Source organism: Rattus norvegicus, chromosome 5 (genome assembly GCF_036323735.1).
Source record: "Rattus norvegicus strain BN/NHsdMcwi chromosome 5, GRCr8, whole genome shotgun sequence".
Lineage (NCBI taxonomy): Eukaryota > Metazoa > Chordata > Mammalia > Rodentia > Muridae > Rattus > Rattus norvegicus.
Window position 1 is genome coordinate 129,357,774 of NC_086023.1, and position 143,892 is coordinate 129,501,665.

Sequence of the window (143,892 nt, forward strand, 5' to 3'; positions counted from 1 at the left end):
TTAAACAGACTTCTACTGATCCTTTTGCCACTTCAAGTACTGACCCTTTCAGTGCATCCAGCAATAGCAGTAATACATCGGTGAGTGGCAGGATTAAAGACCGCTCAGCCACATGAACAAGTATCTAAGGAAATGTGTTGAGAATATACCATTAAAAATAAATGGTCCATCTGAAGTATGTGTGGATCCTACTCATCCAAGTATTTGTCTAATGTAATATTTCATACTTTGATCACCCCTGGAGAGGAGTAAAATGATCTACAGTGTCTAAGTTGTCCTTATCCCATGGGTGATATACTAAATATGTGACTGCAAGTCCAAAAGCCAGTCTTAAGTTAAAAAATACACACACACACACACACACACACACACACACACACACACACACACACACACACTGTATTACTGAAGAAATAGAAATTGCTTAAAGGGAGACATTAATATTTTAGGAAAATAAAATCATTCGTGTTTTGTATCGTTATACCCGGGATGTTAATCTTGATAAGTAAAAGTTTGCACTGAATGTCAGGCTCTTTTGAGTATGTGTCCACAGCCTCTGCATAATAACCACAGACTGAGATCCAAAGGCCTCGGTGCTGTAGTGTCATTGCTCTAATCTTCACTTTCAACTTTAACCCCTGCTTTAAAAATAAAGACATTTAAGATTCAAACATTTACCCTTTTGAATGCAGTGGTAAAAAGGTATAATCCCAGCACTGGAGAAGTGGAGACAAAAGGATTCAGGGCCAATTTTGGTTGCATAATAAGTTTGAGAATATCTTAAGCTACATGACATTCTGGCTGGAGAGATGACTCCAGTAGTTAAACATAGGTATTTTTCTTCCAGAAAGACCCCAGTTCAGTTTCATACATCCATGTCAGGCAACACCCATACTCACAACTGCCTGTAACTCCAATGCCAGAGGATGTACATGGGTGCACATGATTAAAATAAATCTCTTTTAAAAATCATATTACTTTAATGTCCAAGATGTGTGTCTGAAGACTATTTAAATATGCAGAGATGGCTCAACAGGTAACAGACTTGGGTTTAGTTCCCAGCACCCACCAGCAGAGCATAACTGTCTATAACTCCAATCCCAGGGGATCAAACACTCAACACATAAAATAAATTTATACTCTGGATATTTTAAAAATACTCAGAATACTATAATGAAATATTTTGCTTGTTTTTATTTGGAGATTGGCAGCAATATTTCTGTAAGTAAATGAGACCAAGAGAGGTACAATTAATCAACAGGCATCTCACATAGCTATTTTGTTATCTATTAATCTTAAGTGAAGATTACTTCCTAGAAGAGTAATTGTTTTGGTTTGGGTTTTTTGGTATTCTTAAAATATTTCCTTACTGTATTCAGTGATAAGAGTCACTTGCCCAGCAGTTGATATTTTCCACTGATGTAAATTTTGAAGAACACCTTTATAACAGAATATATGTGGTCTTCACAAGACTAATGGATACTCTATTTCCTACCGTACCTAGTTTATAATGAAGACCATATGCCAAATTCCTCTAAAATGTATGGCAGTCTGAATTCTCCTCTTACTTCATGTCAGCTCTATTCTCCACTGCTCTCAAGCCAACTCTGCCCTTCCTGATTTAAAAACAACACATTTCTCCTGTTCATCTCCCTGCCTGAGATGTTTTGCCCTTTTGTGCTTACTTTTTGTCTTGTGATTTTTCAGAACAAATACCACCTTGCTTTCATCCTATAGTTTCTCTATTAAAATAAATGGTGGCTGATAAAATAGTCATCAGAGCTATCTGGTCTTTTCTGTGTCCTTGGATGGTGCTAAGCTCAGTGCAGAGTGCTTGGTTAGGATGTGTGAGCTCTAGGTTCACCTCTGGTTCTACCAAAAGTGACTCTGCAGAAGAGGGATTGGAACTGTGGTTGGAGAAAGACACATGAAGCCTGCTGAATGTTGGGACCTTCCTGTGAAGTGATTGATTGAGTGTTCACATAAACTTAACTTGTTAAATTATACATATGCCTCATGCCTTTTAGATAAATATTTTGTAATCAGAGAGTAATTGTTTCCATTCCTTGAGACTATATAAGGAAAGGAAGACTCTGTTCCAACGTTTGTTTCCTGATTCAGAACTTTGTAAAGTATTTTTTTAGGTTTGACAGTGAAGTTCCACTATGAAATGTTGCCTCTCAGTCACAGACTGTGCTGTTCTCCTTAGGTAGAGACTTGGAAGCACAATGACCCATTTGCTCCTGGTGGGACAGTTGTTGCAGCTACTGACTCAGGTAAGACATCTGCCAGTTACATCACTGTTAATCATTGCCTTTTCATCAAGACGTTCTTCTCTAAGCATTTTTGCCCTATTATGACTTTTAAATTGACATATTATTCCCACTTAAAATATACTAATAATAGCAACAAATATTTGTGTATCACTTTTTACTCTTTACTCATTATCTCATTTATCATTCTCCTAAAAGGTTTTTCTAAACTATATACTGTGTTCAGTGTCAGTAAACCGATAAGCTTTTGCTGAGTACAGTGTAGGTTTTGGTTGAAAGGTGGTTCAGTGGGTAAGAGCCCTGCTGCTGTGCAAGCATTAGGACCTGAGTTTGAATCCCCAGCACCCACATAAAAGCTAACAATGGCTGCACTTCCTCATAACCTCAGCATTAGGGAGCAGAGACAGGTTCAGAGAGAAACCTTGCCTTAAGGCAATAAGGAGGGGGCAAAAACGGAATACATCTAGTGCTCTCTCCTGACCTTGCCATGAGCATTCATGTGCGCACACTGCACACAACATAAACCATGCATGTGCACACACAGATATGTACAAATACAAGAAAGAAAAAATGATTTAAAATTATCTGGGTGTGAGATAACACTTTAGTCCTAGTTCTTAGGAGGATGAAGTAGGAATGCTGTAAGTTCATAGTCAGCCTGGACTATGTAATAAGAACTACATAGTGGGGCTGGAGAGATGGCTCAGCGGTTAAGAGCCCTGACTGCTCTTCCAGAGGTTCTGAGTTCAATTCCCAGCAACCACATGGTTGCTCACAACCATCCGTAATGGGATCTGATGCCCTCTTCTGGTGTATCTGAAGACAGCTACAGTGTACTTATATATAATAAATTAATAAATCTTTAAAAAAAAAAAAAAGAACTACATAGTGAATTCCACACCAGCCTGGACTACAAAAGAAGAACCTGTTCAAAAGAAAGAAAAAGAGGTGGCTAGAGAGATGGCTCTTGCAGAGGGCCCACAGTGCCCTCTGGCCTCCTAGAAAATGGGCACACACATGACACACAAACACACATGCAAGGATAATACTCATACATAAAATAGATCTTAAAAAGAGGCCCATATTAATATTCTCCAGTACCTTTTACTGTCTTGTGAGTGCCTCTTTCTCGTAACTCAGTGTTCAACCCTACAAAGGGTCATTTGGCATTTACTTTTAAAGATCTTGGCTGAAGTTTAAAGGGGTGTGGCTTTAGAAGAGTAATGAAAATTATTGTTTATATAAAGAGGTTCTGTTAAAATACAGAGTAAATCTAAGTACCAGGAAACTAAGTACCAGAATATTAAATAACGTGACCAGTGTTACACAGTTTATGCAATGGTGAGCCAGTTACTAGATTCAGTCTTGGGTCCAATGGAATCTTAACCATTTTCAGCTTAATAATTGTTTCATTGCCACTCCTCCTTAAGAGTGAGACAGATGAGTAGACCGGCTGATGCTTGGGAGCACAGGAGGTTAGAGGGAAGTAAATTCAAACATGAGTGCTTTGGTGGAACATGGCTAGTAGGATGTGCTGCTTTCCTAGGTCGATGTGACAAGAGAAGGAAGTCGTGATAAGAGGAGGTTAATACGAGTGAATCTGGGGGACTAGATACTAACTCCCAGCATGAGTAGTAAAGCAGATTGGAGCAAAGATTGGAGCAAACAAGTTACTCTAATGCTGGTACTGAGCACATTTAGAATTGCTCTCAAAGTCAGTTTTTAAAATGAGTAACTTTACATTTATACATACATAATTTAGTTAAACAAATCACTGTCCTCTTACCACTTAACTATAGTTGTTGTGGTAGTAATAAAAGTACATGAAGGGCTTGAGTTCTTTTCAGCACTTGCTTCCTCCTGCGGGATAGACTCTTCAAACTCTGAAGGAAGACGAGCAAGGAGAGGCCAGCTCAGGATACTTGTCAGCATTATTTTTCTACTTTAGACAAGATTAGTTGTGATGTGAGGGCTGTGTGTGTGTGTGTGTGTGTGTGTGTGTGTGTGTGTGTGTGTGTGTGTGTATTATGTAGTATTTTACTAATCCTAGACTCGAAATAAAGTCTTTCCAGGTGCTGATTAAAGCTCAATAAAATACAAATGTGTCTTTGCAGATGCATCTTAATCAGGGGTGTCTCTTGGAGACTGTGAAGGTGAACTTAAATCTTAAATTTAGTGGGAATAGGGGTAAGGGAGATTTCTTCATCTTAGGATTCTTTGGTAAGCAGCTACTCTTTGGGAGAAGGTTTTCTTTAATTTTTTAAAAATTATGTATCTGTGTAGAGGTGTGTGCATGTGAGTGCACCACATGGAGGCCAGAGGACACCATTGGAGCTCCTGGAGCTGGAGTTACAGGTAGTTGTGAGCCGCCCACTGTAGGTGCTGGGAGCTCCAGAGAACAGTCTCCTGCTAAGAACTGCTACATCTATTCAGAGGATCCTTAATAAACATGGCTTCTATTCTCTATTTTCACAATACTTTCAATAAATACCAGCACCTCCTACTCACCAGACCTTGTGCTCACCCTTGAGGAGAAAGTAATGAATAAAACGAAGTTCCTGGTGCCGTAGAGCTTTTACTGACAGGCGGAAGCAGATATGGGTCAGGTGCTGATAAGAACTGTAGTTGATTGAGCTGAGGAGGGGATAGAAAGTTATATTCCTGCAATATAGATTTATTGTCTCTTCCTTTACAGAAAATCATAATCGTGTAACAGGGGAGAAAAAAAGACTGTTGAAGTTAATACTAAAGTAGTCACAAGTGATTTTGGATAATAAGATTATAGATGGTTTTATATTATGCTTTTATAGTTTTCCCCAATATACTACCTTTATTTTGGGGGAGAGAGGGGGTGGTGAGTTCATGTTTACATTGAAAGCCTGATCTGCTGCTCATGGCTTCTGTGCACTGCCTGCCAACTTGCCTTCAGCATGTGTCTCTCATGGTCTGACAGAATCCTTTCAGATTCTGGGCAGGCCTGTGCTTCATTCATATCAACCAATATTCGAGACAGTTTTTGTCAAAGTCTTAACTCTCAAATTTGGAAAAAATACTCCGTCTAGGGTATATTTCCTCAGTATCTTGTAGAAGAAACTCTAGCAGTTACGTATTTGTCATGTAGAAATACCTTTTTTTCAATTAATAATTTTCTAATTACACTTTACAGTATTTCAGTTCTGGCCTAACTCAGCTGTGTTGCTACAAGTGTTGTAACCCCTTATAATGGGTTGGGGATTTAGCTCAGTGGTAGAGGGCTTGCTTAGCAAGCACAAAGCCCTGGGTTCGGTCCTCAGCTCAAAAAATAAATAAATAAATAAATAAAGAAAGAAAGAAAGAAAGAAAGAAAGAAAGAAAGAAAGAAAGAAAAAAAGAAAGAAAGAAAGAAAGACAAAATAACTCCTTATAAGTCTGTGAGGGTAAAGACAGAGAAAGGACATGGTGCAGCATAGTCAACCCTTCAGGAAAAGGAGCCAGGAGCTATTTTATTTTATTTTTTGCTACCCTTGTGCACTACCAAGAGAGTGAATCAGAAATAACAGACGAGGAAAGGAAGGGAATGCCTGACACTGCACCTCTGGTGAAAGCATCCCCCAGTCGTGGGGCTCCCCAGATGCTGTATTAATGTGAAACATCTTCTGTAGTTATATTTGCAGTGTCCTATGATTGAAGTTTCAATATCCTCTTCATAATCAGACTTGTGACCAACCTGCCCTCACTCTCACTGCCCTGCTTCCTTGGTAGCAAAGCAGACAAAAATAAGGGCCGGACAGATGGCTCAGCTATCAGGAACACTGACCGCTCTTCAGAAGACCCAGGTTCAGTTTCCAGAACCCACATGGCAGCTCACAACCATCTATAACTGCAGTTCCAGGGGAGTTGACACCTTCTGCTTTCACAGGCACCAGTTACACACACAAGTATGAGAACATGCATGCCATGTACACATGTATATGAAAAATAATAAGCATCTTTTAAAGAAAAAAGATCCCTGGTCCTTTCAGCCTATGCCACGCACTCCATCCACAGGAGTTTCCCTCTTCTAATAAACTGCCTCCTTTTGTTCTTAATTTTGGTTTTTGTTGTTGCTTTGGTTTGGGTTGGGTTTTTTGGGGGAGGGTGTGGGGTCTTTGTGTAGCTCTGGCTATTCTGGAACTCACTCTGTAGACTAGGCTGGCCTCAAACTCACAGAGATCTGTCTACCTAGTGCTGGGATTAAAGGTCCCACACTTGGATGACCCCCCCCCCCTTTTTTTTTAATTTTAAATATGTCCCAAGTACAAATCTGTCCTGGAAACTTTAGCAGGTGTGCCTTCCCTCCCTCCATATACACAAATTTAGATCTGTGCCTATGACCATTAGCTTTTACAGGGGGAGAATATATATGACAATTCAAACTACTTGTCCTACAAATTACTTACTAATTTCAGATAACTATGGAACAGAGTAGGATACAGTTAGTGCTGTAGAGAACAAAGAAAGAACTCAGTTCAGTTAGCAATGCTTGGATTAGTCTTCGGTTGGTGAAAAAAGACTTGGATGACTTGTGAAGTGTGTGACTGATGGCCCTTTGACTCCTTCATATCATTATTAGAGATAATTTGGCCAAGGACATTGTCAAATGACTGTGATTCTGGCACTTGAAAGGCTGGCAGACAGCAAAGTCATATGCTGTGCTTCCCTTGAAACAAAAAAGAAGAAGAAAATGTAGTTTGTAGTGCTGTCTTGTTTCTCATGTGTTCAGTAGCACCTGGTTGTGATCTGAGCCATTTCCCAGCTGATTAATACTAAAGAGTATACCATGTGGGATTTTCAGTGTATACCCAATCTGTATAGACATCAGTCAAATTTAGGAATAATTTTTCTGAATGTTACCACATAAAAAATAATGTGAAACATTGTGCCTTTCTTTACTCCTAGCCACAGACCCTTTTGCTTCTGTTTTTGGAAATGAATCATTTGGAGATGGATTTGCTGACTTCAGCACATTATCTAAGGTAATCTTCAGTGATTAAGAGGAAGGAACAATACATGATGTTCCATCAAATGAGCAGACCTCCTTACCGTTAGAATTCTCTCACAAATGTGATATTTAATTGCAGTCAAACTTGACTTCACATAGAAGTTACAGATCAGCCGATAGTAATCACATCTCTGTAATAAGCAGACAGTGGTACAAGTGGTTACATTTTGATTCTTGGAGTTGTCACTCTGTTTAAATGTTCCTTTCCCAGTTGAATTGCATTTCTCCCTGTGTACTCTCTGGGTCAGTAGCTGTAACATTCATTCCATTCTATGTATACTGACTATGTGATTTTATCCATTGACATTGTTAGGGTCTGCACCAACATAAAAGTGTATAAACTCTGGCTCTGAGTGTCCATTACCTATTGTCCAGTATAGCTGTAGTGTTGGTTTAGGCTATGAGAAAAAGATTTGAGAGAATTTGGAGATAAGGGAAACTATCTACCTCTAAGGAACGTTTGACAGTATCCAGAGACTTTTGTGGTTCTCGAAACTAGGTGGAGAGTGCTGTTTGTATTTAGTGAGTACCTCCTCCCGCACCCTACAGAGCCACTGTCCTCACACGCTGGCTGTAGTTATTACATCCCAAAGAGTTAGTAATGCCACTGTTGAAAACACTGGTCTAGCTAGGTGGTGGTGCCTCCACTTATAATCTCAGCACTTGGGAGGCAGAGGCAGGTGGATCTTTTTGAGTTTAAGGCCATCCTGATCTATAGTGAATTCCAAATAGCCAGGGCTGCCTTGAAAAATGGGGCGGGGGTGGGGGGAGGACACTGGCCTAAATAAATCATATTCCGATTTGTTATAGAAAAGTCAATCTTTCATTTCCCACATTAAGACTTAATATTCCACTAGATCAGTTTGCTTTTTTAAAAAATGACTTTTGGGTTGTCTTCATAGTTTTTCAAGAAACCATTATCTATAAGATTGTCTTTCCTATATTTAAGGGCACTGACAAGCATAGCGTCAGACACTCTTTTTTGTTCCATTATCATTGGGCCCAGACAGTCCCGTTTGGACCTCAGGAGGTTTAGTATTGCCTAATGCTTACTTAGTAAGCCTTCCGTCCAGAGTTGGCTTGTTTTGGTATGTCCATTGCTCTGGATAAGTAATGATCTGAGACTGCCTACTTGTATAGGCCAATTTCTAATCCTGTTTGTTCTGGAGTGTAAAGGGTAAAATGTCACTTCTCTAAGGATTGAAATAAAACTGCATTATACTTAAATCATCCTTTTGAATACTTTATGACCACATGTGTATCATACTATATAAACATTTCTTTTTAAACAAAGGTCAGCAATGAAGATCCTTTTAATCCTACCATATCAAGTTCTGCCAGCAGTGTGGTCATTCCAAAACCTGTGTTAGAGGAAACACCCAGCAAGAGTGAAGATGTGCCTCCAGCACTGCCACCCAAGACCGGCACTCCAACAAGACCCTGCCCACCACCCCCTGGTATGCACTCAGACTTTCCTGATAATGTGTGACCACTCTCTCTCCAGAAAGTGTTGTGTGTGCCTTACTCGCATCGTGATGTAGCGTGTGTTGTGTGTGCCTTACTCGAATCGTGATGTAGCGTGTTAGACTTTAAGCAAGAGCCAGGCACTGAACAAGAGCTGCTGTCCTCTTGGCTGCACATGTGCCCCTCCCATCCCCATTTCAGAAAAGAATGGGTGAAATCTCTTTGGTTTTTTGGTCTTGTTTTTTTTTTTTGGAAAACCATTAATTATCATTTGAATAGCAGTTTCCTGTACTCTGGTTTTTAAATTAATATTCCTGAGAGAAAACTAACTTGAAGTCTTCCTAAATCCTTAACTATTTATTAATTTTTATTTAGAAAAAAGACAAGGGGTGGGGGGGGCTGCTTGCTCTTTAAAATTCCTTTGTTTTGTTTGAGACAGGATCTAACGAACTAGCCTTAACTGGCCTGGAACTTGCTCTGTAGATCAGGCTGGCCTTGAACTCAAGACTCTTGAAGACCACCTGCCTCTGCCTCCTGAGTGCTGGGTTTAAAGGTATACACCATCATACAGGCTTTAAAAATCTGATTTTTAAAATTCTTTGTGGTCTAGGAACAAATTGTTGTATTTTTAACTTTGTTTTGTGTAGTCTGTGTTACGTTTAGCACTACACCAAGGAAAGGTTTGTTTTTTATGCAGAATAAAGTAACTGTGAAGGCAGTTTCCTGAGTGTGCGCAATGCTGCCAGGCTGCTCTGTGAGAAGACACAGTGTTGTTGGGGACACTGGGTTTTATCCCTAGACTATTCCTAGGTAACTTTTCAGCCCCCACGTTCACTGATCACTGCTTTATTATTGGTAATCATTCTTACCTTTTCTTCCCATGTGTTTGATTGTGGATTATGCATAGAGTTGCTAGTGTATAAGTATCTGCCCAAAACAAGTAAATGAGTTAAGGAATTTTTCTATCTTTTAAGGAAACTCACGTATATCATAGGTTAGGAGTGAGTTGGTCAGAGTGTATATAATTTTTAAAACCAATATTTTGTTTATTTATATTTTCACACCCATGCGAGTGTCCTTTTAAAACCCAAATGCCCTAATTTAGTGTCCTAGAACTGAAACGAGGCTATGAGACGGTTTAGTAGGGAACACAAGCTTGCTCATGCGCCTGGTGACCTGCAGTCAGATCCAGAATCCTGCAAAGGCTCAGGAGCAGAACTGTCTCCATAAAGTTGCTCTGGCAATACATAATGCTGTGCACACATACACTGTGGCACATATGTTCTTACACACACACATACACACACACCGTATATAACATACACAGTATTAATAAAGCTGAAGACATTCAAGTGTACATCATTATAGAAGGAGCAAAGGGAAAGAGTGGTTTGTTGGAAAGATGACTGATTAAGGATCTTTTCACACATGCTCAGCAAGCAGTCTCACCACTGAGTGACATTTCTAGCCCTTTTGGTTTTTGACTAGTACCCTGTGTATCTTAGCCTGGCCTCAAGCTAAATTCCTCATCCTCCTATTCTACCCACATTTCCCAAATGCTAGTATTAACCCCAGGCTTGGTTTTGTTTTCCTTTGGGGTTTTGTTTGCTTGGATTTTTAATAGTGCTAGAGATCAAACCTACAACTGGAGCCATTACTCTGTGATCTTAAAAGTGTAGTTCCCCATGTCTAAGCCTCGGTGCCTTAGTAGTTATATGGTAGCTGCAGCTCAGGTTTCGCCTGTTTTGCAGGACCTCCTGAAGGCATGTTAGATATGAGATACGAGTATCTTTTGTGAACATTAATAAAGAGAATCCACTATATGACTGCCAGCATAACTGCACTAGAGGAAAGGCAGATTTGAAGAAACTTAAACTTCACCTCTTTTTTTTTCAAGAAGTATTACACTTTGAGTAAAACTTTAAATTTTAAGAACGTAGCTGGGTATGGTGGCACACGCCATTAGTCCCAGCACTCAAGAGGCAAAGGCAGGTAGATTTCTGAGTTCAAGGCCAATGTGGTCTATAGAGCAAGTTCAGGACAACCAGGGCTACACAGAGAAACCCTGTCTTAAAAAGCAAATAAACTGGGGGCTGGAGAGATGGCTCAGCGGTTAAGAGCACCCGACTGCTCTTCCAGAGGTCATGAGTTCAATTCCCAGCAACCACATGGTGGCTCACAACCATCTGTAAAGAGATCTGATGCCCTCTTCTGGTGTATCTGAAGACAGCTACAGTGTACTTATATATAATAAATGAACAAATAAATCTTTAAAAAAAAAAAAGCAAATAAACTAATGAATGAATAAGATGAATAAATAAAATACTTTACTTTAAAATGGTATCAAAACAATGGGTGATGAATTCGCGGGACAGCATACTGTTATTGGTCAAAGATGAGTTTTCAGCAGCTATGCATAAGCTATGGACTTGGAAGTGTTGATCATTCTCAGATCGAAGTTTTATAGATGGCAAAAATAAGTGAGGTTTTTATCAAATTAATCTTGGGTTTTATGCTACTAGGCATTGTGTAAATATACTAGAGAAGAGAGATTTGCCAAATTTCAGTCACTTGTTATTACTGGCCACTAGTGTCAGGCTGAAGCTGTAACCAGAGGCCATTGCTTTGTTAATCTTGATCACTTTTCTCTTGATGGTTGTTATCTTCCTTAGCAGCATGCTTCTTTAAACAGAGAAAGACTTAATTTTGGACAAAATTATGATTCTTGGCCCGCTTCCTCTTTTTGTATTTGGTTTTTGTCCGTTTAGATACAGCTGAAATGTATTTGAGAGAAGTGAAAGCTTTGAGGACAGTTAGTGTGGCCGTTTAAGGCATTTTGAGAAAGTGCCTTGGGCTCTTGCTCTGTGCAGCACCTGCCGTTGTTTAAATGCTCCCTGTGAACGTGTTCTTGTGTGCTTGTGTTTGCTGTGTCTACTGGTTAATTGTAATGATTTTGATCCAGGGAAAAGACCCATCAACAAATTGGATTCTTCTGATCCCTTTAAACTGAATGATCCATTTCAGCCTTTCCCAGGCAATGATAGTCCCAAAGAAAAGGATCCTGATATGTTTTGTGATCCATTCACTTCTTCTTCTACCACTGCCAATAAAGAGGCTGAGCCAAGCAATTTTGCTAACTTCAGTGCTGTAAGTACTGTGAATGGGCTGTTTGGGGAAAATCTTTCCATATCTAGTTTGAAGAGTTTTCAAAGATTTCTTAATAATCTTCCAAATTTGCATCACTTTATCAACATACTAAAATTTATCTTTATTCTCCCCCTCCCCAAGCAAAACCTCTGTTTGGTTTTGTTTTGCTGGTTCTTAGATAATTTCCATTGCTAAGCTGATGTTAGTCATTGTGGTTCTTGTAAACAAGATGCTTTATATACCCTTTCTCTCAGTCTTGATGATAGGAGTAGAAGTAAAATCTTGACCGTTACTTTTCGACAAAGGTTATGTATGATGGTGATTTAAAAGCTTGCTGTCTGCCTACTCTGTAATGCCAGGAAGAAGCCTGTATATTTGTAGCTGTGGATGTGTGTTTGTGTACAAAGCTTTGGCAGTTTCTAGAGGCCAGTTGGCAGTTTCTGTGAGGGGACAGTTCAGGGGTTCTTTGGATACAAAACAAAAGTCTTCACCCACTGTATTGCATAATAATTTGATGGTTTGGTGGTGGCGATTCTTTTTATCCATCTGTGAGCCCAGGTACTCATCCATGATAAGTTACTCATCCATGATAAGTTACTCATCCATGATAAGTTACTCATCCATGATAAGTTACTCATCCATGATCAGTTACTCATCCACGATAAGCTTGTGCTCTGCCAGGGTAGCCTTTTCAGTTTAGTGAGACTTAAGAGCTAAGCATTATTTCAGAGACCCAAAGAAGGACTATGTGAATAGGCTGGGCAAGTCCCTTGTTCTATTAGAAATGCAGTAACCCACTGGGGAGGCGTCATATATATATCATCACTTATTAAAAGTGAAATTCTCGGGGTAGCTAACAAGGTTTTGTTTCTTCAGGCAAAGTGACATTCACTACCATTGCCCATTCTATAAGAGAAATTTTCCTATTTATAACCTTTTATTCTTGACTTTGGAGATGAACAATTGAGTGGCCAAATGCCCCTGGCCACAGCACGTACCATTTGGGTCCACTCACTCATTGTCTTATCCCCATTACTACTCTGGCTACTTGGAAAAGAGGAGGGCAAAAATCTGTGTGCAGCTGGGGCAGTTGCAGCGCCCACCATCTGAGGTTCCAGGGGCATCGCCTGAGTGTGAAGGAACAAGATAGAGATCCCTCTTAAATGACGACTCAGAATTGTCTTCAGGGTCCATGTCAGGTAGAATTTGAGTTGTTTCAAACAGAGAACGATGGAGAATTGGCTTTCTTAGGAGATTGTAATTCTCATGTAACATAAGTGTCTGGCAGTTTGTAACAGTCAGTGTGTTAAATATGGGTCTGTGTAAAACCTGGTTGGAATTAGTCTTGAACAGTAGTGGAGACATTTTACTTATTTTATACTTCAGAATCTCAGTACAGTGCAGCATAAAAGTAGCTCACACTAAAGTCCTCCATTTTCACTCTGAGAGGTTTGATAAACACACCAAGAGGCACAGGGACACTGTTGAAGCCTTCCAGTTTGCTTCCCTTCTTTGATGGGTCTCCTCATGTGACAAGACTCAAACCACGTAGAATTTTGTATCTAGTTTCTGCTGAAATTTGATTGTAGTTAGAAATACACAAATATTTTTTCCAATCTAATCTTCATCAGTATTAAGATTTTACTTAAGCTGGGTCATTTTAGTTATGCAAAACTGGGTTAGAAATTTCTAAGGACTATCAGAATCTTCAAAATGCTTGTTAAAAATAATTAGGTTTACATACTGTATCTAAAGTACTTAACTATAGCCAAATCCACCTGCTTTTGCTCTGTACTTCCTGAGAGGTCAGCTGAGGCGGCACTCCGTCACTAGTGTGGCAATGTTAAGGACACGTCAGTCAGGCATGCTGCCACGTGGCTGTAATCCCACACCTCAGGACACAGGCAGGAGGATCATGAGTTTGAGGCCAACGTGAGCTACCTAGTAATAGTCCATCTTCAAAACAACAGCAACAACAACAACAAAACAAAAACAAAAAACAAAAAACAAAAACAAAAACCAGGAAGCAAGGAAAGAAGAAAAAATGTGTGTAGTCACAAACTCGTATTTTATGTTGAATTGAAAGACTAGACCACTCCTTTCTATCCTAAACATTTAACCTGTTTTGAGACAAAATATCACTGTGTCTCAGATTGGCTTCTGATTCGCAGTCCTCCTTCCTTAGTCTCCCATGTGCTAGGACTGCAAGCATGTGCCACCATGCTTGTAATTGCTACTTTTTTAACAGTTTGCTTTATAGACTTTATTATATTTTTATAGACTTTTCTTCCCATAGATTGCATTAAATTTTTAAAGTAAATCAGAGCTCAGGAAATAGTTAAAATACATTTTCAGAAAAGCAAGGAATTGAGCTAGAGAGATGGCTCAGTGGTTAAGAGCACTGACTGCTCTTCCAGAAGTCCTGAGTTCAATTCCCAGCAACCATACGGTGGCTCACAACCATCTGTAATGAGATCTGATGCCCTCTTCTGGTGGGTCTGAAGATAGCTACAGTGTACTCATATATAATAAATAAATAAATCTTTAGCAACAAAAAAAGTAACCCAAGGAATTAACACTATTCCTTTAGGTAAAACAAGTAGTTAGCACTCTTTTATAAAAGGTCTTTTGTATGTCTTAGTTTATTTTTTAATTCCTTCATTCTCTTGATCCTTTAAATGGCAGTATCCCTCTGAAGAAGACATGATTGAGTGGGCCAAGAGGGAGAGTGAGCGAGAAGAAGAGCAGAGGCTCGCCAGACTAAATCAGCAGGAACAAGAAGACTTGGAACTGGCCATTGCACTTAGCAAATCAGAGATCTCAGAAGCATGAAGAGTCCTCTGTCCCCGTCAGCCGCACATGCTCTTCCTGAATACCGAAGCTGTTTACCATGTGCATCCAACTACCTATGAGCATGGGATACAAAGGTTTGCGATTCCTGTAAATGTGACAAGTCTAGTTTGTTCGTTTGGGGGGGGGGGAACTTCAAATGTGTCTTTTATTTTTTCTTCCAAAAGCAGTACCCTAATTAAACAGCTTTGCCTAGACCCCTGTCCTGGTGTGCATTTACAGTGAGCTCCTGCCTGCTTGTACTAGTCCCTATAAAGCTAGGGCACCAAGCCTCTGCCTTCTGGAACCTAGCAGATAGAGTTTCGCGCTGTGCTGCCTTTGTCCTGTATAACTTTGACAACGACTGGAGTTCTGAAAGTGTGCAAGTATTCTCCCTGAGCTGAGTGGTGGAGGGAGGGGAAGGGAAAGGGTATCCTGTTTCTTCTGATCGGTACAAATTAGCCAATTTAAAGTATATTATATGTACTTCTGGAGAAAATATAATTAAGTTATTCTTTAGAGACAGGAAAATAATCTGCATAGATCAACTGCAGTATTGGAAACCAGATGAATTAAGTTAAACCATTGTTGCTCCAGCTCAAGTAATTCCTAAATTAAAGTATTAAAGCCTTGTATATGAAACATGTTTTTAAAACAGTTCTCTCTGGAGAATTTTAATTTTAAGATTAACAAATACCTCACTACATGTTTCCTAGTTAAAAACAAGCAAACCAATTTCTTACAAGTAAACTTTGTAAGGAAATGTTCATTTTAAGTCCTAGTGAGGAAAATTGTAATTTAAAATACAACCTATCCACTTACGGTAAGCAGACCCTTAGCCCGTGCCCACTTTGCCTTTGTGGCTGCACTGACTGTAGTTCATAAGTGTCCTGAGGTCCAGGAAGCTAGAGTTGGAAGGTACTGTGGTATTCTTTATGTGTTTGGTTTCTTTAGTGAAGGCCCAGCCATTTGCAGTGATACAAATGGAAGAATAACATTTGTTAATGTCCTCTTGTTTTCTTTTCTATCGTCTTTGTAGTTTAAATTACTTTATTTACTTGCTCTATTTTTCTCACCTATAAAATTGACAAGTGACCCCATCCCACCCAAAAAAATTTTCTAGTTTTCAAATTGAGAGAAAAATAAACTGAGTTGCCAAATTACCAGAGCCCTGCTTTTGTTAAAAGCCCTTCTTCTGCTAGACTGGCCTGACTGACAGCTGGATTTGAATGGATTTGAAGTAGACTATAATTTTTAAAATATGATACTAATTTAGTGTTTGTTATACCAAGATAAACAAAAATGCACCTACAAACTATTTAAAATTCTTTAGGATAACCAAGTTAAGATGGCATTGAACTGTTGTTAAGCAGAGTAATTTATAGCCTGGCCTATAAATAAATTCCTGTGTCTGGTCAGACCATCTTGAAATGGTGCTTTCTTCCCCCCACACACTATTGGACAGCTAGGATTTAAAGCAAACTTAATTAAACCACTTCCTTGCACTGTTAACTTTTTTCTACTTTTGTAAATAAATATTTCAGCATAAAAGTTAAACATATGAAGTAAGGGCTGAATTGTACTCACAAGGCTTTAATGGTGATAACTAGTCTAGTGGCCTAAGTGTTTGCTGCAAAGAGTGATGAGCAGGTTGTGTTGGGTTGTGGTAGGTGGTGTCTCTGTTTGCCCCCTTCCTCTCACTCCTCAGGAGAAAGGTAAGTTGACTTGAATAAACTTTGTTTGCACTGAGAAAAGTGAAAAATGTTTGAAATGCTTTAAATTTTTTTAATTAAAAAAACTCTGGAAATATTAAATGTCTATAACTTATAAACAGCAACTTTTGACATGTAGTAAGTGTGCCCTAATCTTCAGTGCGCTTAGCTGGGTCATAACGACTCTTACCCTTTGTTAAGATGTGGGCCAATGTCATACTGAAGTGTGTATATATGATATAAACATATCTGTGTCTCCATGCTTGACTGTATGGAATGAATGTCTTAAGGCCATCTGTGATGTTTATGGTGTTGACCCTGGCTCCAGAGCCTGCGCTGGAAACAAAGACATGAGTTTTAACCATCTTTTATGCACTAGTTCAGCTTCATTTGAGCTCTCTTCATAGAATTTTCCTCGTGTTTCAAACTTATAAATTACAGTTGTAATTATGAGAATAATAAACTTTAATAAATAGAAGTGTGTACTATCTCATTTTGCATCGGAGCTTTGCACTGTTGCTGATTGTGTGCATATGGTAGGAGGGCAAGTTACTGTCAGCATACATTATCCTGGACAAAGTGTTTCTGACAATACTATGTAGACTAAATAAATGTTGAATGTTTACTCTATAAACCAACATTTTGTTATTTTGTCCTGTTTTTTGAAAGGAAGTTTGGAAATGTATCTTCATAAAGATAGAGCCTAAAACACGCAGCTGTGTATCTGCTGAGTATGGACTTGTACCTTGGATTCTTAGGATGCTCCTGAGGTCGAACCCTTTTCTGCCATTTTTGAGAACATAACTTTGAGAAAATCCTTTAAGTCAGACATGGTTGTGCACACCTTTAATCCAAGAGGCAAAGCAAACAGGTCCCAAGTTCTGACCAGCCTAGTCTCTATGGCAAGTTCCAGCCTGAACTACACAGGGAGACCCTTTTTAAAAACAAGCAACAACAACAACAACAACAAGAGAAAGTTCTTTAGCCTCTGATTCCCTCAACTTCATTTTCCTTGATAGTTTGGCGATCTTTTATAGATGGAGGCCTTGCTATCTTGGGCTAACCTCCAACTCAGTTCTTCTGCCTCTTCTAAACAGTTCTTCTGGATTATAGGCGTGTAGTACCCTGCCTAGCTGACACCTTTTTAATACTAGTTACTTTAAGGAAATAAAATTCATCACCACCACCACCCCCAGGGCCTCATGCATGCTGGACCAACGTTTACCCCTGAGCTCTTCCCAGACTCACATTAGACTATGTGGTGTATGTGAAGCCCTATGCCAGCATTTTGTGTCTGTGCTTATGTTCCTTGTCTAGTTTTCACCATGGGACTATGTAGGGGCAGTTTTTACCCTGTTTTGGAAATGGAGGACCTGGTACTCAGGAAGTTCTAGCAGTGTGCTTTAGCTTACACACCCGATCTCTTGATTCCAGCATGAGAACACATGTAGCTTACATACTGTATTTCATTGGTGTGAAGAAATGCTTCCAGAAAATGATAGGAACAGGAACATGATAAATAATAAGTGACATTTTTAATGTTGTTATGATCCTCAGTGTTTAGCAAGTATCAGTCCACCTGGTCCCCACAACCGTAACTCTGAAAAATACAGGTGTCCTCTTTTCAGAAATACCCAAGTGAGAACCCAAGAAACCAGCTCCAGAGGTTTACTGCCACTCATTATTCTGAAGAGGGAGAAACCAGAGTAGAGATACCATGTGTAGTCTATGTAGTCACTCTCTATGGAACAAATCTACTAATTTGGCACCTAATATAAAACATTCTTTAGAGCCCAGTGTGCTAGTGCACACCCCTAATCCCAGCACTGAAAGGCAGACAGGTGGATCTCTTGAGTTGGAGGTCAGGCTGATCTACATATAGTTACAGGCCAGCCAGAGCTCATAGCAAGACTCCATCAAGAAAGAAGAACAAGGAGGAAGAAGCATTGATTCTTTCTGGGCCTGGACAGATGCCCAGTGGTGATGGGCTTTTGCTGCTATTGCAGAAGATTATAGAGTTCAGTTTCCAGCACCCACACTGATTGCTCACAACTGCCCATAATCCCAGTGCCAGGGTTAGCGTGCCCTTTTTTGGATTCCTTGGGCATTCACACTCATCTATACAGATAGGACTGTAACACATAATTAAAAATAGATCTTAAATAAAAGCATTCTCCATTTAATAGTCTTGTCTAACTTACATGAATTGCTGACATGAGAACTAAATTGTAAATTATTAACGTTACCTCATGAACATAGGGGCAGAAAGAGCTAGCCTTACTTTTTATTAAAGAAGTACAAGTTTAAGCCAAGTGGTGGTTTATGCCTAATAAAACTAGCATTTCTGGATGCTCACCCAGAAAAGTACTGGGAATTAGTGATCAGCCTGGGTTATAAGTTTGAAGCAGTATGCCAAGCAAAAACAGAAGTAATCAGTAATGCTGAGGCTCTGGAGGAAGACATGACTAGGGAAGTAGAGAAACTGAGGATTCCAGTGGCGGGAGTGCCTGGAATGAATGAAGCTCTGGGCTCAATCCCCAGCACCCTGTAAACTGACAGGATGCTGCATGCCTGTGAATCCAACACTAGGGAAATAAGGCAGGAGGGTCAGGAGTCAAAGGTCATCATTGGCTATATAAGGAATTCAAGTCCAACTTGGATTCCATAAACCCCCAATTCTGAATAAAAAGGAGGTAGAACGTAAGTTTAAAATGTTTTTAAGTAGCTCAGTACAGCCATACATTACATTTACAGATAAAAGAATAAGTTGTCTTTGTGTTTTTGTATAAGCTCTCCTTGGTAATTGAGATTGCTTTAAATTGAAGGAAAAAAAATGAAGTTATCCAATTGGCTAAACCCCTAAGAGGAGAGTGACTTCAGAACAAAATGAGATTAACAAATCATAGCATCTAAATAGATGTTATTGAGAGGGAAGAGTAGCTCTCCATTTAGCAAGCCTCCAGGTGGTCTGAAGGTGTATTAAATAAAGGCGGATGGACCCCACCCCCAGCCTATGATTTAGTAGTCAGGTGTAGGATCCACAGCCACACAGTGTTTGATGTGTACTTAGATTTCTTCTGCAAGAGGCTTCACGTAAATGGCATTTATCACTTTAATGAATTTAGCCTGCTGTAAGATCAGACCTTTCTTTAGAAACCTGATTTCAACAGTAAAAGAGACAGTAACTATTAGTCGAGTTCACGGGTGTAAGGACCAGGATATCACTTTCCCATCATCACTGGACTTTGCCCATAGTAGATTGAATCTGAGGTCTTTCTTCCTGGTGCTGCCTTTGCTCTCAGCTGCCTGGACTGCGGGCATGGTTTTCTAGATTAATATGTTTATTGAGCTAACCTGGTTTGGCTGGTTGGGTGGCTGTTTGTCTCTTTGGGATAACACTGCATACCTTGGCTTTTGATTGATTGTATGTAAACCTTTTAGTGTGTTGAAGAGCATCATTTTAAATCTAGGAAATAGGGGCTGGGGATTTAGCTCAGTGGTAGAGCGCTTGCCTAGCAAGCGCAAGGCCCTGGGTTCGGTCCCCAGCTCCGAAAAAAAAAAAGAAAAAAGAAAGAAAATCTAGGAAATAGAATTTGTCATTGCATATGTGCTGGGTCACAAGACAAAATGGAAGCCACTGATTTTTAAAAATATTTCAAATTCAGGTCTTAATGTTACATATATTCTGCATGAATGATATGAATTATATAAAAAATTATCTTAAGCCAAGGATGGCAGTACATGCCTATGGTCGGCACTGTAGAAGCGGAGGCAGTCAGGAGCTTGTAGCCAGCCTAAGTACTGTAACTATGTCAATTAACTAATTCTGGTCTGACTGTTTTCCTAAGTCTTTTGACCCCTCTGAACATTTTACTCTCAGAATTGTTGGACTAATGATTATCGATACAAGGCCTTGATTTATATTATATTGCAGATACTAAGAGCTGTCATGTCAATTTTTTAAGATAGAAAGGTGGCCCAGTGTGCAAAGGCACTTACTGCCAAGCCTGTCACTGACTACTGTAAGTTAGGTACACGTGCACATGTGGGGCTCACACGCACATGCACACAAATGATTATTAAGAGAAGATGAGAAGGTAATGATACATTTTAAGAACTTGTTGATCTGATCTGAAGAAAGGGGATAAACCTGTTTCCTTTAAAGTCGTCGATACAGAACACCTCATTTTCTTACTCTGAATAAAATTATCACTGAAGGAAGTGCGCAGAATGATATTCCCACAACTGCTCTGTTGCTGCTTACTCATTTGCGTAACCTTGTAGTATGTATTGTCATTGTCCTCGGTTTAGTGATGAGGTTAAGTAGCTGGCCTGAAGCCAAGGATTCAGCGTAAGCATTAGCTGGGGATAAAACTATATTCTACCTCAGGGTTATTACAAGATGCAAATCAGACAAGCTTGGGAGCCTGTACATCCTAAGGACTTGCATGCACAAATATGGTACACTTAGTTCCTGCAGGTAAAACAACCTTACACATAAAAATAAATCTTTGGGGGAAAACACCTGAGTTCTAAAAGAACACGGCCTATAGGGTTGGAGGATTGATTTAGTACTTGTAAAGAGTTTAAGATAATGCCAAATATAGTTCTAAGTAGACACTGAAAAATGGCAAACACCCAAGCTCCTGACTCAATTTCTAAACTTCTGAGCTGGAGTGGGGTGTGGAAGAGAGGGCAGTGACTGTCACCCAGGCAGGCCTGGAGCTCTTCTGTCCTTTTGCACATTGGAGTTGGTGTGTAAACCCTCCCTGTCGTGGTGCTACCAATAACAACTTACTGGGTACTGGTTCCCTCCTTCACTCAACTGTGCGTAGCAGTGGTTCCAGTTCAGGAAAGACAGACACCAGCTGATTCTCTGTACTCTCAGATAGAAATCTGAAGACTGGAGCTGGGCGTGGTGGCTCTTGTATGTAATCCCAGTACTTGGGAGGCTGGGCTGGAAGATTGTTCAAGAGCAGCCTAAGTTACAGAGTGAGACCAGGCCTCAAGTAAAAGATCATTCATACATACATACATACATACATACATACATACATACATACACACACACACACACACACATACATACATTTATACATACACACATACACACACACACACATACACAAGGAGGGAAGGGAGAGAGGGAAGACAGAATATGAAGAATGAGAATGGATCTGTGGACTACTGTTAAAAATATGTAGTGTTGGGTTAACGAGGTGGCTCAGTGGGTAAAAGCACCTGAATTCTGTCACCAGAACCCACAGGGATTGAAAGAGAGCTGACTCAAAAGTCCAAATGCAAATGCATGCACACAAGTCGAATGTTAAAAAAAAAAAAAACCTCTTTTAGTTAAAAAAAATGTAGTTTAAATACTCCAGGAGAATAAACAAAAATTGTGACCTCTGGACAGGGAGAGACTTCAAGGGAGGAGAACCTAGGAGGCTTCCTGGAGGAGGTGGTGTTGGCAGTTATCCCAGAGGCAGGGTGGAACTTGAATCCTTTGTCAATAGCCTGGACTCCCTGTAGGAGACTAGGCTTCTTATTCTGAGGTTTCTTGCCCAAGTCCAGGGAGCCCTGGCTTCCTTCAGTAACCAACACTGCCAAGCTGAACCCGGGGTTTCTAAAGCCTGTGGGTACACACAAGCTGGAATTTCAAGGTCTGGACACACTAGTTTTGTGGCTAGATAGGCACATTCTCAGGCACTGGGGTGTGTGCTCAGAGAAAGGGGGAAATGTCACCTCTGCTGAGCCGAGTGACTACCCAGATGTAAATGAGGCCGCTTGGCACAACCAGGGCCAGAGACCACAGGCAGAGTGGAACTGTGGCCAGAAAGACAGCTCTTCCGTGTGGTCTCCAAAAATTAACCTCTGAACTTCAGTTCTGTCAACTGCAAGAATGGAGATATGTGGTATTTAGTAAGTTGAAGATAAGATGTTATGTAAAGCATGTGACTAAGAGGTTAGCATATTGAAAACATTTGATTTGTAAGAATCAGCCACAGTGTGTTAGACAGGAGACTTGTATTACACAAGCACACAGGATGCAAACCCAGCCCAAAAGGAAATGGAAGCTCTCAGCCTCCACATTCTTGAAGAAAGCTTCCAGGAGGTCCTGGATCCAAGTTCTCTCAAGCTGCTAGCTTGTATAAGCGCCCACAGGTGCCTGCTGGACTGCTCTGGTGAGGTCTAGAGCCCATCCTTCTTGTTAGCGGTAATATAAAATGCTGGAAACACACATGACTCACATTATTCTGAGAGACTGGCATATTAGCTCCTGTCCCATCCCCCACCAAAACTCAAATCAGAAGTTTATGAAGTGGTGCTTCGTCTGTGTGATTCAGGACAAACCTGACCCCCTCTGTGTCCAAAGATGGGTCTCGACCAGTTAGGTTCTGGATGGAATGGAGGTGCTCTGGTCCCCCCAGGCCTGGCCTGCTACTGGGACGTCTGCAAGGGAGGAGGGCCGCCAAGGTTGGGAGGAGCTGGGCCCGCCCTGCATGTCTGATCAGGTGCTGCCTCCGGAGAGTCCCTGAGAGTCTCTGCCGCCAGCTGCAGCTGTCACCACGAGGGGCCATCAGCGCCCTCCTTCCAGCCAGCCTGTGCCCATGGCCTTCCTGACCACCTGGAAGAGGGCAGCATCCAGGAAAAGAGACCGCAGGTACAGGATCGCGGCCGTGCGGTTAGGGCTTGGGGTGGGGCTGAGGGGGGATCTAAGAGTACCAAGGACAGCGAGGCAGCGAGCTTGGGGCTAACTGCCACCCTCGGGCTACTCAGAGCTTCCTGCATCCAAATGTGCTCCCTGGTCTCCTGCACTCTCCCGGAGCCAGTGAGGTCTGCGGATAAAGGAGTGCAGCCCCATTCCACCTAAGCCAAGTTGCTAGGTCACTGGTCTGGCCTTTGGGGCTGGCAGCGCAGAGAAGGGGATCCTGGTTCTCAGCCTTGTGGGGGGTTGGGGGGTGGAGTAGGGGAGCTGAACAGAGGGAGGAGTGGAGATATGCACCAAAGTTCCCCCCTGCACAACTCCATAGGGATGTGCTCTCTTCTGGGTGTCACTCCCCAACTTCCCCCATATGTGTTTGAGTTGGTGGCTTTAGGTGTGTTTGCTATCTGAAGGAACAGTCCTGACTGCCTCACAAGGCTTTCATACTGACATAGCTGTTGCCCATACTGCTGTCCCTGGAAGAGGGCAATGCTGTCCCGAGCACCCCTAACTTGACAAGCCACAACCCTGATAATATATCTTCACCCCCAAACCTGTTCCTCATCCTGTGTCCCCATCTCAGTGAGTGGTATAGTCATCCACCCAGTTGCCCAAGCCTGAAACCTGGGAGTCATCTCTGACGCCTCCCTCCTCATCCCTTCCCTAGTCCTGCTGACTTTAACCTTTGTCTAGCAGAAGCCCCTAGCTTGCCCAGTTTTCTCACTAAAGCAAGTGTATAGGAAGATCAGGGTTCAAGGTTCAGTATCTAGTGAGCTTAAGATGGAAACTGGCCTGGGACACATAAAGCATTAGACCCTGTCTACAAACAAACAAGCAAACAAACCCAGAACAGCCTGTGGCTGCTTACCCCCTGGAAGCTGAGTTACTGGCATCTGCATTGTAGTATTCTTACAGCTGGGCTGAGTTGATCAGATCTGCCTGGGAGACAGTCTCCTCACTCCTTGACACTCAGTAGAGCTCTCCTATTTAAAAATCCCCTTCACACCCCTCCCACTTTGGATGGCTTCTCTAGGTAGCCCTGGCTGTCCTGGATTGCTCTCTGAAGACCAGGCTGGCCCCAAAGTCAAAGCCCACTTGCCTCTGCTTCCTGAGAGCTGGGATTAAAGATGTGAGCCACCAACACATAGTGTGTTGCGCTTCTCTCTCTCTCTCTCTCTCTCTCTCTCTCTCTCTCTCTCTCTCTCTCTCTTTATTGAGGAGGTGGGCAAGCATATTCCACAGTACACATGTGGACAACCTTCAGGGGTCAGTCCTCTCCTTCTACCATATGGTCCCAAGGGTAGAGCTTGGGTCATCAGCTTGACTGCAGCTGAGGTTACCTGCTGAGCCCTCTAGGCAGCCTGAGTTTTCAGATCCAGGGCACTAGCACATTTGCTTCTCCTTTTTTGGTTCTCAATCAGCACTTCAGGACACTCTGTGGATCACTTGCCTTGTGTTAAGCACTGTATGAGGCTTTGTGGCCACAGTTGGAATTTAGACACAGAGGCCTCTGCTCTTGGAGACCATATTCTAGCATAGACCAGCAGCACAGACAAACAGAGACAAAGGGGCATCAGAAATAGGTGCCGGGCAAACTTTACAGTAAGACAATGGGACGCACAGTAAAAGTGGAGCATGCTCAGAGCCTTCCAGAGTGAGAACAGTTCGTGCCAAAGCCAAAGGTATGTCTGAGGGAGCAGAAGGGGGCCAGGAATTAAAGATCTAAGGAGCTCAGAGAAAGGCTGGCCAGAGAAATGAGAATTATTGGTAAGTACCCAAAGACTCTAGGCAGGATTTTCACTTTTTTTAAAGGTGACCGTGCTACCTTAACAAGAAATGATTCTCTAGACAGATCTTCTCAACTATAGGTGATGGCCGTCCACTCCTTCACACAAGAGGGTGGGGTCCCCAGGGCCCAGTAAAAATTGGGGCTCAATATATTTTGGTTCTGATGATGTTACAAGGAGTAATTTCTGAGGAAGATAGAACTCCCTGACTGACATAACGAAGCCGGCTGTGGTCCAGGCCTCTCCTCATCTAGGACCTGTCAATGAGAATTCAGTTGCTCTCTGTCCTGTGGGCAACAGGAAGCCTCCCAAGTAGTCTGCATGTGTATTTCTAGTGTCATTGTGTGGAGAGACCAGAGGCAGGGTAACCAGAAGGGAGGATGGGTTGAAGACCTAGGAGAGGGATGCTGGGGTAGAGATTAGGAGAAAGGGGGAACTGGGAGAGAGAAGCTAAGCAGAAAGGAGACTTGGTAAAACAGGCCAGAGAATCACCAAGAGTGAGGCTCTGGTCAAGAACATGCCTCCACATGAGTGGCCTGCACATCCATGCCTTCAAAGGTCAGCTGTGGCTTGTAGACAGCATCAGGCCATGACTAGTGCTAAATTCAAGTGCATGTCTGTCTTAGTGGAAAAGTGAGGAAATCTTCCATCCTAGATCTGTTCTTTGAGTAGAAGAGATTTGGAAAGTTTCAGGGGTCAGAGGTGGAATTTCCTTCAGGAGAACTAGATAATTTCAGAACTATTGGGGAAATGAATGGGACTGTCCTGGAACCTGTTATCCCTTAATGTGAGCATCACCACCTACCTGGCCTCAAATTGATTTCTTAGCTCAGCCAAACCACAGCCCCAGGCATGGTTTGTGCTAGAGAAGTCCTGCTCTTGGTGTGAGCCCGAGTCAGAGGAGCACTTGAAGTCTAAGGTTGCCAGGGTCCTGGACAGCGTTGCAGGGGACTTGAGGCTTAGATTTTACTCACGATTTCCGGATCCTTCAAGGTGAAGCACTGGTGATTCCTAGGCTTGTGATTTAAAGCCCCAAGTTTTTATACTGTCAGCTATTTAAATTCCAGGATTCTGACCTCCCACATTGCTAGGAATAAGAGTCTGAAAGGAGAGATTCTTCATTAGCACCTCAATCCCCAGTGATGGGTCATGAAAAATCTTCCAAGTAAGCTTTGTCCTGCCTTGTGAGTGTAGGAAGACAGAAACATGAGGCAGCTAGGGCACTTTTTAACATCCGGGAGAAATAGGCTATTGGGGTTGCAGCTTGAGATCTGTCACCATTCTGTTTCCTGAAGGATCCTCAAGTCTGTGGTAAGAGTTGCCTTGCTTCCTTGGAAAGTCTGTCAGCTCACTTTCCATGGCCAGCCCCACTGTCTCCTGATTCTCCTTGCAGCTCCCTGGTTGCCAAACCTTTATATGGCACCAGAAAGCAGAGAGAAAAAGCACCCAGAGGCCACACAGGCTTCTGGAACTCCTGACTTTGAGATAGGAAGGGTGCCTTTGGAAGAAAGACTGTTTGGATAGGTAGGAGGTTGTCTGGTGGGTGGGTCAGTGGGCAGGTTCATTGGTTGTTTGGTGGGTGGCTTGGTGGGTGGGTTGGTGGGTTGGTGGGTTGGTGGGTTGGTTGGTTGGTTTGTGGGTTGGTTGGTGGGTGGGTTGGTTGGTGGGTGGGTTGGTTGGTTGGTTGGTTGGTTGGTAAGTGGATTGGTTGGTTTGTGGGTGGGTTGGTTTGTGGGTGTGTTGGTTTGTGGGTGGGTTGGTTGGTAAGTGGATTGGTTGGTGGGTGGGTGGGTGGTTTGGTTGGTTGGTAAGTGGATTGGTTGGTAAGTGGATTGGTTGGTTGGTGGGTAGGTTGGCTGGTGGGTAGATTGGTTGGTTGGGTGGTAGGTGGATTGGTTGGTGGGTGGATTAGTTGATGGGTGGGTGGTTGGTGGGTGGGTGGGTTGGTTGGGTGGTAGGTGGATTGGTTGATGGGTGGGTGGTGGGTGGGTGGGTTAGGTGGGTGGGTGGGTTAGGTGGGTGGGTGGTAGGTGGATTGGTTGGTTGGTTACTTTGAGTTTATTTTTGCTTTCAAGTCAGGGTCTAATGGTCTATTATATGGACTAAACAGGTTGTACTTAGGAATTTAGGAATTTATATGAATATGTATGGATGGATTTGAAAAAGATCAAGGAGGGATTTATAGGAGGGTTTGGAGAAAAGAAAGAAAGGGGGAATTGATAAAAATTATAATCTCAAAAATCTAAAAGAAATACTTAAAAATGGGAGACTTTTAAAATGGGAGTGCTGTTAGGAGTCCCGCTGAGAACCGTGAGGGTTGGGGAGTTTCTCTGTGTAAAGCGCTGAGCACAGCCACAGGGAGTGACTGCATTTGCAGGATTACCTTTCCAGGAGTGGCCCCCCCTCGGGGCTCTTGCTTCATCACCTGTGTCTGTCGGTTTCCCAAGGACAGAATGTTATTTCTCACAATTCTGGAAGTTGGGAAGCCCAGACAGGCAGAGTCCATGTGTGGTGAAAACCTCTCTCCATCTTGGAATGATCCCTGCCTGCACTCTGCCCTCCCTGGTGGCAGACATGAGGCTCTGTCTTTTGTAAAAACATTTTCTTTCTCTGTTTCTGTGATAGCATTCTCTGACAAAGTAACTCAAGGGGGAAGGTTTACTCTGGCTCAGGAGTTAAGTGTACAGCCCACCATAGCAGAGAAATCAAAGTAACAGTCATGGCAGAGAAATCTAGGCAACAGAAGCTTCAAACTGCTGGTCACGTGGTATCCACAGGCAGGAAACAGTGGAGACTGTGTGTGTGTACATGTGTGTATATGCATGCACAGGTATGTGCACATGTGTTTGGGTGTGCATGCACCTGTGGTGGAGGTCAGAAATCAGCTTCAGGTGCTGGTCCTCAGGAGGAACCCACCTGTCTTTTGAGGCAGGATCTGTCACTGGGGCTCTGTAAGCAGAATAGGCTGGCTGGCCAGCAAGTCTAAGGAATCTTCTAGTCACTGCCTCCCAGTACATGCCACCAGGCCTGGCTTTAATAGTAACAACAACAACAACAACAATAATAATATATATAAATATAATGACATTAATATTATTACTACTACTACATTTAGTATGTGAGTGGTGAAGTCAGAGGACAAATTTCTGAACTTGGTTTTTCCCTTCTACCTTGCATCATAGTGATCCGTTGGTTTAGTGGCTTTTTTTTTAAAGTGGGTTCTGGGGAGCTAGGGAGATGGCTCTGCTGTTACACACTGGCTGCTCATCCAGAGAGCCAAGTTAGATTCCCAGCACCCACATGGCAGCTTACAACCATCTGTAACTCCAGTTCAAGGGGATCGAACACCTTCTTCTGGTTCCTGTAGGCACAGGCATGCAATGATTCAGAGACAGCCAGGCAAAACTCATGCACATAAGATGATGATGATGGTGGTGGTGGTGGTGGTGGTGATGATGGCAGTGGTAATGTTGGTTCTGGAAATCAAATTCAGCCCTGTGTTTGCATGGCAAGCACGTTGCCAGCTCTCAGCCCTAAGAGGCCCATTTTTAAGAGTTTAAAAGCTATTCCTGGGCACAAAGCAGACCAGTGGAAGAACACTGTCAGCCCTGCAGATCACGTCTTCCTTCCTCATTTACATTGCAGCCTGAATTCCCAATCCTCCACCCCTTCCGAACCAGGCCCCCACCTCCAGATGCTGCCTCTTCCCGCCTTTGCCACACAAGGAGACCCACCAAGTGAGTGCATGCCGTGGGCCATCTGTTCTCTACAGAACATTAAGCAGGGAGGCCCTGAGGTGCTGGCCATGGTCCCTGGGTGCACCTTCTCTGAACAGCCTCCCTTGGTGACAAGGCCTGTCTGGGCTCACTTTCCTACCTAGTGTTCACAAAATCCTCCTGGTCGCTCTATTGGTGAGGAAACCGAAGCTAAAGAAATAACGGTGAGGTTCTGTCCTGAGAGCTTCCCTGTTGTCTCATTGCACCCCTGAAACAACTCCATCCTGGGGTGTCAGAGCAGGGAAGCAGTCTGCTCTCGCAGCTACTCCCTATGCAGCTGCAAGCTAGCTGGGATGTGGCAGGCTGAGGCATCTACCCAGGTCACCCTTGCTCTATAGCCGAGGCCTTAGCTTCCAACAGGGATACCCCCTCTCCAGAGCTTGGATCCTTGGTGTCAGTCAGAACTGTCCTTGGCCTCTCTGCCTGCCCCATTGCTCCTTCCTCTGGTCCACCCTTTGCAGCACCTGAAGACCAGACTGGAGCAGAGGGGTCCCAATCCTCAAACTTAAAATATCAGAAGACTCTAGAGCCCCCTGCTCTGCCCTCTGTTGGAGGATGAGGGAAACAAAGGCTAAAACGGGAAGTAATGTTTCCAAGGTTTCGAAGTTTGTGGGGACAGAGTACACTGGAGGGAGTAGCCCCATCCTGAGGAGGAACAGGCATCTCCGCAGGAGGTCACTGCTGGGCAGAGTTGAAGAGTTGTGACTCATGCCTGTAATCTTAGCATTTGGGAAGCGGAGGCAAGACAATCACTGAAAGTTCATGGTGAGCCTGGTCAGTGTATGAAGTCCAAGGCTAGCCAGGACGACCTTGAGAATTCCACAAAACAAAACAGCTATGACTGTCATTCCCTCTTTAAGGGCCTATGCTGATGGGCCCGTTCACTTCTAAATCATCAAGAAGCCCAAGCCTATAAGCGGAGTTCAGTCTCCTACAGGACTCGCATGGTGGATGGAGAAAACCAAGTTCTGTAAGTTGTCCTCTGCCCTCACGGGGTACATAGCTCATACTTGCCTCTTCTCTGCAGATAGATTTAAAATGTTTAAAGAGAAATAGAGCTTGCTTTATAGTTACCAGTTTAGTCATGCTAGGAAAACATGGTAGGAGCCAGGGGCCAGATCTGCAGTGACAGCGCCCGAAAGAGTGAGGAGGGGTACTTCATGCCAGGGCAGGGCCTGGGGAGGCAGCTGGCCCTGTCCCACTGCCCCTATGTGTTGGGCTACTGTTCTAGGCTTATGGATAGAAGAGAGGTTTACTGGGATGGAGGCATGGCTGGCTCTAGTTGTTTTTTTGTTTTTTTTTTTTTGTTTTTTTTTTTTTGTTTTTTTAAGTATCATTTGTCATACACTTGTGCACTCCATTCCTATGGCCCGAATTTCAAATACCCCCTTTCCTTTCTTCTCCCATTCTCTATACTGGGGCTCCACTTGCAGCAGCATGTGCACACAGTGACCTCAGTTATATAGGCCTATAAAATAGGTATATACAAATCAAACATCGACTCGTAATAAATCATAAGGAATTTTATTTTGAAACAGTTCTTTGACACATAATTTTACCATGTATTAAGAATGAAAGTAAATTTGCACACCAGTAAGGTGAATGTGCTTGCTTATTTTGTTTCCCATTGTTCTACTTGTTTATTTTATGTGTATGAATGTTTTGTGTGAATGCAGACATGTGTGCTGCATGTGTGCCTGGTTATCAGATCCTCCAAGACTGAACTTACAGAATTGTAAGCTGTCCTGTGGGAGCTGGGTCTGAATCCAAGTCCTTTGGGCGAGCAGTCCTCTTAACCACTGAGCTGTCTCTCCAGCCTGTCATTTAACGTTGTTGGTTTTTTGTTTTTTTTGTTTTTTTTTCCTTTTTTTTTTTTTTTTTTTTGGAGCTGGGGACCGAACCCAGGGGCTTGCGCTTGCTAGGCAAGTGCTCTACCACTGAGCCAAATCTCTAACCATTTAACGTTGTTTTTTGAGACAGAGTTTCTCTGCGTAAGAGCCCTGGCTCTCTTGGGACTAATGGAACTCACTCTGTAGACCAGACTGGGCTCAAGCTCACAGAGATCCACCTGCCTCTGCCTCCCAAAAGCTGGGATTAAAGGCATGCACCATCAATGACTGGATTTGTTGTTTGTTTGTTTGTTTTTTGAAAAGGTCTAGCCTATTCTGGCCTAGAACTCATTTAGGTCAGAACTGCCTCAAACTGGGGCATTCCTCCTGTTTAGCCTTCCAAGCCCTGGGGTTACAGGCATGAGTGCCCCCCCCTCCAACACACCAGCATTAAGCAGCAGCTTTTGAAGTCATACATTCTAACAAAATCTAACCCAAATATGAATTAGCTTGAAACTGGGGAGTGATGGTAGGAAAATACTGACAGCCTTTGTTTGGGGATCTATGTAGATGGCACGTGGGTAAGTCAGGCTTCAGGGCCTGACTGTGAATCCCTAGCACTCGTGTAAAAGCCAGGTGTGCCTGTAACCCCAGTGTGGAAGGCTGGGGAGGAGCCAGTCAGCCCCACTAAAGCTGCCCGGTTCAATGAGAGACTGTCAAAGCAGTAAGGTGGAAAGTAAAGGGTACCAGGCATCCTCCTCTGGTCTCCTCCTGTGTATACACCCATGTTCTGCATGATTAACTCATTATATTCTGTAATAGCAAAAAGCTTTTGTGCAGTGCAGGAACACTGAATGGGATGGCATAACAGCAAGGTGTGTGTTCAGAGCCAGAGATGCAGTGATCATGTGGTACAAGGACTGCCAGAAACATCTTAGATTCAAGACAGATTTGATTTTGAATTAATTTTTTTGGTTGTTATGCATTCAGAAACCTTTTATTGTTGCCAAAAATGTTGCAACCCTCATATTCAGTTATATAACTCCACATTGGAATGACAGCTTACAGGTCAAGAAGCTGTAGTTGTCCTCTGACCTCCACACAAGTGTGTGAGCCCACATGTATACACACACACACACACACACACACACACACACACACACACACACACAATATTATTTAAACATTTAAAAAGAAGTATTCTGTAGGATAAGGAATCAAGGCTTGGGTTTCAGCTGTGACTAGACCAAAACCTCAGTTTTCTCATCTGTAGGATGGGAGGTAGTGCCACTACAGACTTTCCAGGGCTTTCTGAGGAAGTTTTGCTCACCTAGTATCTTCTGAGACCTCTCCAGCTGAGAAAGCACAGATGAGAGTAGTGCACAGAGGTTCTCCTAGTCACGCAGTGAAATCATGTGGTACATCGGACATGTATTATGATCCTAAAGTATAGTATGAATAATGTATAATGGTCCCAAAGTACAGTGTGAATAGTGTAGAGTGGTCCCGAAGTACAGTGTGAGTAGTGTGTAGAGTGGTCCCGAAGTACAGTGTGAATAGTGTGTAGAGTGGTCCCGAAGTACAGTGTGAATAGTGTAGAGTGGTCCTGAAGTACAGTGTGAATAGTGTGTAGAGTGGTCCCGAAGTACAGTGTGAATAGTGTGGAGTGGTCCTGAAGTACAGTGTGAGTAGTGTGTAGAGTGGTCCCGAAGTACAGTGTGAATAGTGTGTAGAGTGGTCCCGAAGTACAGTGTGAATAGTGTAGAGTGGTCCTGAAGTACAGTGTGAATAGTGTGGAGTGGTCCTGAAGTACAGTGTGAGTAGTGTGTAGAGTGGTCCTGAAGTACAGTGTGAATAGTGTGTAGAGTGGTCCCGAAGTACAGTGTGAGTAGTGTGTAGAGTGGTCCCGAAGTATAGTGTGAATAGTGTGTAGAGTGGTCCCGAAGTACAGTGTGAATAGTGTGTAGAGTGGTCCCGAAGTACAGTGTGAATAGTGTAGAGTGGTCCTGAAGTACAGTGTGAATAGTGTGTAGAGTGGTCCTGAAGTAGTGTGAATAGTGTGTAGAGTGGTCCCGAAGTACAGTGTGAATAGTGTGTAGAGTGGTCCCGAAGTACAGTGTGAATAGTGTGTAGAGTGGTCCTGAAGTACAGTGTGAGTAGTGTGTAGAGTGGTCCCGAAGTACAGTGTGAATAGTGTGTAGAGTGGTCCCGAAGTACAGTGTGAATAGTGTAGAGTGGTCCCGAAGTACAGTGTGAATAGTGTGGAGTGGTCCCGAAGTACAGTGTGAGTAGTGTGTAGAGTGGTCCTGAAGTACAGTGTGAATAGTGTGTAGAGTGGTCCCGAATTACAGTGTGAGTAGTGTGTAGAGTGGTCCCGAAGTACAGTGTGAGTAGTGTGTAGAGTGGTCCCGAAGTACAGTGTGAGTAGTGTGTAGAGTGGTCCCGAAGTACAGTGTGAATAGTGTGTAGAGTGGTCCCGAAGTACAGTGTGAATAGTGTGGAGTGGTCCTGAAGTACAGTGTGAATAGTGTGTAGAGTGGTCCTGAAGTAGTGTGAATAGTGTGTAGAGTGGTCCCGAAGTACAGTGTGAATAGTGTGTAGAGTGGTCCCGAAGTACAGTGTGAATAGTGTGTAGAGTGGTCCTGAAGTACAGTGTGAGTAGTGTGTAGAGTGGTCCCGAAGTACAGTGTGAATAGTGTGTAGAGTGGTCCTGAAGTACAGTGTGAATAGTGTGTAGAGTGGTCCCGAAGTACAGTGTGAACAGTGTGTAGAGTGGTCCCGAAGTACAGTGTGAATAGTGTGTAGAGTGGTCCTGAAGTAGTGTGAATAGTGTGTAGAGTGGTCCCGAAGTACAGTGTGAATAGTGTGTAGAGTGGTCCCGAAGTACAGTGTGAATAGTGTGTAGAGTGGTCCCGAAGTACAGTGTGAATAGTGTGGAGTGGTCCCGAAGTACAGTGTGAATAGTGTGTAGAGTGGTCCCGAAGTACAGTGTGAATAGTGTGTAGAATGGTCCCGAAGTACAGTGTGAATAGTGTAGAGTGGTCCTGAAGTACAGTGTGAATAGTGTGGAGTGGTCCTGAAGTACAGTGTGAATAGTGTAGAGTGGTCCTGAAGTACAGTGTGAATAGTGTGGAGTGGTCCCCAAGTGAAGAAGCCCAGTGGTCCTGGTTGTATGTTCTTGCGGGTTGTGGAGGAAATGAAGAAGGAAATCAGGGCTGACATCTCTCAGTTATGACAAGTGAGGAAACAGGTGTCCCGACAGATGAGGAGGGGCTGAGACTTAGGAAGTCCTCCGGTGTTGGCTCAACACGGTGCTGAGCATGTGACCCAAGCTGGGTCACCTGGACTGGGAGGGAGAAGCGATGATGAGCTGAAACTGGGCCAGAACTCTTGAGGACCAGGGACGGCCTTGGGGACAGCCCACTGACTCACTGGGTGTCTGGGTCCAGCTTGAGGACCACTGCAGTGATGGGGGAAGGGTTCTGACTCTGCTGCTGTTTGCTCAGCTGTTTTCATCTGTGAAGCGGAGAGAAGAGCAGAGTCCACCCCCAGGCACCAGCACACTATTGTGCCTCATGCCATCCCTCTGCGTCTCTATGTGCACACATTCTTGCTGCTCACGGGGAAGTAGGTATGGTTATTCCGTTTCCCTCAACAGAAACCGAGGTTGCAGAGTAGCTAAACATGAAAGTTGGGCAGGATAACCCTTGTGCACTTACCAGCACATGTGGCTTGTCAGAGGCCTTTGACAAGAGTCAGCCATTGCTAAGCTGATTCCCTCAGAGGGAGCTTGGACCTCCTTGAACCCAGTGCCCACTGTCAGGCATCCGCAGGCAGAGACACAGCGATGCTCTGACTTTACCCTACCGTGAGAGAGAGCCAAGGCTTCTCTTTCTGCTCCTTCCTCATCACATACAGTGTTACCCACAGAAGTTAGGGATACTCATAGGAGGTAAGAGATGAGAGGCCAGGACCCAGCCAGGGACCTCCTGGGAGAGGTGACATCTGAAACGATGCAAGTTCTTAATAAAAATTGGCTAAGTAGAATCAAAACTAATGGAGCTTAGCGCTTCAGGACCACTTACCCACCTGCAAGAAGACCCTGAGTTTCTTACATTAGCAATCTGTCGTATCTACCTATCCCCCGTGCTCTCTTTCATACTGTCTGTCTGTCCATCTGTCTGTCTGTCCATGTCTGTCTCATATAACCTGGCCTGGAAGCCCTTAAATAGCTGAGGTAATTAGAAGTCCTGAGCCTTCTGCTTCTACCTCCCAAATGTTGACTTAACAGTGTGCAGTATCTTTTGAAAAGTGGCCTCTCGATGACAAGCTCCTGGTTCCATTCCTGGTTGCATGGATGAATTATGTGACCAGGAAGGAGTGTGTATTGTAGGCAAAAGGAACAGCATGTGCAAATGCCTAGGGACATGACTGTGCGGGGCATGGACAGGCTTCAGCCTCATCACCTAGAACTCGGCTCTATACTGGTCTCTTCAGAATCACAAACTCCAGCCTTCATCAGTGTGTCCTTACCCACTCCGGTGCCTTTTGCTCCCGACTTCATTAATACACATCTCAAGGCTCAGCTCCCATCTGCTCCAGACAGACCCTTACCCCACATACGTACATATCCTCGTCTAGATTCCTAATAGTTGCTGGTACATGCTGTTATGGTCAAATTCCCATCAATATCTTTTTAAGACCATACGTGAGGCTACCAAGGCTGGAACAGTTTCCACATAGCAGTGCCTGGCCTCTGCCCACACAGGGCAACATAAGAACTCACATTCTGGGAAATGGCTCAGCAGTTAAGAGCACTGGCTGCTCTTCCAGAGGACAGGGGTTCAATTCCAGCACCCACATGGTAACTCATAATGTCTGTAACTCCAGCTCCAGGGGATCTGACACCTTCACACTGGTGTAGCTGCAGGCAAAACTCTAATACACACACACACACAAAATTTTTTTAAAAGAAGAACAACAAACAACTCACAGCCTTTCCGGGCAGCCTATCTTGATGTAAGCAGCAATCCCCCAGACATTTTTCCCTATTCCTAAATTCAACTTGCCTGGCTCTTCTGGGATCTGGTCCAAGTACTTCCCACCATGGCTGCATTTTCAGGCTGCTCTCTCTTGCTTCCTCTTCTGACATCCTGGAGCTCAGGGCCAATCCCTCCTCCTGTCCCTTGCCTTTCTAAAGGGACAGCTCTAATCTAATGGCAGCCACGTGTTATGATGAGTCACGGGAGCATCTGGGCCCAGAGGTAGTGGCCAGTTAACTCTTAATGGGCCAGGGCTCTCTGCTAAAAGATCATGAGGGCTTCTTCGGAACCTGCCTCGGATCTAAGTGCAAAGTGGGCCTCTGGGGATGGACCACTCACTCTGAGAGTGAGAGAGGAGGAGGGCAGAGGGAGAAGGGACTGGGTGTGAGCTTTGGAGTTCCTAAGTTGCAGTTCCTGCTTGCCACTTATTGGAGTGGCTCTACACAGGTCACATGGACTCAACCGCTCTGAGTTTTTGCATCTGGAAAAAGGCAATTTTAGGGATGGTTTGAGAAGACCTGCTAGCGGGGCGTGCTAACCCGCATGATTTCCACCTTCTGGTCTCCTGCAAAACACTGGCCCAGTTGGACAAGTGGTTAGAATGAATGTCCACATCTGTCTACAGAAACTACGCTTTCTCTGCTAAGATGGCTCGGCAGTGTGGCTGGACCGTGAGAGCTCAGGTGCAGGGCGGGGAGCTGTGGCCTAGGGAAGGTGGAGAATTTTCCAGCCTGAGTCGGTGGAGGTGTCGGCAGCTCCGTTAGTTGTCTGCTCCTAGTCCGGGCTGCGCCGACCTTGAGCGCCGGGGTCTCACCTGGCCAGCGCCAGGGGCGGGCGCTGCGCAGCGCGGGCGCGGTCATGGCCCCACTGCGCCGGTGGGCAGCCCGAGACCGGCCCGGCCCCGTCGCCTTCCCCGCCCCCCTGGCGCGCCCCTCCCCGGCCGCCGCGTCGCTGGGATCCGGCCGCAGCACCTGGGCTGCGCCTGGCGTCCGGCGCACGCAGCGATGACCACGGCTAGCGGCCCGGGCGACCTGCCCGCGGGGTGAGTGGCGGAGGCCGCCTCTGGGCGCGGGCCATGAGGGGCGAATGCTGCGGGGGACCTCCCAGGAGGAGCCTTGGGACCGCAGTGCGGCTCCAGCTGCTGCGCAACCTGCAGCCCGCGCCCTGCTGCCTCCTGGGGACCCTGGCTCAGTCACAGGCCTTCTGGGTCCCAACTTTCTCTCCCTCCTCATGGAGTATACACCCGTGGGGTGGGCCTTGTTACGATCACCCTTCTTTGCAGATGAGGAAACTGAGGCATAGCTCTTAAGTGACTTTGATTATCCAGGAGGTTGAGAGCAGAAAGTGAAATTTGAACACAGCTCTGTCGGGTGGCATCCCCCCACTAGGGATATGTTGTGTGTTTGAAGGGCTCTAAGTATGCGAGGGCCAGGGTAGGGGGTGGGGATTGGGTGTAGTAGGAACCTAGGTTGTTAAGGTGGGTGTTGCCACTATCAACATGACTGTCTTGGCCAGCCCCATCCCCACCCCCACCCCTCCAAAGTCACAGTCAGACCCCCTAGATTGTCCCCTGGCACTGCCAGTTGCTGTCTGGAGACAATCAGCCTGTGTTTCAGTGCTTGGGGGCAGTTGCTGGGATCCCAGGCTGCTGGGAGGTTGCTGGGCTGAGATCCTGCTCAGGTGAGCTGGGAGCCTGCCCTACCTGGAGACTCAGACCAGTAACAATATTTGCCAAAGGCCTGAGGCTTGACAGATGAGCAGGGAGGAGAGAAGCCACCAGCCACCTGGAAGCCTCCCCAGGGCCTATAAGTATAGTGTGGGTCTGAGAGAGTGGAAGTTCAGTGCTGGGAGACAGTGTGGCCTGGAGGAGGTCACCTGTTAAGTTTTCTCCTAATCAATTTCTGTTGTATAACTTTGGTCAAGGCTTTTACCTCCCTGACTTGTGGTTCCTCCTTTGGAAAACAGAGAGGCTGGGCTAACTGTGCCCTTCCTGCTGAGGGTTGAAAGCTCAGCTCTCGAGCTTGGCTGGGTAGTTTTCTTCACAGCCCTGACGGAGCACCACCTTCAGTACTAGAAGTTTTCAGAAGAAAAGGCAGACAAGGAACAAGGCTTCCATCCACAGATCCAGACTTACTGGCTGGAAGCCCGGACTCTTCCCTCTTGCCCATATAGCACATCTGTGTCTGAATCCCTGGGCTCCTCTAACCCTGCTCCAGCCTCCAGGCCAGTAAGCACAAATTTCTAGCACAAACAGAATACCTAGGTTCCAGTATGCCTGCGAGGGCCTGGTCTCTGTGGTCACACAGGTTCATTTGTCCAGTCCCTGCTTCTGGTCAGTGCCATCCTTGTGGGATTTGAGCAGGGGAGACCTAAGTAGAAGCAAATCCCACCCCCATCCGTAGACACTTGGTCTCAGCAAACACTCGGGTCTTGTTTGGTTAGAACTCTAAGTTCTATCTACCATATAACAATGATTTCTTGGCAGTGGGACAGGGTGGGTTGAGACAGGGTCTCCTGTAACCCAGGCTACTGTTGCACTCTCTGTGTAGCCAAGGATGACCTTTGAATTCCTCATGGTCCCATCTCTACCTCCCACCAGCTGGGACTATAGGCATGTGCCACCATGCCCAGCTAAAAGATGTGAAATGTTTTTAAGGCTTCAGAAGAATATATTTTGTATAGAAAGAATCCAGAAGAGGGCATCAGATCCCCTGTGGTTGGAATTATAGGCAGTTGTGAGCCATCAGTGAGGGTCCTGGGAACCAGACTCTGGCCCTCCCTGAGAGCAGCACATATTCTTAACCACTAAGCCATCTCTCCAGCCTCTGGGGTAAATAATAAAACAGAGTCCTGTGATCTTGCCACCCCGTGTTGCCAGATATTAACCCTGTGTTCCACATACTCTATCCTCCTTTTAAGAGAGAAGTGTTAGCGGAAACCCTCTGGAACCCCACCCCCACCTGCCGCCTTCCCTCACCAGAGATAATTGCCAGCCTGAGTCTTGAGTTTATAGTTTTCCATTTTTGTTCTCCTGATGGGTATAGGAAAATCTAAAAACAATCCAGCTTGGGGGGGGGGTGTTCCTACTTTCAAGTGTTCTGTAACAGAACCTGCAGAAAACACCATTCTGTGGCTTACTTTTCTAAAAGCTGGGTTTCTGAGGTTTTGCCTCCTTGGGCCCACATGCTGGTCCCCATCACCCTGACACCTGCTTCACCACCCTGTGTAAAGACTTCATTTATTTACTCTTCCTTCTTGTTAGACATTGGGTGGTTTCCTGTGTCCTTCTATTCAAACAGAGTATTCCTGTATGGCTGTCTTTTGTACATAGGAGTGTGCCTCTGTGGTCCTCCTGGTAGTTACGGTGTGCACTCAAGCCTTGCCCTCCCTCCCTCTCTTCTCCCCTACCCCCACCCCTCCCTCTCTTTCTTTTTGACAGGATCTCACTATGTTGACCTTGTTTGTCCTCAGATTCAAGATCTTTCTACCTTGGCCTTCCTGGGTGCTGGGACTTAGGATCGGGCCACCGTGCCTGGCTTGTTCGTTCCTGCTTTAGTCCAGCTTGATGAGAGAGTGGTGGAAGTGTGTAGCATTGGGAAAGAATGGCCAGTGATAGTTCCTGAGTAGTCCCCCTCGGTTTTTCTTCACAGTGGTACCTAGGCTGTAGGTACCATTAAACCCATTGTACTGATGAGGAAATAGAGGCTTATCAAAGTCATGGAACTTTCTCTGTGCTGGGGTTGGAGCTCAGCTGGCACGGTGCTTGTCTAGCATGCCCAGAGACCTGGGTTTGATCCCTCAACACCAAGTAAAGCTGAGCACGGAGGAACACAACCTGTAACCCCAGCATGTGGGAGGTGACACGAGAGGATCAGAAATTCAGGCTCACCCCTGGTTACTGCTGAGTGCCAGCCTTAGATACGACACCCAGTCCAGTCTCAAAGGACAAAACCAAAACACCTCTAGCCGGTGACCAAGTAACTGTGGAGTTGCAGCTCAACCCAGGGCTGTCTGCCTTCAGAACTCTGAAAGGCCATGTCCTGTTAAGTCTCTCCGTGTCTGGTTAAGGGCCCCGGGAGTAGGGGGCTCAAGTGAAACCTCTTGGACATATTTGAAACCTAGAAAGGTCACTTCAGAAGCTCCAACTCCCTATAGATACACACTGCGTTCTTTGAGCTATAGCCCCCTATCCCCAAAGGGCAGAACAGAGATTCAAATCAGGGCTGGCTCCAGTCTGCTCCCTGAGTGACTTTGGTCTCCCGGCTTGAGGTTAGGGTAAGAGGTTAACTGGGTCTGAGGGTCTCCCAGTCACCTTGTCCCGAGCCCTGCTCATAAGACTTCAGAGTAACAGCCTAACCCCATGGCATAGGGAGATGGGGAGGGAAGGGGAGTGGCTCCAGCTGCCTAGCTTGCTTCTCACAGTGGCCTCCCACATGTGTGTGTATGTGAGTGTGGATGTGTCTAAATAGGACAGTTCTTTTCTACTGTGCCTAGGACCCTGATATAGGTCACTAGCCATGCTCCATCCAGCTCATTGCTTGCCCATCTCCATCCCTTTAATGTCCTCATGGATAGCAGATGTCACCATCACAAAAAACATAAGTTGGGCAGAACAAGGTACCTTGGAACGGAGAGGCCTGGGTGGCAAGGGGACAGCCTGTGGGGACTTAGGCCCACCTTCATAGTTCTGGGGAAATCCTGGGGAAGTCTTGTGCTTTGCTTTTGTAGAAGGCCCCCAGGGAGTGGCTCGCACAGCAGTGCTTTAACTCCCTTATCTGTCAAATGTAGATAAGAGTTCAGCTGGGAGAATTGAGCAAAATAGTGACCAGGTTAATTTAGATAAGCTTGGTCTATCTCTTGGTGGGAGGAGTGGTTGTCAATGCCATTAGTCCTATAGAACCAATGTCCCCAGTCTTCCTCCGGGGCTCCCTGTCCAGCCCCTGCCTCACCTCTCCATCCAGCAGGCTTTCTGGAGCCTGTCTTCAGCCTGTCCGGACTGCAGTGCCTCAGAATGGCCTTGTGGCACACGCCACCAGCCCTCTCTCTCTGTACTCGAGTCTCTCTTTGGGCTTCTTTGTCCCCCTTGTGTTCGGTTCAGCTCCATGTGGACCAGACACCTTCCTTGAGTGTCCAGGCTGAGCTGAGGCCTCATCAGCCCTGACGAGTTTTACAGTCACAGCCCTGTTAACTGTGATTGTCATCGTTCTGCCTGCTCTGGAGGCTTCAGAACCCTGAGCACCTCAAGGGCAGGTTCCGGTCTAGGGCCGCGCTGTTCCAGAGCCCAGACTGAACATGGACCAAGAGAGTTTGGTAGGTGTGGTGGGAGGGAAGACAGAGGGAAATAGAGTTCAGGACTCTCTCTAGTGTAAGGGGAGGTTGCTGTAGATGTAACTCACTTCTATTTACACAAAAAGGCACTGGGACCCAGGGGAACAAGTCCACCAGGCTGTGTGTCTTTATCTCCTCCACTCAGGATAGGGTGAGATGGGTAGAGCATCTGCAGAAACGGGAGGCAGGCTTTTGCCTCTGCACTTGATGGATGTGAGCCCTTGATCCCTTGAGGTTGAGCCAACGGACAGCTATATAGGCAGAAATTTAGGTTAGAGCCCAACACTTAGCTCTGTGGTTTTGGTCAAGTCACCTCACTCTGTGCCTCTGTTTTCTCATCTGCAGTGGGTAGAACCCCGTGTCACAAACATTTTGAGGGTACAAGTTAAGAATGTCATTGAATACCCATGGCACTATGTCTCCTGCCTCCCGGTTAATTCAGACCACAAAGATGAATGGGTTGGACACTGGTTGCTAGGCTGGACCTAAACACAAAGGCCAGGCGTCCTGAGAAGAGGGCCAGCCAGCTTTGGGTTGGGACTTTTATGACCGTGAAAAGGAAGTGAGTCTTTGCTCTCAGAGGCACCAGGAACCACGATGGATTGGAAGTAACATGGTTCAGGTCTGTGCTTTCAAAAGATATCTAGCTATGAAGACAGACGTGAGTTACAGACCAGTGTTTCCAGCAGAGCTGGAGGCTGAGTGGGTTACACGGAGCACCCTCTGAGATGACCTCCTGAACTTTTTGACACCAGTCGGTCCTCCCCGGCTGTGGGAGCTGGAGTGTTGACCGGGAAGCCTGTCAGCCTAGTATTTCAGACTCAGAAAGCTCCAGCCCCTCAAGGCAGGGGAAACAGGGTTTAGGGCTTGAACTGTGGGAAGTCTCTGGACACAACCTTTCTCCTGCCCTAAGTGGAGGCCCTGGAGGGTCCAGTATCAGTAAATATTAGGGGAGTGGTAGGAAAGAATTCCCTAAAAAATGACAAATACTAGTTGATTTTCTTGCAAGAGCTTCGGGCTTTTTTTTATTTTTATTTATTTATTTTTTTGGTTCTTTTTTTCGGAGCTGGGGACCGAACCCAGGGCCTTGCGCTTCCTAGGTAAGCGCACTACCACTGAGCTAAATCCTCAGCCCCCAGGCTTTTTTTTTTTTAATCATTATTATTTTTAATGCACACTGCCTTTGAGGACCTAGAATCCATGAAGTAAAATGACGAATTTTACAGCATCAGGGTGGTGGTGCCCAGGGAACCTGGTCAAAGTCAACATGGTCCTCTCTGAAGGAATGAGTCCTTATCCCAAGGTCCCTTTGGGAATACTCAAATGTGAGTCCATGCTAAAGGTATAAAGTACACAGCAAAGCAAGCCACTGAAGTGACAGCACGAGAATCAATAAGTAGCAAAATTGTTTTCTCTGAGGATCCAAAATGCTAAAATAATGCATAATTAGTTGTGTCTAAGATGTGTGAAGAAGTTGAAGCTGAATCTGAAACAATAAGCAGGGAACCAAATGCTGTCTAAAATAACCAACCAAATCTGAAAGAAGAATCCAGTGGGCTCCCTGGAAATGGAAACCACAATCAATCTGAAAACACAGCAACCAGCAGGTCCCAACCAAGGAGGAACTGGTGCAGGGAGAGCCCTGAAGGGGAGCAGGGAGCTGTGGACCGTATGTGGGGGTGTGCCTGGGTGGGGGTGGAGGTGCAGAATCCCTAAAGAAAGTCCTCAGCCTGTGACCCCAGCACTTGGAAGGCTGGGGCAAGAGGACTGAGTTGAGCATTTGAGCCAGCTTGGCTTGCTGTCTTAGTCTCCCCGTCTTTGATATTTATTTTATCAATACGAATGTGTCGCCGGCATTGTGTGTGTACACTGTATGTGTGCCCGGTGCCTGTGGAGGTCAGAAGGGGGCAGCTTACCCCTGGAAGGGCGCAATGGATGGTTGGAGATGAGCCCTGGTTCTCTTCAAGTACAAGTGCTCTAAACCCATGAGCCACACCGCCCAGCCCCATCTTAGCCTCTTTTTCTGTTACTGTAATAAAATAACTCCGATAAATGCAATGTAGGAAAGAAAGGAATTATTCTGGGCTTACAGTTCTGCATCTGCGGAAAGTGGTGGCAGGAGCAGGAAGAGCTGCACTGTAAAGCCTCAGGGTGCGCCCCTAGTGGCCCACTTCCCTCAGGAAAACCCACCTTCTAAAGGTTCCTCCCTAATCAGCACTGGCTGAATGTTCACACCGAAGTCTGTAGGGGAGCTTTCTCCTTCAAACCACAATAGCTACACAGTAAGTCCCTGGCTCAAAAGACAAACAAGGCTAGGCAACAGGGCTCAGCAGGCGTTTGCGGCCAAACCTGGAGATCTGAGTTCAATCCCCGTGAGACACATGATAGAAGGAAGACTACTGACTCCAAGTTGTCGACTGATCTCCACACATGTGCATACACACACACACACACACACACACACACACACACACACACACACACACACCAAAACACAAAAACAAACAAAAAGAAACCAGACAAACCTATCCCAGCTTCGTCCACTGCAAAGGCTGGTGTTACCGCAGGATGCATCAGCTTAAATCTGCCTTGGTGTATCCATCAACTTGGAAATGGTCTTTATTATTTAAAACACAAATGCAAACCATCACCACCCATAAATGAATGCAGACCCTTAGAGAGACAAGAGAAGGACATCTTATGGGACATGATATTCCGTATTAAAGCTGGCTAAGAAACTGGGTGGGAGGTCAAAAGAGAGCAAAGGGGGGGTTTCCTGGCAGACTTGGGTTACCATGGCAACAGCTTGGCCCAGAGGCCCAGAGGCATGGAGGCAGGTGGGCAAGGAGTGTTTCAGAACTGATGGTGTTTGGTGTTGGAGCCCAGTGAGAGGGCGGGGTCAAAGATGGCTGTCAGGCTTCTGGCTAGAGAAATTGGGTTCAGATGGGCTACTCATTAAAACGGCAGGGCTGAGAGGGAGCAGAGCTGGGAGAATGTGCAGGAGATGAGCTTTGAATCTTCTCAGTTTGCCCGGGGAGGTTTGCTGATCGGACTCAGGGTCTGTGCAGGAGCTGGCTGAGTGGAAAACTTTGTCCTCACTGTGGTTTAAGGATCAGGAGTTTCTTAAGCAGAATGTCAAAGGTCAAGCTTTTGTAAGATCCTTCTTTCAGATGCATGCTTGTAAACCCACTGAGGCAGGTGGATTGCTGTGAGTTCCAGGCCAGCCTGATATACATAAAGAGTTCCAGGGTAGCCAGGGATACCCTGTCTCAAAAGACTAAACAAAACAACGCCAACCCTCATGCGATGTGGCCCCTGGAGAAGAGGCATCTTCCAAAGGGAAAGTTGAGAGCCAGGAAAGTCCGAGCCTATGCTTCGTTTATTCATTTACTCACTCATGTATCGGTTAGGACCTTGCTTTGTGCCCTGAAGTGACAGAAGCAAGATTCCTGTTTGTATTTTAGTGAAAGGAGACAGACCATAGTCCAAATACATAGGTAGGGATGCTAAGAGCTGCCGAGGAACTTGAGAACCAGAAGAGGGCCAGGTATGCAGGAGATGTCATCAAGAGGGTGACTTGTGTCTGGAAGGTTCTGGAATGCTCATACCAGACCATGGCCCATTGTGACAGTGTCTGTTCTAGAGTATAGGCCTGAGGTCAACAAGAACTTGGAGAAGAAATACCCAGAGAGGAACAAAGTGGTTGAGCAGTGTCCCTAAGTGGGACAGCAAATCCCAATGGGTCAGAAGGGTCACAAGGACTCCCTTTACGATTGTGAAGGGTAAGAAAGTTCACTCTTAATGGCTTCCTTGCTGCCCATCCTTAGCCCTGTCCCCACCCTGTCATTGGATCTCAGGTGACACCCTCCTTCCTTCCACCATTGGGATCCCTGAGAGGTGGCTGTAAATCATCCCTGTGTCTCAGTATAGCATGGGCAGACCCAAGGAGGCCCAGTTGTCAGGTTGACCAGTCCAGTGAGGCTCTGCCCTGGCCAGAGAGGCCAAAATGTCAGGTGCATGGTCTGTCTCTTCCCTCAGGTCTCCGGTGAGCAGCCTCCATGAGGCCCTGGACCAGTGCATGACAGCCCTGGACCTCTTCCTTACCAACCAGTTCTCAGAAGCACTCAGCTACCTCAAACCCAGGTGAGCTTAAGTCCCTGAGGAGTGCACACATGCAAGTGAGACACAGGAGAGACGTGGGTTAGAGGAGCCTCGTGGGTTGGAGGAGCCCCGTGGGTTGGAGGAGCCCCGTGGGTTGGAGGAGCCCCATGGGTTAGAGGAGCCCCGTGGGTTAGAGGAGCCCCGTGGGTTAGAGGAGCCCCGTGGGTTAGAGGAGCCCATGGGTTAGAGGAGCCCCGTGGGTTAGAGGAGCCCCGTGGGTTAGAGGAGCCCATGGGTTAGAGGAGCCCCGTGGGTTGGAGGAGCCCCGTGGGTTGGAGGAGCCCCGTGGGTTGGAGGAGCCCCGTGGGTTGGAGGAGCCCCGTGAGAGCAGTACACTTTTTGATCATCCAAACTTTGATCAGCCCAGACACCCCTCTTACAGCCTGTAAACAGCCAGGTGGTTTCCACAGTCACAGGGACCTGGAGATTTCCTATTCCCATTGAATTCTGGGGACAGAGGTGGGGGTATCTTCTGAAAACCTTCAGGACCATTCGCTGAGCTTTGGGTAGTAGTGAGGGCTGCAATGTTAGGCATTCCTCAAATGTTTGCTGTTGGTTTGTTTAATTTTGAGACAGCCCAGCCTCTGATTTAAGATCCTCCACATCCCAAATGGTAAGATTTCCACTGTGCACCACTGGGTCTGACATACTATTTCTATACAATATGCACATGGAGCTTTTCTTTCCTAACCTCCCTACTTCTTTTCAGTTTTTAAAACTGAGGTATAACTCAGATACTGTAAAATTCACTTTTAATAAAAATTTTAGTGTGTGTGTGTGTGTGTAGATGTGTGTATGGGGGTGTGTGTGGGTATGTGTGTGTATGTGCGTATGTGTGTATGTGGTGTGTATGTTTGTGTATGTGTGTGTAGGTGTGTATGTATAGGTGTGTGTGTATAATTGTAGGTCTATGTAGATGTGTGTGTGTGTGTGTGTGTGTGTGTGTGTTAGAGGAAAACTCCAGGGAATCAGGCCTCTTCTGCCAGCTTGTGGGATCTTGGGATTAAGTTTGGGCTGTCAGACCTATGTACAGCTGACCCCAAATTCGCTGTTTTATCACTTTAAAAATCTCGTCTCTTGGTAGATAAGAATGCAGCTTGCTTTCACTGGTTATGGTGGCACACATAATTCCAGGACTTGGGAGGCAGAGGCAGGTGGATCTCCAGGAGTTCAAAGCCATCCTGGTTTTTACAGAGTTCTGGGACAGCCAAGGTGACATAGAAAGAGTGTTCCTAAGAAGAGGAGTTTAGCTTTCCTACCCTGATATGATGGTGCACATCCTTAGCCCAGTATTTGGGAGTTACAGATAGACAGTTCAGAGTTTCAGAGTCATCCTCTGCTACATGACGAACTCGAGGTCAGCCTGGACTACATGGGATCTTGAAAAACCAAACCAAAACCAAAAGGATTTGGCTTTTGCCTTCTTACCCACCTGCTAATTATTGTATCATGTGTACCTTTGTCAACTCGAACAAACAAACCACAGCTCTCATCCTAAAGGGAACACGGGAGCCGAGGGAGCCGTTTTCAATGAGCAAGTCCAGGGAGCTCAGGTTTAGGTCAGTAAACTACATTGGTGGGTACCTCAGAAAGGCCGGTACAGCAAGATGAGGGAGGCCTCACAGTAGTCTCCAGATGCTTTCCTAAGGCAGGCGTAGCTTCTGGATTGGTGGAGGCTAATAGTTGGCTAAGTTGGTAGATTCCAAAAGGCTTTATTAGTCACAGGATACTAGTTCCAACATATTCATGGCAAGGAATGGCTGCTCTGGGGCTCAAACTAGCCTAATACTAGGTAACTGGACCCTGAGCCTCCAACATCCCAGTCTGTCCTCAGCACTGAAATTCCAGTCAGCTGCAAACACCACTTCATTTCCATTCTCCACACCTTAGTGATTATTGCTGCTTGACAAGACGGGTTGTGTGTTACAGGATGTGGATGGTGTTTCCCGGCTGTTAGTGGTCTTGTTTCTTCGTTTCCTCATTTGCTGTCCTTTACACTTAGTGATTTGTAACCCTCCACAGGACGACACAAACCCATTGCAAGTTCTCCCTGAATGTTCACACACACAAGTGAGCTCTGAACCCTGCTTGAAGGAGCTTCCTGGCCTCATCCAGCTCTCCCCTCACTCCCCACCTCCTTCTGCCTCAGCTTTCTGTTCTCATGTTGCCTCCATTTTACCAGAGCACGTTTTCTAAAGGCTTCCCAAGAAGGAGCTGTGTAGAGATTTTTTTCTGTCAAAAGTTGGAAAACATCACTCACCTACTCCCCAGAAGCTACTATAGCTACTATGCTGGATAGTTTTATGTCCTCTTGACATAAGCTAAGTCATCTGAGAGGAGGGGATCTCAACTGAGAAAATGCCCTTGCAGGCAAGCCTATAGAACGTCTTTAAAATTAGCGATTGATGTGGGAGAGCCTAGTCCATTGTGGGTGGTACCATCCCTGGGCTGGTGGTCCTGGGTTCTATAAGAAACCATGAGGAGCAAGCCAGTAAGTAGAACCCCTCCATGGCCCTCCTGTGCATCAGCCCCTGCCTTCAGGTTCCTGCCTGTTTGACTTCCTGTCCCAACTCCTTTCACTGATGAACAGTGACGTGGCAGTGTAAGCCAAATACACCTTTCCTGCCCACGTTGCTCTTGGTTATGTTTTCTCCACAGCCACAGTAACTGTGACTGAGACAGCTGGGTTCTAGTTCTTACTCCATGTGTGAGCGTTTCTGTTCATGTCCCAGAAGTGTTTCAGACCGTTTCTTATTCCCGTAAGTAAGCCCCACAGCAGTGGGCTGGGACAAAGGTCTCTTTCATTCTGTAGTTTTGTAATCAAGTCTTTCCATTCTAGGAAATTCCCTTAGTTTTCTGTTCCCTTTCCTTAAGCTATCCTTCCCAGGTTAGCCTTCTCCTGGCTTCTCATTCCCTCCCTCTCTACTTTCCACTTTAAAAAAAATGTGTGCATATGTATGCTGTGTGTGTGTGTGTGTGTGTGCGCGCGCGCGCATAAGTGTGTGTCTATATATGCATGTGTGTATAAATGTGCATATGATTGTGCGTGCTTTCATATATGTGTGTAAATGCTTGTGTGTGTGTGTGTGTGTGTGTGTGTGTGTGTGTGTGCGCTACTGCATACATGTTGAGGTCAAAGGTCAGCTTTCAGGGGTCAGTCCTCTTTTTCCACTGTGTAGATTCTGGGATTTGAACTCAGGATGTCAGTCTTGGCAGCAGGTGCTCCTACACGTTGAACCATCTTGCTGACCCCGACATGCACCACTGCCTGTTCCCTGAGTGTCACTAAGTCCTTCCCTGATTTCTCTTCACGCCCATGATTGTGGCGCTCGTTCTCTAGCTCTTATTTTCCTTTTCTACTTTTGTGTGTGTGACACACGTGTCAGTGTGTGTGTGTGTGTGTGTGTGTGTGTGTGAATGTGTGTGCAAATGCATGTGGAGGCCCAAGGTTGATGTTGGAATCGTCCTGATTACTCTTCCACCTCACTGCTTGAAACAGGGTCTCAGATTCAAACCCTCAAACTGCTGATTTGGTCAGTCTTGCCACCCAGCTTGCTCTGGGGGTCCCTTGTCTCCACATTCTTGGGGTAGAATTATAGTTGCGCCACCACACCCACCTAGCATTTATGTGGATTTCTGGGGATCCTCCAGTCTCCATATTCAGATTGCAACTGCAGTTTTAATGACCGAGCTATCTATCCAGCCCACCCTACCCCACTCCTGCTCCTCCCACTTTATCTGTTTACTTGTATTTTACCTGTGTGGGTGTTTGCCTGCATGTATGTCTGTGTATCATGTGTGCCCATAGAAGACTGTAGTGCTGTGTTTAGCTGAGTCACGTTGGTTCCCAGTGGGTCCCACATGCAAACCTGCCCAGGAGCACTCTGGGTTTGAGAATGAAGCACCCCCTCCGGTACTCCCGAGACTCCCAAACCTTCCCCTGCTGCCCCAGGCCAGTAGCCACTTCCCCAAATTCTTACATGGCTGGTTGGCTTTGTCTCCTGCAGCTCTTAAGTCTCCTTCTTCTTCCCCCTGCCCAGCCCCCACCGCAGTCATGGAGATTCTCTGTCTTCTTTTCTCCCAGTTTCTAGCCCACACAAATCTAAAGGTTCCACCTCAGTCTATCTGCCCAGCCATTGGCCCTTGGCTCTTTACTGATGGATCAAAACCAATCGGGGACAAGGACCTTCAGCGTTAGGATCCTGATTAATTAAAGACATTGGAACAAATCCCCGACAGAAGAGAGCTTCTGATCCCCTGGAAGTGGAGTTAAAGAAAATTCTGAACCGTCACATGGATGCTGGGAATCAAACCAAGGCCCTTTGCAAGAGAAAAGGCTTTTAACGGCTGAGCCATCACTCCCTTTCTTACTTACTTTTTTCATAGTAAGACAAAAATCTTATGTAGCCCAGGCTGGCCTCAAACTTGAGATCCTCCTGTCTCAGCTAGCCCATCTCTGGGACTGTACATGTGTACCACACACTAGAACCCAGCCTGCTCCATACTAGAACATACGGTTTCCCTGTTTTTCAGTCCGGGAGGTCAGTAGCCCCCTGTATCTCACTTTAAGACAAGCAAAGTTATCAAATGTCCCAGTGGAGTAAGATTGCATCCTACCAACAACAGAGATTCTCCAGAAATTGTCAGATTTTCTTCTACAGAGTGGAGACAAAAGTACCTCATCTTCCACTGAGAACCACCAAGCTAGAGCAGTGGTCAGCAGCAACAGCACAGCCTCCCGGCCCTGGGGGTTTATAGCCAATGAAACTTCAGAGATGCTTGGGTCCTAAGCCATTTACGTTTCCATAGTGTACACAGGTCTGCTTGGCTGTCCGGACCCTAGCCGGGGGTAGCGTCCCTTCTTTGCTCCCTGGGCGGGCTTAACCAGGTCAACCACACTCCCTTTCCTGCTTCTGCATCTGCTGTCTGGAAGTCACACCTCTGAATGACACTGTCTGTACTGCTGGCTTATGATTCTCAGCACTGTCCCCAAGAACTGTCTGGAACGAGGCAGCTGCAGTGGTTTCTACTGGTGAATAGTCATGGCTCATTAGTGGCGGGGCTTAGCTCTGAACCGAGGCCCACGCTGTGCTGCCAGCTACGTTCTGACTGCTGAGGTTCTTCCAGGTCTCATGTAGGGTGGAATGGACACCTTGCATGGAAGGGCCTCATGCGGCTTCCTCCCGAGGAGGAGGGAGGCAGTAGAAATGCACAGGCACTCACAGAGATAAGTGAGTTCCAAGTGCAGTTTGCCTGAGTTTCTGGAGTTTGCTGATCTAGAGTTTCTCTGAAGGAAGGGGCCAGGAAGTTCTGGGGATGAGGAGAGGAACATTGCTTCTAAGTGGGATGAGGGCTTTAGCTGAGGCTGACCCCCAGCTCACCTGTCTGCGGGTTCCATGCATCTTCTCTCAATAGCAGCTTGGGGGTGTGTGTAGGCCTGGCCTGGGGTTCCTAACTGAGCACAGCAGAAGGTTGGAGGGCTCAGGGTGTGGAGGCTGGGTGCTGAGTCCCAGGCAGGGAGATAGTGTGCTGCTAGTGGAGAAGAGGGGGCTCGAGGCCACCATGTTCCAACCATGCTCTTCCAGCAGTCTCCCCAGACATCTGGTCTGGGCCCTAGGGGGTGTCCTTTCACAGAGCTGGTTTCTGCTCAGGGGTCCAAGTGCAGCATGTATACTTGGGGTTACACATACAACTCTGGGCGTTTGAATTGGGAGTGGGGTTCACCATGCCAGGTCACTATACCAAGCTATTCCTGGTATATAGCATATTCTGCTTCCCACTCCAGGCCTCTCCAGGTTGGAGTTGTCTAGGTGGTGGGCTGGTGAAGGCCAGGATTCCTAGCCACAGGTACACACTGGGGCCTTGGGTCTCAGACTAGAAATTCCACTTTGTCTGCCAGCTGCCTGGCAGGGCTCCTCCCTTCCTGCCCAGCAGGTGTGGCCGGATGGGTAGGGCTTGAATCCTGGAACTCAGGACTCACTCAGGAAAAACAAGAGAGAAGGGCTAAAGGGGTCTTGGGAAGAGGCTGGGAATGCTCTAAGGGATACTGTTGGTTCTTTTAGGATAGCCCCTCAAGTAAGTGACTCTGGATGCTTGTGGGACAGAGGGACTCACATTTCCTGAGCAGGGTGATAGGGCCAGAGATCGGGGAGAACCATTTCAGTCTTCCTAGAAGCTCCAGGAAGAAACATCATTGTATTATTGTATTCATCCTTTTTTTTTCTTTCCTTCCTCCCCCTCCTCCTCCCTCCCTCACTCTCTCCCTCCCTTTCTTCCTTTTTTGGGGGGCTGGGGGGTTCCCTGGATGACCTGGACCTTGCAATGTAGACCAGGCTTACAGAGATCTGCCTACCTCCGCATCCCAAATGTGCTGAGATTAAAGGTGTGACCACCATGCCCAGTGCATTTGTTTTCTATGGAGGGGAACGCTGAGACTCAGAGTCCAGGAGACCCTTCAGGTCACGCAGCAGGTGACTGGCAAAGCCAAGATGCCAACCTGTGTCCGAGAGACTCTGAAGTCCGGAGTTCAGCATCCCCACTGCCGGCAGCCAAATCCTTTCCTCGGGCCACTGTCCCTCACAGAGTGGTTATGGCACAGGCTGGAAGGTATCTGGGAGTTGGCAGGTCCAGGGAGAAGTTCACCAGGCTTTCCATGGGTCCCCAAGAATCCTGACCAATAGCTGGCATAGCCTGGTATGGTGGTGCATGCCTATAACCCCAGCACTTGGGAGGTGGAGAGAGAAGTCCAAGACCCTGCCTCAAAAAAAAGAAAAAAGAAAAAACAAAACAAAAACAAAAACAAAACAAAACAAAAACCAAAAGCCAAAAGCCAAAAACAAAAATAACCCCCCCAAAAAAAACCCAAAAACAAAAACAAACCTTAACCCCCGAGGGTCACTCAGAAGGAAGAGTAGCATCCACAGGCTTTGCTTTATCAAGAAAGGAAGATGGCTAAAGTCACGTGATCTAACAATAAAACCCTTTCTAGAACGTAGCCATCTCCCTCCTCTGATGTCTAGCATTGCCCTGGCACTGAGGCATTTTGTAAATAATTGACAAAGGCACTTGAGGAAGGGAAACCACACTGTCAGGCTCCTGACACGTCAGGCAAGCCGCTCCCCAGCCAGCCCCAGTGGCCCAGCCATCCAGTGTCATCACCCCCTGTTGCTGGGGTAATAACAACTATTTTCTACCCACTATTGCCCTCTCCTCTCTCCACAGTGGGATAAATGCTGCCCCTGTACCCCGAGACGCTCTTTAGCTAGGGTCTGTGGAGGCACAGGGAGGCAGGGGATTAAGGCTTTCTGAGGATACCTTGGCCAGCCCTGTCACATCGGGTCACAGAGAAGTGTCACACCCAAGCCCTGCCCCAAGGTACCCATAATCTGCAGAGAGAGAGAGAGAGAGAGAGACAGAGACAGAGACAGAGACAGAGACAGAGACAGAGACAGAGACGCACACTTGGGTTCAGTGTGATCTGTGGCTTGTCAGAGATGTGTGGTTCCCAAGGAGGAGCCACAATTCCCAGGGGGTCTTGAAGGCCGAGGCCCGTGGTTGACTGTGTCAGAAGATGTGGGGCAGGAGAAAGACATCTCAGGCTGAGGGGGGAAGTGTGGGCTTCCTTGTGGCGACTGTGGCTACTGAGGTTGCCAGCCTTGGTGGCAAGCACCTGTGCCTGCTGAGCCATCTTGGTGGCCCAGGGGTGCAGTCTTGAGTGCTGGGAGGTTCAGCCGGGTGCTGTGAGTCAGGAGATGGGGAAGCTGTAGTGAGGGAAGGTGCAGGAGGCTGGTGCTGAGGATGAGGGGTTGGCCTGCTGGAGGATGGGGCCCGAGGCTAGAGGCAGGAACTTCCTGTGGGCAAGAGCCCCCTCAGCCAGCATCAGGACCTGTGTCCCCTCACCAGGAGAGAGTAGCTGAGACTTAGACCTGGAAGGTCACTTGAGGTCACTCAGCAGGAAGAGGAACTGAGGACTGGACAGTTTGTTACCTGTCTGCAAAGTGTTTCCTACCTACCCATTGCTTCTTCCACGACCTTCTCTATCCCCTCCTCCTCTTTCCCCCTTCTTCCTTGGACAGAGGTCATTTGAGATGCCATGCAAGGGTTAGACTTTGGAAATGTGTCCCCAGGTAAAATGGGATGACCTCTGGTGTTCTCAATGCCCACTTTGTCCCGCAGAACCAAGGAGAGCATGTATCACTCCCTGACGTATGCCACCATCCTGGAGATGCAGGCCATGATGACCTTCGACCCCCAGGACATCCTGCTTGCTGGCAACATGATGAAGGAGGCGCAGTCGCTGTGTCAGAGGTCAGAGCTGTGGGAGCCAGGGCCTGGGGTAGTGAGGCTCCTGCTTCTGTCTGTCTGCCTCCTTGCTTTGACCAAGCGCCCGGGGTGTCGTTAAACGCTGTTTAAGAGGACTGGTGTCCTCCAGTGCTGAGACCTGTCCCTGTTGGTATGGTAGAACCTCGTCTGATCCAGCCACTGGCTTCTGGATTCTGTCTCTGCCACCTTTAAACTCTGTCTTGGGGAGGCCCCACCCAGGACTCAACTTTCTTCGTTTATAAAATAGGTGTAATGATGTCTGAGTCACAGGGTTGTCCTGGGGACCCGGTGGCAGGGCCTGGTGTGCGCGTGAGTGAGTTGAGTCTGGACTCTATGAATGAAGTAACAGTTCCTGAGTGTGTGTGCACTGGTGGTGCCACTGGCCACTGGGCACACACTCTCATCCTCTCTGGCCCAGGCTGGGGATCCGGGAATGCCTTGGCAGTTCTGCTCAGCTCACTACCCGGCAGGAACGCAGCCCCACCCATGCCATCTGAGGCGGGCAGGCTGGAGGCACTGTAAAGCTTCATCCCACAGTAGCAATGGATCTCGGGGTGGGGTGGGGGTGGGGTGATGCCTGACCACGGTGTGAGCTGGAGGCAGGGGTGACCAAAGAAGGCCAAAAGATTAGAGAGCCCTGGACTAGGGGTTGGGAGTGTGACTCAGTACAGCATTTGCATAGCATATGGGGTGATCTAAGTTTGAACCCCAGCACAGTGAAGAAGGGAGAAATGAAGAATTCCAGCAAGCCAGCCCTGGACTGGGAGAGCTGTGGACCTGAGTCTGGAGAACCCAGTGTGTGGGAGGGGCCCACAAGCCTTCAGATATTTGAAAATATGTGTGTGTGTGTGTGTGTGTGTGTGTGTGTGTGTGTGTGTATGTGTGTGTGCCCATAAAGACAAGTGTGACCTAGGCTGGTCCCCCTTTCAACCTCATGGAGTCACTGGAGGCCTTTTTCCTTTTCCAGGCACCGAAGGAAGTCCTCTGTGACAGACTCGTTCAGCAGCCTGGTGCACCGTCCCACCATTGACCAGTTCACAGAAGGTCTGGCATCCAAGATTCCTCTCCAGCATGGATTCTGGTGGCTCTAGGCCCAGGAAGGGGAGGGGAGTGTGGTGGGGAGGAGAGAAAAGCTATTCATTCTGGTGTTCCCTAGGGGGCTGTGCTATGGCCTGGGACACAGGTGTCTCTGGCCTATGGCCTTTGGAGGAAGGGTTAGAACAGGAGAGGCCCAGCCACCTAACATTACAGGCTAAGCATCTGGGAGTCGTAAAAGAAGCTTTGCTCCTCAGTCCCAGGGGTGTTTAGAATGTGTCTTTGTGACTTCCTGTGCCCCAGAGGGAAGGCGGCTTTACTTGAGCCTCCTGCCTAGAACACCAGGCTCTGTGTTTTGTTCCTGCAGAGGAGATCCACGCAGAGGTCTGTTATGCAGAATGCCTACTGCAGAGAGCAGCCCTGACCTTCCTGCAGGTAGGAAGCATTCCCCACCCTAACCCCCTACCTTCTCCTGTGCACAGAGCATTAGAATTCCGGGTCAGTCACCAAGTCCAGGCTGACCTAGCCCTGAGAAGTGCAAAGCCTGAGGCTCAGAGTCCCACACTCTGAAACCTGGTCCAGGGGTGAAGGAGTGGGTGTCTCTTCTTCACACACCAGTGCTCTCATGGCACCGCTTCCTTCTGGTCACTGCTGCTGCTCCTGTCACGGCTCACGTGGACACAGGCATTTCCACAGATCTGCTGTGCTTGATTAATGCAGCAAACACATGGGCAAATGATAAACCAGGCTCATGACAGATCTGTCATTTTGCAAAAACATGTGGTATCTGCATACATGTGTGGAGAACAGAAGTTGACATCAGGTATCTCCCTCTGTCATTTTCCACATTTTAAAATATTTTAGTGCATGTGCACATATGTGTGTGTGCATGTGTGTGTGCAAATGGATATGTGCATATGTGTGTATGTGTGTGCACGAATGTGCATGTGTGCAAATGGATTCGTGTGTGTGTGTGTGTGTGTATGTGCGCGCGCGTGTGTGTGCATGTGCATCTGTGATGAGAAGGGGAAAGGCATGCCATGGATGTGTGGAGGTCAGAGAACTTTTTGGGAATCCTTCTCTCCTTCTACTTTGTTTCTGAGGCAGTCTCTCTTATTTTTGCTGCTGAGCTATGTACTCCAGGCTGGCTGGCCAGAAAGCTTCCAGATGATTCTCCTATCTCTGCCTCCATTCTCTGGAAGGGATTACAAATGCACCCTGAGAATCTGGCTAGTGTGGCAGGCACATTACCTTGTGAACTATCTCCCTAGGCCCTGGATATGTTCCATTTGTAGACCTCCCACAATGTCTGTCTGACATTTACACTTGTTAATTAACCTTCACCTCAGAGGACAGGAAAGCAGAATCCTAAGGAGAGGACTCCTAAGGTCACCTGCTTAGTGAACTGGGGTCTGGACAAGTCAGAGACAGGTCTCCCTACCACAGTGGGAATTACGCAGGCCACTGTACAGTCTTCCTAGCAGCATTGTCTGAATGTGTGTGTGTTGGAGGGGGGTAGGTGAGTATGTCTGTGTATTGGAGGGGGGTGGATGAATGTATTGTATGCATGTGTGTGTTTAAAGGAGGGTAGATGAGTGTGTCTATGTATTGGAGGGAAGTGGATGAATGTATTGTATGTGTGTGTGTATTGGAGGAGGGTGGATGAGTATGTGTGTGTATTGGAGGAGGGTAGATGAGTGTATATGTGTGTATTGGAGGGGAGTGGATGAATGTATGTGTGTGTGTGTATTAGAGGAGGGTAGATGAGTGTGTCTGTGTATTGGAGGGGGTGGATGAATGTATTGTATGTGTGTATTGGAGGGGGGTGGATGAGTATGTGTGTGTTGGAGGGGGGTGAATGAGTATGTGTGTGTATTGGAGGGGGGTGGATAAGTATGTGTGTGTATTGGAGGGGGTGGATGAATGTATTATATATATGTGTGTGTGTATTGGAGGGGGTGGATGGAGGTATTGTATGTGTGTGTATTGGAGGGGGGTGGATGAGTGTATTATATATATGTGTGTGTGTATTGGAGGGAGTGGATGAATGTATTGTATGTGTGTGTATTGGAGGGAGTGGATGAATGTATTGTATGTGTGTATTGGAGGGGGGTGGATGAGTGTATTATATATATGTGTGTGTGTATTGGAGGGGGTGGATGAATGTATTGTATGTGTGTATTGGAGGGGGGTGGATGAGTATATTATATATATGTGTCTGTGTATTGGAGGGGGTGGATGAATGTATTATATGTGTGTGTATTGGAGGGGGGTGGGTGGATTTAGCATTGGGTACTATTTGTTTGCTCCTTTTTGTTTTAGATTGGGTCTCATAATGCAGCTCTAACTTACCTGGAGTTCCCCATGCAGACCAAACCAGGCTTGAACTCACAGGAATCCACCTGCTTCTGCCTCCCAAGTGTTAAGATTAGATGTGTGTGCTACCATACCTAGCTTCTTTAGCTCTTTTTAATTTTTAAGAATAGTATTTTACGTGTGGGGGTGTTTTGCTTAATATGCCTGCGTGCTACAGGCATGCCTGGTGTCCTTGGAAGTCAGAAGAAGGCACTGGATACCGAGGATCTGGAGTTACAGACAGTTCTGAGCCACCACGTGGGTGCTGTGAATTTAACCCAGGCCCTCTGGAGGAATAGCCAGTGAGCCAGTATATCAGTCCACATAATGCTACCTGTATGCATATTTTCTGACACTTTGGTACTGGAAATCCAATTGGTGCTCTCAAGCCCTTCCTTAACTCTTTTTTTAAAAATTGCAATTTAATTACATTTCTCCCTTTTCTTTCCTACCTCCAAAGTCACCGTTACACCCATTCCTTCTCTCCTTCAAATTCACGGACTCTTTTCTCACTAGTTGTCATCTCATGCACATCTTTATATGTGTACTCATATATCCCTAAATCTAACTCATTCAATCCATATAATGCTCCTTGTATGTGTGTTTTAGGGGCTGACAGTTTGGCACTGGACAAGCAATTGGTGTGCTCTCCCCTGGGGAAGACCACCCCTCCCAGCTTTCCGATTTTCTATCATTGTCAGTGTAGGCCTCATGGGCTTGTCCCTGTCCACCTTGTCCGTTGGTTTTATCCATGCTCAGCTCATGACTGGGCAGTCACGTGGGTGAATCTTTATGGGCGTAACTTCAGACCTCCCAGGAGACACAGTCTCTCAGCAGACTCCTCATCTTCTGACTCTTCCAGTCTTTGCCCCCTCATCTGCCCAGTGTCCCCCAGCCTCAGGTGTGGGAATGGTTTGTAGATGTACCCTCTGGGACTGGACTCCACAGCACTGCATTTTGAGTGGTTGTGGTTTTCTACAGTTTCTAATGTTTCTAAGAAACATTTTAGAGGCACATTGTAGGACTGAGATTTCCAACCTAAACTAGACTATTCTCCTGGATTAGAATGTTTAAATATCAAATATTTAATATTCTACAGATGATAGCGACTTTGTATTTTCCCTTCTAGTATTATCTTAGCAACAGTGCCACTAAAAAGAGTCTTATTAAGATTTAACGTCTCAGCTGGGCACAGTGGCAAATACCTATAATCCCAGCACTCCAAGAGACAGAGCAGGTGGGCCTGCCAGTCTCCAGTCAAATGCCCTGGACCCAGCTCTCTTCATCTCTCCCCACCACAGGACGAGAACATGGTGAGCTTCATCAAGGGTGGCATCAAAGTTCGGAACAGCTACCAGACTTACAAGTAAGAGGGGCCAGCCTGCAGAGAGCTGGGAGTCTGGGGCCACAGAGTCTATTACCTATCCCCTCAGACTGCATTGTGGGAGGCTCTAAGCCTAGAGAACTGGGAACTCAGATTTCTGTACCTCCAGGACTTTGATTTTTTTGGAATAATGTCCTCCTGGTTTTCTGGCTACACTGAGTGTTTGGCTTCTTGAGTGCCTTGTCTGCTAGGGAAAAAGAAGACCCAGGTTCTACACAAACAGCCTGGGCTGATGGGCAGGAGCCAGCCAGAGGACTTTAAGGAACAGCAGCAGGACTACACGTTCTTAAAGGCCCAGTCCAAATCCTACTTTCCCTTTTTAAAAAGATTTATTTATTTATTTCACGTATCTGAGTACACAAAGTCACTGTCTTCAGACACACCACACCAGAAGAGGGGATTGAATCCCATTACAGATGGTTGTGAGCCACCATGTGGTTGCTGGGATTTGAACTCAGGACCTCTGGAAGAGCAATCAGTGCTCTTAACCCCTGAGCCATCTCTCCAGCCCCCAAATCCTACTTTTCATATGAAGTCTTCCTTGACCTTTCAACATACAGGGATAGCACATGTGCACATAGACATAGATACACACATACAGACATGGACACAGATACACACACATGAATACATACACACACATACACATAGGGAGACACATATGCACAGATACATATACATACACACAGATGCATATTCCCCACACTATGTCTGCGTTCCTGGTACAAGTCCTTTGGGTCAGGAACAAGCTGTGCTGATGGTTGAAAGCCAGAGCACTTTTACCCAGTGTGGCAATGCAGTCTCTCACCTACAAGTCTGAAATCAAAGCTCTGAACACCCAGCCCTCCTCCTGTAAGTTACACAGTAGAACTTAATTTCCTATTACACTTTGAGAACACTTGCTGTCTTTACCTCCTCCTCCAGGGTGACTGTCCCCTGTACAGTACACCTAAAGAAGGCCTATGCTGGGATTGTCCAGGGACAAGTAGACAAGTGTCACAGTCCCTCCAGTGTCCCTGCCAGCTTCCAGAAGGGTGACTGCACAGTATGTGTCTGCCCAGGCCAGCTCTACCCAGCATCCAGGCTCCCCTCTCTTGCAGAGTGATGCCTGGATCTGACCATCCCATGAGCTCCCTCCCCAATCTTGGCAGCCTCTCCATATCACTCTGCTGCAGACCCTTAGGCCTGGCCTCCATTCTTCAAATACGCCAAGCTTGTCTGTGCTTCACAGCTCTCAGACATGCCGGCTCCGTCAGAACCCTGGACCAGGCTAGCTCCAACTCAGCTCCCAGGTCCTAGCTCTCATCCTGGCTCTCTCCCAGAGGAGAGGATCCGCTCACACATAAAGGAAGGAGGCCAGGGATGTCTTAAACATCCTATACTGTGGACGGGTTCCCTCTTTTCCCCCAGCAAAGATCATCCAGCTTAAGATGGCGATGGAGGCCAAAGGAGTGTGTTGTACTGAGCACCACTAGGGCCACTGTGGAGCCAGTTAGGGCTGAGAATCAGGGTGCCATTTAGAGGGGAGGAGCATCGTCTGTGGTAGAAGGAGGTTATTCATCAAGCGACAGCTCTCTGGGCCTGCAGAACTCCAAGTCCTCCATTATTGAGTTCCTGACAGGGAGGTGGAGGGATGGGTCCCAGCCTGGCTCCAGCATGTGGCTAAGCAGCACCCTTCCCACAGGGAACTAGACAGCCTCGTCCAGTCCTCACAATACTCGAAGGGTGAGAGCCACAGACACTTCGAAGGAGGGGTGAAGCTCGGTGTAGGGGCCTTCAACCTGGTGAGTGGGAACCCCTTATTTCTTGAGTTTCTGGGCCCCAGATGCAGATCTCCCGCATGTCCTTATCCCATACAAGGTCACCCTTTTGTGCCACTGTGCCTGGCTGTGCACTAGACACAGGCCCTGAGGTGATCCTTAAGGGGCTTGAGCTGGGGTCACAGCGGGTGACCACCTCCAGAGAGTCCACATGTGCCCACATGGTAGTTTGAGCCCTGCAAGGTGGGTAATTATAGCCATGGAGATTGGCAGTCTCAGAGACCAGACTGTTTCCACCCCAGAGAGCTGCTGTTAAAATGCTTTCCAGGGGTAGGGAAGGAGACAGGCCTGAAAGCAGCTGTGACCCACAGGTGACAGGGATCCAAATTCTCTTCAGGGATCTGGAAAGAGTTCCCAGGGGAGGAAGATAAGCAAGCACTTGAGTTGGCTCTGGAAAGACCCAGCGAGAGTTCCAGGCAGGAAGGGTGTTGCAGGCAGAGGGAGTGATATGGGCTTGGGTCGGAGAGATGCTGAGCGGCTTGTGAAGGAAGGAACTGGTCCAGGGAGACCGTGCAAAGGCTGGTACGAGTCTGGAGGGGGTGGCTGCTCTCTCACCTGAGTAAAGGGTAAGCCGTGGTGGGGCCCTCTGACTTTCCCTAGGATGCCCTCCACACACCCACTGCCTCTGATCCCGCAGACGCTGTCCATGCTTCCCACTAGGATTCTGAGGCTACTGGAGTTTGTCGGGTTTTCAGGAAACAAGGTAAATGCCCACCTTTGGGTGCCCTACACCTTCCTAGTACAGGGTTAGAGCTGGGCTAGACAGAGTGGGGCTGAGGGACCATGGCCTGGTGCTAATCCTCGCTCAGAGCCCCCTCTCTGTGGCCCTGGAGCCAGTCTAGATGTCTGAGCCTCAGGCTTCCCTCAGGGTTTGTGAGGCCACAGATCTCTCCCTGCCTGGCATCTCGCAGGGTAGAGGACCGCACAATAAGGATAGATATGAGGGTAGCCCCAGGGGGACCTGAGGCCACATTGCCTTTCTATGGCATGCATTAGGGACCTGGTCTTCTCCCCTGGGTCGCCTGCTCACTCCAAGGCCTTGAGCTAGTCCTTTATCTAAGGCCAGCCTTTGGTGCCCCTATGCCATCTGTGAGCTGTGCAGGGAGCCCTTCTGCACATCAGACTTTGAGAAGAACCAAGAGACTCACTGAGGGCAAGACCTGGCACACCAGCAGGGGTTGGAGGAAGCAGAGCAGGGAGGTCCCCTTCAGGAGGTGGCCACTGTGTTGATAGAAGCATTGTCCTGGACATCAGGAGTCACCCCCAGCCTCCTCCCCATGATGCCAGACAATTCCCTTTTCCCCGTGAGCCTCATCTCTGTAAAATCAGATGCTCCACATTGTCCTGAAAGTGCTGAGAGAGGGTCTTCTTTCTAACCTTTCCTGATATCAGACACACATGGACCACTAGTTTATGGTTTACCTGTTATTTTTCCCAAAATGACATCATTTTTACCTAATTTTTAAAGGAAATGTTATTATGCAAAATCCATCATGAAAAAAATCATTAAGAGGTCCTGACAAAGCCAGGCATGATGGGTCACAGCTTTTAACATTAGCTAGCACTTAGGAGACAGAGGCAGAGACAGGAGGGTCTCTGTGGGTGCAGGGCCGGCAGCTAGTCTACACAGTGAGTTTCAGTGCACTGAGAGATGCTTGGTGAGCCCCTTTCTCAACAAACAAACCCAGAGAGTGACATAACAGTCTTCAGAAATAGACGTGAGGTTGGCCACAGCCCCGCCTGGGTGAGAACAGAGCTATGTGAGCCCAGAGCTGGGGCTTCCCCAGGGCACCATCAAAACGACAGAATGCAGAACATGCTATAAACATGAGTCCTGGGGGACAAGAAAGGCTGGGTGGGCTCAGCGGCTCCTCAGGTCTATCCTTGGTCTGGGAAACCCTCTGTCTGTGGTACACAGCTGGAGGCTCTGGGGCCTGGTTGGTTGCTCCCTTGAGCAGGCAGTTGGGTGGGGGCTGGGGGATCTCAGGAAGGCTGAGGTGGGAAGGGCACCGAAGTTGCAGGTGTGGGCGGAGCAGAGAAGCTGTGGCAGGGTTGAGGCGGGCCAGGCCTACATTTGAGAAAGGGCATAGATGCTGAGGAAGGTACACACAGGTTAGGTCTGGTCCCAGAGATGGTTTGGAGCATTCTCCCCCAGCAAGCCTTTCAAGGCCTCCTGGTTAGGATTGTTTTCCTCAAGCCATTCCTTCTCCCCTCCCCATCTCTCCACCTGCACATGCTCTTGACCCTCTCATGGGGAGGGAAAGTCAGTCCTTTTCTCGGGGGTCACAGTCATGGCACCACCGCCCCTGGCTCCAGAGATCAGGCATCTTATGGCTGCCTGCCTGGGCCCTGCATTTTCTGGGAGCCCACCCAGCCTTTCTTGTCCCCCAGGACTACGGGCTGCTGCAGCTGGAGGAGGGCGCGACCGGGCACAGCTTCCGCGCAGTGCTGTGCGTCATGCTGTTGCTGTGTTATCACACCTTCCTCACCTTCGTGCTCGGTAGGAGGCCCAGGGTGCGAGATGGCGGGCTCCCGGGTGAGGGGCTGCACACCCTGCTTGGGCTTCCAGGGCTGAGGCCAAGGCAGGTCAGTGGGCCTGTACCTGGCCTGCTGAACATCCACTTCCTCTCTGTGTGGGTTCCATCCGTGAAATGGGGGTGATTGCGTCACCTTGTGGAAAGTATGAAGATGCCGTCCCTTCTGGTTCCGACTGAGAAATGGCCTCCAGATTACTGAGCCTTTGGTGTGATAGGGCACTATCCACATTAGCTTGTTTAAGCCTATCACTCTGGAGATAGGGAGAATCGTTGTGCCATCCCACAAGGGAAAGACAGAGGCTCCAGGAAGGCTCTGGCAGGTTGCTAGAGGGAGCACAGGCCCCAGCAGTGGTAACACGAGCAATGTACCTCCCTGCCTCCTCCAGGTACTGGGAATGTCAACATCGAGGAGGCAGAGAAGCTGCTGAAGCCCTACCTGAACCGATACCCCAAGGTGAGACCAACCCCTGCTGGGCACCCCATCCCACCAGTACCCAGTGGGCCCACACACATCCTCACGAGTTTCATTGCAGGGCGCCATCTTCCTGTTCTTTGCTGGGCGGATTGAAGCTATCAAAGGAAATATTGATGCTGTGAGTGATGTGGGGATCTCTTGGGGTATCCTAGGCCAGCAAGAAGTTAGACACACAGAGGCATACTCGGGGATAGGGTGAGCCCATGAAAGGGCAGGGGTGGGAGAAGCATTCTGTCGGAGGTGGTCTGGGAGGAGGGGCTCGTGCTGTAGGCTTTTGGTAGGAAGATGTAGGATTATGTCATTCCTGATCAGGAAAAGCTGCTGGCCAGGGTGTGGGTGATTAGGCTGGATGTGGGAATAGGAATGAGGTAGGTGGGGAAAGAGCCATGGAAAGGGGCTGAGCAATGTTCCTCAACCTGTGGGCCACCACCCTTTTGGGGTCAAATGACCCTTTCACAGGGGTCACCTAAGACCATCAGAAAACTTAGATATTTACAGTTCACAACAGTAACACAATTGCAGTTATGAAATAGCAATAAAAATAAGTTTATGGCTGGGGGTCACCACAATCTGAAGAACTGTACTAAAAGGTCATAGCACTAGGAAGGTTGATAAACTCTGAGCTAAAGACCTCAGGGAAGGTCACAGTCATGGCAAAGTCCAGAGAACTATGCCATGATAGAAGGCTACATTGTAGAGTCCTGGAAGTGTCCAGCCAGCCCTCTCAGGATCAATCCCTGGGTGTAGGTTACCATGGAAACTATGAGGCTCTTTGGTGTTTTCTCTGAGGCCCAGACATTATTATATCAATATATTAACACCCTCTGGAACTGAGTAGACGGCCCAGTTGGTAAGCTGCTTGGCACAAAAGACCTGAATTTAGTCCCCAGCACCTATGTGGAAAAGCCAGACATGGTGGCATGGGGTTTGTTGACTAGCTAGCCTAGCCTAGTTGGGGAACCCCAAGTCTCAGCAAAAAAGCCCTGACTCAAAACAAAGGCAGATAGCTCATGAGGAAAGACACTTGAGGTTGGCTCCACCCACATCCATTCACAGGAACACACAGGGATGGGAACAGTAGTAACATCTTGTGCTTCCTGTCCCCTCCCCCATGTGCACTACTCCAAGCTTTCACTCAGTGACCAGATCTCTAGAACCCAAAGGAGAGGCAGTCATCATGAATAGCCTACAGGGGGCCCTGGAAAGGTGTCCCTGCTGTGGAGTTAAAGGGTGCAGCAGTGCGGGGCCAGGCGGGCCTCCCTAAGCTGGCTCTGGTTGTCCACAGGCTGTCCGGCGGTTTGAAGAGTGCTGTGAGGCTCAGCAGCACTGGAAGCAGTTTCACCACATGTGCTACTGGGAGCTGATGTGGTGCTTTACCTACAAGGGTCAGTGGAAAATGGCCTACTTCTATGCCGACCTGCTGAGCAAGGAGAACTCCTGGTCCAAGGTGGGCTGACACTGTGGGTCAGGGCTCACCCACATAGACCTAGGAGCCTCAGAGCTAAGGACCAAACCCCAATGAACACAGATGTGTCCACTGGGATCTAAACAGAACCAAAGGTTTGAACAGGACTCAGGGGTGGGAGGAGCTAAAAGCTGTGACAAGCAGAGAAACTTGATTTGGTGCTGGGGGTTGAGTCCAGGGCTGTGCCTGTCCATGCATTCCCTACATCCTGAGCTACATCCCTTCAACTCTAAGGTGTCAGCATAGCTATTTGTCACAAGGAATAGACATGTCTCACTGTCTAGCATGTCCTGTCTACTGTGGCTGGGATGTTCTTCTGCACCACCCAGGTATGGCAGCCACCAGCCACATGGACACACCAAGCACGGAGCATGGAGCACCAAGACAGTTTACACTTTATGTATTTTTAATCGAAAGGCCCCAAGTAGGCGTAAGAAGGCAAAACCTTTGAAGGAGAGTCGTGGAGGAGGACTTAAGGAAAGAGGAGAAAGAGAACAAAGCAGACCCAGAGCAAGAAACACACACGGGCTCAGGGCACTGCCGAGAGGAGCTGTGTCCACTGGGTGAGGGCGTGGTATGAGTGTGGCCCGATGCCAGAAGCCACTTGCTGGAAGCTGACAGGCTGTCTGCCTGGCACAGCCTGGGTTTCCTACTCTTGTGAGGTAAACATTTGTGGAATTAGAGGGCAAAGAGCTGACCCCAGGGAGAAAGGCCTTGGATCAGAAGTGATTGTGGTCCACCTAATGTCCCTGGATGACTTGACGGCATGAGTCACTGCTTGCTCCAGCCTGACTCCTGACTGTACAGTGAGTGTCTATCAGGGTGGGGACAGGGAGGCCAAAGAGCGTGTTTTCACAGGCAAAAGCCTGGAGGGGCTCTGGAGGACAGGGAAGAAATAGCATCAGATGATCCTGTGGAGGAGTTTGGGGCAAGCCATGGGAAGCCTGAGAGGCTCTTTTTGCTTTATTATAACTGGGGCAGAAAGGGCCTGAATCCTTGTGCCTGCTGGACACTCCAAGTGCCAGGCCTTAGCCTCGGCCAGGATACAGAGGAACAAAGGGAAGACACTGAAGGCACATCCTGGAGAGAGATGAAGCACAGAAGATACAGTGTTTGATGCTGGCTATTCAGTGAAAGAAAAAAAAAAAAACCTCCTCAGTCAGGGACAACATTGGGGTACAGTCAAGGGTGTGCCATGTATGTCTTGAAGGAGGACTGGGCTGCAGTGGGCTGCAGGAGGGGGACCCCTTCTCTTTGGAGCAGGGCAATGGCTGGGATTAAAAGCTTGTGCCACCACGTCCAGCTGTCACGGGACTTTTAAAGACTTGTCCTACATCCTCCTGTGGCTTACGGATTTCCATCTGTCTCTATCCCCTTGTCCCATCCTATGACTTATGAACTATGTGTTCCCCTTGACTATATGAGACTACATACTAACTATCTTTCATATGTGGTAGCTATTATCCAGGAACTCACTTGTTTGTGTGCTAGAGCATGTATTTGGCACATGGGTGGATCTGCGAAGGAGGCATTGGCTTCCAGATGTCATTCTCTGTTCACCTTATTTTTTTGTGGTGATGTCTCTTCATGGAACACAAACCTTGCCATTTCAGCTATGTAGGCTTGCCAGTGAACGCTAGGGATCTTCCTGTGTCTGCCCTGCTCCAACTCCTCCCTACTTGCCAGTCCCAAACTGGGGTTCCAGACACCTGCAAGGAAGCCTAGCTTTATGCATGTGCAGAAGATCTTAACTCATTTCTCATGCTTACACAGTGAGCATTTTGCACACTGAGCCATTACCCAGTTTTTTTTTTTTCCTGGCTGGTTTTTATATCAACTTGATATAAGCTGGAGTCATCTGAGAGGAGGAACTTCAATCGAGAAAATACTTCTGCAAGATCAGGCTGTAGGCAAATTTTAAAAAGTTAGGGATTGGGGTTGGGGATTTAGCTCAGTGGTAGCAAGCACAAGGCCCTGGGTTCGGTCCTCAGCTCTGGAAAAAAAAAAAGTTGGGGATTTGGGGATTGATGTGGAAGGGCCCAGCCCCTTGTGGGTGATATCACTGTGGGCTGGTGGTCCTGGGTTTTATAAAAAAACAGACTGAAAAAGCCATGATGGGTAAGGCAGTAAGCAGCACCCCTCCATGGCCTCTGCATCAGCTCCTGCCTTCAGGTTACTGCCCTGCTTGAGTTCTTGCCCTTGCTGCTTTCTATCACTAATTGCTATATGGAACTGTGAGTGCAGTAAACCCTTTCCTCCTCTGGTTGCTTCTGGTCATGATGGTTCACCACAGCAATAGAAACCCAAACTAAGGCAGTCTCTCACTTCAGCCCAGGCCTAGAATTTATTATGTAGCTTTGGCTGTCCTTAAACTTGAAGCCATTCTCCTGCCTTAAACTAACAATTGTTAGGATTACAGGTGAGAGGGCTCACCTCATGCTAAGATCGTTTAAAAATTATTTTTTAGGTCAGCACACAAAATTATTGGTTTTATTGTGACATTTCCATACATACATGAGAGTATACACTTTATTTTCAGGCCCCTTCTTCCCAGGCCCCTCCCTTTCTCCAAAGTCTTCCTTTTTTTTCCATGTCACATAGAGAACTGAATAGATATAATTCTATGTACATCATCCATCCCTCCCTCCCTCCCTCCATCCATTTCTGGTTTGCTTTCTGTCGCCATGATCTGTTAACACCATGACTACACTGGCTAATTCTAACTCAACTTGACACAGGATAGAGTCATCATCAGAGAAAAGGGAGCCTCAGTTGAGAAAATGCCTCAAGGTCCGGCCACAGGCAAGACTGTGGGGGCATTTTCTTAACTAGTGATTGATGTGGGAGGGCCCAGACCATTGTGGGTAGTTCACCCTGGGAAGGTGATCCTAGGTTCTAAAAGAGCAGGCTGGGCAAGCCATAGGGAAGAAACCAGTGAGTGTCACTCCCCCATGGCCTCTGCATCAGCCCCTGCCCTCACTGCTTTTGATGATGGACTGTTCCGTGAAGTTGCTTTTGGTCATGGTGTTTCAGCACAGCAACAGTAACCCCAAGATAAAATGGTACCAGGACAATGGGGTTTTGTTGTGATAGACCTAACCATGTTTTGAAGAGAATGAAAGGACTTTGGAATTGGGGGCTAGAAAAGCCAATGAGTGTTCAAAGTGTGATGAGCTGTACTGTGGAAGCTTGGAAGATTAAAATTTTGAGAGTAGTGCAGATGATGAAGGCCTGGTTTGTGAAGCTCTAGAAGGAAGTTACAGACTATCACGGCTGTCTGCTATTTTGAGTTGAGATTCTGTGATTCTGGATAGCTGGGGTTGAAGAACCAGCCACGATTAGCAAGAGACCAGAACCTCTGAAGTAAAATCTTTGCTTTCCTGGGACAACTGATGCTGGAGCTAAGAAATTAGCAGCGATTAAGAAGAAAGCATTGCTGAGGTGAAGCATGGGAAGTGTTTCCTTGGAGTCAGCATGCAGAAGCTAGAGGCAGTCATTATTGTGCCTTGCACTCAAGTGGTGCTGGTTTTGAAGGCATGAAGGACTCATGAAACAAAGCTGGGGCTTGGCACTGTGAGATCAGGATAGACTGAGGTGCAGCCTCAGTGGTTGACGCTTCTCTTTTAGGTATACACCCAGGAGTGGCACACTTAATCGTATGACAGCTCTATTTTTGTTTGTGAAGAATGCCCATACTGATTTCTATACTGGCCACCGATGTACCGTGCCAGCAGGCTATAAGGCTCCTCTTTGTTGCTGGTTTTCTTGAATGTAGTTTTGATTTGCGTTTCCCTTATGGCTAAGGCTGTTGAACATTTCCCCAAATATTCATTGTATCTGTTTTGAAAACTTATGTATTTTGTTAATTTTTGTTTTTATGATTGTGGTGGGCATGTCAGTGTGTGTACACTCTGATCTACCCTTTCACACTTTTGTGGGTTCCTGGATTGTTATGCTTATATAACAACCACTTTACCTATCTACTTTGAGCTATCTAGATGATAGATGACCCCTTTTCCTTTTTTTTTTTTTTAAAAGAGATGGGGTCTCACTTAGCTCAGGCTGGCCTCAAACTTACAATGAAGCTAAGAATAAACTTCAACTCATGATCTACCTGCCCCGACTTCCCAGCTGCTGCAGTTACAGACTCTCCATGCCCAGATCCCAACTCATTTGCTGATTGGTTGCTAGACCTTTTATAGTCATTTAACAGACATGGTTTTTGACCTGGTTATTTTACACTAATTGGAAGCCCTACTGTCAGTTTTAAATTCTTAGTTTAAAAATCCAAATAAACTGAGTTTGTTTGGGGGCAGTGTTCTAATAAGAAAGATGTTCCTGGGTGTGACGGATGTAGAGTCTGTCTCCATTGCTTATGAAATTGATTTTGAATTAGTGTATATGTACTCAGCCATGTCTTTATTAAATTAATATCTCACAGGCATTCAATCGATAAAGCAAAGCTAGACGGGAGCTACTGTCCCTGGAATTCAGTGCACCCTTGTCAGGGAGAGGAGACCTATAGGTGGTGTACAAGGGGGACACCGTGTTAAAGGTCCTGTGAGGGGATTGCATTACACACCCACAAAGACGGAGCTTAGCTGATTGGAGGGTAGGCCAGCCGAGGGTGCTCCAACATGGATGGTGCAGGCGAATATTCCCGGATGTCCTGATGATCTCTTTTTCTCCAGTTCTATTTTGGCCACTGGCAGGCATTTTCTTTGGCAGAGCTGTCCTGGGAGGCAGCTGTTTCGAAACTTGGCCACTTGAGGGCAGCACTGAGGCAAACGCCTCAGCTCCTGTCTGTCTTGTGATACTTACTGCTTATGGGGTGTGGCCTCTCTGCAGCTGGAGCAGGGCTCCCTACTCTCCCTGTCAGGTGGCCTATGGATCTAGCAGGCAAGGTCCTTGCAGACATTTTCTTTAAGGTGGATTGAGATGACGGTGCAAAGTGAGTGATGTAGGTCTATCACTGAGCCTTGCGAGGGTCCCCTGTTCACTGTTCTGAATCATCTGTGTCCCATGCATGTCCTACCTATCTACTTCCACTCCAAATCTTCCCACGTGCAGTCACTGCTTCCAGTAGCTCTCCTCCATACTCACCCTGTCTGCACCGTCTCAGAAGCCCGCATGTTGCTCAGGTCTCTCTCGTTGGGGCCAAGATGGAGAGGGAGGCTGCTTTGCAGGCACCTAATTCCCACCCCTAAGCTCCTCAGTTGCTTCAGCATCGTCCCTGGGGCTTAGTCATTATAAATCTCTGTGGACCCACAGTGAGGGCTGAATTTCATGTGGCACTCACTGTGACTAGAGGGAGGGCTGCTCGTGCCTCACTGCTGCTGTCTCCCACAGGCCACCTATATCTACATGAAGGCTGCCTACCTCAGCATGTTTGGGAAGGAAGACTACAAGCCATTCGGGGACGATGAAGTGGAGTTGTTCAGGTGGGCCCCGCCACGGTGCTCCTGCTGTAGGTCTTACTGTGATAAAGCACCACGACCACGGACAAGTCCATCACAGCAGGGATGACAACGGGGGCCAGTGGGAAAGGGATGGGCATGGTAACAACTGCAAATGCAAGGCAGAGAGCAAAACTGGAAGTGGGGGGTGCTATGCATGAACTCTCAGAGTTTGGCCCCAAAGACCTACTTCCTCTAGCACACTCATATTTCCTAAACCTGTCCCTAAAACAGCACCACCCACTAGCAGCCAAGTTCAAATCCTTGTAGGGGACATTTTTCATTTAAGCCACCAGACTCTGAGGTAAGAACTCTCTATCAGCTGAGTTTGCTAAAACCACAGAGAGAAGCACAGCCCAAGTCATTGAATCAAACCGACATTAAAGCCACTGCCCAGCTGGACAATTCTATTAAGAAAGGAATAACAAGCAGGCTAATTTTGCAACTGGAAAAGGTATTTGAAGACCCTAGGGTAGAACCTGGAACCAAATATCTTTTCATTGTTTTTTTTAATCACTTATTGCCTTTGGTGAAGTCAAAAGGTTAGTGAGTCCAACCTGGAGTTGGAGGATGGTGTCTAGAACTCTCCTCCCATGTGGAGATGAGGCTGGCCAACTTCATTAACAGGCCTTTGTTAGTGCTGAAAGACAGCACTTTATGTGCATAGTGCCTTCTGCTAGAGCAAACCGTGGCCCCAGCTCACAGAATTCTCCCAATCTTGAAAGCAGGTATACTTTTGAGATTAGAAAACAGACCCAGAAAGGTTCTGCACTGAACACACAGCAAGGAACCTGAGGTGGCCTCACCCATCCAGTTGTTTCCTGAGCCCACAGAGCTTGGGGTCTGAGATCCCAGCCACACCCAGTGGCCAGGCAGCTGGTAGTGGGTGAGGCTCCAGTCAAGGCATGCCCGGCTGTGTGTGAAACAGCTGAGGCGGCCACAGTTCAGGAGGCTGGAGTTAATTAAGGGTTTGAGCTGTTTGTGCAGGTCCCTCCTTTCTCTGGGTGTTGGTCATGCCTGTGAAACTGGGATTAGACTTTTGTGGGCCCTCCCAGGATGGCCTGGGCGTACAGGGGAGATAACTAGGAGGCAGGCTTAGAAGATACCTAGATACATTCTGCCAGCTCTGGAACCTTTGCTCAACCACCTTCGAAAGCAATCAGGTCATGCAGGAACTGTGAAATGAGCCATAAGAGGCTGGCTTGCACCTTGAAATACTTTTAAGAGTCCCCTCATCATACAGTGTGGAAACCGAGGTCTAGAGAGGCAAAGACTGGAGACCTGTTCTCCCTACACTCTTGCTCTTTTGTTGCTGGGGACTTGGACATGTTAGGCAGGAGCTCTCCCACTGACCTGCATCCTCAACCCTTCTTTCTTCAGGGCTGTGCCAGGCTTGAAGCTCAAGATTGCTGGGAAATCTCTACCCACAGAGAAGTTTGCTATCCGGAAGTCCAGGCGCTACCTCTCCCCCAACCCCATCTCCTTGCCAATCCCTGCTCTGGTGGGTAGGAAGAGAGTCTCTGGGGCAGAAGGTGGATGAAGGGACTAGAAAGGGTTTCACCATCACCTGGGCTGGGAGACCGCCAGCAGGTGCAGGTGGACCTCAAGGCCAGAAGAACAGCTCTTCTAGATACTAGATAACACCCCAGCCCCAAGCAGAGGGATCACCTGGCTGTCTTGTTCCTACAATGACTGTTCTGTTGTCCCAGGGTTCTAATTGCTATTTGCATAGTCATCCTTATTAGATCAACCTTTTCTGAAGTGAGGTTGAGGTCTCTGGCCATATTATGTTTGACTTCATGGTAGGTGTAAAGCAGGTCAGTAATAACTTGAACAGATTAGACAGATGAAGTAAAAAACTTGAATTCAGGGATGTAAAGGCTCCAGAGCCTAAATCCAGGACCACTGTTAGGCTAATTCCATGAATCACTGGAGCTGGGATCAGATAAGCTGAGTCCAGAAAAGTAGGTTCTGCTCTGCTCTGATTGCTGGGTAAACATTCCTGTTCAATAGTGTGTAACCTTAGGGGTCCTTCTACCTCCTGTAAAGTCAGGTCTTTACAGTATTTTACAGACTGAGTGTGGCAGTGCATGTCTGTAATCCCAGCATGTGGAAGGTAGAGGCAAGGGGGTTATCGTCAAGCTACACAGTGATACAAGAGACCCTGTTTCAAAAAGAAAATTAGTTTCAGATGTATAATAAAGTTACTGCTATCAGAATGGGGGTGGGGTACTGTGGCAAGGGTCGAAGTGACTATACCTATGACGTCTGTAGAAAGTGATCTTGAGTAAGTCATGGGAAGGACAGGCAGGCTATGTACTTCTGGTTCTAGAACCGTTATAGCCGTTATTCTATCTCGAGACCACAGAGCGACTTAAGGAACACTGACCTGAATCTACTGTGTAACAAGAGCCCTAACATCTTTAGGGCTCTATAGAAACTGCATTCCGTATCCATTACCTAAGTGATAGTTTAGGAAATGGGACTCAGCTACTAAGTCATTGAAAGTGAAAATTTAATGAATTTCCTGCCGATCAAGATGTTTCCTAACTTTGATGAGGCTGCTGTCCTCGAGCTGCTGTTGAGGAAAGGGACAGTCTTAGGCGCCACTGTCCTGAGATGCTTAGTAGCAACCTCCAACAAGGGAGGCCCTGCCAGCTGGAGCAGGAGGGTCCCCTGAGCAGTGTTGGTCATGGCCTCGTCCTCAGGGAAGGAGTCTGGATAGAGAGAGGGTATGATAGTATTCATGCAAGGTACAGTAGGGAAGTAGCTGAAACCTATCGGCAGTGGGCCTAAACCCTTATAGAACCCCTTGTAAGGCTGCTTCCACAATGCCCTCAATCCTAAAACTTTATAGGCTAGGAGGGGGCCAAGACCTTTTGAACGGAGCTGCCTGTTTTACAGATGGGAAAACTGAGGCCCTGCTGAGGCAGAGACCTAGGACTGACTTGCCCCTCCCACTCTCAGGAGATGATGTACATCTGGAACGGCTATGCTGTGATTGGGAAGCAGCAGAAGCTCACTGATGGGATGCTGGCAGTCATCACCAAAGCTGAAGAGATGCTGGCCATGGGCCCAGGTGATTACCTCAGGCTCCTGATCCTGACAGGCTAGGTCAGGTCTTTAGAGATCAAGGTTCCTCTGCCAAAAATGTCCTCCTCATCCCGCTCTCCTACTAACCAGCCTTTTTAGAAGACCAGTGTTAGGTCTTCTAAGCAAGTGTCCCCTGTCTTCTTGTCCAGGGCCTTCTCTTGAGCCTCCTCCAATCACTCCTAATTCACTCTGGAGCCATTATCTCAATTTCTGTCTTTTCTTCTCAGATGTGAGTCCCCTGAGGTGAATCCTGTCTTGATTCACTTGTGTCCTGGGTTCCACAGAGGGGCTCCCTGAGTAACTGTTGCAGAAGTAAGCAAGCCTACCTTGTTCTCCCACATCTCTATTCTCAGAGAATGAGTACTCAGCAGATGACGACTGCCTGGTCAAATTGCTGAAAGGCCTATGTCTGAAATACCTGGGCCGAATCCAAGAGGCAGAGGAGAATTTCAGGAGCATTTCTGCAAAGTAAGTGCTTCTGGCTGCTCCATCTTCCTACTCCAACTCATTCACCATCCATGTGCTGATGTCTCCTCTGTGCCAGGATAAGATATCAGGAAAGGCTATCAGAGAGACACCTGATGTTTATGGCTTATGGTTTTAATCTTAGCACTTGGGAGGCAGAGGCAGAAATATTTCTAAGAGTTTGAGGTCAAGACATATAAACACAAATTAATAAATTAATTTAGAAGTTTAGCCGGTAGACAAAAACAAAGGGGAAAGTTTTAAGTGGAGTGTGCCTGGGCTCAGGATACACACCAGAAGCTGGTGTCAACAGTGAGGACCTCCCCTGCCTAGAAGGCTAGAGAAAAAGGCCAGGCTAAGAAGGGCCTTGTCTTTACAGAGATAAGCTGTCCTGCAGATGGTCGGGAAAGGACATGGCAAGGAAGATGGTGTTGTTTGTCTCTAGGACAGAATGGGGCAAGGGTCAGAGATACCCAGATAGGGAACAGGCTTCCAGTTTAATAGACCAACCTTGAGAAAAAGTGGTTGAGACTGAAACAGGGGGGTGAGCTAAGTCAGCCTGAAGGCTCTGGAGATGGTCCCAGCTTTTCTATCTAAGGCAAGGAGCTGACGTTCTGAGAAAGCTGTGGAGAGAACCTGAAGGGTGGGCCATGTCTGCTTCTGTTTTGCAGTGAAAAGAAAATTAAATATGACCATTACTTGATTCCAAATGCTCTACTGGAGCTGGCCCTGCTATTTATGGAGCAAGGCAGAAATGAAGAGGCCATCAAACTCCTAGACTCTGCAAAGTAAGGCTTGGTCAATCCTCATGTTTCCTATCTGTGCTCCCTCCGAACTGAGGTGCCCAGGTAACAGTGAGGCTGCTGGCAAAGGCAGTGTTCTGGGAACAGTTCTGACATGTTACAACAGAGTTTTTCCCTCTGTTTACAAATAATTGGCTGAATTCTTGAGACAGGAAGTGAACTACGAATGGCCCGCCCTAAGCCAGCTGTAGAGCTGGTATAAAGACCTAAGTCCCCAACAGGACCAAGAGTGGTAAGAGTAACCCCTTCCATTGGGCAGGGCTCAATTTAGTCTTGAATCCTTGAAAACTAGAGTTTGAGTTGTCTGTGAATGGGGATGCGTCTTACATAGCTCAGATGGGGAACTGAAATATGACACACCTCCCAGAGGAGCCCAGCCTCACCTGTCTGATCCTTTTCTCCCCTTTAGGCAAAACTACAAGAACTACTCCATGGAGTCAAGGACACATTTTCGGATCCAGGCAGCCACACTGCAGGCCAGATCTTCCCTAGGAGACGGCAGCAGATCCCCAGTCTCATCAGTGTCCCTGTAGCTTTCTGCAGCACTCTTGGGCTGGACAGAGCTCCTGGAAACATTTCAAAAGATCACCTCCCCTACCCTGCCCTTCCTTGGGGTCCACCTGGTGCTCCAGTGGGATTGCACAAGAATGTCTGTGCAGAAGCAAAGACAGCCTTTTTACCAGTGTGGCCAAAGCCTTCACACATACGGGTACCTGTTTTACACTGTGATGTTTAAGAGAATGTATGAACAGTTTACATTTCTTTAGAATACATTGATGGGATTATAGTTGGTGTTTAAAAAAAACCTACCCCCCCAAAACAAACAAAACCCTCTAACTGCCTGTTAATCTGTTTACTTCCTGATCTGGAAGTAATTTCCCTACTTGTTATCCAAGGCCAAACTGCTTTTCAAACCTCAGCTTTTGAGGATAGGAGTTCCTAGCATCTGAGACTTTGGCTTCAAAGTTCTACATTGCAAATTCCAGGACAGCCAGAACTACACAATGAGACACTGGGTCTAAAAAAAATAAAACAAAACAAAACAAGTTGCTAACATTTAAAATTTGAGTTTTCATATAAATTTGTCTTCTAATTGAAAAAAAAAAAAGGCATGAGAATCAGAAGCTCAAGGCCAGTCTTGGAGTCTGAAGCCAGATGAGGTGCTTAATTGAAAGGAAAGTCTTAAGACAACAGGAGGCTACTCTACAACCTGTTAGCTTTCTGTGGCTTGCAGCCCACATTATAATGTCAGTCAAAACAAACACTCTATCATGATCCTTTTTCTCACTTAAAGCTTTTTTTTTTTCTTCAGAACTACACAAAAAAAAAAAAAAAAAAAAAAAAAAAAACCCTTTCTACAGACAAACCCTTTACAAGTATGTTTTTTTTCTAAAGCCTGGATACTATGCCAAGGCAGCACTGGTCACATCACTAACACATGGTTGGTAAAACTGCAGCTTACAAGACTGCTTTTGCTTCTCTTTTAAACTGTGTGCTGCTGCTGCCGATTTCCTGGTGACTTCATTTAACTAGCCAATTTTTACCTCAATTGCCCTGGTTGTAGTCTGGCTAATGACAGTTCAGTGGATTAGGCTTCTTGTACTCCACCTGTAGCTTCTGAGATAGCCTGGAAAGAGGTTTCTTAATCCTATCCTATCCTGTCCTAGGCTCCTTCATGTCTTGAGTCATTCTAAGCTCCTCTTCTCTAGTACAGACTTTTACAGCACCTCTTCCCTGTAGGAGACTGGGACAGCTGGGAAGCCCAGAGGGCAAGTGTGCCTCACTGTTCAACAAATGGACCAGTTGGCAGGGGAGCAGCAACTGTGTCAGATCTGCATGGGCCGTTGGCTATGTTGTCTAGCTCAGACGCTCCCTGGTCTGCAGGGTGGTTGGCAGTATGCTGGTCCCTATCAGCTCTCACACATCTTGGCAGGTTTCCCAATTTCCTTATCTCTCAAGTCAGAGCAGGAGTGTTTCCAAGTCAGTTGTTACATGAACAGCAAAACTAAAAAAAAACTAGGCCCCCAGAAGGCCAACCTCAAGCCAAGGCTTGGCTTATGTCCAGGTAAGAGATTCCCAGTAAGAATGACATGAGGAGAAGCCTTCAGAAAGTCTCAGCAGGCTGGGACCATTGAGCAAAGCGATCAAACCCATTTAATTTAGAACTCTTTAATTCTAAGATGATGGGGAACCAACAATCTCCCGTTTTACTGCAAATACACAGCCTTCCAGAGTACCTCTTCAACAACCATTTCCTGATGTCCTCATAGCAGGTAAATGAAAAGGCTGGATTCTGAAATCCAATCATAGATGGGTTCCCGTCAGCTTCTGCTTTCCAAAGTTAAAAGGTATTTTTCTGCTAAGGTTAGCACAGGTAAACCTACAACCAACCAACTTCATTTGGAAACTTGAAAATCCATTCCTAAATGAGCAACTATAATTGTTTCCACTGCATAAAGGCAGTTGATAACTAGAGGCATACAGTTGCCAGTAGACAAGACTGATAGGCAGATGGCACAGCTAACACCTTGCAAATGGCCAGGATGGGCTGTTTTCCTCCATAGTAAGGGTCACTTAACAATTGTAGATATCTAGCTGGACATGCTGACACATGCCTAAATTCTCAGTGCTCAAGTAGTACAGGTAGGAAGGTTAGGAATTTTCTGCTGGGCAGTGTTGGCATAATCCCAGCATTCAGGAGTTCAAGGCTAACCTAGTCTACAGAGTTCCAGGACACCCAGGGCTACACAGAGAAACCCTGCCTTGAAGAAACAAATGATAAAACAATAAAGGAAATCTGCTACACTGCTACATACTGAGTTCAAAGTCAGCACGGGCTGAGACCCTGTCTCAACAAATCATTGAAACAAAGGGAACACCTATGTTCTATGGAAAAAACTAGTAATAAATGCTCACATCTGCTAGTTGTTACCAAACTAGTTGTAATCCTAAGTGAGGGACTGAATGTTTTAAAAGATGTAAAAACACAGGCTAAGCTTGCCTAACAGATCACATACCCATTATGGATCACAAATATACAACTACTTGAAGCTGAAGCTGAATTCTAAAGCCCATTCTCGGCTAAATTGTTAACTGACTTAAGTTTCATGGGGAAGAGGTACCCACCAATTCCACCTTTGAAAATATTTGTAACACGTTACATAAGACATGGGTCCCTATTCTGCATGCTACCATGGAATACTGAGAGGATCTAAATTCAACAAAACCAACACTTAAAAGTGGGGCTGAGAAGGTGGCTCATGAGTAAACTTGCTGACAAGCATGAGGACCTAAACCCAGATCCCAGTCGTCCATGTTAAAAAAAAAAGGGGGGGGGAGCAAGCAAGCTAGATGGAAAAGCGCACCTAGTCCAGCACTGTGGCAACAGAGACCGGTGGATATGCACACGCGCGCACACACACACACACACACACACACACACACACACGATTCCCTAGAGTTGTCTGGGATGCTGGGAACTCAAGTGCGCCGCCATGCCCAGTGAATGCTGGGAACTTGTGAAAGTACATGCTCTTAACAGCTGAGCTATCTCTCCAGGCCCCAGTTACAACTGCCTTTAGTCGTGATGGCTCATGCCTACAATCTCAGCATTTGGGAGACCAAAACACGATAGATAGCTCTGGAGTACAAAGCCCATCTTGGGTTTCAGAACACCAATTTTTGCTTTTAGATTTTTGAGACTGGATCTCACTATGTAGCAGCTGTGGCTGGCTTCAAACTCAGATCCTGTGAGAACTCACATGAAAGTTGTGGGCCAGCAGGCCCAGACTGTTTTACAGATACAACTACCACCTGCTCATTGGGCACCCCCTGTTTTAGTTGTTAAAACACACAGGTAATGCCTGCTAGACTCTTAAAAAAAGGCTCTGGGGGTCCACAAGATGGTTCAGTTTTTGACACGCAGGCCTGACCACCTGAGTTTGATCCCTGGGATCCACAAGTAAAAGAACTAATTCCAATAATTATTACTCTACATGCCCGCCAAGTGATTCATACTATTGACAATGATAACAATTATGTAAATAAGTCCCAGCAGTTCCCACAGAGGAGGCAGGCTTTGGTATGACTAAATTAGGCCATCTCTAGTGCTGCCATTAGGGCCACTGGTTTTTGGGTTTGCTCCTGCATTAGGCGTTCTGTTCAAGTGGCTTCTTTACATGACAGGATATATGACAGGCACTTCAGGCCTCCTGTCCTAGCAGCATAAAGGGTTTCTTTTAACCCTAGTCTGCAAAATGCAGAGTAGGGACAAGTTTGGCCTGGCTCAGCATCTATCACTTAGGCAACAAGTTCAAAAGTTTAAGTCTCAGACTATTATTAGCATCTTTTGTGAACTTGTTAAGGACATTCTCAGATCTAGAAGCTATATGCCAAGAGCCCCAAAGTCTTCCAGATGAATCTGATGCACTCAAGTTCCTGAAGCACTGGTTAGAGACTGGCTCACTAAGAAGGTAGCAATTCAACCGATTTGCTGCTGTTCTTCCTCGCTGCCTCTCAGCTCCTTCTGAGACTGGGTCTCCTTGTGCAGTGTTGGCCGGCCTAGATCCACCTGCCTTTGGTTTCCTTGTGCTTAGCTTCCAACTGTTCATCAGACCTCCCTCCTCACCAGACATGGTCAGATTTCTCTTTTCCTTTACAAAACAAGTATACTTCTATGGGAGCTCATTCTGATAAGGAAGTAAAGAACAGTCAGAGTAAAAATAAGTGTGTGCTGTTTAGTTCAGAAGTAGTCAGCCACAGACAATGTACAGAGGAAAGCTAGAGGGAAGGCACATAATGTAAAAAGGTTGAGGCACTTTACAAGGTACAAAAGGCTAGATGGCAGTCCTATGAAGACAGCCATTTCATCCCAGTTTGGATTTATTTTCAGCCAAACAGGAAGCTATTAATTTTAAGCTGGAGAATGACATCATTCAATTGATTTATAGCATTTTAGCTACTATGTCAAGAATGGATTATCTGGGGTTAAAAATGGCCAACATTTGTTTCTGGCTTGTCTAAAACACTACCAAAATACTGTACCTTCCTCACCAGAACTAGACCTAGAAGAAATTAATGCTGTTTCAATATGCTAAGTAAACAATGATCGCCTGGTTCATTTGGTAAGAATTCATAGTCATGTAGAAGTAGGGAATCAACTGTGCAAAGTTATCCTTGGCCCTTACATACCTTATGGCACTACATGCACCTACACACACACACACACACACACACACACACACACACACATACACACACACACAGACAGAGCAGGGGGGAGGGTGGGAGGGAGAAAGAGAGAAGGAGAATGTGTGTGAAATGCGGAGCAGAGAGCAGGCACAAGGAGAGAAAGTTGCTGATGTTCCAGACTGAGGACCTAAAGCCAAACTAGATCCAGAGGAAATGAAGTTTAAAGATATACAAGGATGCTATCATCCTCCAAATGGAACCTCTTCAACACCCCAGGTTGCTCTTTGACCTTCCTGTATACACACATGTATGTAGCACACACAAAACAAAACTAAAGCAGCGGGGAAGACGACACAGAACACATGGCAAGAAGCCTATGTAGCCTTGACTATGGCGTCAGTCACAAATAACTGACAAGCCTCCAACACTCTTAATTGCAATCAGCTAGGAAACAAAACACAATGCATCAAAGCAAACGTTACGTTACAGTAGCTTGGGAAAGGATTATCTACCAATTATCCCAAACTCTGCTAGTGCGTCAATAGCTTGAAGAGACTGTAGTAGTTTGATAAGGCCCCCCGTAAGCTCTCCGATCAGTTCCCGCTGGCCGCACTGTCAGTATTTCATGAGTAGGTTAGGTTACAGCTCACCCCACCTTCCAGCTTTTGCTTTTTGCTTCCTAGGTGCATGCAGATGAAAGGTGGAATCATTTAGCTTCCTTCATCTGCTACTGTGACTTCTCTACCACCATTATGCAAATCTAGACTACCTTCTGGAAATAAGCCCAAATAATCTTAACAGACGTGTAATTACTAGAGAGAATGTGAAAAATGTATTGTCTCTCTGCAAGGGAAGAAGAGTCTGTTACTAAATTGAGACCCTACACAGAAGTAACTGAGGATGACCTTAGACTCAGATACTCTTGATTTCACCTCCCAATTGCTGGGATTACAGGCATGTACAAAGAATGAAAATTCTTTCAGGGATCATTTTTGATACTTCAGGTAATTATCATATGGGTCAGTGATTATATATAATACAATGATTGTATTTTAAACATAAATTAGCACCTATTAAGAGTCATCTTGAGAGATAGTTTTAGTTGAGATGTTAGAACAGGAGCCATAAACTGATTCTTTCCCAAACTTAAAGCCAACCTTCCTTGTGTTCATAAATTTCAAAACTAAAGGTTAAAAATTAGTTTGATTATTAATTATTACAATGTTAAGAATGTATTAAGATGTATTTAAAAATACTCACAAATGTATTAAAAAATACAAATGCAAAAAATGTATAACTCACAGAAGAATACAGAGACAAAGTATGATGCAGAGACTGAAGGAAAGGCCATCCAGAGACTGCCACACATATGGATCCATCCCACATGCAGCCACCAAACCCAGTCATTATTGGGGATGTCAAGAGGTATATGCTGACAGGAACCTACCTGATAATAGCTGTCTCCTGAGAGGCTCTGCCAAAGCCTGCCAAATACAGAGGCAGATGCTTACAACCAACCATTGGACTGAGTCGCCAATGGAGGAGTTAGAGAAAGGACTGAAGGAGCTGAGGGGGTTTGCGATCCCATAGGAAGATCCATATCAACCAGCCAGACACCCCAGAGCTCCCAGGAATTAAACCACCAACACATGGAGGGACCCATGGCTCCAGCCTCATATGTAGCAGAGGATGGGCCTCCTTGGTCCTGTGAAGGCTCAATGCCCCAGTGTAGGGGAATGTCAGGACAGAGTGGGTGGGGGAGCACCCCCATGGAAGCATGGAATGGGAGGATGGGACAGGGAGTTCCCATAGGGGAAACCGGGAAGGGGGATAACATTTGAAATGTAGATAAAGGAAATATCCAATAAAAAATGAAAAAAAAATGTTAAAATACATTTGCATGCACATACAAGCAAATAACTAAAGAACGATTGCTGCGATTGGTACCCATAAGCCCAGTACTAAGGAAGCCAATACAGAAGGACTACCATAAGGTTGCCTGGTCTACACAGCGCACTAGGCCAGCCTGGGTTATGGAGTAAGATCCTATCTCACAGAATCAGATGTACAGATTGTACCTATGTAACTAGGCTATTTATTTGTTGTTGCTGGTACTGGGGCTGAACTCAGGGCCTCTAGTAAGGTAGGAAAGTGACCTGCCACCAAACTTCATATCCTCAGCACTTAATAGTAGCATCATTCTAAGTGTTTCTAAGAAACTTACCTTTTGATCTTTTTTACCACTTTCAGTCAAGACCACAGGTCGCTCTGGTTTAACAAGATGTTTTTTAAAATGTTTAACTTCTGTGGCTGGAGAGATGGCTCAGCATTGGCTGCTCTCCCAGAGGACTATGTAATCCATTCTCAGAACCCATATGACCACTCACAACTGTAACTGACAACTTCTTCAGGCCTTCATAGGCACCAGGAACATGAATGTTGCACAAACATACATTCATGCAGTCAAAATATCCATATACATAAATAAAATGTAAAAAAAAAGTTTTCATCCTAATGAAGGAACTTTTAATTAATGTAAAGAACCTCAATGCCCTCTGTTTTATGAAATAATACAGACACACACAGGGGCAGGGTAAGTCTTCCAAGACCAATTTAAGAGATTCCTTGTATCAATGTTGTCTTAGGGTTTCCATTGCTGTGAAGAGACACCATGACCAAACAACTCTCATAAACTCTTATAAAGGACACCATTTAATTGGGGCTGGCTCACAGGTTCTGAGGTTCAGTTCATTATCATCATGGTGGGAAGCATGGCAGTGTCCAGGCCGGCATGGCGCTGGAGGAGCTGAGAGTTCTACATCTTGTTCCAAAGGTAAACAGGAGAAATCTGGCTCTTACATGGCTAGGAGGAAGGTCTCAAAGCCCACCCCAACAGTGACACACTTCCTCCAAAGGCCACACCTACTCCAGCAAGGCCACACCTCCTAATAGTGCCATTCCCTGGGCCAACCATATTCAAACCACCACAAATGTAAACATAATTTAAAGTATATCCAAGCAGTTCAATTTGTATAAGCTTCTCTTGCACCTTTTCCTTGGTTAGGTTTTCTAAACATTTCAAATTCCAGAGCCATACTGAAACAAATCTTGCCCATTTCTAAATGTTACACCTGCTTTAGGAAACTTTAAAGCTATTCAGTTTCTAAGTGTGTGCTTAAATCATAGGAAATACAATGCCATGAAACTTCCCTACGTTTTAAAAAATGATTTGGGATTAAAGTCTGATTCCTTAATATGTAAAGGCTGCCACTAAGGTGACCTGCTTATTTTTCTTGACATACACAGAGAAAAACAGAACAGTAAACACTCTGTGTGTGGTGTGTGTGTGTGTGTGTGTGTGTGTGTGTGTGTGTGTGTGTGTGTAAAAACAACTTAAGTTTATGCGTGGGTTTTTTTAAAAAAAAGATTTGATATTCTAGGGAACATGTTAACTCTTAAGTTAACTCTTAACTTTAAGCACTGATGGCTGTATTATAACTTTTAATAATTTAGTAGATGCTAAAAATTGATGGTTCTTAACATAGTTATGTACAGAATAAAGTTAAAAGGAATAGCAATCACCCAAGAGCACTCATTTGAGAGTACTTTTCTGAGACAGAAGGGGTCTGTTGTTGTTGTTGTTGCTAGTGGTGGTGGTATTATTCTTACCAAAGCCTTCAACATGACAGACTGGGAAAAGGATTTTTTACAAATTTTGAGAACCTAGGAAAAAAGTCTGACTGTAATACTTGATGACACATGTGTATAATTAGAAAACATAAGGATTAGAAAAGAATTATCACTAAAAATATGGCACAACTTCAGCTGTTTCCTCCAAATTTACTTTATAATTGGGTGGATATAAATTAATGAACAGAAATTAAGCAAGAGATACGTGACCATTTAACAGAACCTGATAATCTAATTTCAGTATTTTCCAAGTTCATCTTTAAGTATTTCCATCATGGGATCCACTGGGAAACTAAGCAAGGTTATGAACACTGAACAGTTAATCGACTGAATGTCAATTAACTATTTATGACAATTTCTTCCATAACGCAATTATGAGGGCCTTCAAGAAGCTTTTGTATGTAAAAACGTGTTAGTCAAGTACTCAACACAATATAAAAGAACATCATTTCATTTGTAAGGTGGAGTGCTTCTGTTCATCATTTTTAACTACAATGTCACTGAGTAGAAGGAACAAATTACCTCGAGAACATAAGGAAAAATAAACACATGCTAAATGGATAAACATTACATCTTTACTAGACCATTTCTACCTCTAATCCTTCAGACGTGTAGAGATTTAGAGTGTTCTTACATTAATTGCAAGAAAAAGGAGAAGTTCCTTTGAGATCACAACTATAAAGTCATGTGGTTATACAAATCCTGCTGCATTGGTGTGCAAAACATGAAACACATTTACCTGTCCTGTCAGTCACTTAGCGAGACTTAACAGATATACCTTTCTGTGAAACAGACTAGATGTGTTTCTGTAACTTCAATAACCCCAGCACTACAGTAACAAGAGATGCAGTATCCTTTTGCTATGGTTCCAGACGGTGGGGAAAGAGGTCACAGGAAAGAGAATCAAAACTGTTACAGCTGAGAAACTTCTCTAAGTTTCATCATGGTGCCACCTTCATTTTTACATAAGCATGGTGGCATAGTTCAAAGCTCAATAAATCAGAAATATTAATATTTGAATTTCAACTTGACTTTCAATTATCACCATTTTAACAACCAAAACAATAAGACACACAAGGAAGGGGATATCAAATCCACTTTGCTAGCCTTGGTTTCCTGACACATCAACTCATTTTTAATAGAAAAGGGATAGTGCATCTCAGTTTGCTCACAAGCTAGGAGATCACTTTGAATTCTGCATTTCCTAACTGCAAACAGAACATAGCACTTACAACAGGTTATAAATAAACTGGTTTTCAAGCATAGAGCCAGCCCCAACGATAATACACTATTTAAAAAGACCTAAGGCAATGAATTCCATTTCCAATGGAACAAAAGAACTGTGCAAACAAGCTTAAAACTACTTTTTTGTGCCAGTGTTATAAAATGTAGCTTTTAATAAAACCTTGACCCAAATGTCAGTAACTTTTCAGAAAAGAATTTGGGTGGGAGAAGAAACTTATTTCATTTAGGAAAAATAACAACTATATCTTTTTCCTAAGCTTCAACACACACGATTTAAACATGTACAGTTGCTGTAACACTTTACACAATTCCTATGTACTGGAGCAAGAACAAGGTCTGATGACAATTATATTTTAAACACTGGGTCAAGGCTTTACATAAAAATACCATCCATCCTACTTTCCCCCTAAGTTTCTAAAATATCACATACTTTCCTCAACATCTGCAGCCATCCAGGAATCTGTAGGAAACTTTTGTGCATGATCTTAATTCCTAATCCCTGGCTCTTTGGGCTCAGTGACAAAAGATCAAAACCACCAAAGCTGATGGTTCACTTGAAGTCAGACGAGACCCCCTGGCTCAATTAGTCTCATAGGATGAAAGCAGGGCTGCGTCAACTGGCTCCATGCAGGAGGGGCACGTGAAGGATCTCATCAACCAGTCATCTATACAGTCCAGGTGATAGATGTGCATGCACGGCAGAAATCGAATTGGGTCCCCATAGACAAAGTCCATCATACAGATCACACATCTGAGGGAGCAAGGAAGAAGTGAAACAGTATTAATCTAAATACACACAATCAAAATATTCACATACCTAAAACATTTAAGTTGCCCTGTTACCTCATTATCAAAGTATGAAAACGGAATGAATTCCTTTCCTAGCAAGCACTGAAACATTCACATTTTATTTTGATTTCTTGTTAGTTAATTATAAGCCTTGAAAGCAACTAAACTGAGCAAAGAAAAATAGACCACATTAAGGATCAAACTCATACTGTGCCTGAAAATAGTTATACATTACAAGAGATATCTACTATGATGCTTTAGGTAGGAAATTACAACCATTGCTTCCTTGCACTGAGTTTTCAGAGTAATCAGGAATAATACTCATTAAACTACAAGTAAAATCAGAATGATCGGGCCCGGAGTAGTAGTACACTGAAATCAGTATTCTGGACACAGAAGCAGGTGGATCTGAGTTTTACTCTAGTTTGATCTACATAGAGTTCTAGGCCAGCCAGGGCTGCATAATAGAAGGTTGTCTCAAACACAAAGCAAAAGAAAAAAGCAAAACAAAATGACTAATTCTGCCTACTGTGTTTGTTCTAAGTTAAAACTGTCTTCATTAACTCACTTTCAAGTCCACTGCACTTTTCTACAGGTTTAAGAAACCTAATTCTACAGGGGTTCAAAACCAATGCTCTAGACAGACTTTGCTCTTAAGTGACAGTATTAATTAAATGCATTATAGCTCAAACAGACAAACTTTAAACCTGTTTGATCTGTGCGTTTGTTGGTAAAGCCATTCTCAATTAGAATAGCTGCCCCTATTAAATCAAGACAATAAAATGACTCACCAGGCTTGAATAAATTACTTACGTTATAAAAGATCTCTCGTATCACTAAAATCTTGAATAGTCTTAATTGTTGCTTAACTAGCGCCCATAGACTCATGTGTATGGATGCTTGGACCCTCCCTCTATTACACTATGGTAGGTAACAAAACCTTTACATAGGTCAGTTAGGGACAGGCCTTGGTGCCCATAACCTAGCCATCTGTGTTGGTGTTTGTGGAGGAAGCCACAACTGAGAAAATTCCTCCAGGTTGGCCTGTGGGGATGGCTACAGACGCTTTTTTTTTTTTTTTTTTTTTTTTAAATTAATGACTGATATGGAAGGGCATTAGACCACTGTGAGCAGTGCAACCTTTGGGCAGGTGGTTCCTGGATAGTCTAAAAGGACACACCATATTGGGATATTGGGAGTAAGCCAGGAAGCAGTTTCTCCCTGGCCTCTGCTTCAGTTCTTAGCTTCCCTGGATGACTGACAGTAACCTGTAAACCAAGTAAATTTGGTTTAACAATTTCTCTAAGTGGCTTTGGTCAGTGCAGCAGAGAGTTACTAACACTGTTATTCCAGTCTAGTTCTCAGCTGCTTGTCTGTTAGCACAATGTGAGAGCAGCTACCTCACAGTCCCACCAACACAGACAAGAGTTAAGTCTTGTTGCCATGCCTTTCCCACCATGATAGATGGGAGTTCCATGAATAAAGCCTTTTTCTGTTCAAGTGTTATCAGTTACTTTATTACAATGAAAAAAATAAGACAGCCACACACTCTAACAAAGTTTTGTTTTTTTTTTTAAGTGTTTGCGCTTTCTTTTTTTTTCCTGAGACAGGATATGTAGTCCCTTGGTTGTCCTAGAGATGAGCGGAGATCAGGCTGGTCTCAAAAATCCATCTGCCTCTACCTCCCAAATACTGGGACTAAAGTATATACCACCACGACTGGCTAAATTATTTCTGAATCACAAGTTATTCAACTATACCTCTACAATTACAGAGTTTAGATTTTTTTACCCCTCAATAAGACTACAGTAAACATTTTGTGCCTAAAACTCTAGTATGTGTGTGTGGGATGGGTGTCAGGGGTCAGGGGACTGGTGGTGGTAATAAAATGCCTAGCACCTTTAATTAGCTTAAAAGAGGTTTAACTCCTATTTACAAAGACTTAACTCTTTGGAAAACTTGGAAACAAAGCTACCAGAAATCACATTTTAGATAAATGGTTTTAACTATCAACTGTCATACATAGACAACTAACAACTATAACAGTCAGAATGCAGGAATTCCCCTTCTATTCCAATACAGAATTCCCATAAGCTTCCTAAGTGAGAAAAAACAAATCCCAAAAGCTGGCATTTATACTTGGAAATAAAGCTTAGTGGAACACTGGTACAAGGTCCTAGGTTCAATCTCCAGTATCATAGGGGAAAAAACCCACAACTATACACAAATTTGTAAAATACATAAAATTGCTACTTACTCTCGGATCTTTTTTTCTGATCCATCTCTTCCAGGGTCATACACTCCTTTAGGCAGATGCTGTATAAGGCCTATTCGCTGAGCTATTCTAATCTGTTCCTCTTCAGTCAGCTGAGTTGCTAGCCGAGTCTGGCTAGGTGTCGGATGATAGACGGGAACAGGAACTTGTTCCTAAATATGAAATGCAACAGACATTTAATTATTTAAAATCCTGTGTTTGAGGGTGTATTTACTTGCTTAGGCCGGGAAGGAAATGGGCCTCAGCTAAGTGGGAGTCTGGATAAGTGCAGCAGTAGGACTATCTCGCTGACCTTAGACACTTACTAATATGATCAAAGATGAATGTCCCCTTTAACCATGACCAACCGATAATGCTGGCATCTTCAGCTAAGACACTTTTTCCAAGTGTTCTATTTAATAAGTAAATTTCATGGTTTATAGTTAAAAAGACTGTCCCTATTACTAATGTACAAACTGGGTAGTAGTGGCCCACGCCTTTAATCCTAGCACTTAGAAGGCAGAGGCAGGCAGATTTCTGTGAGCTAGTAGAGGCCAGCCTGGACTACATAGAGAAACCCTGTCTCAAAAGTCTTGACCAGGTATTTAACATCTATGCATCAACTCATATCTAAAGAGGGTCACTGTAAAAGTTAAATGGGGACTGTATCAGCTAGGATTACGACTCTGCTACTCTATGACTGCAGAACATCATTTCAAAACTAACAAATGTACTGGAGCCAGATGTGGTTTCACACACCTTCTATTCCAACACTGTGGACACAGAAGAGACAAAGAATCAAGGCTGGGCAGGGCTACATGATGAGTTTGAGGCCAGCCAGAGCTATACATTGAGACCTTGACTCAAAAAATTGAGAACAAAGATTCACTGAACTATAGTGAGAGTAAATTTTATACAATCCTTTATGAAAAGACTATGTTGATATTTGTTCCTGTTTCTTTTAAGCCAACGGCTCTCTCATCTGCCTCTGCTGGAATTAAAAGCAAACTACTTCAGCACAGGCTCTGCTCTTCTGTATAAAACATCTGATAGGATGTAAACAGTCTACTAAAATGTTACCTAATAATAACTACAAGTATAGTGACCCATCTACTTTCCCTAGGGTTTCATTTCAGTTTATCGTATCAAGCATTTCCTGAATCTTTAGCCCATTGTTAATAACTAATTAAAGCTTGAGTTCAGGCTGTAACCCTGAGTCTTTTGGTTTTGTTTTGTAAGTATATTTTTAGGTGTGACTAATATTGGTGCTCCCTTCTGCCACCTCCTCCTACCTCCATATAAACCTTGAATGTTTACCAATTAATCATTTCCTATGTACAACAGCACAAAAAAAGATAACTATAAACCAGTTAAGAAATCTAAACTGCTGATTAACAGAAACACCAGCCTCCAACCAGAGTCTTTATACCCATAAAACACCAGTAGGGGATAAAGGCCAAAACATACTTAGAGACTGGATACTTGCTGTAACCATCTCTATGAATATCAAGATAGTTCATTGCATTTGAACTAACACAGTAATTATCTGTGCCCCAGACACATAATTCCAACAATAATTCCAAATTATTACAAGACATTACTGAAAATTTATGGCACTCCTATCTTATCACATATCAGAATTTTGTAATATGTTATAAAAAGAATGATTTGGACTAAGGCATTAATTAATAGCAAAAGGGAAAACCTGATATAAATTATAACCAGTCATTTCTTCTCCAAGTCATACTACTTGGCTTATTGCTTTAGATTTAACTTGGGTCCAAAACCAAACTATACTTCTGTTTCTTCTACAACCTTCTCAGCTAGGAATTTCCATGCTGTCTCTCTAGGTTAATGACAAAGAAGAATAATGGAAAAAGAAAATGCATTTCATTCAGACCCAGCACTTAATACAATTTTAGCACATTACTTAATATCTGAGCCTTAAAGTTCCACACCAGCAAACCAGAAGACATATATGTTTTGTTTGTCTTTAAAGAATTAGTTATGCTGCCAGGTGGTATGGTTCATACCTATAATCCTAGCACAGGGGAAGTAGTGACAAGAAGATTGCTTCTAGCTTGAGACCAGCCTGATTTACATACCCTAGGCTAGCCAGGGATACATTGTGAAAATAAGCCTCAAGAAAATAAATAAGAGGCAAGGAAAATCCAGGAACTCAGTATCTGGGCCACTCTATGATGACCTCACTTAAGTGGATAAACAGACAATAGGTTAGTCATCCTCTGATTCCTTTTGTTTCCTCCTTTTCCTTTATCCTACCAAACTATTTTTGCTCTTTCCTTATATTTCTGTATTTAGTGTGCTTGTGTTTGAGATCCACTCTGTAGGTCTGGGGGACTGAATCCAGGTCCTCACACATGGCATATCCATTACTTGCAGAGCCATCTTATGCTCCCAGCTTCCCCCTTTCAAGATAGATAGGTTCTTGATATGTAAGCCCATGCTGTCATTTTGCTTCACCTTCCCAAGCACTGGATTAAAAAGTCTTATCCAACCATCATTTATCACTGATAGGAAACAGATTTGTTCTACAAATCCAAATTCTGAGGTAATATGGAACTCATAACCTGAGAAGCAGATATTTTTCAAGAACAATATTACCTTAATGCTTTGTTTACTTTCCCATATTAATCTACTTAAGTAGAAGGGTACTGAAAAGAATTTGCCCTAAACAAATTTTGAATTAAAATCTTTCCTTAAGAAAAACATTATAGGAAATACAATATACAATGAGCAGAAAACAATATGGTAATGTGTTTAGTATTTAACCCTCAATTCTGAAACATTAAGTTCTAAAATATGCTGATTTTTACTAAATAACATATATTGTTCTGGAGGTCAAATCATAGCCTTGTACATGCTAGGTCAAACTATATCCCTAGTTCCTTGTTATATATTTTTAAAAAGCATCTATATAAATGGTAAATACTTTGGGTACTAATCTTAACATAAGCCAGGAAAGAAACAAATGAAAAAATATAAAATGTGCCTTTCAATCCTAGCATTTAGGAAGCAGAAGCAGGAGTTTGAGGCCAGTTTGGTCTACACTGAATTCCAGGGCAGCCAAGCCTAGTTGAGACCCTGTCTCAACTCCTGCCCCCACACACATCCCAAAAGTAAATGTGTCTTCACTATTAAAGCTGGATTCAATACCAGCATGGTAGAATAACCTCAGCAATTTGGGCAAAGGCAGGAGAATCACAGGATCAAAGTCAATTCTGACAAGGACAACTTGAGTTATAAGGAGACCCTGCTCTCAAAGGCTATTTATTCAAGTTAAGGAATATGATACAATTTCCGAAACTAAAACAATGCAGTAGGGACATGCCTAAATAATATCCAAGGCTGGAAATAGTACAAGTCTGCCTTGTGGTGAGGGAAAAATAAAGTCACTACTAAAGAATGCAGCCTGTTACCAACAGCTGTATATTTTCAGCCAGTAGGAAATAAGAACCCACTCTTGATTTTTCTCCTTAACATGCTGTTGGCCCCACCCCCTCTCCAGCTGCAGTCTCTTACTGGGAATATTTTCTCTAAATTTTACCAGGCTTACAGTTAAGGCCATAAAAAGGAAGATTTGGAATAACCGGTCTCAGTGTATGTTTTAGTTCAGATGATTCATTAATTTTGACCATAAAAGGGTGGGAGGAGAACCCCAACAAAACAAGATTACATTTATCGTAGTTCCCAAATGACACATGGCATGGAGAACTAAATAAAAGCCTACAAGTCACCTATGATACTGAGACAAATTACTTTATATTTAATGATGGTATAACCTAGAGTAGCCTTCATGTCGGAAAAAAGCACTCCATCTAGGGAGTCAGACTGGAATTTTTAAGGCTTGTTCTGTAATCAAGGATGAAATTCTGATCCTTTTGCTTTCACATCGAGTTGCTGAGATTAGTCACGTGCTACCACATTCTATAAGAATGTAGCTAGGGTCCAACACATCCTCACTCCAAGCTTCACTTATGCAAACAAGAACTCTAAACTGAACCATACATATTCTCAGCCCCAATTTCATTAAATTCAGGGAGCTAGAGAAGTGGCTCATCAATTAAGATTCTAACTACATGTAGAGGATAGTTCCTAGGATACATTTTGGGTGGTGGTGGGGGTCACAACTGCCTGCAACACTGGGAAATATGATGTTGACATCTGTCGGTTTCTGCACTCGTGAAATACTCACACACACAGACATATATTTGAAAAAAAAAAAAGGTAGCCAGATAAGGTGGTGTATACGTTTAATCCCAGGGAGGCAGAGGCAGACAAATCTCTGTAGTTTAAGACCAGCCTGATCTATGTGTTCCATTACAGAGATACACAGTAAGATCCTATCTAAAATTAATTTTTCAGAGCTAGAGAGATGGCCCAACAGGTAAAGAAACTTGTCACTAAGCCTATTAAAACCAGTATGACTATCTAGGAAACACATGGTAAAAGAGAACTTATTTGAGAATGAGCAAGTTCTGTCTACCCAAGGTCATGAGGAGACTATTTTCTGAGTTGTACTATTTGGTTTTTAGTTTGATGTTGTTTTTCTGTAGTTCAGTCTATATTCAAATTCACATATAATAGTACCTCTACCAGCCCCCTAAATGTATTTCTTACAGTTAGGTATATGGAGTTTTTTTTTTTTTTTTCAGACAGTATTTCTCTACATAGTCCTGGCTAGTCTTGAAAGATTGTCCTGCCTTGGTCTACTGACTCCTGGGATTAAAAGATGTGAGCCACCACTGCCTGGCTCAGTTTCACTTTTTACGTGGACATGTAGAAATATTACTGCTATCAGTTGAAAAACTATTATTAAACAGACATGCTAACATGGAAGGGGAATTCTCACCAACCCTCAACACTTGACAGAAAAACTATAGGCAACTTTATGACAGCTCATAAGAGAATGTCTTCCAAGGACGAGCCTCCTAATTGGTTATACAAATAATCAGCCCTGAAATCACTCATATATATATATATATATATATATACATATATATGTATGTATATATGTGTATGTATGTATATGTATATATGTATATATATATGAGTGTGATGTGTATGTGCATGTACATGTGTGTGTATATATACATGCACTCAACAGACTCAGGGTATATTTATACATGATGCACATATAGATGTATATCCATATACTTATATATCTATATACCTATATACACGCACATATACATATACCTATATATGTATATATATTTAATAATAAAGAGGCCAAGAATTTGAGATGGGGCAGGAGGGTGACATGGAAAGGGCTAAAGGAGGGGGAATATAGTTTTAATTAAAATATTTTAAAATTTACTAAATGATAATAGTATATCCTAGAATCCAAGTGAAATATTTTACATTAAAGTTTAAATAGGGACCTAAGAATTTCTCAAGGTCATTTAAACTGGCCAAACTAGCTAGATTTTTTTACACAGATCAGCTGATCTACACAGGTGGTTCCTATTTCCTACACAATTCAAAGACATCGATAATGCATTAGATTTCGATGCTGACAAGGTATACTGCTGATATTTTTCTGCTACACCATTCAAATTTTACCATGTGTCAGCATCTTTAAGTCCTGAAGTGGGAAACTGGGTTTTGTCTTGTTTTCAGATTTTTCTTCAGGGGCCTGAGGGTACAGCTCAGTGGTAAAGCTCTAAATAGTAAGCCTGGGTTATTGAGACTATGTCAAATATAAAAACTTTTAGAAAATACAAATGTGTTGCACATGGGTTAGTCAAAATGAATTATTCCAAAAGCTCGAATGAAATAAGTTGGTCATGATTAAAATTAAAAACCCGTATTTTCAAAGGCACACATATATATTTATATTTATATTCATATTCATATTTATATTTATATTCATATTCATATTTATATTTATATTCAATCAGCCAGTGCTAGGGTTCTTGCTTAACATGCTGAGTCAGGGTTTGGATCCAGCCCCTCTCCTGTCAAAATCTTCTCATGCTAATCTCAGAACAAATACAGGTAAAACTAAGTTCACTAGAGAATCTAACTTTGAAACTCAAATGTAAAGTTGTCTACATCAAGAAAATCTGTCCATTATTAGCCACTTACATGAAGAGTTTGTTCTTTTTTGGTTTGATTTTACTACTAGCATATAGTCCAGAGTAGCCAGACTGGCTGAAGCTGGCCTGATCCTACCCTTCACCTATTCAGTCCAGGATTACAGATACATATCACTACATCTTGGTGGTGATTTTCAAAAGGAAACTGCCTACATTCCTCATAAAATGTTCCACGGTACAAGATGAGAAATACAATCATCTTGCCCACCTTTACTACCACCAGTCCCACCACCACATACATATATATCAATTACTTTAAAAATAAAGGCCCAAACAGGGAAAGACCCTATCTTAAAACAAATCAAATAAATTACATTAAAACAGAAGTTGGGCATGGTGGCACAAATCCCAGCACTTAGAGGCAAGTAAGTTCCAGGACAGATGGACAAAGTAAACAAGACAAAAAGTAAATAAATAATGAAAAATAAAAGTCCACAAAGATTTAATACAATTATGAAAAAACCTCTTAAACCTTAATGAGGGATTTGCAGCCCTTGGAACTTTAGTTACACACAGTGAGTTCATCTGAAGAAATGAATTCAATGCCTCTGGAGGAGCAGCCAATGTTAACTGATCCATCTCTCTAGCCCTCCAATTATGAAGATTAAAGTTTCTAGCTTCTGTCTGACATGTAAGAAACCTGAAGTTGTTGCTCTAGTCCCAAGTAAAGAACAAAGTAAAGAACAAACCAGCATATTAAAAATGATATCCACAAAGGCAAACTGGCCCTCACCATTAAGAGAAATAGCTGCTGGAATACAAAGAATCAGGATTGACTAGAGCAAAGACCAACTACCAGGGAGGGACTGCTACTGATAAAGTGCCAGTGTGGTAAGTCTTAAATTTCAGGGGAGCTGGGATAAGTGGTACATGCCTTTAATCCCAGAACTGGGGGAGCAGGGGCAGACAGTTCTGAGTATGAAGCCAGACTGGTCTACATAATGAGTTTCAGGATAGCCAGAGCTATATAGCGAGACCCTGTCTGTCCTGTGCACACGCAAGCATGATCCCCAACCAACTTGAGGGGAAGCTAAAACTCAACGGTGAATGCAGAGGCAAAGGCAGGAGGAGTGCAACCACTTCATTATCACCTTAGGTTACAGAGGAAGATCCTGCCTATCCTGGACAACTCAGAGAGACCCTGTTCACTTACAAACAAGCCCAATGTGGTGGCACACACCTTTAATTCGAGTACTCAAGAGGGAGAGGTAGGTGAATCTTTGTTTCAGGCCAGCCTGGTCTAAAGAGAGTGAAGTTCTATCTAGGACAGCCAGGGAAACATAAGAGACCCTGTCTCAAAAACAAAAAAAACAGCAAAAACCCAAACAAACAAGAACCCATAAAAGGCCATATTATTAATCTGAATAAATTTGTATTAATTATCCCCAAAAGCAAATCTGTGAGGTGGGGGCTTGTAGATGGGAAAATTCATATTGACAGTAGGACAAGTTTTGTTTTTTTCAGGTGATAAAAATATTCTAAAATTGACTGGCAATGGCTACTTAATTCTAAACAAAGTAAATTATAAGCAAAACAGGTGAAATATGTGGTATACCTTCATAAAGCTTTTAACATTTAAATGTGGAAGATGAAGTTAGATGGTCCAGTCAGGAAAAGCAGCTTGCCACCCCAACTGTGATTAACTGTAAAGATTGAATGTAGCAACAAACGTGTAAAGTACAAGTCTCAGTTATAACAAAAAATATTATTTAACAAATTATGTATATATAGGTCTGTTGAGGTTTGGTCTGTCTGCTATGTACTATAATGCTAAATACTGGCCCTGGCATCAGGGCCAAGAGAATTCTCACACACATCAGGTCATCAAGTGATGAATTATGTGACCTTGTTCCTTAATTTCAAACTACTGGTTGAACAAAGATGCTGCTAGCATATAGCTGGGCAGAAGAGAGGGAGGTGGGGTTTCAGTTCGCAGGCTTCGGGTTGGAGGAGGATCACGGGGTAGGAAGAAAAGAGGGAGAGAGAACACCATAGGGTAGATGAGTCATGAAAACATGGCCATGAGGGCTGGCCAACTGGAGTTAAGAGCTGTCCAGGTAGAACATGGCAAGTTATAATTTAGGGTTATTAATGGGGAAGTAGATTCTAATAGCATAGAGGGTAGTTATCTGCCCAGCTGTAGTGCATTAAAGGCTTAAATTTAAAAGTTGTGTCTCTTTTTATCTGGGAACTGGATGATCTAAGGCAGGGTAGAAACCCCAATAGAAATTAAATATTTGGGGCTGGGGATTTAGCTCAGTGGTAGAGCGCTTACCTAGGAAGCGCAAGGCCCTGGGTTCGGTCCCCAGCTCCGAAAAAAAAGAACCAAAAAAAAAAAAAAAGAAATTAAATATTTAATTACCACAACATATGTCTATCATATGTCTGTGTGGGTTTATATATGTGAGTACAGGTGATTTGAGAATACTCAGTATATCCATTGGAGCTGGAGATACAGATAATTGAAAATGGCCCAACAAGGATTCTGGGAAGTTGTACTCTGGTCTTCTCAAAGAACATCAAATGCTCTTAACCATTGAATCATTTCTTCAGCCACCACCTTCCCATTTTGATCCAGGTCTTTGACCCTGGCTTTGTGGACCAGGCTAGCCTAAAACTCAGATTAGTATGCCTCTACCTCCCAAATTAAAGTTATGCTCTGCCATGCCCAAGCTTAGGATGGCCTTTAAACTCCTGACCCTCTTCTGAAGTACTAGGATTAAGTATTTAGTATATTATATCATTGAAAGTACTCCCCTATCCACCCAAGAAAGCTACTATGAAAATATGTTATTCAAGAAAGAGAATCTAATGAAAGAATGAGTCAACATAAAATGATTTAATATTCACTGGAAAAGAGGAAACAATTTAGTGAGCTGGCAAGAGATAGTCATCTAGTAATTCTAATCAATACAGATTCATTCCATGACTTAAGAAAGCTATATAACCTAATCCACAGAGCTATCAATGTAAAAGGATTAAATGAAGAAAGTTTTAGAAATGTCACTTTTTTTAAAGTTAGGCTTTCTGGGCATGGTTCTGCACCCCTGTAATCACAATACTGGGGCAAGACAAGTTCCTTTAGTTCTAGCCCACTTTTGGGCTATACAGTGAAATTATAACTAAAAAAGAAAAAAAAATGTAGGCTTGTTCTGGGACATGCTTATTATCAATGATTTAATACAAAGTACAATTGTGTATCTTAAACTTTAATTTTTAATTAAAAACCTTTAATTAAAAGGTCTTTCTATATATCCTTGGCTGCCCTAGAATTCACTTTGTCTCTCAAGTTCTGGGATTAAAGCTATGTGTCAACATGCCTAGCCTTTCTTCAACTACCTGAATTTGAGTTCTAGATCATACATGATGGTTAAGAGAACTTAAAGCAGTTAACTTGAAGTTCAGTTAACTTGACCTCCACATGAACACTGTGGCATGTGCAACCTCCTCCCAAATAAATGTAAAAAAAAAAAATCCAGTCATTCCCAAGAAAATTTACAGTAATAAAAGCCTTCAAATGTTTAATGGTACAACAATGGCAGCTTAGCAGTATAGTGTTTGCCTGACATTCAAAGCCCTCGGATCCTAGGTGCCACAAAACAAACAGCTAACAAATATTTGATGCATTAAATACATATTATTTAAAATAGCAAAAGATAAAAGTACTGGTCATATTTATAAATATGCTAAGAGTAGGAAAAGAATTATCTTTATGTCCCAGCAGCTAATGGTTCCTTTTTCTTAGCATTACATGGAGAACAATAACATTTCAAAATGTCGACTTGTTTAATTTATTTGGAGGCAGGCTCTCATGTAGTCCAGGCTGGCATAGTCTAATCTGGCTTCAAATCAAAACCAAAGGGTAGTTAAGTGGCCAAATAGTGCCAAGCATGTTTAGTACATACTGTACTGGAGATGGAGTCCAACTAAGGCCATATCCCCATTTATGTGTATACTTTAACTGTACATGACTCAACACCTCCCTGAACTTATGTCTTCTACATACTTATAATTCTTTCCATTGTAAGCTCTCCCATCTAACCGGTGCACCTCAATGTTTCATTTACTTTTACAATAGGTTCCAAGTAGGATTTCACTGGAAGTCTGTATCAATGACAAGTCACATTCACGGTTCACTACACTACACTAGAAGTCTGTATTAGGGCCTAGAGATGGCTTAGCAAAAACGGTGCTCTTATAAATGACCTAGGTTCCATTCCCAGCACCCACATGGTGGCTCATAAACATCTGTAACCCCAGTTTCAAGGCTCTAACAGGTATGCATGTTATACATACATATGCATGCAGGCAATATACTCATACAGAGAATAAAATAATCTAAAATCTTAAAGCTGTATTAAACAATTTAGTACTAATAATTTCATACTAACCTTATCTCCTTAACTAAAATGTCAGCTAGTTCTTTGAAAGTAAGGGATGTATCACTTCTTTCTCCTTGGTGCCTAACACATACCCACTGACAGAAGCTACAGATAGGCTCGGTGGACAAAAGATCACCTGAGTTTTATCCCCAAAACCCACATGAGAACCAACTCCCAAGTTTTTTGACCTGACTCTCAACCAACAAATGTGTGAATATGATTTTTTTTAATATTCAGAAATTTAAAAAATTCTCTTCATCTCCCCACTTTACTGTATACTTTCTAAATTAAGTAATAAGAGAATTACCTATCTGGTCCCTGAGAGCACACATCAGGCTAGTTATTTAACTAAAAGATATGTTTGCAAGACTGCAGACATGGCTCTGTATTTAAGAGCACACACAAGCTCTTTCAGAAGTTAAGAGTTAAGTTCCCAGAACCTACATCAGGCTGCTCACAACCAACTCCAGCTATAAGCGATCTAAACTCTTCTAGATTCCATAGGCACCAACACAGCACCATGAATTAAAAAATAAAAATAAAGAATCTGAAAATACTGTACTAATTAAGTAGCATGGTAACTAACTTCTACACTTTTTGATCAGAATTTTCCCATTTTTTGTTTTAAAATACATGAGATTGCCACCATATCATTTAAGTTAATACTTAATATTACATTTAATCATTACTAGTGTCTACCTCCCAAACTCAAACTGTACACCCACTAAACCAGGTATATCCAATATGCATTTCATGGCCACATACATAGGACAGCCTGTGGTCTAACACATTTGCAGATGTCATCATGTCAGGTTAGATATACCTGCATAGCAACTCTTCAATTACTTGATTATTTATTTGAATACAGACTAGAAACCTATCACCTCTAACTCTCTATTAGAAGCCATTAAAACCGAAAACAAGAAATGTATCATTTCTTCCACTCTTTCTCTCCTGTGTGTGAATGTGTGTGGTGTTTCACCTTTAATTCCAGCAGTAAGGAAAGAGAGCGAGAGCTCTTTAAGGCCAGACTGTTCTATATAGCAAGTTCCAGATGAACCAGAACCAGTCAAATCTTGTTTTATTTAAAAAACAAAACAACCATAAAAACCAGAATCAAGTTGGGCATAATTGTGTTTGCCTAGGGTTTGGGAGGTGGAGTCAGGATGAACAGGAGTTGGGAGGCTATCCCCAGCTGTATTTCAGGTTCAAAGCCAGCCTGAGCTATGTAAGACCTTGTCACAAGCAGACACACACAAAAAGTCTACTAGACATGTTCTCAAACACCTTTGATCCCAGCACAACTGGGAGGCAGAAGCAGATGAACCTCTTTGAGGCCAGCCTTGGTCTACAAAATGAGTTCCAGTAGGGGTATAGAGAACTCCCCCTAACCCCCACATCGAAAACAAAACAAAAGAAAAACTGTCCTACATCAAGTTTTTTAATTTATGAAAACTTAGAGATCTAAAAAAATTGATGAAAATCAAGTTCAGATTTTTCATACCAAGTAACTCATCTCATTGCCCCATCAACTCATATTACTTTATAATTAGCTCTAGAATTAAACTGTCAACACTGACTGTGCTACTCTTAAAGGAGCATGCATCTTAATGACTCATTTGATTTGATCATTAATGACTTAATGATCAAAGTCAGACACAGAAATTTCAACAATTGTCACAAATAAAAGCCAGGAGCCTGAGACAGCTTGCAGGTAATTGTGCTTGAGGCCAAACATGCAAGCCTGAGGACCTGAGTTTTACCCTTTAATCCATGAAAGTGGAAGGAGACCCCTGCAAAGTTATTGTCTGATCATCACACCTACATGCACCCAAAGTTGTAAGGGCACACAATTTTTATTAAACAAGATAAAACAGTGATGGTCCAAGTCTTTAATCCCAGCAGAGGCAGGTGGACTTCTGTACCTCTTAGCAGCCAGCCTGGTCTACATAGTGAGATTCCCCCATCCCTACACACACACACCCCAAAACAGAGCCAGAGAATTGACATACTGTTCAGTCTAATTGGAGTACAAGTTACATAAGGGCTACAAAGGGCTAGAAAGGCATAGAGTGAAACCACAACTTTGATCACTTAGAGATCAGTGATTAGTCATGAAGAACCACTAAGGATTAATCCGAAAAGAATCTAATCTGGGTCAAGGTAGAAGGGAGAGGGTAGAGAAGGCATCAATTAATGTATTGTTGCAGGAATTAATGATCAAATTGATCGCAATACTGGAAAATATGGCATACTTTATGCTAGTCAGTCAAATATTCACTAGATGTCAATATTTGGATTTTTTTTTTTAAACAAGGTCTGATGTCATACATGCTGGCCTTAAACTTCTGTTTCCATCTCCCGCATGTCTACAGTATTTACAGTGGGTTTATCATATTACAGTGGGTATTATTACCATGAGAACTTTTGAAATGTTTAATATATAATTCCCATGAGGAAGTTGATCTGGAAAATCAAAATTTATAAAATTACTAACAGCTGAACATGGTAGTACACACCTTCTAGACTGCTATCTGCTCTGCATAACTAAACATGGGCAACTTAGCAAAATCTAATGTATGTACATCACACATGCAAAAAACAAAACAAAAACAAAAACAAAAACAAACACAAAAAACAGACTAGAAGAGACCCTCTGAGCCACAGTGTGGGTGGTGGGAAGGGAATTCCGGGTCTCCTGCTGGAGCTGCAAATGCTCTTAACTGCTGAGTCATTCTCTCCAGTCCTGAAAGTCTAGATTTTTAAAGGGAAGTTTTATATACACTTTAATAAGTGTATATAGGGCAAACTCGATTTTTTTCAAAAAAAATTCATGTGTTTTGTGTGCCAAATACATTCAGGAGCCTATGAAGACCACAAGAGGGAAATGGATACCTGGGAACTGTTATAGGCAATTGTGACCCGTAGGTGCTGGAAACCAAATCCAGGCCCTCTGCAAGAACTGTAAAGACTTTAACCACTGAACCATCTCTCCAAACCCTAGACTAAGCCTTAACAACAAAGCCTCATTCAGGGCTGTGGTAGTGTTCATAAGAGCCTGAATTAGGATCACCAGCACCAACCCAAATAAAGCAGGGCACAGGGAAGGGCATTACAGGACACACATTTGTAATCTCAGTGCAGGGAAGGCAGGGACTGGTAGATCCGGGGAGCTCTTTGGCCACCCAGCTCAGCCAGGGTCCAGGTTCAGTGAGAGATCCAACCTCAAAAATAAGGTGGAGCTAGGCATGGTGACATATGAGTCTTTAATCCCAGTACTAGGAGGCAAAGGAAGGGGTATCTGTCAGCTCAAGGCCAGCCTGGACTACACACTATGAGACCCTGTCTTCAAAATAACCATTTCAAATGTTCCTAGCTTTATAGTGGAGTCAACCCCAATAAATCCACTCTAAGTTGAAAATATCCTTAGGATGAAAATGCACTTAGTGTTATCTTCCCTACCAACATCATAGCTTAGCAATACAGTACAGTCCAAAAATATCAGTTTTTAAATTATCCTTGTAATCCCCTGGCTGAAAGAGAGCTGAAGACTGGTGGTACCTAGCATCACAAAAAGTAACAAAGCAGGGTGTGGTGGTACAAACCTTGAATTCCAGCATGTGGGAAGCTACAGAAAAAGATCAAGGTCAGCCAAAGCTTTACAGTTTATTCTGACCAGGCTTGGAAGACACAAAGACCTTGTCTTAGAACAAAGGCAAACCAAAAATTTGCTGAGATGATCTCACTAGTAGTCTAGGGGGCAAAAATTAAAATTCTGAGTATAGTCTATTGTGCATTACTTATATACCATCAAAACTGTAAGATGAACCAATATAAGTCAGGACATTCTATCTATAAATATACTATAAAATTGAGATGCACTAATCCATGTATATTTAGTCAATAATAAACTCCTTAACAGAGTGTCATCTCAAATTAACACAATATTTTATGCATACAGATTTCAAGCATTCTTCCATGAAATAATATTCTTTCTGGCAGACAATAAAGATATAGGACAAAAAATTATAATTAATCAATAATTATTTAAACCAATCTTATTTAATTTTATTGGCATTTGGCTTTTTACATGGTTTGCTTATTTTTCTCCCTTGAGACAAGAGTCTCAGGCAGCCTAAGCTATCCCTGAACCCCTATCATTGTGCCTCTGCTCCGAGTCTGAGATTACAGGTATGTTACTGTTTGCCTAGCATGTTGAGGACCCTGTACAGTCCTCCACCCAAAATATCCAATACAAAAGGAAAAAAAAAATCTTGAAGGTATGAGAATCAGTCATCCATTCATGGTGAAACCTAGGGAGTAATCCAGTCAGAGGAACAGGGAGAGAAGAAATTCTAATTATTATAGACCCATGAGCTTAGTGGAGTACTGTGGTCCCACTACTACTCTAGCTGCTATGCTGAGAACACAGTATAGAGAAGGGTGACTAGTAAAGAAACCAGAACCTGTGCTCACACCTGTAATCTCAACACTCAGGAGTCAGGAGCTGCAGGAGCTTACCTCTCAGAGTGAGACCCTGTCTCAAAAATCTTTAAAGAAATCAGCAACAACAACAAATGAGAAATAAATAAATAAGGGCCTCAAATACTAAGCATGTACTTTATCACTAAGCAACACTCCCAACCCAGGACTTAAGCCCAAATAAAGTCTGTTGGTTACTGTTAGTAAAAATAACTGGACCACCTTTGCTTTACAAAGCTCTTGGCATACCAGCATAAATACAAGAACTATGTTTTAAAGTAATGTCACAAGAGAAAAGGAATAAAAACATATGATCCTTTAACTTTCCAACCAGATATTTTCCACTTAAAGCCTACAGTAACTGAATATATTCTTTTTTGAGACAAGGTCTCACTGTTTATCCCTGGCTGGCCTGGAACCTGATATGTCAACTAGGCTGGTCTGGAACTCAAGATCCACCATTTCTGCCCTTCCTCCACCTCCCTAGTGCTGCAATGAAAGGTGATGCTATCATGCCCAGCCTGGTTTTGTTGTTTTGTTTTGTTGTTTCTGTGTAGTCTTGATGTCATGGAACTGATCTGTACATCAGGCTGGTCTTGAGATCTGCCTGCCTCTGCCTCCTGAGAGGTGGGACTAAAGGTGTGTGCTATTCTTTAAGGAAACATCAACACTACTGTAGCTTTTATATTAATCATGCTATTTCTTTTTAAAAGCCCAAATATTATAAATCATTTACTTTGGATTGGTGCTTTCTAACATCATATAAACAAACATTAGTAATAAATTACAGACTTCAGGGGGACGTTATTATTTCTAGATTTCTTAAAAACTCTTGAAATAGGGTCTCATTCTATAGCCCAGACCAACACTAAACTCAGCATATAGCACTGACTTCCAACTGTCAGCAATCCTCCTGACTCAGCCTTCTAAGTACTAAGATGACAGATCTGAGCTACTGTGCCAGGCTAAATATTTCTTATGTTCTCATATTTTAAAGTAACCATTTTCTTGCAATTCATAGTAATTTTGCATATCAGTAGTTGGGTCATCCGTTTCAGGAAAAGGCAACCACAATACAATTTCCATTGTCAAAAATAACAGATTCCAAAAAAGTACTGGTAATACCAAAAGCCATGGCTATATCTAGTCCTTTTGGAAAGGACAAAAATATAGTTCCCATAACTCTAAAATTATGGTAAGAAAGCAGCAAGTCAGATAGCCAATTTTCCTAGAAAGAGGCTAAGGAACATAGATTTGGGGAAGAAAGTTTGCTCATGTCACCTACATAAATACATTGAGGAGCTATCCAGTGGAGGGGAAAACAGTAACAGCCTAAAAGACCAATGGTTTATAGTACCTCTAATTCCAGCAACTCTGGAGGATGAGATAGGAGGATAGAGGTCTGTCTGGTCGACTTCCTGAGACACTAACAATAAGTTCAAAATAAAAAGAGCAGAGTTCTAGCTCTGTAGTAGTGTTTTGCTACAATGTACAGGGTTCTCAGTTTTAATTCCTGCTACTGATAAAATATCCATATTCCATTTAGTATTTGAGACTGCTCCTGAAGCAATTTAAATACATTGGGGGAAATGGGCCACATAAACATAGACAATACTAAATTTTTATGGGGCAGGAATTGCATGATATATTGAAGACAGAGCTTCTATTCTTCATTTATCTCAGTTATTGAGTATCTACTATGAGTCAGACGCAGAGTGCAAAAGCACCTGGAAACTGTTCCAAATTCAGCTTGTACAAGGGGAGAATACATGTCAAGGGTGAGACACAAAACTACCTAAACAAAGATACAGCACTAAATTATTACAGGTATATGGCTTTGCTTGTAAGTGTAGAAGACTCATGGGGGACATATCCAGGAATTCAGGGGGGCAGGGAAGGTAATGTCAGGACTTTAGATACTTGAGCTGAGTCCTTCAAGAGGATTAGATGTTCACCTGGGCAACGTTGGGGGAAGGGCTCTTAGCATAAAGATCACCTGGAGCAAAAGACAAGCCAGGTTTGGTAAGCTTGAATTACAGAGGCTTCTGCAAGGATACAATAAAGATTGGACTTGACTAACATGTATAGAAGACCCTGAAGGGGGTCAGAAAAATCAGCTCATGTGATCCCCCTTTTTTTTGTCATGTGATGAGAAACTGGTTTACACAGGATTGGGAAAACACTACACTAGATAATGATGTCACCACATAAAAGCAAAGGAGACTGCACAGTTAGAAAACTAAACTCTCTTCAGGAAAATATTAAAAGAACTGTATTCAAGCCCACCTGAGAAGTTTTACTCAATGTATTATTTAAAATGACCCATTCAGGAGTCTTTGATAAAGAGGACTTTTAAGTAACAGATAGCATTTCCCAAGTCAGGTAGAAAGGTCTCTCAAGTTCAAGATAAATCAAATTTTTATTAAGTCAACTTATTTAAAAGGTGTGCCACAGGGGTGGAGCTTAAAATTACCACATACGTATATATTAACAAATAACTCTATGAAGCTGAGGCCAAAATCGCCACTTGGAATTCTATCTCCCAAGTAGATGGTAAAAAGGCATTCTACCAGAGCCAATTAACAAAAGAGTACGGAGGATCATATACGAAAACACAAATATAAGGGGGAGGGGGGCGGGAGAATGACAACCTAGCAAAACCCATAATCCTGAAATCACACAACTCAAGACATAAAGGCAGGATAATCATGTCACCCTCAACTCCACAACCAGACACCAAAGGGGATATAAGATCACACTCTTGATTCCTGAACTCAAGGACAGAAGACCGTCCTCAACCCGTGCCAAAGAGGATGCCAAGAATCCCTTTCCATTGGAGAACCGGGCAGCAGACACCCTCAAGGCCAGCCCTGAAGGGGTCAACGCCCCCCCAAGTCTAGGCCGTGGAGGCCAAGGGCAGAGGGCCTGAGCCGCCTCCTCTCGCACACCGACACACACCCTCCCTACCTGATATGGCGGCGGCGGCTCCTGATCTGGCTCCGTCCCCTCGCCAAAGCTAGCCCGGTCGGACTGAGACTCGTGAAGCAGGGAGATGTCATCCGAAGTCGGGGATTTGAGGCAATTCCCCATCTTCCGGGGCTGGGGTGTATGCTTGAGATCTGAGGGAGGAAGAAAGCTGTGACCCGGTCTCCCGCACACACGGCGGTCAGCTCGCTCGGCGCCGCGGGGTCCAAGGCGGCAGGCCCGGGGCTCAGGCGGCGGCTCCCCCGCGCCCCGGCGCCACCGAGGGGCCGCTCATGCCAGCCCCCGGGGCAGGGGGCGCGAGGCTAGGCCGCGGGCTGCGCCGGGGTCGTGTCTGGAACCTGAGGGGGGCGGGGGCGGGGAGACTGAGTGCTTCCCCACCCCGCCCCCCGCGGGGCGGCGGCGGCCACGGGTTGCTGGGCCTAATCCAGGTCAGGAGGGGGGGGCGCGGCCGTCGCGGCTGCCTCAGCTGCTGCCTCAGCTGCTGTTGCCCCTGCCGACGCTAGAGCAGCGGCCTGGGGCCTCATCCTACTCCGCCTCAGCGCGGCGGCGGTGGCCAGAACGAGGCTGGCCCGGACTACGTCATGCCGCCGTGCGTGCTCCGGCCCCGCCCTGGACCGCGCGCCCCGCCCCCAGCCAGACTAGGGTGCGTGGCTCGGCTGTGAGTTTAAGGTCCCCGACTGTCCGGTTGTCAGCCTCCGGACCATCTATCTCCGGCGCCCCTTACACATCCTGGCTGCAGCCCGCTCACGACTAGATAGAGACCCTTCTTACCTGCGCGGTGTCCTCAGAGATTGCTCACACTGTCTGCCGGGTGATGTCTGTAAGCACGAATCTGAATGGATCAGGCAGATGGCTGAGGTGTTTAAATAGCTTCCTTCTCCTTTATCCTTTCAGAATAAAGTCCAAACTCACAACGAGCACGCCCTATTCACCCAACATCACAGCCTAGAGATTATCGGATTGTCTATTTCTTCCCAATCCCACCTCCCTAATTCAAGCCACCCACCCTGCAAACTAACATTTGCAGTAGATTCTCAAAGTCCCTGTATTCATCATTGTCCCTTTGAATCGTTGAGGGATATATATATCCATATGGTCGTCCTTGAAACCTCCAATGGCTTCCCAATACTATGCACAGAATAATCTTAAATCTCTTATCTCTCTGGGTGGTGGCGCTTGCCTTAATCCCAGCATGCCTTCAATCTTTAATTCCAGGCAGAGGAAGGTGGATCTTTTTGAGTTCTAGGACAGCCAGGGCTACACAGAGAAATCTTATCTCGAAAAAACAGAATGGGAAAAAGAGAAATCTCTAATCTCACAAAATACCCCTTTTTCATAAATTCTAAATTCAGATGACCAAAGTGCTTTTAGTCATCTCAGAGACTGTTCTCTCTGGCTGAGATTTCCACAGACAGACCGTGTCCCTGACCTCTTACCTCTCATCGGGCTCATCCTTATTCCCACAGGGCCTTCGTGGATTGGATTTCATTTCCCTTGGGAAGCTTTTTCTGTCCCAGAAGTCTGAGTTAGTCACCTGCTCAGAGTTCCCAGTCCCTGTGCCTTTCTGTCAGGTTGCCGAAGCTGAATCCTCTGTCCCTTCCCTGTGTAAGGCCTGGCATGTTGCCTAAGGTAGAGTCTTTCCTTGGTTGGGTGAGCAAATACTCAAACAGCACATGCAAAGGGAAGAACAAGAAGAGAGTGTTCTCCACAGTCATTTTTTTTTTAACCAAGAAGGCAAGAAGTTGACTTTGATCCCCATTTTTATTCACCATTTACTGATTTATTATTATTGTCAGGCCCTATGCCAGAGCAACTGATTTATAACACCTGACTTTTTCCTGAAAGAGCCTGGGTTCATCTGGAACAACAAATAAACCATCTTAGAGGCTCCCCTCCACTGATGTTTGTAGGAAACTCTGGTTATCTCATTTGAGAGGGTCAGAGGGGTTTTTGAGAGATACTACTGGGTTTAATGAGTAAATCCCAAATATATCCCAATTCTACAAAATCACTGTCAAAGTGAGCTTAAATTCTATGTTAAAAGCAGGGCTTTTAACTAGGCATGCCTTTAATCCTAGCTCTCTGGAAGCAGAAGCAGGCAGATCTCTGTGAGTTTGAGGCCAGTCTGGTCTGCAATATATGTTCCAGAACAATCGGGGCTACACAAAGAAACACTGTCCTGACAATCAAAAGAGGAAAGAAAGAGAGAGAAGGGTATTGTTGAATGCCTGTAATTCAAGCATTTAGAGCCAAGGCAGGAAGATGTCTAGTTCAAAGCTATCCAGAGCTATGTAACAATAACAACAACAAAATCCTGCCTCAAAAAAAATCTATTTTCAATCAAACAAAAAAATTTTTTATTTGAGACAGGACCTCACCATGTATCCCTGGCTGTCCTGGAACTTCCTATGTAGACCAGGCTAGCCTCAAACTCTTGCCTGTCTGTTGCTAAAGTGCTAGAGCTAAAGGTGTGTTCCACCACACCCTGTCTCTAATCGATGTGTTTCAAAATGAACCATGAGCTGGGCATGGTGATACATGCCTGTCATTCCAGCACTTGGGAGGTAGAAGCAGGAAGATGAGGAGTTCAGAATCATCTTCTGATACAGAATGAATTCCAGGCCAGTCTGGACTCCAGGAGAACCCTTTCTCAGTATCTCCTCCCAGAACAAAGACAGTCCCATTAAGAAAGGAGCCCATAGGAGCCTGGAATTCCACATTATCATGCCTTTCAGCCTCCCAAATGCTGGGATTGCAGAGGTGAACGCCGACATTCAGCACTCTATCTTTATTCTTTGTTTGACTTGGTTTTTTGAGACAGGGTTCTTCTCTGTGTAGCCCTGGCTGTCCTTGAACTCACAGAGATCCACTTGCCTCTGCCTCTGCCTCTGCTTTCTGAGTGCTGGGATTAAAGTGCACCACCACTACCTGGCTTTTTTGTTCTATATTTTTCTTACCTTGTTCCTACAAGTTCATATACATTTCACCTGTATCATAAATGATATAAAAAGGTATACTAGCATCTTTACAAAGGTATAACTTTAGACCCATGTACCTGGTGAGAGTGCCGTGGTGTGTTTCTTTGAGCCTACTACCCCTTTGATTAGAGAACAATATTAAAATATTAGTCACTCTCATTTGGCAAAAATTCTAGGCAGGTGTTAGTTACTTTGTAAGTCACCACAGAGAGAATGATTTTGGAACAGCACCTACAGAAAAATGAAAAGGAAACAACAGAAGCCAGGTTTATCAGTAGACTCCTAAATCCCGATATTCAGGTCTTGCATGAGTTCAAGGCAAGCCTGGGCTACATAAGGATACCCAATCTCTGAAAGGCAGGGAGGAAGGGAAGCTGGGGAAACGGCTGCTTGGGTAAAAACGCTAACTGCACAAGTCTGACAGCACAGCACGAGCTCTGTTTCTGGAATCTGAGTAAGAGCCTGATGCAGTGTTTGGAATGTATAATCCCAGTAGTCCTACAGTAAGATGAGAGGCAGAGACAGGAGAGCCTCAAGGAAGCCAGGGGGCTAGCTAACGGGTATGAGCACGGCAGGGCACAGAGGAACCTGCCTCAATGAAGTGCAAAGCAAGACTGGACTACACACACACACACACACACACACACACACACACACACACACACACAAAGGAGGATGGATGGGAAGAGAAGGGAAAGGGAAGAGACAACAGGAAACATAAAAATGAAAAAATAAAAACATAGTTGGAAGGCTAGTGCAGTAGCCTACAGTGGCAGCACTCAGGAGACAGAGCTGCTATAAATTTAACATGTTGAGAAGTAAGCTACACAGAGAGACCCTGTATTAGAACCACTACCACCACTGAGGTAGATGACTTATTTTATAGAAAAAGGTAGGTTGGAACTGGGGAGATAGTTGGTTAATATAATAGCTTGATAAGTGCATGTTCTGCTCTTGCAGAGGACTGGAGGTCAGTTCCCATATCTCCAAGTCTGGCAGCTCACAACTGCCTGTAATTCCAGGGGATCCAACACCTTCTTCTGACCTCTGTGGGCACTCACACACATGTGTATATCCAAACACAATTAAAAATAAACCTTTTTTCTTTTAAAGGTTATTAATATTGGTGATCCACAATGATCCCCATAAGAACATAATGAGTTGAAAATTCCTATCATCTCCATGATGTCATAGCCATTGTAAGGTCATAGCACAACACATAAAGGCTGCATATGTGATAATGCTAATGTAAATACAGCTACTGTGCCACTGGCCCTCTAGTGTAGCACAGGGCTATGTACAGTGCATGGTCCTCCAAAGCAGCTGTTATAGGTGGATCTGTGCACTTACTGTCGTTTTTATCATTGTTTTAGAAAATACTGCTGGCAGCAGTGGCCCATGCCTTTGGTCACCTCTTAGGAGACAAAGGTAGGCAGATATCTGAGGCCAGCCTGGTCTACAGAGTGAGTTCCAGGACATCCAGGACTACACAGAGAAACCCTATCTTGAAGAAGGAGGAGGAGGAGGAGGAGGAAGAGGAAGGTGTGGGAGGAAGAGGAGGGTGTGGGAGGAGGAGGAGGGTGTGGGAGGAGAAGGAGGAGGGAAGGAAGGAAGGAAGAGGGAGAGAAAGAAAGAAAGAAAGAAAGAAAGAAAGAAAGAAAGGAAGAAAGAAAGAAAGAAAGAGAGCTGGAAAGATGGCTCAGTGGTTAAGAGCACTGACTGCTCTTCCAGAGGTCCTGAGTTCAAATCCCAGCACCCACGTGGTGGCTCACAACCATCTGTTATGGGCTCTGATGCCCTCTTCTGGTCTGTCTGAGGGCAGTGTGACAGTGTACTCACATACATACAATAAATAAATAAATCTTTTAAAAAAAAAAGAAAGAAAGAAAAGAAAAGAAAAGGAAAGAAAAATGCTTCCACTTATGAAAGGAAGTTTAACTAGCTTGGTCAGTCTTAGATCACAGAAGCTGTCCTATATAGCCTGTCTAGTACCTGCATTAAAATGCTAAACTCCAATGTATAATAACCTCCAGGTAGGGTGGGATGATAGGTTAGCTCCCTAAATTAGTGGCTTATAGACCATCTGTACTTCCTTCACTGATCTGCTAAACTCAGAGATCCTAACTCCACTAAACTCAGAGAATACTACCCTCCAAAGCTGGTAAATACAAAGAATTTCCTTTGCTCTGCATGGTTATGGTTTGGTCTCCTATTCCAGCAGCCTCCACTTCCAGCAGTCAGCTTTAAGGACTGGCTTCAATCCATCTCAGAGCACCAGATCTGAATGAAATCTTTATTATTCAAAACAGGTGGGCTGGCAAGATGTTTCAGCTGGTTAGGCTCATCCCCCCAAGACTGATCCCCAGAGCCCATGTGGTGGAAGAAAACTAATTGCTATAAATTGTCCTCTGACCTCCACATCAACCACAGTACACACACACACACACACACACACACACACACACACACCAGGTCTCTGTGTGTGCCACCAGCTATAGTCCCATACATCACATGCTTACCACATCTCTCTGTTTCATAATTTCCTCTCCTTCTTGACTTAATCAGTTGTTTGGGGGACCATAATGATCCCTAAGCACAAAAAAGCCATCCCAGATGTGGCCAACCATCATGAGACTGAGCTCGAGATGAGTGTAAACTGATTAAGAAGCTGGGCATGCACAAGTGGCCTGCACATCTTTATTCCTAGCTAGCTATTGGGAGAGCTGAGTCAGAAGAATTGCTCAGACTCAGGAAATCCTGGCCAGCTAGGACTCACAGCAAGGCTTCCACTTAAAAATGACTAAGGACTGCACAGGTGGGAAAGCAAAGACATCTACTGCTCACCAATCAAGTCTGTCCTGTTCCAGCACAGCTGCCAGGACAGCTGTGATCCTGGAAGAACAAAGTGGTGGCCTCAACCACTGAGGACAATGAGACTTAACATTAACATTAACAAAGTAAAAAAATTTAAAAAAAATTAAAGGCTGTATATTAGCTATAGAAAGCCTTGTTTCTTTGCAGAACTAGGGGTTAAGCATAGGGTCTTACGCATACTGGGCAAGTACTCTATAGTTGGACTACATCCTAAACTATTTGTTTGCTTGTTTATTTATTTAGTTATTTGGTTTTTCCAAACAGGGTTTCTCTATGCAGCCCTGGCTATCCTGGAACTTGCTCTGTAGAGCGGGCTGGCCTCAAGCTTAGATAGATATCTGCCTCTGCCTACTAAGTGCTACGATTAAGGGTGTGCACCACTGCCACACCCAGCATATCCCTAGACTTTTAAAATTATGTTTATTTTGTCCAGGTGATGGTGGCAAACACCTTTAACCCCAGCATTCACGAGGCATAGGCAGGCAGAAATCTTGTTTGAGCTACGTACACAGTGAGTTCCAGGACAGCCAGGGCTACACGGTGAAACTATCTTGAATATAACAAAGTACAGCCCGGAATAGCTGGAACTAACATGCATTTGCCACCATACACAACTTGGAAATATTCCTGATGACAGGTGTTGATGTCCAGACACAGAAGTGAATCCCTCTCAACACCGAAAACACAACTGCTGTGGCTGGATTCGGGTTCTGGAACACTGACTCTCGGGGTGGTGAGGGAAAGAAGAAAAGACAGATACAAATATATACAGGAAAACTGGGTCTTGGTGGGAGCCTGCTGCCTCTGATGGAGGGCACCTAATACCACAGCCGCCTGAACCTCAGCATGCTGGCTAGGTACAGCACAGGGGGAGGGGAAGGAGATCTTGGGTGGAGGCCTCTGTACATGAGCAGTTTCAGGCTGGAAATATCAGGGAGCAGGAAGCTGCAGTTTCTAGTTTTGAGCTCAGTGGTCTCTTTCTCCCACAGGAACCTGGGAGGAAAGCTTTACCACCCCCTCTTGAGTCTGGCCCACATGGGGAAGCTGCTCTGCTAATTTCCTCATGTTAACATTGCACACACTGACTCGGGGACTTCTCTACTGCCTAACACAATCAAAACAAGAAGCCTGCCATGCTGAAAGAAAAACTTAGCATGACTACCTGCGATACTGAATTCGCTGCTATCTCTGGGTAGTTGAGAAGATTCGTCAATCATTATTTTTGCTAGGAAAGTAGGTCAGTGACAAATCACTCGCCCAGCATGCACAAGGTCCCAGGTTCCAATTCTAAGTACTGCCAAGAAAGGGGAGGGAGATGAGCGACAACAGAGAGTGGGAGACTCGTTCAAATTGGACAAGGCCACGGCTCCTATAGTTCCCCCACCTCAGGAAGCCGAGGAGAGGGAATCACTCCAGCTCAGAAGTTGGAAACCTGCCTTGAAAAACAGGTGCCAGGCAGGGAGCATGGGGATATCAAGGTCGTTCCCAACTACAGAGTGAACTTGAGGCTTTCCTGGACTACATGAGACCCTATCTCAAAACAAAACCAGCCAAGTGAAGTGTTAATGATTCACACCTACCATCTTAGTACTCATGAGGCTGAGGCCTGGGCTACATAGTAAGTTCTAGGCAACCCCAGGATCCAGTGTGAGATCTTGTTCACTCAAAAGCCAATAAAAACAAACTAGCAAAAGAGAAAACAAATGGTGGCTCTGAGGCTGGCGTGAAGACAGCAAGGACATTTTTTTGGGGTCCACATGAGCTGACTGAGGAACAAAGTCACCTGCCAGAGCAAATAGTCAGCATGGGGAAGTGTTCCCATTCTAGAAACAGACAGTAGTCGGTGCTGAATCCTTGGACTTTTAAGTATAGGATGGCAGCCTTGCTCAGGAGCAAGGCTTTGTGATCTGATTAGAGAAAACCCCAGGCTCTCCAAGCATATCAATAAGTACGAAATGCCCATGTGCATCAGGAGCCACAAGAAATCTCCTCCCAGTTCTGAGGTGCTCTCCTGAGTCGCCATGCTAGTGAGAGGGAGGATCGGTATTAGTAATACGGCTTTCAAGAGCTCGCTTATTAGTCAGGCTTCTTGGAGCAGCCCTGTGTTCCCAGCTATGCACCAGCTGAGGCCGGGGGAGCACAAGTTAAAAGCCCTACCTGTACTCTGAGAGTGAGTTCAAGGTTAGCCTGGCCAAAGAATTGAAAACCTGTCTCAAAATAAGAAGTCAATCTGGGGTAATCCATTTCCTGGTCAGCTTCCTATGGCTTTCTCTGGCTTCTTTACCTCAGTAAGCTCTGCTTCTCTGCCTTAAAACAAAACAAACAAACAAACAAGCAACAACAACAACAACAACAAAAGACAAGCCTGTTATAGTGTTATACACCTTGGGAAGTGGAAAAAAGACCACAATGAGTCATTCTCAGCTCTCAGTGTGGGCTACACAGGATCCTGCCTAAACAAGTGATTTGGAAATATAGCTCAGTGTTTGGTTTTGAAACCCTGGCGCGCGCGCGCGCGCGCGCGCACACACACACACACACACACACACACACACACACACACACACTTTTTGCTTATTGTTGAGAATGTTCTAATACATTCTCTTATGAGTGATGTTCATACCAGTACCAACCTGCCTTTTCTCCATCCAGCTTACCTCTGTGATCTAAGGAGTTATGGTGGCTTTAAAAAAGGTCTGTGGCTCAAGAAGGACCTTTGCCCAGGCTATTGCTGTAATGGAGGAGGATGCTGAGAAGGCACTGATTCAATTCTGAAAACATTGTGACATCTATGACTGCATCAGGAACTTGTTTGTGGTTGGGGTGATGTCACCAAGGGATGAATGCATAGCATCTGTAACAAGACACTTAAGAGGTTCATCTGGGACTACAGACGACTCACCAAGGGTGAAGAGGTAGCAATATAAGTAATGCTGTGCTGGTGAGGCCAACAGTTTCACCTGGGTGTGGATGAGGATGACGCTGAGCTCCCAGGAGAGGTTTCTTAGCAACTGGTCCAGGAGTTGAACAGAACAGCAACACAGCTGCAGGCGAGAAAGAGAGAAGTAAACGTCAGAAGAAGACAAACGAATCCCAAGAAAATTCAGAGAAGAGTTGAGAGGAAGTCTTGTAGACTTTAGTGGTCTCCTCAGAATCACTTAGAAATGAAGACTATGGATGTAGCTTGGTAGGACACTTAAGGTTCTATGCCCATTTCAGCACCACCAACAAATGTGGAACCCCTCCATACGAAATATTTTCTTTCTTATTTTGGGAACGTAATTACAACATTTTTCTCTTCCCTTTCCTCCTTCCAACCTGTCCTTATATTCCCTCCTTGCTCTCTTCCTAATTCATGGCCCCTCTTCTCATTAATTATTGTTAGGTGCATATATTATGTATATACACGTAAATTTCTAAATATAACCTGCTCAGTCTCTCAGTCCGTATATGTTACTCCTGTGTGTATTTTCAGGGCTGACCATTTGGTATGGGATAACCAGTGCCCTTCCCTGGGTAGATTCTCTCACTCTCAGCCTTCCTTAGTTGCCTGTAGTTCTTTGTGTAGGGTTGAAGCCTCGTGCCCCACCCCACTTTGGCATGTCTACTATTGTCCTGGTTCCGCTCATGTTTAGGCAGTCATGTTGGTGAGACTTTATTGATGTAGCCTCGGACATTCCTAGGAGAAACGGAGTCATAGCAAATTTTCTGGTCCTCTGAATCTTTCCAACCACTCGTCTACAGTGTTCCTGAGCCTTAGGTGTAAGAGTGTAGCCAATGGCACTGGGCTCCGCAACTCTACAGTTTAATTGGGCAAGGGCTTTGACTTATTCACTACTGTGTCTTCACTATTGTGTCTTCAGCTTTGATAATAGCATTCTACAATACCATTGTTTGAGCCTTCCTTAGTTAAAACAATAGACATTGTTTTAATATACATATGAATGAAATAAACATCTCAGGATGTGTTTATTTATTTTAAATTTTATTATAATTTATGTGCATGGGTAGTTTGCCTGCATGTATATCTGTGCACCACATCTGTGCCTGGTGCCTACAGAGGGCAGAATAGGGCATTGGATTCCTTGGAACTGAAGTTAGAGTTAATGTGAAGTGCCAAGTGGGTACAGGGAATTAAATCTGGGTCCTCCGAAAGAGCAGCCTGATAACCTGTAAGCCATCTCTCCAGCCACAGGATCTATTAACCCAAAAAGTTAAGAAAAGGAAATGATATGTGTTCTTTCTCTCATTGAAACATTAAGGAAAGGAATTAAAACCACAGAGTCTGGGCTTTAGGAACTTACAGACAGTAGTCACCAAAATAATGAAGAGAAATGAAAATGGTTTATCTGATAGAGAATTGTCTGGAATGTGACCCCCAACACAAGGATTATGGTATCAAATGAGTTGTGCGGTGACAAAATGATTAAGAATCATAATGAAGGTATGAACAGAACTTTATGTTTGTCAAACTTGTCCCTGACAAGTGGGGCTCTGTAGTTCAAGACAGGAAGCAACAGTCCTCAAAGCTTTCAGAGAAATAAGCTCAAGATGCAGAATGATTGCTTAGTGTTTGAACAGTAAGTAACAACGAAACACATTAGAAAGGCAGGATGTGGGGAGAAGAAATGGAAACTTGCCTCTGTGCCTGTCCACAGGCTCTGTTGTGCATTTATTAATGGAGCAGTAACAAGGAGACACGGCCAGCACATTGAGCTGCAGTGTATATGTGTTGTAAAGGTGCCCAGATGGGGCAACGAGAGAAGTTACTCTCCACGCTCCTGAAACTGCCCAGAGGGCAGAAGCTTCCCATGTAGTGCACACTGTTGTAGTTTCCACAAAGGCACTGCAGAATATGGCAGGGGTCTTACAGTGGGTAATGGGACGAGTCACCCATTAGTGTGTTGGGGTCCAGGGCAAAGGGGAATGACCCTTAGTTGCCACAGAAGTCTTTACTCCAGCAATACTAGAGTCAGATTCAATATGGAGTCCTCACAGAACCATATGAAGAGATTTGACTGATATTTACACACTTCACTTTCTAGTCTTGCTCGTAGTGTTGAAAGATAATACTTTTGGTATAGGGATACACACAGGACAATCCATGAGCTATCTTCCTTTAATCCTATCATCAAGATTAAATGATGGAGAGATATGTTTTTCTCTGATCTCCACAAATGGACTGTGACACTTACACAACACACACACACACACACACACACACACACACACACACACACACACACACACACCAGATAAATGTAATAAATTTTCTTCAAAACAGGGAACATAGGAAGCTTTGGGGCCATAACTCTTAGAATTAGCAACAGGTTTGGTCTTGGGTTGTGACCTGAGCATTTGTGAGGTAGAAGTAGGAAGATAAGGGATTCTCATCATCCTGGGTTATGTAAGAGTTTGAGGGAAGCCCAGGCTTCACAAGTCTAAAACAAACCACCTCTTTCATCTTGCTTGGAAAGTTCTCCTAACTAGGGGGTTGTCTTTCTGTTTTTAATTTTCTCAAGAGAGGGTTTCTTTGTGTAGTCATGGAGGTCCTGGAATTCATCATGTAGATCAGGGTGGCCTTGAACTCAGAGATCCATCTCTCTTTGCCTCCCTAGTTCTGGGATTGAAGGCATGTGCCAGCACTGCCCAGTCTTTTCTTCTTTTTTTTTTTTTTTGTCTTTTTTTTTTGTCTTTTCTTCTTTTAAAACGCAATGTTTGGGTTTGTGAGATGGCTTATCAGTTGAAAGGTCCTTGCTGTCTAACCTGACAACTTGAGCTTATCCCCAAGACCTATATGACAGAGGGGTTGACCTACAAATTGTCCTCAGACCTTCGCACATGTCCCTTAGTATGTGTGGGCACACGCATGCTAACATAAGAAACATTAAAATTTAACTGAAAGCTGGTGTGGCGGTGCACATCTTTAGTCCCAGCACTTAGGTGGATCTCAGAGTTTGAGGCCACTCTGGTCTACATAGCAAGTTCCAGGACAGCCAGGGCTACATAGTAAAACCCTGTCTCCAGAAACAATAAACAAACAGATATAATTTTAAAAAGAGAAAAGAGGGGTGGAGTACACCCAGAGACAACCCTGCCTATGAGCCGGAAAGTGGAAGTCACCCAGACTGCCCTGAGATGGGAGAGAAAACCAGAACCACTTGTGCACAATCAAGAGAGGCAGAGTGGAGACTTGATGGTGGTGAGGAACAGCTTGTGCGGCCATCTGAGGCCATGGTGAGGTCCTGGCCCATGCTACCAAGGATCATATCTAGGTCCCTCCTGTCCCTGCAGCAGTTGGGGCCTGTGTCAACCTCTGGGACCCATGTTACCACCAAAAGTCATGCCGATGTCCCTGGGCTTGCCTGGGGTCAGGGTCCCCTCCTGGGGCTATGTTGATGTCAGAGGAGTGAATGGTACTTCCCACACCTTGCACAGTAGGTCTGGCCCTGGTATGGGCTCAGCCTTGAGGGCACGGGCTAAGGAGAGCTGACTCTGATCCAATCCGAGCAGGCTGAGAGAGCTGGCCCCACCCCTCACTGGGGTGTTGCTGGAGAGTTAGCTCTGAGGGCATGAGCATGGGAGAGCTGGTGAGCCGACCAACTCAACAACCACCAAGGCCCAGGTCTAGGGCTTCAAGTTATCCCACCCCAACATCTTCCCCGTCTATGAACTGCTGGAGCTCCATGAAGGGGGCAGGTCCTACAGATCCAAAGCTGCAGGATCTCCATGACACCGGGCAACAAAGATATCTGAGAGAAGTCCCAGTAATGATCTAGTACTGATAGTGTAGTAGAACCAGAGACCTTGAACCAGACCAATGGATCGTTACAGAGAACAATTACAATCAAGCTGTTGGGGTATATTGAGGGACACAACATGACATACATCAACTTCTATGGCAATATTTTTTTCAATTTTACTTTTTATTTTCTTTTGGGAGGGAGGTTACAGGGGCAGAGGGTGGATATGGGGAATGAGAGATGAGTAGGATTGGGGGCATGATGGGAAATTTACAGAATCGATAAAAAGTTAAAAAGTAAAACTTAGAGGAGAAGAAGAAAGAGGAAGAGGGAGGAGGAGGAGGCGGCGTCTATGGTGGCACACACCTTTAAATCCAGCACTCAGGAGCTCAGGAGGCAGAGGCAGATGGATCTGATATCTGAGTTTGAGGCCAGCTTGGTCTACAAAGCAAGTTCTATGACAGTTAGGGCTACCCAGAGAAACCTTATCTTGAGAACCAGGGAGAAAGAGGGGGAGGAGAGACAGAGAGAGAGGGGAGAAAGCTAAGGGCTGGAGAAATAGTTCATCAGTTGAGTGCTCTGCTTTATAGGTTTGCTCCCCAGAACCCACATGGAGGCTCAAAACTCTCTGGGACTCCAGTTTCAGGAACTTTATGATAGTCTCTTCTGACCTCTGAGGGGACCAGACACCCATATGATGGACGTGTGTACACACACACACACACACACACACACACACACACACACACCACATATCACATCACGCAAAATGTACATAGAAATAAAAATATGTCTTCAAAAGAAAATTGCTGAAAAGGGTAAAATTAGGGAGGAAGGAGAAGGGAGAAACAATATAATTTTAATATAAAAAAAATAAAATAAATTAAAAAAAGACAAAACTCAATTCTTTGGGAAGCCCTCCCTTATATTTCTTTTGGACAGATATTTCCTTTTTTTTAAAAAAAAAAGATTATTTATTTTATGTATGAGTGCTTTATCTGCATGTTCATTTGCATGCTAGAGGAGGGCATCAGATCATGTTATAGATGGTTGTGAGCCAGCATGTGGTTGCTAGAGATAGGACTGAACTCAGGACCTCTGGAAGAGCAAACAGTGCACTGAACCACTAAGCCATCTCTCAAGACCCTAGACAGACATTTTCTCTGTCATCTGTGCTCCCTCACTTGGAACACGGTATTGGCATCTTTGATGTCTACTGACCTTTCTAGACCACGCACTTTCAGCTAGCCATGCCCTTTGAATCGGTGATCCTCTTGCCTCAGCCTCCTGGCTTCCTGGACTACAGTCCTAGCTTGAAGTGTTTTGAGTTCTTTTTTTTTCCAGTTTTACGAGGTCCCATTTATCAACTCTTGATCTTAGAGAGTGAGACATTGGAGTGAGAAATTTCCTAATTTCTTTAGGAAATTTCCCCCTGTGCCAATGAGTTCAAGGCTCTTTTCCACTTTTTCTTCTATTAGATTGAGTGTATCTGGTTTTATGTTGAGGTCCTTTATTCACCTGAACTTGAGCTTTGTGCAAGGTGACAAATATGGGTCTATTTTCATTTTTCTACATACAGACAGCCAGTTAGACCAGCACCATTTATTGAAGATGCTTTCTTTTTTCCATTGTACATTTTTGGCTTTTTTGTCAAAGATTAAGTGTGTGATTTTATTTCTGGGTCTTCAAGTCTATTCTACTGGTCAACTTGTCTGTCTCTGTACCAACACCATGCAGTTTTTATCACTATTGCTCTGTAATAGAGCTTGAGGTCAGGAAGGGCGATTCCCTCAGCTGTTCTTTTATTGTTAAGAATTGTTTTCACTCTTCTGGTTTTTTTGCCTTTCCAGATGAATTTGAGAATAGCTCTTTCCATGTCTTTGAAGAATTGTGTTGGAATTTTGATGGGGATTGCATTGAATCTGTAAATTGCCTTTGGTAGGATGGCCATTTTTACTATGTTATTTCTGCCAATCCATGACCATGGGAGATCTCTCCATTCTCTGAGATCTTCTTCGATTTCTTTCTTTCTTTCTTTTTTTTTCCTGAGCTGGGGACCGAACCCAGGGCCTTGTGCTTGCTAGGCAAGCGCTCTACCACTGAGCTAAATCCCCAACCCCTTTCGATTTCTTTTTTGAGAGACTTGACGTTACTGTCATATAGATCTTTTACTTGTTTGGTTAGAGTTACCCCAAGATATTTTATATTACTAGTGGCTATTGTGAAGGGAGTTGTTTCCCTAATTTTTTTCTCAGCCTGTTTATCATTTGTATAAAGGAAGGCTATTGATTTATTTGAATTAATTTTATATCTGACCACTTTGCTAAAGTTGTTTATCAACTGGAGAAGATCTCTGGTAGAATTTTTGGGGTCACTTAAGTATACTATCATATCATCTGCAAATAGTGATACCTTTATTTCTTTTTTGCCAATTTGAATCCCCTTGATCTTTTTGTTGTCTTATTGTTCTAGCTAGCACTTCAATACCATACTGAATAGATATGGGGAGAGTGGGCATCCTTGTTTGTCCCCGATTTTAGTGGGATTGCTTCAAGTATCTCTCCATTTAATTTGATATTGGCTGTTGGTTTATAGTAAATTGTTTTTATTATGTTTAGGTATGGGCCTTGAATTCCTGATCTCTTCAATACTTTAACACGAAGGGGTGCTGTATTTTGTCAAATGCTTTTTGTACATCTAAGGAAATGGTCGTGTGATTTTTTCTTTGAGTTTGTTTATAAAGCAAGTTATGTTAATGGATTTTCATATATTGATCTAACCTTGCATCCCTGGGATGAAGCCTACTTGTTCGTGGTGAATGATGGTCTTGATGTGATGTGTTCTTGGATTCGGTTTGCAAGAATTTTATTGACTATTTTTGCATAGATATTTGTAAGTGAGAGTGGTCTGAAGTTCTTTTTTTTTTTTTTTTTTTTTTGGTTGGTCCTTGTGTGGTTTAGGTATCAGAGTAATTGTGACTTCATAGAATGAATTAGATAGTGTTCCTTCTGTTCTATTTTATGAAATAGTTTGAGGAATATTGGTATCAGGTCTTCTTTGAAGGTATAGAAGAATTCTGCACTAAATCCATCTGGCTCTGGGTTTTTTTTTTTTTTTTTTTTGGTTGGGAGGTTTTTTAATGAATTCTTCTATTTCCTTATGTGATATGGAACTGTTTAGATAGTTTACCTGTGCTTGATTTAGCTTTGGTATGTGGTATCTGTCCAGAAAACCATCCATTTCATTTAGACTTTCCAGTTTTGTTGAGAATAGGCTTTTGTAGTAGGATCTGATGATGTAGTAGGATTTTTTTTTAAGATTTATTTATTTTATGTGTAAGAGTACACTGTAGCTATTTTCAGACACACCAGAAGAGAGCATCAGATCCCATTACAGATGGTTGTGAGCCACCATGTGGTTGCTGGGAATTGAACTCAGGACCTCTGGGAGAGCAGTCGGTGCTCTAACCGCTGAGCCATCTCTCCAGCCCCTGTAGTAGGATTTTTTAATTTCCTCAGTTTCTGTTGTTATGTCTCCCCTTTCATTTCTGATTTTGTTAATTTGGATACTGCCTCTGGGCCCTTTAGTTAGTTTGGCTAGGGGTATATCTCTCTTGTTGATTCAAAGAACCTGCTCCTGATTTTTGTTGATTCTTTGGATATTTCTCTTTGTTTCTATTTGGTTGATTTCAGCCCTGAGTTTGTCTCTTTCCTGCTGTCTACTCTTCGTGGGTGAGTTTGCTTCTTTTTGTTCTAGAGCTCTCAGGCGTGCTGTTATGTTGCTAGGATCTCTGTAATTTCTTTGCTAGGGCACTTACTACTATGAGTTTTCCTCTGAGCACTGCTTTCATCGTGTCCCATAAGTTTGGGTATGCTGTGTCATCATTTTCATTGAATTCCAGGAAGTCTTTAATTTCTTTATTTCTTCCCTGACCAAGTTACCATCGAATAGAATATAGTTCAGTTTCCACGTGTATGTGGGCTTTCTCTTGATTTTGCTGTTATTGAAGACCAGTCTTAGGCCATTGTTGTCTGATAGGATGCATGGGGTTATTTCAATCTTCTTGTATTAGTTGAGGCTTGTTTTGTGCCCAATTATATGCTCAATTTTGGAGAAGGTACCATGAGGTGCTGAGAAGAAGGTGTGTTCTTTTGTTTTAGGGTGAAATGCTCTGTAGATGTCTGTTAAATCTATTTGGTTCATGACCTCTATTAGTTTCACTTTGTCTCCATTTAGTTTCTGTTTCAATGACCTGTCCATTGGTGAGAGTGTTGGGGTGGGGTGTTGAAGTCTCCCACTATGATTGTGTGGGGTTCAATGTGTATTTTCAGGTTGAGTAAAGTTTCTTTTATGAATGTGGGTGCCTTTGTATTTGGAGTGCAGATGTTCAGAACTGAGACTTCCTCTTGGTGGATTTTCCCTTTGATGAACATGAAGTGTCCTTCCTCATCATGATTGATAACTTTTGGTTGAAAGTCTATTTTATTGGATATTAGGATGGCAACTCCAGCCTGTTTCTTAGGACCATTTGCTTGGAAGACCTTTATCCATCCTTTTACTCTGAGATAGTGTCTGTTTTTGTTATCGAGCTGTGTCTAAATTTGTTTTTGAAGCAGGATCTCATTATATAATTCGGTAGGCAGATCAGACTGCCTTCGAACTTCCTGCTTCACTCTCCCTAGTGCTGGGATTATAGGTGTGTGCCACCATTCTAGCTCCTGATGAGGGAAATTCCGACACTTTTTTTTAAAAAGATTTATTCATTTATTATATATAAGTACACTGTAGCTGCCTTCAGATACACCAGAAGAGGGCATCGGATCTCTTTACAGATGGTTGTGAGCCACCATGTGGTTGCTGGGAATTGAACTCAGGACCTCTGGAAGAGCAGTCGGGGCTCTTAACCACTGAGCCATCTCTCCAGCCCTCCGACACTGTTAATGTACTTTAAATTTTTAATTTATGTGTGAGTGTGTGTGTGTTTGCACATGTTTGCAGGTGTCCACAGAGCCAGAAGAGAACATAGGTCAGATCCTGTGGAGCTGGAGTTACAGGCAGTTGTTTTAAGGGATCCATATGGGCCCAGGTCCCAAGACCCAGTTCTGATCACAAAGGACATTGATTTACCCCAGTAAGACAAAGGGAAGGGAATAAGAGACAAAGACAGAAAAGCAAGAATGAGGGAAAAGGGGAAGGGAGCAAGAAAGAGTGGGAAGGGGTATTTGTTCTACAGACAGGGACAAAGGACCACCTCTGGAGGGGAGGAGACAGATGTGGAACATATGCAAATGGCAGTTTATAAAAGTAAAAGAGGAATCCCCGTGTTAGGATGAGGTGTTTAATTTTAACTGGGCGTGCTAATAAGGTGAGCCAAAGGGGACTTTTTATTGTAGGACTTCAATACTTTGATAGCTAGACCTTGGTAGTCTGCCTCAGGAGGAGGAAGTGGCCAAATAAAGGACTAGACCTTAGTGGTTAGGTTTAAGAAAGTGATCTAATAGTTTACAGCAAAGCCGAGGGAATGGGGTAGAAGGGAAGGCCAGCCAGAGCCATGTTTGCCGTGCTCAGGCCAGCCTGAGCCCCTTAAGTTGTGAGCTGTCACACATGGGCATTGGAAGAGCAGCGAGAGCTCTTTCCCATTGAACCCTTTCCCACACCCCCATTAACATTGTGTTTCCTACCACTGTGCTCTTGAACAGCACTTTTACTATTTTTATCTAACTTGTATCCCAGAATTGTGGTTTAGTGTGTAAAGAGAGGTGATGTCTCTTTAGTTCACAGTGTTCTAGCCCCATGGGACAATCCTCACCAAGTACCATGTTGGGAGCTGTGTCTGGAGCCTATGTTACACAAGACAAAGACCTCGATCCTGAGGCTGCTGCTTTAACTAAGTAGCTGGGGTTTGCTGAGTGAACTTTGCACAAGAAAGGAATAGAACTATTGTGATAATGTGTGGATAAAGGGTGGAAGTGGGCCACACATGAAAGACGCTAGACAATGGGCAAGCTAGAACCATGTCTCTTCTTCCTGTCTCTTTTTTTCCTTTCCTTTGTTTCTTTGTTTCTTTCTTTCTTTTGTTGTTGTTGTTGTTGAGGTTTTTTTGTTTTGTTTTGTTTTTGTTTTTCAAGACAGGATTCTCTGTATAGCCCCGGCTGACCTGGAACTCGCTCTGCTCTATAGACCAGGCTGGCCTTGAATTCATAGAAATCCACCTGCGTCTGCCTCCCAAGTGCTGTGATTAAAGGCATGCACTTCCACACCCAGCTTGTATTTTTCCTTTCTGTTTTTGACAGTCTCATGTAACCCAGGTTGGCCTTATTCATTTTCATTGAATTTTCATTTTCATTTACATATATATACACATACACATACACATACACATACACATATACATACATACATACATACATACATACATACATATGCTAGGGCTTCAGAGGCAGGGTAGGTTGTTGGTCAAAGTTTGTTAAGTAATCATGCACAAAGAAGAAACAAGAAGAAATTAGATATCCTGATTAGATAACAATCAAACTTGTCCCTTGCCCCTTGCCCCAAGGAACTTGACAACTCTAACCAGCAGAAAGTAATCTAATGATGGTGCTGCCCCCTTTCTGATCCTTGACTTTATTCTGGGTTCTCTCTCTCTCTTTTTTTTTTCTCTCTCTATCCTTTCCTCTCTCTTATCCAGGTTAGGGAGTTGAAAGAGTGAAAGAAAGAAGACTCCACTGATTAGCAAAAGACAAGCTACAAAGGACTTTGGGACTCATGCTTATTTTCTTAGCCAGCATTTTCTATTGTGCATTTTTCAGAGAGCACTGCCATATGTATCCCAGGCTGGCCTTGAACTTTTGATCTTCCTGCCTCGGTCTCCTTAATGTTGGGCTTATCGGTGTCAACTAAAGTCTTTGTAAAGAAGCAACACTGTACACTGAATGGCCTCTAAAGGCTGAGTAACTGATTAAAGCTCAGTGAATGTGAACGGGTTGGAATGTTACAGGTCTAGAGCCCAATTACAATCTATTTGGTCTCTTTACTAGCCATTTATTGCCCATCTCTGTGTCTGAGCTAACATCCTACAGGGATGAAAATTCTTTTGAGATGTATTCACGAACCACCATTTTCTGCCAACCCACAAGCAAGGAATGTCATTGGCTAGCATCTGGGTTCTGTAGCAGAGGTTTCCTGACTTGGCTTTGACATACCTCCCTGATCCTTCCACTAATGTATTGGGAATGTTTTGATTTATGACTTTGTTCTATTATTATAAAAACTTGATGAGAATATTACCAAATTGAAACATGGAATTTTATATGATCTAAATTTGTATTCCTACGACCAGGTCATAGTCACTCATATTTGGCTCCAGAAAAATAATAACAACACAAACTCCCTCTTATCCCCTTGGAGATGAGAGCTGTGTTGTTTTGTTGATGTTTCTGTTTATTTTTCTTTTAAAATCATCACAGGGATGCATCACCCAAACCTGCAGGTCCTAAGAATTTGAAAGATAAAACATTGCCTGTTTTGCTTCGAGAGGTTAGGATAAAGGCTCTTTATTAACCCTCTCCCTTTGAGACAAGAACTTAAACTGTAGTCCAAGCTAATCTGGAACTATGCTAGTCCATGGTGACTTTGAACTATCTTTAGTCTTCTAAACTCTCAGCCTCCTGAGTTCTGTGATCTTAGGCCTGGCTCAAAAGGCTCATTTTCATCAGCGTGGACATCAGAAGTCCTGTCGACAACTACGTGCTCTCAAAGAGTGTCCTGGCTGGCTTTTCCACCACTGTTATAAAACACCATGACCAAAAGCAACTTGGGGAAGAAAAGTTTTCTTTGGCTTATAGGTTAGTAAGGCAGGAACTCAAGCAGGGCAGGATCCTGGCACCATGAACAGCAGCGGAGACTGCAGAGGAGTGCCATTTACTGGCTCATTCAGCTTGCTTGTTTATACCTTAACCCAGGGTCACCTGCTCAGGAGTAGTACTGCCATCACCGGGCTGAGCTATCCCACAGCAACCGTTAACCAAGAAAATGCCTTACACACTTGCCTACAGGCAATATGGTGGAGATATTTCCTCAGCTGAAAGTCTTCTCCCAGATAACTCTAGCTTGTATCAAGTTGACAAAAAACTAACCTGGAGGGGCTGGAGAGATGGCTCAGCCGTTAAGAGCACTGGCTGCTCTTCCAGAGGGTCCTGAGTTCAATCCCAGCAACCACATGGTGGCTCACAACCATCTGTAATGGGATCTGATGCCCTCTTCTGGTGTGTCTGAAGACAGCAACACTGTACTCATACACAGAATAAATAAATAAATTAAAAAAAACCTGCATGGTATTGGTACAGAGTCAGACAGATAGACCAGTGGAATAGAATTGGAGACCCAGAAATAAACCCACACACATATGGTCACTTTAATTTTGACAAAGGAGCCAAAACCATCCAATGGAAAAAAAAGATAGCATTTTCAGCAAATGGTGCTGGTTCAACTGGAGATCAGCATGTAGAAGAATGCAGATCGATCCATGCTTATCACCCTGTACAAAGCTTAAGTCCAAGTGGATCAAGGACCTCCACATCAAACCAGATACACTCAAACTAATAGAAGAAAAACTAGGGAAGAATCTGGAACACATGGGCACTGGAAAAAATTTCCTAAACAAAACACCAATGACTTACGCTCTAAGATCAAGAATCGACAAATGGGATCTCATAAAACTGCAAAGCTTCTGTAAGGGAAAGGACACTCTTGTTAGGACAAAACGGCAACCAACAGATTGAGAAAAGATCTTTACCAACCATACAACTAAGAGAGGGCTTTATCCAAAATATACAAAGAACTCGAGAATTAGACTGCAGGGAGACAAATGACCCTATTAAAAAATGGGGTTCAGGGGCTGGGGATTTAGCTCAGTGGTAGAGCGCTTACCTAGGTAGCGCAAGGCCTTGGGTTCGGTCCCCAGCTCCGGAAAAAAAGAACCAAAAAAAAAATGGGGTTCAGAGCTAAACAAAGAATTCACAGCTGAGGAATGCCGAATGGCTGAGAAACACCTAAAGAAATGTTCAACATCTTTAGTCATAAGGGAAATGCAAATCAAAACAACCCTGAGAATCCACCTCATACCAGTCAGAATGGCTAAGATCAAAAACTCAGGTGACAGCAGATGCTGGCGAGGATGTGGAGAAAGAGGAACACTCCTCCATTGTTGGTGGGATTGCAGACTGGTACAACCATTCTGGAAATCAGTCTGGAGGTTCCTCAGAAAATTGGACATTGAACTACCTGAGGACCCAGCTATATATACCCAAAAGATGCCCCAACATATAACAAAGACACATGCTCCACTATGTTCATCGCAGCCTTATTTATAATAGCCAGAAGCTGGAAAGAACCCAGATGCCCTTCAACAGAGGAATGGATACAGAAAATGTGGTACATCTACACAATGGAATACTACTCAACTACCAAAAACAATGACTTTATGAAATTCATAAGCAAATGGATGGAACTGGAAAATATCATCCTGAGTGAGGTAACCCAATCACAGAAAAACACACATGGTATGCACTCACTGATAAGTGGATATTAGCCCAAATGCTCGAATTACCCTAGATGCACAGAACATATGAAACTCAAGAAGGATGATCCAAATGTGAATGCTTCACTCCTTCTTTAAAAGGGGAACAAGAATTCCCTTGGGAGGGAATAGGGAGGCAAAGTTTAGAATAGAGGCTGAAGGAACACCCATTCAGAGCCTGCCCCAAATGTGGCCCATACATATACAGCCACCAAACTAGATAAGATGGATGAAGCAAAGAAGTGCAGGCTGACAGGTTTTTTTCCTTCTTTTTTTTCCCTCCATCTTTATTAACTTGGGTATTTCTAAGTGGATGTAGATCGTAGATCTCTCCTGAGAGACACAGCCAGAATACAGCAAATACAGAGGCGAATGCCAGCAGCAAACCACTGAACTGAGAATGGGACCCCTGTTGAGGGAATCAGAGAAAGAACTGGAAGAGCTTGAAGGGGCTCGAGACCCCTTATGAACAACAATGCCAACCAACCAGAGCTTCCAGGGACTAAGCCACTACCCAAAGACTATACATGGACTGACCCTGGACTCTGACCTCATAGGTAGCAGAGAATAGCCTAGTAAGAGCACCAGTGGAAGGGGAAGCCCTTGGCCCTGCCAAGACTGAACCCCCAGTGAATGTGATTGTTGGGGGGAGGTCGGTAATGGGGGGAGGATGGAGAGGGGAACACCCATATAGAAGAGGATGGGGAGAGGTTAGGGGATGTTAGCCGGGAAACCAGGAAAGGGAATAACAATTGAAATGAAAATAAGAATTATCCAAGTTAATAAAGATGGAGGAAAAAAAAAAGAAGGAAAAAAAAAAGAAAACCAATTTGAATCAAACCACCTAATAAAGAAGGTACAATCTAATCAAGCGACATTAAAAAAAAAAAAACCCCAAAAAAACAAAAAACAAAACTAACCAGGACACAGAGAAAAATCAGATACACTGAAGCCAGTAAAAGAAATGCACATCAAGAATTTTAATGCTTTTGCATTTTTGTGGCCTTTATATTTGTCACATGGGGACATCTATAGTTAATTCCATTATTTCCACATCAAAGCTAGACTCCAGCTGTGTTTAAAAATTTCTTTTAGATTTATTTATGTATACAAGTCTGTGGCCTGCATATACCATATGCGTGCATGGTGCCCACGGAGGTCAGAAGAGGCACCAGATCCTCGGGAACTGGAGTCACAGGTGGTTGTGGACCACCATATTGGTGTTGGTAACTGGAACAATAAATGCTCTGACCACCAAAACCGTCCAACTCTCCAGACCCTCCCAGCTGCAGTTGAGAGATGGATGCTTTTTAAAGTGTTCACAGATCAGGGGTGTTTGTACTAACCTGTAGGTTCTCCTACTCTGGAGGCTGAGGCGAGATCACTGGAGTCCAGGACTTCCAAGCCAGCTAGGGCCACATGACAAGACCTTGTCTCTGAAATTAGATTTAAAAAGAAGTCCATGGAAGACCAGAAGACTGGGTCTGACCCACATAGAACAAAGGGCGAGACACAGTTTGTTAGGCGCTGAGCAGGCCCTGCGCTGCTGCGTCTTCAGAGTACCCTTCCTTTACTTACAGCCATGACTTTATAACTGCAGGCACAGTATGCCCAGAGGCATTCCTGGCCATCCTTTAATTTCCACGACTGAGTACAAAGCAAGCTTAGGAATGGGCTAGCCCCTATATGAATCTTTAGGCTTCCTGAATAAAAGCCCCATGTGTTAAAAAGAATTGTTTTAATATAAGTGTAAGCAGTTTATTAATCCAGCAGCTGTATTTCTTTTCCTTATGCTAATCCCCAATAACCACAACAGAGAAACTGAGATTCATTTCAAGCTGCACCTTAACACTGGGCAGTTAAATGATTTATATCTGGCTCCTTCCCAGCCCTATTTCATGATACTTGCATATTATTATTGATCTGGCTCTTTGGGCTTTAGATTTTTTTGTGGTTGTTGTTCATGATGTCTTCTCAGTCCCTCTCTCATGCCAATCAAAATCGATCCCCCCCCCCAAGGAAGCCCCACCCCATTTGCTCTTACACCCAGCCATTCTTTGATCAATATTTATTGACAAGGTAGACGATAAATAGTAAGAATTGTTTATATAAACTTGAGACAGGAGATTCTTCACCTAAGCATTACAATGATGTGTCCAGATGGAAACAAGATTTGAGGGCAGAGAAATCAGCATTCGAATATCACAGAGTGCACTTTACACAGCGCACGACAACCCTGCCTGCACCCATGCCTCCTTTGTTAGGGAGAGCATTGCTTTGGAACCGACTCCCAGCTCTTCTTGCCGGCTATGGGTAATAAGTCTCCCGGCATTCTCATGTCTTAGGGTTTCTATGCTCCAACAAAAACACCATGACCAAGAAGTAAGCTGGGGGGGGGGGCGGGGAGGGATAATGTATTTAGCTTATGCTTCCCATGGCTTGCTCTGCTTGCTTTCCTTATAGAACAAGACCACCAGCCCAGGGATGGCGCCACCCACAATGGGCTGGGCCCTCCCCCATTGATCACTAATTGAGAAAATGTCTTACAGCTGGATCTCATGGAGGTATTTCCTAAACTGAGGCGCCTTCCCCTCTGATGACTCTAGCTTGTGTCAAGTTGACACAAACCAGTCTGCATGGCTTGCCACGTTTACTTTGGTTTTGCAATCATCAAACTGTGAACCCATTATACTTGGTTATAATCTCATATACATCTGTCTTGTCTTGCTTTATAGCTTCAAAACCAAACCTGAAAAAAAGAAACTTGCTGATGTCTTCAAACCTTTCCCATCAAGTCCGTTTACCCAGAAAACTCTCTGTAAGAGTTGTTTAGGAGGCCGAGTTAAGCCTTTCTCCAACTCTTAGATTCTCTCTGACTCTCTCTCCAAGAGACTTGCCTCAGATCAATTGCTTTCAATAAAAGCCAGAAGCGCCCTCTTATGATACCATATTCCCATAATATTTCTCTTTTAGAGTAGTCAATACCTGTTTAGTAAATACTTGATTGCTAATTTTTCTCTCCTGCAGGCAATGTGAATTATTTTAAAGGTAAAGGTTTACTTGTTCTTAGCTGGATATGGTGGAACTGGCTATAATCCTAGCACTTGCCAGGCTGGAGAACGAAGGATCAAAACCAGCATGAGCTACATAGAGAATCTGAGGCCAACCTGGCAACTTCTTTCAAAAAAAAAAGATCTGATAAAGTTTATGAATATCAAAGTATTGACTGGAGAAATGGCTCAGTCACGGCTGCTCTTTAGAAGATCCGAGTTCAATCCCCAGCATCCACACGGTAGCTTACAAACATCTGTAATCCAGTCCCAAGGGATCTGAGGTCATCTCCTGGCTTCTGCCGGCACCATGAATACATGTAGTGCACAGGCATACATGTAGACAAAACATTCATACACATAAAACAAATGAATTAAATTTTTTTTTAAATATCAAAGTAACTCAGAGCTAGCTTGTCTTATGTCTGACGTGAGTGCTGAGGTCGAAACTCCTGTCCTCTTCAAGAACATTGTGAGCTCTAAACTGCTGAGCCATCTCTTTAGCCCCAGGCACCAGAGTTTTCTTTTTTGAAGGGAAGAAACTCAATTGAGAAAATGTCTCTATAAGATCTGACATTTTTTTCTTTTTAGTGATTGATGGGGAGGGCACAGACTTGTGGGTGGTGCCATTCCTGGGCCGGTGGTCCTGGGTGCTGTAAGAGAGCAGACTGAGCAAGGCAGGGAAAGCAAGCCAGTAGGCAGCACCCTCCATGGCCTCTGCATCGGCTCCTGCCTCCAGGTTCCTGCCTTGTTTGAGTTCCTTTCCTGACTTCCTTTGCTGATGGACAGCAATATGGAAATGTGAGCCAAATTAACTTTCCTCCCCAACTTGCTTATTGGTCATAATGTTCCATCACAGCAAGAGAAACCCTAACTAAGACAGTAACATTTTCATATAGAATACTTAAAATAAACCCTGGCGCCTGGGGCTGAAGAGCTGGCTCAGCAGCTAAGAGCTCACGACGTTCTTGAAGAGGACCGGAGTTTCGACCTCAGCACTCACGTCAGGTGGTTGCCAACAGCCTGTAGCTTCCAGTTCCAGGGGGGTTCAATGTCTTCTGACCTCCACAGACACTACATTCATGTGCATAAGCCTACAAACAAACGAAAAATAGAATTTATGCTGATAAGGCTGTGATAGCTTGCCCTGATGACTGTAATCCCAGCTTTCAGGATACTGGGGCAGATCCTCTTTCTTCCTTTCTCTCTCTCTCTCTCTCTCTCTCTCTCTCTCTCTCTCTCTCTCTCTCTCCTTCCCTCCCTCTCTCCCTCCCTCCTTCCTTCCTTCTTCCCTCCACCCTCTCACTTAAAAAAATGTTTCTCTGAGACAGGATTTCTCTATATACTCCTGGTTGCCCTGGAACTTGATCTGTACACCAGACTAACGTCAGAGATTCACCTGCCTCAGCCTCTCAAGCACTGGAATTAGAGGAGTGTGTCACGCCCCAACCCCACCCTGCTATTTTGTTGGTGGAGGTGTGGCAAGAGTTTCAAAAGTTCAAGGCTTACCTGGAAGATGAGTTCAAGGCCAGCCAGTCCAGCATGACTGTCTCCAAATGAAATATAAAACATGAGGCATGGTGGTAAACTGCAATCCTAGTACTTTGGTTGAGGAATACACTGAGTTTGAGGCCAGCTTTGGCTAAAACAGTCTAGATTGCAGAATATGATCCTATCTGAACAAACAAACAACAAATGTAAAAAAGGGGTTAGCGTAGCTCACTGGTAGAGTGCTTGCCTAGCATGGGAGACCCTCGGTTCGGTCTCCAGTCCTGAAAAAAAAAAAACCATAAAGGCTGTAATAAAATCTTTTGTGGGAAGTCATATATTGTTGATGTCAGTAGACACTAGTATAATCCCTTTGGAATGTAGAAATATTTATTGAGTCATAAAGATGCTTTCATTCTTACATGACTGTTCAAAGAAATTATTTAGAAGAAAATATCAATAAAAAACATTATTCATTTTACTGAAAAAAAAAATAGATACAAAATTTCCCAGCCATTCCAGAATGTTAAACTTAGATTCTAGCACATCCAGGTGGTGCTATTATACACTAATTATTTTAGAATGTGCATTGCTTTAAAATTAAAAGACAACAATTAGTGGCGTGGAAAGGAGACTAGCACACTAACGCATGTTCACCGTGGGTTAGCTTTATTTGCTTGTAAAGAACGGAAAAGGAAAACCAGTTGTGTCAGAGAGATAAAGTTGAAGTATTTTTGTTTCTTTTTTTTAAAAAAAAATTCTTTTATGTTGTCACAAGACATGTTTTTATAATTAAGAGAGAAAGGGGAAAAAAAAGGCCCCTCAAGCTTAAATCTGACAAAATCATAGTGGTCGTGTCTCCCAGACCCCTCAGTTGAAGATGAGAACTAAACTGTTGGGCCAAACATCTGAAAGCCCCAGAACAGCCTGCTTTGATGTCGGGTAGACTAAACAACCAGATGTCCCACTGAAGTTTTCCATTTCCAGCTGAAAGACCGACAGTACGTAGCTATGGCCTGACTGTATAACCCAAGTCAGTTTCCATAAGTTTCAGTGCTAGCATGGCCCCAAACAGCTGTCTTGACCTTTTCCATGACGTTCTCAATGGCCATCTTTAATTTGCTCTTAACCTTAAGTGACCTAACTCTTTGATTTTGTTCTTCATGATCTATAACAGTGGTTCTCAACCTTCCAAGTGCTGCAGTCCTTTAATACAGTTCCTCAAGCCGTGGTGACCTCCAACCGTAAAATTATCTTTGTTACTACTTCATAACTGTGATTTTGTTAGTTATGAATCATGATTAGATATCTGTTTTCCTATGGTTTTAAGCAACCCTTGAGAGTCATTCAAAGCCCCAAAAAGGGTCGAGACCCACATGTTGAGAACCACTGATCTAGCGTCTAAAGGTTTATCCTTTATAGTGTGGCTCCTACTGACTCTCCTTGTTTCCCTCTCTCACACAGGCTTTGTACTGTAGATGCTAGAGACATATTCCCTTACTGTAACACATCATGGTTCCATCACATTATACCCGTTTCTGTTCTCTAGGGGATAGCCCTCAACATTTGTTGAGTTCGAGGCCAGCCAAGTCTACAAAGTGAGTTCCAGGACAGCTAGGGTTACACAGCTAGGAAAGACCCTGTCTTAACAAACAAACAAACAAACAAACAAACAAACAAACAAACAACGTAAAGCTGGCAGACCTTTTGAGTACACTTTGAATCCCAGCACGCAAATGAAGGAGCAGGCAGATCTCCGAGTTTGAGACCAGCTGCTGTACACAGTGAGTTCCAGGCTGGTTAGGGCTACATCTTGCAACTCTCTCTTTGTAAAAAAGAAGTAATACTAATTACTTAGAGGGGACTTAAATGCTTGTATTGAAACTGACCCTCTAGTTGCTGTCTTACAGATGTGCACTAGTGTTCACTCAACTGTATTTTGATGCGTTGTCCCCTGCAAGTAAAAAACAAGGAATCAATATGCATGAGTTTTGTGTAGTATTTTTTAAAAAAAACTAAAGGCCTGGTCATACAGCAAGCAAGGGGACCTGCCGTGGAACCTGACAGCCTGAGTTTGATCCTGGGACCCACATTGGGGGAGGAGAGCATGAACTCCTCACCCGTTGCTTCTGACCATGTGCATGCCACTAATAATAATCAACTTAAAATACACACAAACTGGTTACTGGAGCGATGGGTCAGTGGTTCAGAGCACTGGATACTCTTTCTGAGGATCAAAGGTCAGTTCTTAGGACCCACATGGTGGCTCACAACTGTCTGTAACTTCGGCTCCAGGAATATCCAATACTTGAACTTCTTGGGTATCAGATACCTTCATGGTGCACATACATGCATGCAGGCAAAACACCCTCGTGTATAAAGTAAATATGTTACAAAAACTACCACAAACCAAGTATGATATATTATCAATACAGTATAATTTCTGCTGGGTTTTACGGTACTCTTGTTATAAGAATTCCCTCCCTCTCCCTCTCCCTCTCCCCCTTCCTCCCTCTCCCCTCTCTCTCCCCTCTCCCAAGTCTAAGACAAGCTCAGGCTGCTCTTTGTTAAAAATGCTTTTGTCTCTCTTGCCTGGTCCCCGCTCCCAGAATAACAACTCTGAGACAATTTATTTATTATTAAATGCCTAGGCCATAATCTTTGGTTCATTCCCTGACTAGCTCATTACTTATTTAACCCATTCAAACTAGTCTATGTCTTTGGCTACCTCTCCTCACGTAGTTCTTTGTGTCTCACTTGAATCTCTCTGCTCTTCTCTCCCCGTGTCTCACGTAGTTCTCTGTGTCTCACTTGAATCTCTCTGCTCTTCTCTCCCCGTGTCTCTTTTTAGTCTCTCGCTGTTTCCGGAGTCCTCTCTCTTCCCGCCAGTGTGCCACCTTCTATCCCTGCCTTAGCTTACTTCAGCTTTCTTTTTTTTTTTTTTTTTAATTCAGTCTCCGTAGAGACTGTCAAAAATTGCCAATGCCGACTATATTTCAAGTCGTCATGGCGGGGTATTGGGAAAAGTTTTCAATTAGCAATAATCGCGCCTCGGATAAACCTCATTGGCTACGATACTGCCACTGCACAAAGCTTACTTCAGCTTTCTTAATGAGAGGTGACGCGTGTGTATAAGAGATTCTCTGTGCAGGCCTTGAAGTTACTGAGTAGCTGAAGTTGTCCGTGAACTTTTAGTCCTTCTGCCTCTACCCTCTAGGGCAGGGATTACAAGTGTGAATACTACAGTGTGAATACAAGTGTGAATACTATCATACTACACCCAGGGTCTTGGACATGCTAGGCAAGCCCTCTACCACTGAGTCCTAATCCAGCTTGTCTTTCTGATATTAAAACTTACTTTAAATAAAGACTTGCTTGCATTAAACTGGGAGAAAAATTATACAGCTGGGCATGGTGATGATCCGAATTTGTGGGCCGGAAGCAGGAGGATCAGGAGTTCTAGGCCATCTTTGGTTACGTAGCAAGTTCTAGGACAGTTTGAATTATGTGATACTTCGCCTCGAAGCAAAGCAGAGCAAAGCAAAACAACAAAATAGTTTCAGGATTAATTTCATAAGGCTTGCAACTATTTTTTGGTTAGTGACTTTTTTTGGACAGGGTTTCTCTATGTAGTTCCAGTTGTCTGAGAACTTGCTTTGTTGTTCAGACTGGCCTCAAACTCATAGAGATCACCCTGCCTCTGTTTCCCAAATACTGGAATTAAAGGCGTGGGCCACCACACCTGGCTCTGATGTTTGTGGGTTTTAAAAAATTATTATTGTTACTGTTGTTGGTGTTGTTGTTGTTGTTGTTGTTGTTGTTGTTGTTGTTGTTGGTGGTGGTGGTGGTGGTGGCGGCGGCGGCGGCGGCGGCGGCGGCGGCGGCAGTGGTGGTGTGTATGGGGTCCTTGGAGGCCCGAAGAAGACTCGCTGCAGCTGGAGTTGCAGTGGTTGTGAGCCTCTTGACATGGATGTTAGGAACTGAATTTCTGTCCTCTGCGGGAGCAGTCTTGACTCTTAACTGCTGAGTTGTTTCTCCAACCCTAACATTTGGACTTCTATCCACTGGTTTTGAGAAATAGACTGCTTTACCCGCCCCACCCCGCCTCCCGGCCTGCGAACAAGACAGTATGTGGCTCTCTTTTCTGCTCGTAGCTAGTATGTCCCCTGGAAAGGCTGTGCGGGGACATAGTCACTGTTCTATAGGAGGTCAGGGATGCATAGCCGATGAGCATTGGAGGAGCCTGGATGAACTGCCCTGGGGTTCATGTCATTGTGTGACTTTCAGTTACATTTGCCAAAATGTTCTCTCACTGATTAACCCAGTCTGGATTCATTGTCTATGATGTCAACATAAAGGCCTGAATTTGAAAGACAGGTATACTTGATGAAAACACTTCAGCTTCCAACTTTCCGTCATTCTGGTCTTCGCCCTCTTTACTTCCCTCTCTGGATTCCTCTTCCTTCCTTCCTTCTCCCTCCCTCCCTCCCTCCTTCTCTCCTTTCTCCATTTCCCTCCTTTCTATGGTGCTTAGATTTATACCAAGGGCTTTAGGGCATGCTGGGCAAGTATTCTACCGTTGGACTTTTTCATCTACTGTAAAAACAAAATTAAAACCGCACTTACTTATCAGTGCGAAACTTGAGGACGGATGCAGAGCACATGCATAGGTCACAGACAACTTGCGGAAGTTGGTTCTCTCCCTCCACCATGAATTTTGTGGAATTGATTCACAGATTGGTGGCAAGTGACTTTTCCTATTGAACCATCAGGACAACCCTTTTAAAACTTTTTAAAATTAATCAATTTGTTGTGTTTTGAGGATTTCTCTGTAGCCCAGCCTCAAACTTGTATAATTCCTTGCCTTCACTATGCCTGGTTTGTTTGTTTTGTGTGTGTGTGTGTGTGTGTGTGTGTGTGTGTGTGTGATCCCTATCACTATGTTGTCAATCAATGCTGGCCTTGAATTCACCCCGTAACCCAGGCAGGTACCCTGGAACTTGTAATCCTCCTGCCTTAGTACTCAGTATTCATAGCAGTTGGTTCTGCATTACCAGGCCTATTTCTTTTTAAAGATTTATTTATTATGAGTACATTGTCACTCTCTTCGGATGCACCAGAAGATCTTGTGAGCTACCACGTGGTTGCTGGGAATTGAAGTCAAGACCTCTGGAAGAGCAGTCAGTGAGTGCTCTTAACCACTCACTGAGCCATCTCTCCAACCCCTTACAGCCCTATTTTTAAAATACTTAAAGTGTCTGTCTGTCTGTCTGTCTGTCTGTATGTATGTATGTATGTATGTAGGTGCCTTCAGAGGTCAGAAGCACTGGATTCCCCTGGAGTTGGAGTTACAGGTGCTTATGAGCCCCCTGACATTGTGCTGGGAAATGACCCTGGCAGATCATTAAGTGTTTTTAACCACTGAGAATCTCTTCAGTCCCACCAGAAGCCTTTTTTAAAAATATTTTATATTTTTGTGACTGCCTCTCACTGTGTAGTCCTGGTTGGCTTAGAATTCACTTGTAGACCTAATTATCCTTGAACTCACAGAGATTCATGTGCCTCTGCTTCCAAAGTGCTGAGATTAAAAGTGTGTGTCAACATGCACAGACACCAGGTTCATTTTTATACTTTTTTAAACTTCTCTTTTTGATTAGGAGATATGTGAGCAACGTATACTGTAATATATTTTAAGTGACTTTATCACATTCACATACATTTATTTATTTATTGATTGATTGATTGTATACGTATGTGTATGTGGATGTGTCTGTGTGCCACACGGTGTTTGGTGTTCAGAGGACAACTTCTATAGGAATCACATCTGTCTTTCCACTGTGTGGGCCCATGGGATCAACCTCAGATCATCAGGTCTAGCTGCTTTACCACTGAGACATCTCACTAGCCTAGTAATATATATTTTGTAATTATTTTGGGGACAGTTAAGAGGAAATACAGCCTGCCCCATTTCACAGCAGACATTTGTCGACTCCTGTGGCTATGTGGGGGACACATGCCTTGAGTTTGGAGTAGAAAATGGGGACAGTGCTTGATCCTAAAATATTTCATAGCTCAGGGGAGTGTAAGGAGGTTGAACAAACAAAGGACTTGCTTTGGCTTTGGGAACAAGTATTCTTTATTTATGTGCTGGGAAGTGAGCTCATGGCTTCTTGTGTGCTAAGCACATCCTCTTCCACTCAGATCCATTTCCAGCCCCGAGGATAAGCATGGCTTGACTTCATCAATAAAATTGTCTTGCTTTGAAAAACATCTAATTCATTTACTGCTCATTGCTCCAGTTGATAACATGAACCTGGGAGAGTGGACCTAAAAATAAGGCAGACTGAAGTCTCACGCAATAGTCAACTTTATTCAGAGCATCAGACGTTTTACACTCTGAGGGTTAAGGAGCATCACCTGAGTAGAGTGTCAATCAGAGGGACAAGACCCATGTGGCAAAAGCATGGTTTTCCAAAGAGGCTTATGAATAACAGCCGAAATAAACATGTCTCTATCCGATACACCAGGAAGAAGCATGAAAACACATTCGAAGAAAAATTCTGTGTTTTTGAAGACACTGAGGCTACAAGCCTGTTGTCTCATCGTCTTGGAGTTTCCTCACACGCATTCATAGTTCTCCTCACACTATTTCATTCTTGGACTGTGCTGTGACTATCTACTAACTAAAGGCAAATAATACTTTCCCCACAATGTCTGCCTGAAGTGTCTCATTCACATTTAAACTTTTCTGCTGGGATAGAGGGCTAATATCCAATATATACAAACAGCTCAAGAAGTTAGATTCCAGAGAGCCAAATAACCCTATTAAAAATGGGGTTCAGAGCTAAACAAAGAATTTTCAGTTGAGGAATATCAAAGAAGTACTTAAAGAAATGTTCAACATCTTTAGTCATAAGGGAAATGTAAATCAAAACAACCCTGAGATTCCACCTCACACCAGTCAGAATGGCTAAGATCAAAAACTCAGGTGACAGCAGATGCTGGCGAGGATGTGGAGAAAGAGGAACACTCCTCCATTGTTGGTGGGATTGCAGACTGGTACAACCATTCTGGAAATCAGTCTGGAGGATCCTCAGAAAATTGGACATTGAACTACCTGAGGACCCAGCTATACCTCTCCTGGGCATATACCCAAAAGATGCCCCAACACACAACAAACACACGTGCTCCACTATGTTCATAGCAGCCTTATTTATAATAGTCAGAAGCTGGAAAGAACCCAGATGCCCTTCAACAGAGGAGTGGATACAGAAAATGTGGTACATTTGTACAATGGAGTACTACTTAGCTCTCAAAAACAATGACTTCATAAAACTCATAGGCAAATGGATGAAATTAGAAAATATCATCCTGAGTCAGGTAACCCAATCACAAAAAAAAAAAACTCACATGGTATATTCTCACTGATAAGTGGATATTAGCTCAAAAGCTCGAGTTATCCAAGATACAATCCACAGACCACATGAAGCGCAAGAAGAAGGATGACCAAAGTGTAGATGCTTGAGTCCTTCTTAGAAGGGGTAATAAAAATGTTCATAGGAGGAGATATGGAGACAAAGTTTGGAGCAGAGACTGAAGGAAAGGCCATTCAGAGTCTGCCCCACATGGGGATCTTGCCCATATACAGCCACCAAAACTAGATAATATTGACAAAGCCAAGTGCATGCTGACAGGAGCCTGATATAGCTGTTTCCTGAGAGGTTCAGCCAGAGCATGACAAATATAGAGGCGAATGCTAGCAGCAAACCACTGAACTGAGAACAGGGTCCCCATTAGAGGGGTTAGAGAAAGGATTGAAAGAGCTGAACTGGCTTGCAACCCCATAAGAACAACAATCCCAACCAACTAGAGCTCCCAGGGACTAAACCACCACCCAAAGACTACACATGGACTGACCCAGAGCTCCCAGGGACTAAACCACTACCCAAAGACTACACATGGACTGACCCAGAGCTCCCAGGGACTAAACTACCATCCAAAGAGAACACATGGACTGACCCAGAGCTCCCAGGGACTAAACCACCATCCAAAGAGAACACATGGACTGACCCAGAGCTCCCAGGGACTAAACCACCACCCAAAGACTACACATGGACTGACCCAGAGCTCCCAGGGACTAAACCACCACCCAAAGACTACACATGGACTGACCCAGAGCTCCCAGGGACTAAACCACCACCCAAAGAGAACACATGGACAGACCCAGGGCTCCAACTGCATATGTAGCAGAGGGTGGCCTTGTTGGGCACCAGTGGGAGGAGAAGCCCTTGGTCCTGCCACGGCTGGACCCCCCAGTGTAGGAGGATGTCAGGGGGGGGAGGCAAGAAGGGGGTGGTGGTTGGGGAGGGGAACCACCTCATTGAAGAAGGGGGAGGTGGGAGGGGGAGGGGATAGGAGGCTTATGGATGGGAAACCGGGAAAGGGAATTACATTTTTTAAATGTAAATTTAAAAAATCCAAAAGAAAAAAAATTCTGTTGCTTTTGTGGCATGTGGTAGCACTGTAATTACATCTATTTTTTCTTCAGCAACTTAGACATCTCAGAGGTCAGTATCTTCTTTGCTAAACCAAGGGGCTCTTGGGCTTAGGATCTGTGTTGGTCATCTCCCTCCAGGCATAGCTGGTTAGAGAGGTGCAGGGGGTCTTTGTTGGGTGACAGCTGACAGCCCACGGCAGACCTTTCCTGGAAGTCTCTGTCCATTTTGTGTGTGTGTGTGTGTGTGTTTGTTTGTTTTTCAGCTCTTGAGAGTTAAACAATCACAGATTAGGAGACTTGGGACTTTATAATAATTATAGTCTTGGGCTAAGGAAATGGCTAAGCGGTTAAGTGTATTTTGCTATTCAAGCCTGGTGTCTAAAAGCCTGACATGGTGGGCTCTGTCTATCTATTATCATAGCACTATTATAGCAAGATAAGAGGCTGAGATAGGAGAAACCCCTAGAAATCTGTGGGCCAGGTACCCCGTGGAACACAGTGTAGGGACAAACAACAGGGGCCACCAATGTAAAGCGTGAGGACCATCAGTGAGGGTGTTCTCTGACCCCACACACATGCTGTGAGTGTGCAGCCGCACGCACATGCACACACACCACATGCACATAACATAACACATTAATAATAAAATTACATTCTTTGAGTAATCGTGACCAACAAATGAAAACAAAGTTTATTTATCTGGCTATAAACACAATGGAAAATGGAGATCCGAATAATTCTATTGTAGAGTATAAATATATAACTTCATTTTTTTTCCCTGAAAAGTGCCTTTAGTGCCAAGGATCATTTGAACCTAGGGCTTCACACAGTCTAGACAAGCATTCCTCCCCTGAGCTATATACCCAGCTCTATCTTATTTTGAGGTAGAGTCTTGCTAAGTTACCCAGATGGTCTCTCGGATGCTCTTGGTAGTTCAGACAAAGCTCGTGCTTGGACTCTCCTGCCTCTCAGCCCCCACCAAGAAGCTGGCGTTACAGGTCTATATCGCCAAGCCTGGTTTCTAAAATGTGTGTTTTGGTGAAAAGGAGGAATAATGCCATTGAGTACGGTGGCTGAAATTATAAAAATATTTCTTTGGTTTCAACTCAAAATTAAAAGTTTTCATTCAAATATTTTTAAAGTTATTGTAATTTAAAGGGTTTTCTGTTTAATTTTTTTAAGCTGGTAGTAGTGGCACAGAGGCAGGCAGAGCTCTGTGAGTTCAAGGGCAGTCTGGTCTGCACAGCAAGTTTCAGGCCAGCCAGAGCAACACGGTGAAGCCTATCTCAAAACAAAAGCAAAATTCAAGTTATTTATTTTTAATAGAGAAATTCATACTTTGTAGTCTGGGCTGACTTGGAACTCATTATGCAGCCCAGACTGGCCTTATAGTCATGGTGATGCTCTTGCCTCAGCTTCTGAATTACAGACATGCACCTGCTGCACACCTATGTTCTTTTGTTTTTTTGTTTTTGTTTTGTTTTGTTTTTTTCCTTTTTAACAAAAAAAGTAAGATTGTCAAGATCCGAAGAAAGACTTCTGTGAGCTGGCAGATGGCTTCTGTTTTTCTGCTGTGTTGCCTACAGAGGGAGCTCTTGCTACAAACCTAAGCTTGTCCCTCCAGACTTGAACATTGAGCCCGCCAGTAGGAGGAGCTGGGAAACAGAATAGAAAGGCTTAATGAAGTGTTAGGTAGGTTGGCTTTACATTGTGTTGGGAATTGGGAATCTTATTTCATTTTCTTCTCACTTTATTCATTTCCTCGTAGGTGTCTTTAGTTTTTATTTTATGTATATGAGTGTTTTGTGTGCATGTGTGTTCTTGCACCAAATGTGTGCCTGGTGCCCTCAGAGGCCAGAAGTAGATGTGAAAGGCCCCTGGTATTGGAGTTACAGATAACTGTGAGACACTATATAGGTGCTGGGAATTGAACCTGGGTCCCCGGGAAGAGCATCCAGTGTTCTTAACCACTGAGCCATCTCCAGCGCTGGGATCTATTTCTTTTCTTTCTTTTTTTTTTTTTTTTTTGGTTCTTTTTTTCGGAGCTGGGGACCGAACCCAGGGCCTTGCGCTTCCTAGGTAAGCGCTCTACCACTGAGCTAAGTCCCCAGCCCCGGGATCTATTTCTTGAATAATGTTAGTTACAAAAGGATGATGTTAAGTTGTAGGTATTTTGAAATAGTGTATGCATGTGCCTCTCTCTATACAGTACTTATATAATTTATATTCATATATAATGTGTCTATATGTATGTGTGAATAGAACTATATACAGATATTAATGTACTAACTTATACTTTTGGTAAAACCCTTACAAACAACCCAGTAATAAAAGGCCCGGCACAGGGATCTCCTCTCTCCCTTCTCTCCCTCCCGTTCCTTCTTTGCTCTGGACATGGGCTGATCAGACCATCAGTTAAAATAACCAGGGCATTCTGGTGTAGACCTATGGTACTCAAAATAGAGCTGTCTCTTGTGTACTTCTTGCAACTCCAACTGTAGCTGTGTTGCATGAAAAGTTGAGATGAATGCTCTGATGATGCTAACATTTGAGCACAACCAGTATAGATCACTGGTTCCCAAGGTTTTAATGTGAGACTTCCCTGTGGAAGCCACTGAGATGGAAATTCTGGGGTCTGTTCTAAGTGCTAGGTAATGAAGGTCAAGAATCTGTTTTGTTGGTTTTGGTGCTTCATGTTGAACCCAAAGCCTCATTGGTGCTACATGCTAAACACTCGCCCGGGTACTGAGGCCAGGTGCAGTGCGAGCCATTGTGACCTTTTTTCCCCAGAGGGAAGTCAACTTTGACAGTGTCAGCATCCTGGTTCCTGAAGGCATACAGGATGCATGGGGTTGGGGGAATGCGACTGTTTCCATTTATAAGTTGGCAGATAGAGTCACTGTGAACACTGATGGGCTTCAACTTAGTAGTCTCAAGGCATGAAGTAGAGGCTTAGTAGCAGAGAAGCCTGTCAGAGAGCCTCTGCCACACAGGTCCCAAGCAAAGTGCTTCAGTGGCATCTTTCTTCCAAAGTGTTGGCTAGTATTCTAATGGGTCTAAGGCAGGACAGAAGCTAAAGGAATCCAAACAAGCCTTAGGAGCTCTGTCTTGCAGTTTGGACCCATTTCCACTTTCTTTGTATGTATGTCTCAACACACACACACACACACACACACACACACACACACACACACACACACACACACCTATCTATCCTATCTATCTATCTATCTATCTATCTATCTATCTATCTATCTATCTATCT

The 143,892-nt window shown here is 44.3% G+C and overlaps 3 protein-coding genes and 1 non-coding gene across 25 annotated transcripts in view; 2 read left to right on the forward strand and 2 right to left on the reverse strand.

Moving 5' to 3' along the window:
* Eps15 (epidermal growth factor receptor pathway substrate 15) overlaps positions 1-17,083 on the forward strand; it is a 100,370-nt gene extending 83,287 nt beyond the window's left edge. For 6 of the 10 annotated variants that reach the window (XM_039109961.2, XM_063287708.1, XM_063287706.1 and 3 more), the window contains 6 exon segments: positions 1-80; positions 2,210-2,276; positions 7,191-7,267; positions 8,588-8,750; positions 11,720-11,904; positions 14,590-17,083. The exon segment at positions 1-80 is cut by the window's left edge and continues 57 nt beyond it. In XM_039109961.2, the coding sequence (XP_038965889.1) occupies positions 1-80; positions 2,210-2,276; positions 7,191-7,267; positions 8,588-8,750; positions 11,720-11,904; positions 14,590-14,736 (719 nt within the window). In that variant the 3' untranslated portion in view covers positions 14,737-17,083. 10 annotated transcript variants of the gene reach the window in all.
* A 4,703-nt stretch (positions 17,084-21,786) lies between these two features.
* On the forward strand, positions 21,787-84,006 carry Ttc39a (tetratricopeptide repeat domain 39A). Of its 8 annotated transcripts, none has more exons than XM_063287386.1 (18): positions 21,787-23,106; positions 44,949-45,053; positions 53,247-53,378; positions 54,361-54,437; positions 54,796-54,863; positions 58,085-58,149; positions 59,852-59,951; positions 60,625-60,690; positions 62,379-62,487; positions 62,911-62,978; positions 63,058-63,117; positions 64,285-64,446; positions 69,814-69,905; positions 71,301-71,421; positions 72,888-72,999; positions 73,367-73,481; positions 74,150-74,266; positions 74,691-84,006. In XM_063287386.1, the coding sequence occupies exons 1-18, from the start codon at positions 23,054-23,056 to the stop codon at positions 74,812-74,814; spliced, it is 1,746 nt and encodes a 581-aa protein (XP_063143456.1). In that variant the 5' UTR covers positions 21,787-23,053; the 3' UTR covers positions 74,815-84,006. The 8 variants fall into 8 exon arrangements, with proteins under 8 accessions (XP_063143456.1, XP_063143457.1, XP_008762175.1 ...); XM_063287387.1 differs by lacking the exon at positions 21,787-23,106 and adding an exon at positions 28,718-29,681; XM_008763953.4 differs by lacking the exon at positions 21,787-23,106 and adding an exon at positions 36,009-36,265.
* Positions 83,298-114,026, reverse strand: Rnf11 (ring finger protein 11). Of its 6 annotated transcripts, none has more exons than XM_063287040.1 (6): positions 113,930-114,026; positions 106,857-107,061; positions 106,192-106,307; positions 105,403-105,554; positions 87,453-87,622; positions 83,298-85,157 (listed from the first exon to the last, which is right to left on the reverse strand). In XM_063287040.1, exons 4-6 carry the CDS (start codon positions 105,523-105,525, stop codon positions 84,986-84,988), a joined length of 465 nt encoding a protein of 154 aa, XP_063143110.1. In that variant the 5' UTR covers positions 105,526-105,554; positions 106,192-106,307; positions 106,857-107,061; positions 113,930-114,026; the 3' UTR covers positions 83,298-84,985. The 6 variants fall into 6 exon arrangements, with proteins under 6 accessions (XP_063143110.1, XP_038965036.1, XP_063143111.1 ...); XM_039109108.2 differs by having other exon boundaries at positions 106,857-107,081; positions 113,930-114,023; XM_063287041.1 differs by having other exon boundaries at positions 106,955-107,081; positions 113,930-114,006.
* Positions 114,027-135,084: 21,058 nt separating this feature from the next.
* Positions 135,085-135,225, reverse strand: Rnu4-2 (RNA, U4 small nuclear 2). The gene has a single exon (XR_005505414.1). It is a non-coding gene; the product is annotated as a U4 spliceosomal RNA (small nuclear RNA).
* Positions 135,226-143,892: the final 8,667 nt, after the last annotated feature.

Bases quoted from the DNA above. Each gene is read 5' to 3' on its own strand.
- Rnf11 (XM_063287042.1), bottom strand. From the start codon at position 105,525: ATGGGGAATTGCCTCAAATCCCCGACTTCGGATGACATCTCCCTGCTT. The intron at 87,623-105,402 runs GTAGGGAGGGTG...TTTCATATTTAG, and splicing joins AGCCGCCGCCGCCATATCAG to GAACAAGTTCCTGTTCCCGT. The intron at 85,158-87,452 runs GTAAGTAGCAAT...TTGCTCCCTCAG, and splicing joins TCAGAAAAAAAGATCCGAGA to ATGTGTGATCTGTATGATGG.
- Ttc39a (XM_063287386.1), top strand. From the start codon at position 23,054: ATGGCCTTCCTGACCACCTGGAAGAGGGCAGCATCCAGGAAAAGAGAC. The intron at 45,054-53,246 runs GTGAGCTTAAGT...TTTGTCCCGCAG, and splicing joins CTCAGCTACCTCAAACCCAG to AACCAAGGAGAGCATGTATC. The intron at 62,488-62,910 runs GTAGGAGGCCCA...TGCCTCCTCCAG, and splicing joins CTTCCTCACCTTCGTGCTCG to GTACTGGGAATGTCAACATC.